Source organism: Lampetra fluviatilis, chromosome 61, assembly GCF_964198595.1.
Source record: "Lampetra fluviatilis chromosome 61, kcLamFluv1.1, whole genome shotgun sequence".
Taxonomy (NCBI): Eukaryota; Metazoa; Chordata; class Hyperoartia; order Petromyzontiformes; family Petromyzontidae; genus Lampetra; species Lampetra fluviatilis.
The window spans coordinates 4,826,380-4,954,854 of record NC_136335.1 but is presented as its reverse complement, the minus strand read 5'-3'; the positions used below and the strand labels follow the sequence as shown (position 1 = coordinate 4,954,854).

The 128,475-nt window shown below is 52.9% G+C and overlaps 1 protein-coding gene across 4 annotated transcripts; it reads left to right on the top strand.

The window, feature by feature from the left end:
* Window positions 1-50,649: 50,649 nt before the first annotated feature.
* Window positions 50,650-105,149, top strand: NUP188 (nucleoporin 188). Of its 4 annotated transcripts, none has more exons than XM_078881417.1 (45): window positions 50,650-50,942; window positions 54,167-54,221; window positions 55,141-55,214; window positions 56,361-56,445; window positions 58,201-58,281; window positions 59,635-59,679; window positions 60,138-60,230; window positions 61,715-61,831; window positions 62,402-62,616; window positions 63,536-63,650; window positions 64,601-64,801; window positions 65,925-66,014; window positions 66,424-66,489; window positions 66,853-66,972; window positions 67,395-67,521; window positions 67,905-68,078; window positions 69,271-69,397; window positions 70,545-70,632; window positions 71,466-71,542; window positions 73,059-73,173; window positions 73,722-73,845; window positions 74,549-74,606; window positions 76,326-76,418; window positions 77,230-77,360; window positions 78,786-78,889; window positions 79,895-79,984; window positions 80,933-81,052; window positions 85,972-86,144; window positions 86,536-86,605; window positions 88,362-88,429; window positions 89,036-89,276; window positions 89,816-89,893; window positions 91,098-91,183; window positions 91,798-91,946; window positions 92,119-92,315; window positions 93,220-93,438; window positions 93,933-94,031; window positions 94,786-94,947; window positions 95,852-95,989; window positions 96,558-96,632; window positions 98,121-98,354; window positions 98,555-98,686; window positions 101,321-101,379; window positions 103,370-103,499; window positions 104,840-105,149. In XM_078881417.1, the coding sequence occupies exons 1-45, from the start codon at window positions 50,917-50,919 to the stop codon at window positions 105,134-105,136; spliced, it is 5,418 nt and encodes a 1,805-aa protein (XP_078737543.1). In that variant the 5' UTR covers window positions 50,650-50,916; the 3' UTR covers window positions 105,137-105,149. The 4 variants fall into 4 exon arrangements, with proteins under 4 accessions (XP_078737543.1, XP_078737542.1, XP_078737541.1 ...); XM_078881416.1 differs by having other exon boundaries at window positions 76,293-76,418; window positions 85,975-86,144; XM_078881415.1 differs by having other exon boundaries at window positions 76,293-76,418.
* Window positions 105,150-128,475: the final 23,326 nt, after the last annotated feature.

The following is a 128,475-nucleotide window of genomic DNA, read 5'->3' as shown; positions in this document are numbered from 1 at the left end:
CGAGAATTGATCACGTTGGAGAAATGTACTTGAATGTGGTACTTGAAAAAATGTGTACTTGAAACTTTTTGTTGTTGTTGTTGCTGCTGCTACTGCGAAAGGATAAGTTGCACGCGCGAAAAGTTCCATATTTCCAGGTGTGTTGTCCACGACACGCATGCTTTGTTATGCACAGTACCGGATTATCCTCGTAGCACATGTAGCTACTACTATACATATGTAGTAGCTACGGGCCCCGCACTTTCAAGGGCCCCGCGCTAAACGCTTTCAAGCTATCAATGCCGGTTCGGTGATTCTGCACTTGCTCTGTTACTATAGTACTACACTGCCATCAAGTTTTATGGACGACTGGGTGTTTAAGGTTAGCGATTTGTCGTATTATCTGGCTGTATAGCAAATTAAAAAAAATGTTATATGCAGGTTAAAAATGTATGTTTTTAATATTTACGTGTTTATTTTATTTCATTTAGGGCCCTTTATAACATATGCTACAGGCCCCGCACTAGCTTAATCCGGTACTGGTTATGCATTGCATTTGGATATAATCTGTGCATTTCCCTATACCCCATCCTTTGTCGGCACAGCTCGCAGCCTGGCAACGTCTCACCTCCGGCTTGCCAATCTAGGCGAGGCCGCGGGCTCTGCACGGGACGACGCGTCACCACGCCAATGTAAAATACAATTTTCTTGCATCTTTCGCTAAGAACTGAGGTTTATTGTTTATTATTATTAAACAAATAAGTTTACAAATATTACAATTATAATGTTTGTGTGCAGAAACTACATGTGTGTCCCTAAAGTCGATGTCTGTGTGTGTGAGTCCATATGTCTTTGTGTGCGTGTAAGTCGATGGGTTTCTATGTGTGTGGCTCCATGTGTGTGTGTGTCTGTCTTTTTCAAACTGACAACGCCCCATGTGTGTGTACGTACAAGTGTTTGTGTGTGTGTGTCAGTCCATTTGTGTGCATATCTGTCGCTGTGTGTGTGTTAGTCCACATGTGTGTGTAAGTCCATACGGGTGTAATGCGGGCGAAAGCGACCTTCCGGATGTGACGTCACGAGGAGGCGGAGCCAGGTGACGTGGGTGAAAGGTAGGGGGTCCTTAAGCGGGTAAACCGGAAGGAGAAGTCAGTCGGGGTGTGAATGGAAAGGTGTGGGGCCACGCGGGCGTACGAGCCGAGGGGGCACCGTGAGAAGCGGGAGCCAACCCTGGGAACAGTAGGGAGCTACTGGGAGGTGTAAAGCTGCAGATAGAGATAGGCAGTAAGGCTGTGTGTGAGGAGCAGCGGGGTGGCTGCCAAGAGTCGCAGGAGCGACGAGAAGGCGAGACAGCACGAGGCTGTCAGAGCTGCAGCAGGAACAGCCAAGGGAGCTGTGTGAGAGTACAGCAGCGGAGCTGCTGTGGGGCTGCAAGAGCGACAAGAACAGCAGCGGGGCTGCTGATGTGGACTGGAGTGACATCGGAACCAGCACAGAGAGAATAAGAGAGACAGCCGTGTGGGAACGCAGTACGGACCGAATAAAGGACACTGAGCCAGAGATCGTGGTCAAGTCTTTTATTACACGTGTGTGTTCCACTCGATGTGTGTGTGTGTCTAAGTGAATGCGTGTGTGTGTGAGTCGATGTGTTTGCATGGCTCCATCTGAGTGTGTAAGTCAATGTGCGTTTGTGTGTCTATGTGTGTCAGTCGATGTGTGTTAATCCATGTGTGTGTATCTAAAGTAGATGTCTGTGTGTCACAGTACATATGTCTAATTGTTGTGAAGGGCAATGTGTGTGTCAGTCTATGTATGTGTGTGTAAGTCCATGTGTGTGTGTCTTAGTCGATGTGTGTGTGTGAGTCGTTGTATGTGTGTACGTCGATATGTCTGTGTAACTCCATGTGTGTGTATCTCAAGTGGATGTCTGTGTGTGTGAGTCCATGTGTGTGTCAGTCCATATGTGTGTGTGTAAGTCGATGTGTTTGTGTGTGTGAGTCCATATGTGTGTGTGTGTCTGAGACCATGTGCGTGTGTGTTAGTTGCTGTGTGTGCATGCCTCCATGTTAGTCAGTGTAAGTCCATTTTTTGCGTGTCTGTAGGCCCATGTGTACGTCTTAGTCCATGTGTGTGCTTTATTGACCTGCTCAACGCCTATGATACCATCAGTAGGTTTGGCCTCTGGGTTGTTCTTCGTGCTTTCCGAGTCCCTCACCCACTGCTCACCATCCTTAAGGACCTTCATGATGGTGAGCGGCCCCGCGTCAAACTATGTGCCCGTGAGCCAGAGCCATTCCCTGTACACCTTGGGCTGTGACAGGGATGTCCTCTGGCTCCCACATTATTTTACATATATTTGGACCACGTAGTTCGTGAAGCCTCCAATGGCTGTACCGCTAGAATTTCCATCTGGTACAGATACAATGGGAGGCTGATCGATGCCCGGGTGCGGTCAAGGGATGGCTCCCTATTGCTCAACCACGTTACGTATGCCGATGATCTACTAATTGCTGCTCACTCGGAGGAGGAGTTCCAGGTGCTGCTGCTGAACCCTGGAGCTTGCCACCAAGTGGTGGGGCCTTACCATCAGCCCCACCAAAACTAAGCACCTGCCTGGGTATTTTCTACCATCGGACACTCCACCCCCACAACTTCCAGTTGGTGATGGGGCAGTTGTGGAGACAGTGGAGAGTTTCCCATACCTTGCCAGTGTGCTAATGACCGGCTCCGGTTTAGCAGCAGAGGTCTCAATCCGAAACAGTCGAGCCACATTATCTTCTCATTGGTTGCGTAACACTGTGTGGAAGCTACCTGGTCTATCACTCCGCATGAAGCTTCAGGTCTTCTCGGCCACGGTCATTCCCTCCCTTCTCTACGCTTGCGCCCCCCTAATGGAACATCTTCGCCGGTTAAAAACATTTAGGATGGCCTGCCTACGATCCATCCTGGATTTTACGAGGCTGCATTGTGTGGTGAGGAGCTCACAAATCCTTGAAAGATGTGGACAAAGTCCCATCGGTGAGCTCCTCCGCCATGTAAGGCTGCGTTGCCTGAACTATGTAGCCCGCATGGCCAGACACCGCATGCCTAAACATCTTTTGTTCGGCCGGATCGAGGGGGCTAAACGGCCCGGCACGGGCTAGACAAGACATGGAGTGATGTGGTACAGGAGGACGTGGAGCTGAGTCGACTTGCCGATGACTGGAACCAGCCATGTCAAGATCGGCCTCTGTGGAGGAGCCTCCTGAAGGACGCTACTGGGCAGTTGGAGGCATTCACCCTCCAATAACAACGGAGAGCGGAGGAGCGACGTTCACAACAACGAGCGGAGCGCCGGGTGACTAAAGCACAGCAAGTTGCCACAGTAGGGGGCACAGGTGGTGCATCAGCCAGTCGTCTCAGTCAGTCGACCTGTGCCATCTGGGTCTGCCCCGTGACTTCCTGCCAGCGGGCGTTCGACACTTTACGTGGCCTGGTGATGTCACCGCCACTTACTGGCGAATGGCGGTTGTTGTTGTTCAGTCTATGTATGTATGTGTGAGTCCATATGTGTGTGTAACTCTACGTGTGTGTGTGTCAGTCGATTTGTGTGTGTAACTACATGTGTGTCTGCCTTTTTCGCCCGGGCAACGCCGGGTACTAACCGCTAGTGTGTAATAAGGGTCGTTGAGGCGACTTCTGGAATCTGGTCTTTTATTTACTTTTCATTACAGCTCTCCTTCACGCTGCTGACCGGCAGTGTGAGAGGGATAGAGAGAGAGAGAGAGACGCGCAGCCACGTGGCAATTTGGAGGCCCGCTCTCGCGTGGCCTCCTCCTCCGTTCGTTCCAGCTCTGACCACGTGTTGCTCGTCTCCACCCCTATTTAATACCCGGGTCAAGTGGTACGTTTCCACCAATTCTGGTTAGCCTCTATGGAATATTCCAGACTCCCGCATAGGCTCCCGGGACCACGCCCCTGACTCGTCTCCCCATTGGCTGTGGCTAAAGCCAGCAGAACCAATCCTCTACAAACAGCTGTCACCTTGCCATTACGTCAGGGCCACGCCCCTAGGCTTCCCCCCCATTGGCTATGGACCAGGACCGGCAGAGCCAATCATCGTGACGAGTTGTAATCCGTCAACGACCCGGATATAACCTCACATTACATATGTACGTCGTAAAGTAATCCATTGTAGTACAGGGTATCCATAAAGCTGTTACATCATCAGCCATGATCCACTGCTGGATAAAATCCTGCCCAAGCCGTCGCCATCGTGGTTGTGAGTGGAGGACTTGTGCCAGTCGACCCGTGGCACCTGCTGGGTCTGCCCCGTGACCTCCTGCCAGCGGGCGTTGGACACTTCACGTGGCCTCAACATGCACATAAGGGGCCGTCCATAAATTACGTCACGCACCTGGGGGGGGGGGGGTCAGACATTTGTGACGATGTGTGACGAGGGGGGGGGGGGTGATAAATGTGACGTCACATCAAAATGCGCAACTTTAAATAAAATATAGACAACACGTTCTACTTAATTAAATATACTTTTTAATAAATGTTTTCTCCTACAACATCAGAGTGCAGCGCCACATTAAATACGCACTACAATGACAATAGTTTAAAGCGATTTGAAGCATGTTTTATTTTTTTGTGGGGAGGGGGGGGCAGAGCGTTGTGACTTCATATTTGAGGGGGGGGTCTGACTTTTTGTGACGTCGTGTGACGAAGGGGGGGGGGGGGTCAAAAATCGTCCAAAATCGCGTGACGTAATTTAGTCTGGCACAAGCGCCGTGGTGACTTCACCGCCACGGTTGTTGCTGTGGGTGTGCATATAAATTGGTGTGATGGTGATCTGTGGTTACCGCGTTGATATGCATGGAAGTGAGTTGAGTTTCATTGGCTGTTTGTCGTCTGTGAGATTGGACCTGCATGTGCGTGCGTGTGTGTGCGTGGGAACGGTGGCGCAGTGGTTAGCGCACCGCGCTACGAACTCGGCCACCCGAGTTCGATTACCCGCTCACAGCCAACACCAGTGACGGATATCTGAACCGGTCCAGGGCTTCTCCTAGGTCGACTCAGCCGCAAATTAGTACGGGTTTTAAACATCGGCATTGGAGAGACAAAGGCGGCAGAGCGTGGTTGACACCATCACCACCTCCTCGTGTGCTGTGTTGGCCTTCGTAGGTGTTCGCTCACAGCACTTGCTCCTTGAGTCTCTAAATGCTATACGGGGGATCTTTGTATTTATTGTTACCCCCTTCGTCTGGTTGAATGGAGGTGTCTTGGCCCGGAGTGTGTGGTGTGTATGTGTGTGGTGTATGTGTGTGGTGTGTGTGTGGTGTGTGTGTGCGGTGTACAGTATGTGTGTGGTGTGTGTGTATGTGTGTACGGTGTGTGGTGTGTGTGTGTGTGCGTTGTGTGTGTGGTGTATGTGTGTGGTGTGTGTGGTGTGTGTGTGGTGTGTGTGTGTGTGTGGAGTGTGTTTGCGGTGTGTGTGTGCGATGTGTGTACCTGGCGCGGTGTATAAACATCGGCCACTCAGGAGACAAAGGCGGTTGGGCGCGATCCTGTGGTCACCCCCACTCACCTTTGTGTGCCGTGCCGGCCTTCGTAGGTACCCCTACTCGCTAACAGCACTTTTGAATCTCGACTTAAAGATTTCGTGACTGCAGGAATTCATATTCTGTGGGTCTTTCGGTAAAGCCACGTAGACACAAAGAAAAAGAAATCACGACGTTTCGATCGCAACACAAGCAATCGTCTTCAGGTGAAAAAAATACAGCGCTGTTGAGGCTATACGGTGGCGGTTGTGGTGGTGGGGGGCTGTGGAATCTGTGTCCTTGTGAATATGGATGTGGCCAACTCTCAGGATGTCCAGGTGTGTCGCTTGGCGTTTGTTCTGAGCTCATGGCACGCCCGGCGCCAGGTGCGAGCGAGCGATTTATTTCTGCTCCTGCGAAGCATCACGCCTCGGGCTGGCGTCTCACGGTGTGCGGGTTTTTTTAACTTAATTTTGATTTTATCGGCAAGCCGGGGCCTTCTCGCGCTTTGCTGCTGCCATCGTTTGGCGGTCGTCCTGCCGGACGGCTGCCGATTCCGACGCGGAGCGACGAGCAGCGAGCGAGTGGGGAGTGCTCCGTCGCATGCTGTGCTGCGTACTCTTTGTTTTTTTCGGTAAAGTCACGTAGGTAAAACATTAAAATAAATTAAATCACGACGTTTCGGGCGCAACACAAGCGTCGTGTGTGCTGCAAGGCTGTAACCATGGAGTCAACATTGGGGGGGACCAAATCTTCCAGGGGGTCTGGGGGGTCCCCCCCCCCCCGCCAGAAAAAGAAAATCTACATTTGAAAACGAATTTCCTGCCTGAAATATTACAAAATTCACTAACACATGGGATGGACTTTTTAGTTATATTTTTACAATAATGTGTAATAGTGTATTGTATTACATTGCTCTGTTTTTTTCTTTTTACCTTTTCTTGTTTCATTGTATGTAATGGCAGAGATTAGGGATTAATAAAGTACAACCATAACCACAATCATATAAGCAGAAATATATTTTACAGCAATATATTGGGGGGGGGGGGGCATTTTGAGCATATTTGAATATTGAGGGGGGGGGGGAGGATGTGTCCCCCCCCCCCAATATATATTATAATTACGGCCTTGGTGTGCTGTGTGTACACTTTGTGTGTGTGTGTGCGCGCGCTGTGTGGACACACTACGACTGGAGAGTTTATTTTATTTTAAATTTGTGCATCAGGTATCAGCGTCTCCTGGACGTGGTTTGTGCCGCCCCATTTCACTTTGGCAATAGGGGTCGGCACGGTTTGAACCGACTCAAACTGGTTTCAAATTGAGCAATCCAAACCAAACCAGCGACGACTGAACCAAACCAAACCAAAACCAAACCAAACTAAGCTAAACCAAACCTCTTAAGTTGGCTTGAACCAAACTAGTTTGAGCCGGTTCCACCCTGTCCGAGCCAAACCGAGTCGGTTTTCGTAGCCCCAAACCAAACCGAACCAGTTCAAACAGAGCCAAACCAAACCGATTTGGTTCGGTTCAAACCGCGGTTTGGTGGTTTGAGCCAAACCGTGCCGACCCCTATTTGGCAATCAACCAGGAGCGGTGGCAGCCACCGAGCGTGGGCACCGATGTCATCAGCAGCTGCAACCTCTTCATCGGCACCGTCGTCGTCAGCATCACGCAGCAGAAGAGCTGAATCAGCGGCGAAGATTGCATCGGCAGATTTTGTTCACGCCAGCAGGACTGGATGAATTAATGCTCCCAACCATGGCACCAAACGTGGTTTTAATATCGAGCAAGTAGGCCAACCTGAACCTCTCGCTCGCAAAATATCTCAATGTATTCGTCAATGACACCGTGTGTATGTATATATGTGTGTGTGTGTGGGTTGAGCTTTTTTCGCACCGTACGTGATAATCGAAGTCGCGGGGGAAGGACAAAAAACGAGACGCAATAGAGCAGTTCTAAACAAATTAGTTTTCAATTAAAAAGAGAACATGTTAATGGTCGACGTTTCAGACAATTATCCTTCTTCATAGCACATGCATATATATGTAGGACTGTTACTGACGCGACAACTTCTTTGTCTTTCTCGTTCCTTTTATTCCGTATATAGTTCACATCTCCGACAACATCGTTCAATGTTCCTCCGTTCGCTCGCTTCGCTCGCTCTCTCTCTCCACTCAGGTCCGATACTCTGCTGCTCGCTACGCTCCTTGCTACTCTGTCCGTACTCTCAATATCCACTGCTACCGTATACTGTATTCTCTTTGTCCACTGCTACCTTATACTATACACTCTTATCCACTGCTACCTTATACTATACACTCTTATCCACTGCTACCTTATACTATACACTCTTGTCCACTGCTACCTTATACTACACACTCTTATCCACTGCTACCTTATACTATACTCTCTTATCCACTGCTAACTTATACTATACTCTCTGTTGCTCCGTCTCTGTCCCAGGCACCGTCTCCAGCTCCGACTCCAACCCTCACCAAGACTCCCCGTATCTCCATATGCTCACTCCTTTATCCCAGAACCAATCAGCCCCAATTAGTTATGTCATCCCCCGCTTCGCTACTCGCCCCCAGGCCCCCAGCCTCACGTGATCCTGTTATCGTCGCCAACCCGGCGCCAGTCATCAGCCACTCACCCTCTTGACCAATCACCGGCCTGCGTCTTCAGTTACCCTTAACACCTGTGGCGCCTCTTAATGACCTCCCCCTTAATTGGCACAACAACAACTGTATATCCTCAGTTGCCCCCACTGTACGCTGCACGCTTGCACCGCAACCAAACGCGTGGCGCGTGTTATCTCAGGTCCTACATATATATAGAAGAGTGGAGACTGCACTTGGGGGCCGGATGAGAATCGCATTTTAAATGTTTTCTAATGACCCGTTTTACTTTTAACTGGCATGTCAATAATTACCGACGTGTAGTTCTTGAGTACCAGACGCACTCTTCAATAATCAAAGAGATTTGCGACAACACATTCCTGCGGAGGGTGCTGGTAGGAACGTTGGGTTGCTCGGTCAATGGCCATGGTCAACGGCGGCGTGGTGTATTTCGCATATATGACCGACTGTGAGGGCTGGCACAAGCCAGCGTGAGTAGGTTAAACGTTGAGTTTTATAAGGGCACCACGGAGTGACCAGCCCCTCACCACCCAGCCCCACCCTCCCCACCCAGCCCCTCTCCACCCTCCCCTCTCCACCCAGCCCCACCCCTCCCATTTTGTGATGCAAGACGGACGGACACAATAATCCCCTATGGGCTGGTGTAACCAGGAGGTTCCTACCAGTATTAACTCATTTATATTCAAAGTAAAAACCACAAGATGTTGCTGGCACGCACATTCAGAATCAGCATCTTCATTTAGACTGCGGCTGGAAAATCCGATGAGCTGTGAAGCTCTTTTTCGCAGACGTCCAGTTAAGAGGCACCGGGTCAGAACGTTACAACAACAAACGACACAAAACAAACCACAACAGGCGTGCAAAACAGAGAAAAGGTAAGCAATTCACAAAATATATTGATTTGAAGAAAAAAAACACTTTTTTTTTAATTTTCTTGCTGTGGATGTCACACCTGATTATGATTGCTTGTGTTGCAGTCGAAACGTCGTGAGAATTTTATTGTTTAATATTTTAATTATTTTATTATTTCCCTTCTACGTGACTTTACCGAAAGAACCAATAACATGAATCCCTGCAGTCACGAAAGCTTTAAATCACGGTTCCTAGTTCGACGAGAACCTAGTGCGAGACACCGCGTGTGGAAGCCACTCCCAGGGCTTATTAGTCTTTCATCAACGATGTTGAACTTATGACCTTCAAGTAGGACGTGGTAGCTGCTGGCTTGTGTAAGAAATACTTACATTATCCCCTCATTGTTAATGGTATTCTTCGCAACGACGTGAATGATGATTTTGAGTCACTTCTGAATTTTAAAATAATTTAAACATTTGCCAGGTAAAGTCCACTGAGCTAAATAGCTCTTTTTCCGAAGTGACCTGGCAATCACGAATGATAGCTCAACGAAATGGGCTGATCATCATCATCGTGTGGAAATGTATAGCAGCAGCCGAATACTCTAAACGTGCGATGTTGATTCTAAATGTGGAGGGGAAAACCAGAGGACCCGGAGAAAAATACACGCGATAACATGCAAACTCCAAATATACAGCAGGTGTCAGGGTTGGAATCGAACCGACGACCTCCTGTGTATCAGGCGAGGTAATTGACATCTCACCACGTGGCGCTCAAATGGGTTCCAAAATAATGCAAAGTGGCAGCAGCATTTTAGAATTTTACTTTGAATATAAATTAGTTTAAGTTACACCGTTTTGATTGAAGGGTGTGTGTGTTACTCACGAGTCACTAAGTGTAACTATATAAATACCTATTTAAAATCGGGTCATCAATAAACATAACAAAATCGCAACAAGCCGCATGAAATCAATAAGTTCAGTCTCAAACTCTTATTATCCACTGCCTTTCCGGCCTCTGTAGAAGTGTTAGGAAGAAAGGGCCGTTGTCTCTCATATATATATGAGCGGAGGATCCCTGATTGGCTGAGCCCTGAATCGGCGGGCTGGCCCCGTTGATTGGCCATGCGGATTCTAATGAGAGAACGGTGAGAAGATTCGAATCCGTTACAACGATCACGATTCTGGGGACGGGGGTGGAAGGGGGGAGGAGGTGGTGGTGGTGGGGGAGTTGGCGGTTGGGGGGGGGTGGAAGTGGGAGGGGGGGGCAGACTGGAGGGGTGGGGAGTGGAGGTGGGGGGGAGTTAAGGGGGTGGTGGGGAGGGTGGAAGGGGTCGGGGAGGGAGTAGAGTGGCAGTGGATGGGGTGTGGGTGGGAGTGGGGGGGTTAAAGTCAATGACGGCCTCGCTTTCAGCCACATCCAATACCCCCCCCCCCTATTCGCCACTATGTGATGGTGACGTCACCACGGCGCCTGTGCCAGGCTAGGTGCACTTTGAGGCTATCACGTGAAGTGTCGAAGGTTCGCTGCTGACAGGAGGAGGTCTCTGGACAGACCCAGCAGGTGCCATTGGTTGGCTGAGTGAGATGACCGGCAGATGCACCACCAGCTGTACCCCCCACTGTGCTTATCTTATCACAGACCAATTCATACCTTATTGGTCACCCCGTGCCCTTTATACATATCAACGTTCATCCTACAATGTCCCATCACAAGGGAGAAACACAAATAGACAAAAAGTTATGTTACTAAATAAAAACAGTTGTATGTATTAATTTTGATAATTGGTGTCAATGATGTTACTTATCATGCTACTCTCTGTTACCTTGCATGCTGATGCTGCTGCTTGCTTGATATGTGGATGGACACACTCACATACCTGTCAACCCCTTATTAGAGACAAATACAAAGCTTATTGGTCACCCCGTGCCCCTTATAAATCTCAACGTTCATCCTACAAGGAGAGAAACGCAAGCAAATGGACACATTTTTTGGCCCGTATTGAAACGGCTGTACGCCGTATGGACCTGAAAACTCAATCTCCCTCTACAGGAATACAGAGTGAACCATATGGGTTTACAGGTATGGGGACGGTCTTCATGCAGCAGTGGATTGATCATGACTGACGATGATTTTATGCGTAAAACAACGTGGGGTTCCATTGTTAGGGCTTCATTCTTCTTCGCTGTTAAGGATTAATATTGCGAGATTCCTGTCCTGTTGGGTGCTCTTAAGGTTTTATTTTACGTGAATTTGAATGTATTTGGGGTTACACGCTTTATTGATTCTTTTTGCTTTGACATTTCGTTTAAGGTGTGTGGGTTTTAATAGAATTTATTTAAACGTCATAAAAAGTTATGCCCCTACCCACATTGTGTCGGTCATGGGGGGGGGGGGGGGGTTGTGTGACCATATTTCACCACTCTGGTCAGGGCGAGTTAATGTATGAGAAATAGCAATTGGTGTACAGTATGGAGATGGGTTGTTTGACCATACCTCCCCACTCTGGTCAGGGCGGGTTGGCAAGCACTGCAGATTGAGGGTTGAGTATGGTCGTGGTGGTCTAGAATGGTGTCCCTCTTGCATCTGTCCAAATCCTCTAGACACGCCAGACGCTGATGTTCCACACCAGACCTTCTCTGCTCGACACCAACGTTTTGGAGTCCAACTCGAGCAGCAACCAAGGATGCCACCACTTCTGTGCACCCGGGGGAAGTTTATGAATCTCTCCGACCTGCTCCAGGTTGCGTCCAGGCAAGTGGGCGCTGAGTGTTCTCTTTGTTTAAACAACAGCAGCAGCAGAGATACCACACGAGACGGCTCCAGTCTGGATTTTGGTGGCGGGTGGTTAAGGTGATTGAAGACTCAATCACATGGTAATGTGTGTTTTTTTACTTATTTCGCACCACCATACGTAGCCGGTCGCGCTAATCGGATGGTGCAGGGGAAGGACAACAAACTGAACACAAAAAGCAGTTTTAAAGAAATTACTTTTCAACCTTGAATTAAAGATATATTGCAAACGTGCTGTTTAAATATCCCGAGCACATTTGTGACGATGTGTGACGAGGGGGGGGGGGTTTGAGAAATGTGACGTCACATCAAAATGCGCAACTTTAAATAAATATAGACAACACGTTCTACTTAATTAAATACACTTTTTAATACATGTTTTTTTCCTACAACATCAGAGTGCAGCGCCACATTAAATACGCACTTCAATGACAATAGTTTAAAGCGATTTGAAGCATGTTTCATTTGGGGTGGGGGGGCAGAGCTTTGTGATGTCATACTTGAGGGGGGGTTTTACTTTTTTGTGACGCCGTGTGACGAGGGGGGGGGGGGCAAAAATCGTCCAAAATCGCGTTACGTCATTTATGGACGGCCCCTATAGAAACTTGCACCATTGTTACAGCTGCCACCGCCGGCGACCTCTGGATTGTCCGGTGTGCTTATCATTTGCACCATGACAGCATTTGGATGAATGCCCCCGCTCAAAATAATAAGCTAAAAAATTATATGACGTTTTTGTTCGTACTGCATCTGGTAAATATACAAAACTCGCCGTGACTGTTGCCTGCCAACTCCATTAGCCCTTTGCGCAGGCTGTCCTGGTTCGCCTGCACGTATAACAATAGGTTCACCACCATTGCCTGGAACATGGGCCACACTGCACCCATGAACACCACCATGAACACCACGTCCATGTTCAGTGCTGCAGGGTCACAGGGTAGAAGAGACACACATCAGCACTGCATTGATCACGTTGACACCACGGACGCTTAGCAATGTTTCAGATTTTAACACAATGACAGTGACGTCACGGGAAGTGACGTGGATCCCAATCACTCACAAGGCTTCAGGATAGCTGAGGAGACTTGCCCAGCGATGCCCAGCAGTTGCCCAAAACCGCCCAGGGTATAGAGGCGCATGTCCAGAGGGGCACTGGACAGGCGTTGCAGTTCCATCAGCTGGTAATTGCCAATGCTAATGCAGAATGTATGGATGCTATGGGCATGAAGCTGAGAGCGGTATTTGTAGGCAGCATTGGAAGAGGCACCAGTTGTGATGAGCACCATCTCCTGCAGCAGCATAGAACACAGTTAAACATTTTCTATTACTTGACATTTCCCAGCCCTAGAGTTTGTCATTCAGAGAGGTTTGACTCTCTTGCATGTGTAGTAGGTTCAACGAGACTTGGACGACGTAGTCGGAGGCACACTTATTTATTAACTGTTCCAATCTATACAGGCCAAGGTATACAACACTCGAAGGGGTATCGGCCCCGTCACCCGTCTAACAGGGAGATCCCACGATCTCTATCCCGGCTAGCCTACTCCCAGGTCATCCACTACAGAGCTAGGAAGCTAGCTGATCCAGCTCTGGCCAAGTTGGGATTACGGCACCCTGAGTTCCCAGACCGGCTCTTACAAGAACATCGGCTCTGGGCTCTCGGGGCCACGCCACTGGCTTGCCCTGGTCGGTCCTTAGAAGGACGGCGATCCAGGGGAGTCCCAGGGCCTATCTAGCCGGTCTTCCTTCTTCAACTGGTTTAAGCTAAACACTGAACCCCGAGCCCACCGGCTCACCGCCTTATATAGCAACTCCCCCCTCGAGGGGTGGGGCCGTGGGGGATCACAGCGCCGTTTCAGCCCCCCAGGCTAAACGATGCGGACGTGGATGTAAGCATCCTTCCGCGTGCGGGCATAACCACCCCTGTTGTGTTTGTTCGACCTCCCATAACACCTCTACATCACCCCCCCCCCCCCCTGTACAGCCCGCAGCCGTCCTGGCTGCAACAAAATTCACAATAAAAATGCATCCCCCCCCCAAACCCGTGTGTGCCTCGCGTAACCAACAACAACAACAACAACAACCGAGAGAGAGAAAAATAACCCGACACACCACCTCAATAAATACCCCATCCCGTAAAAACACAACATATGTACAATTTCAAAGTCCCCCGCCCCACCCCCACGACCCCAGCCAGGCCAGCATGAGCGGCCGACCTCACAAAAGTCTGCGCGTTTTGGCGCGCGTTCTTGCAGCGGGACCGTCACAAGGGGCAGCCCCAGCCGGCCCAGCGGTGGGTGTCAATAGTTTGGGTGCGAGAGTGTCTGGCGTCGCCGACGAGCGACCCCCGACCCCCCCGGGAGGGGTTGGCAGTCGCGAGCACGTCAATCCTTGTGCACCTGGAAGTGGAATAGTCAGGCGAATGCAGTGAAGTCGGACTCTGGAAGTCGGTGGACCCCCCACATGCTTGGCCATGTGTGTGTGGAGTAGGAACATGGGGCGCAACGAACGGTTTCAACCGCGAGGGGTGCACGAACCACCGACGCTTCCCCCACCGGATACATACACATTGTGGCCGCAAGACCTGCACTACTTCCACGGGCCCCCGCCACGGCCGCAACAGCTTGGACGAGGTCGCCAGCGGAACTTGGGGACAGTGCAATCACGCCTTGTCACCCGGTTTCCACTGGAGCACATGCACCCGGCCCAGCTTGAGCCTTTCATTCGCCCTCTGGCGGAGGTCTGAATTTTGGATGGCCGCCTCCCACGCCTCTGTCAATTTAGCGATGTTGAATTTGACATGGTCGGTCAATTTGGATTTAGCATGCGGCATGGAGATCCGCAGATGAGTCGCGACAGGCGGGTTAGCCTCACGACCGTACATTAGGAAGAAGGGCGAAAATCCGGTCGCCGCATGAGGAGCCATTCTGTAGGCAGCCAAAACCTCCGGAATATGAAGGTCCCAGTCGGTTTGGGATTTAGACACCTGTTGGGACAGCATGGTCGTGATAGTCCGATGCAGATGCTCCACCATCCCGTCAGTTTGCGGATGATATGGGGAGGTACGGATTCTTTTCATCCCCAGGAGCTCACACACTTCGTGGAGAAGTTTACTCGAGAAATGTTTTCCTTGGTCGGTCAGCAGCCGCTCCGGAGTACCTTTGTCGAGGACGTAGTCCTGGACAAAGGCCTCCGCGATGGCTGCTGCCGACTGGTTGGCGAGGGGCCAGGCCATAGGCCATCGCGTAAAATATTCCACCCCGGTCAATAGGTATTTATTTCCCCTAGGTGTAGCGGGGAATGGCCCCAAAATATCAAGCGCAACGAGTTCGTTAACCCGGGAAACCTTGATAGACTGCAATGGTGGGTTGGACCCCCTTGCTGGTGGCTTCCGTTGCGCGCACTGAGTACAAGACCCTACAAGATCATCCACGTCCCTTGCCATGCCCGGCCAAGAAAAATCCAGCTGGAGCATGGCAAGGGTTTTGTGAGTCCCCAGGTGCAGGAGTCGCTCATGAGCAGCCCACACCATTCTACCCCGCAGTATGGAAGGCACCACCAGCCGGTGCATCAAGAGACCCTGGAACAACCCCCACGAGTCAACATTTTCCACCCCCCGACCAGATCCACTGATGCGACGGTGCAACGCGAGGAGGGAGGTGTCCTCCATTTGGAGGCGCCCCCACTCTGCAACAGACAATCCCAGCAAAGAATCCCTCCCTTCTTGCTCAATAGGACCCGCAATTGAAGGCGCATCAGCGGCGGCCGCAAGGACCGACTCAGAGATTACATTCAGAGGTCTGCAACGCCCCGAACCCAGGAGGCAAGCGCACTCAGAGGTGGGCGGCAAACGTGACAGAGCGTCTGCGTTCGTGTGGCGATGATATGTAGTCTCAAAATCGAAATCTTGGAGAATCTCCAACCATCGGGACAATTGTCCCAATGGCTGTTGAACCCGCAAGGCGTACTGCAGCGCCGCATGATCTGTGCGGACGGTGAAATGGCGACCGTACAGATATGGGCGATATTGCTGAATGAAGTAAACGATTGCCAATAGTTCCCGATGGGTGACACAGTACCTCTGCTCTGCTGGAGACAAAACCCGACTGCCGTATGCTACCACATGCTCTACGCCCCCAACAACCTGGGAAAGCACGCCCCCAATGCCCGTGTTGCTTGCGTCCGTATCGAGCAATAAGGGTTTCGAAAAGTCGGGATAACTTAATGGCGGAGCCCCCACTAAGGCGTCCCGGAGGGGGCGAAAAGCAGCCTCCTCCTCCTGTCCCCAGTGAAACTTGACCGCCTTTGATGTCAAGGCATGTAAGGGTTTAGCAATTGTCGCGAAATCGGCGACAAACCGTCGGTAATACGACGCGAATCCAATGAAACTCCTGACCTCCCCCACCGAGGTGGGAGTCGGCTAGGAGCTGACACATTGCGTTTTGGCGGGGTCTGTGGCAATACCTGACCGTCCGACAATGTGGCCCAAATACCGCACCGATTTGCGGAGCAAATGACATTTCTGCGGCTTAAATTTCAAATTATCAGCCCGCATTTTGAGGAAAACAGCCCACAACCTCTGGAGGTGTTCGTCGAATGTTTTACTAAAGACGATGATATTGTCTAAGTAAATCAAACAAGAATCCCATTGCAACCCAGCCAGGACCAATTCCATTAATCGCTGGAAAGTCACTGGCGCTGAGTGGAGCCCCATTGGCAAGCGGTTAAATTGGAATAGGCCGTGCGGCGTATCAAAAGCTGTTTTAGGTTTAGATTCCTCATCCAGAGGGAGCTGCCAGAACCCTGACAGTAAATCCAATGTGGAGAAGAACCGCGCCTCCGCCAGGGCGTCAAGCGATTCATCCATCCGAGGGAGCGGATATGCGTCGGCTACGGAGATCTTGTTTAGCCGACGAAAATCAACACAAAACCGCAAGGAGCCGTCGTGTTTTTTAACTAACACGATGGGTGCACCCCAAGGGCTGCTAGAAGGGGATATAATATCCGCAGCTAGCATGTCGTCTACGGCCGATTTGACATGATCCTTTTCGGCGGGACTCAACCGAAAAGGATTTTGGCGGATTGGCACGCTGTCACCCATATCAATATGGTGTCGCAGCAGTTTAGTACAGCCAATACCAAATTTGTGTCGACTAAAAACGTCGGAAAAATTGCGCAGAAGGGTTCGTAGCTTATCACGCTGCGAGTCGGACAGGTCTGATGATCCCGCGCAAAGTGCATCCAGCCACCCCTCATCACGGTCCGAATGCGGTTGCGACAGAGGAACGGTGCTCACTTGTCCAATGACCGGTTCCTCACAGGGTACCGGCGTTGCGTGTGCAAGCACGGTCCCTTGAGGAACCACAGCCATTCGCAACCCAACATTGAGGACCGCGATGAAGGGGTCCCCGTCCCCTTTCACAATGGTCTGGGCCGCTACCAAATCAGGTCCGTTGACCCCGGCCCTAGACGGTCCCAACAGAACACCCCGATCCCCAATCCCCTTAGCGAATGGTCGACGCAGCCTAAGAAGCACGAGCATCTGAGTCCCCAGCGGTACGTGTACCGTCCTCGTAACAAGCGCTTGTACCGTCGCAAATACCGTACGGACAGTAGCGGGGGAAGACAAGAACATCATACGTCGGCCCGACGGGAGTTCGATGCAACCTTGGTCGATCAAGATTTGAATTGGCATTTTGGCCAAGAAGTCCGTCCCCAACAGGCACGGAACTGCCAGCGAGGAGGAGACCAATACCGGCCCAGATAATTTGATGTCCCCAATACAAATTTGCACGCGGATCTGTCCGATAATGCCCAGCAAGCCCCCGTTGGCAGCATAGCACGGAACATCAACGGAGAGCAAAGGACAGCTTTGAACGGGGAGAATGCTATAAATTAAATCAGACACAATTGTCGCCGATGCTCCCGTATCAACTAAGACCCGCACCTCAACCCCATCAATATGCCCCACAACAACTGACGACCCCGCCGACGCGGCAACAACACGATGGGCCCTCCCCATCGCGGCACATTTCGACGCAACGACAGCCGATTTCTGACCCCCGTTCGTTGCAGTGCGTGAGTGTGTCACAGGTGTGTGCGTAGGCCAAACATGTGGGGTGCTACAACTTGCCGAAGTTTGCTGCGGAGCCTTGGGTAGAGGCGCATCATCCGGCGAGGCATCGCACCGCGCTGTCGAGGAGCCCGGCATCCCGAAGCCACATGGCCCCGGAGGCCACAGTTGTAGCACCGCGTGAGCGCCCCAGACGGCTTGGGTCGATCCTGGTGGCTCGGCCCGTCCCGAGCTGGCCGTCCCCCGGATCTCCACTCCGTCGGGCGACCCACAGCGCAGACTTCTTCCGATGGGAGGGTGGCGGCAGCCACGGTATGTCTGGCCGCTGCCTTGCTGGCCTTGCGACGCTGGGACAGCAAGTTTGCGTGGATGTGCCGTGCGGCCCGCAGGGAACACATCTCCTTGTCATCTTGCACCAAGACGACGATGTCCAAATCGTCCGCCAACAGCAATATCTTCTCAGCCACCATAGCGTCCACCCCTTCCTCATCCATCCGCGGGAAAGCCGTCTTCGCCAGGGCTAGAAGAGCCATGCGGTATGCCAGGGGCAATTCCTTGGCGCCCCGCTGACGATCGTAAAACAGCTGTTTGCAGTCAGAAGGTGGACCGTAGACTGCAGACAGGAGTCGAAGCTCCGCCTGCAGCGTGGCGCGCGCCGATCTTGGCGCCGTAGTGAGGGTGACGAGGGCATCACCGTCCAGCGTCGCCGGCAGCGAGCGTAGCGCCTCGTCGTCCGTCCATCACGACATTTCTTGGTGGGCGAGAAAACGTCTTTGGAAGGCTCCCCAGTCGCCGTCTTCCGCCACAAACTATTTGAGGACCGGCAATCGCTGCTGGAACGAGGCCTCCGCAGCCGTAGATCGCCAACCATCGTTCCCGCCAATCTGTTCAGTATCGGTGGGAACGGCGGACGCCATCAGCGGTCGCACCGCTGGTGATGAGCTGACCGCTGATTGGCATTCGCCGCCATCGGCCGCTGTTGATGAGGTGGCGGTTTCTAGTCAGCGACTGTCGGTCACATCACGTGGCCCGGCCCCGCCCTCAACACCCACTGTACTGATGGCGGCAAATCCAACCTCCAGCCCCGTTGAAATGGCGGGAACTGGCGTCGCGTGTCGTCCGACGTCGCCCCGTGCTGCTCCTCCAACCCCCAGGCGAGTGATTTCCTCCAGCGTGGCGGCTGCCCCGTAGAGTAGCTCCGCCAGACGACGGTCCCCACCCGTCCGGCTGCTGCGGTATCGGCAGACTCGCCCTCGGCGAGTTCAGGCTCTGAGTCGGCCGAGTTGTCCTCCTCCCCAGGTTCCTTGGTACGAGCCGTCCGTCTTGTGTCTATCTTTAGAAGACCACTTCTGACTCCAGTTGTAGTAGGTTCAACGAGACTTGGACGACGTAGTCGGAGGCATACTTATTTATTAACCGTTCCACTCTATACAGGCCAAAGTATACAACAGTCGAAGGGGTATTGGCCCCTTCACCCGTCTAACAGGGAGATCCCACGATCTCTATCCCTACTCCCAGGTCCTCCACTACTGAGCTAGGGAGGCTAGCTGATCCAGCTCTGGCCAAGCTGGGATTACGGCACCCTGAGTCCCCAGACCGGCTCTTACAAGAACATCGGCTCTGGGCTCTCGGGGCCACGCCACTGGCTTGCCCTGGTCGGTCCTTAGAAGGACGGCGATCCAGGGGAGTCCCAGGGCCTATCTAGCCGGTCTTCCTTCTTCACTGGTTTAAGCTAAACACTGAACCCCGAGCCCACCGGCTCACTGCCTTCTATAGCAACTCCCCCCTCGAGGGGTGGGGCCGTGGGAGATCACAGCACCGTTTCAGCCCCCCAGGCTAAACGATGCGGACGTGGATGTAAGCATCCTTCCGCGTGCGGGCATAACCAACCCTGGTGTGTTTGTTCGCCCTCCCGTAACACCTCTACACAAGTGTTGAATGGGGGCCCGGACCGGGTCGTCGTCCCGGCTGGCTCGGTGTTGGCTCACCCCACTACCAATTTCACCAGCTTTGAGAGCGACCAACCCACAAAAATGGCTGCTGGCGGGCCACGATCCGATCGTTCGGACGATCGATGGATCGCAGATTTGTGCGGGGAAAATACGTCCTTGTCGGCCACGCAGCGGAGCACCTTGCATTCACTATTGTCGGAGTACGCTGATGTTTTCAGTAAAAACGATTTGGATTTGGGCCATACCTCGCTCTTGTTGCACTATATCGACACCGGTGTGGCGGGACCGATTTGTATGCACCCGCATCGCATGAGCCCTGCAGAAAGGGAACACGTGCGTGGCGCGGTGGACGACATGTTGGCGGCCGATATAATTTCGCTGTACAACAGTCCTTGGGGTGCGCCGGTGGTGTTGGTTAAAAAGAAGGATGGCGGGACGAGGTTTTGTGTAGACTTCCGCCGATTGAATAAGATATCTGTGGCGGATGCATACCCCTTGCCACGGATGGACGACTCGTTGGACGCTTTATCGGGGGCAAATTTTTTCTCTAGCCTCGACCTGTCGTCTGGGTTTTGGCAGCTTCCCCTCGATGACGCGTCCAGACCGAAAACGGCGTTCCACACGCCACAAGGCCTCTTTGAGTTTAACCGCCTACCTATGGGCTTGAATGCAGCACCGGCAATGTTCCAACGCCTGATGGAACTGGTGCTAGTGGGGCTGCAGTGGGAAACGTGCCTCATATATTTGGACGATATTATCGTATTCAGCCGCACCTTCGAAGAACACCTCCAACGACTGGAGACTGTCTTTCAGAGGATGCGCTCGGCTGACCTAAAATTTAAACCTAAAAAGTGCCACCTTTTGCAACGATCCGTCCACTACTTGGGACACATCGTCAGCTCTGACGATGTGTCCACGGACCCTCAGAAAACGGAGTGTGTCCGAGAGTGGCCCACGCCCACTTCGGTGGGCGACATATGGCTGTTTATAGGGTTTGCATCCTACTATCGCCGATATGTTAAGAATTTTGCGACGCTGGCTAAGCCGCTGTATGTTCTGACGGGAAAAAATTAGAGACTTAAATGGGGCCCGGAAGAGGAGCGCTCTTTTCGATCTCTCCGGGATCACCTGGCCACCGCTCCAACGCTCGACTACCCAGACTTTTCCCAGCCGTTCATCCTTGACACGGATGCTGGCGATATTGGCATAGGAGCCGTTTTGTCGCAACGGAAAGACGGGATCGAGCAAGTGGTGGCATACGGCAGCAGGGTTTTGTCCCCTGCCGAGACGCGATATTGCGTGATGCGATGGGAACTGCTAGCAATCTTACATTTTGTTCGCCAGTACCGGCCGTACCTGTATGGAAGGAAATTCCTTGTGCGCACTGAACACGCTGCCTTGCAATATTCTTTGAAATTGGAACAACCGTCCGGTCAATTGGCTCGGTGGTTGGAATCATTACAGGAGTTTTCCTTCAATATCACGTACCGCAAGGATACTCGCCATGGCAATGCGGACACTCTCTCTAGGTTGCCCCCGACTCCTCCCTGCGCCTGTCTGACAGGTACGCACCGCTGTGCGGTGCTGCCTACCTCGCCCTGTCCGGTCATGGGGGCGATGTCGAACGATGAAGGCCAGGATGTACCCGTTGGCGCCGACGATACGCTGCATTTGCCGCACTCGGTGTGGCTACGCGAGCAGGAGGCTGATGCCTCTCTGGCTCCGCTGTGGGAGCTGATCGGAAAACCGAGATCTCATTTGGCGGGATGGAAATGGCAGTTGTTTCGGGGCCAGGTGGGATTATTGATGTGTATGGATGGATTGTCTGACTATTCACGCCTGGTTGTGCCGACATCCCTTTGCCACGATCAGGTCCGCGTTCTGCACGCCGACAAGCTGATGCACCTCGGGGTGCAGAAAACATTGGCCGCGATGCAGCAGGATTTCTTTTGGCCCGGCATGACAGCAGATGTCACTAACTTTATCCGGTCATGCCATGATTGTGCAAAGCGGAAACCGCCTCGTCAAAATTATATCCCGCCCCTACGTTCGATCGAGGTATCCCGTATTAATGAGCTAGTTGCTCTGGATATCCTGGGCCCGTTCCCTCCATCGGCTAGGGGAAATAAATACCTTTTGGTCGGGGTCGAATATTTTTCTCGCTGACCTATGACCTGGCCTTTGCCTGACCAAACGGCCTCATCCATCACCGAGGCTTTCTTGAATGGATACGTCATGGATAAAGGAGCACCCGAAGGGCTGCTCACAGATCAAGGACGTAACTTCTCCTCCAAATTGCTCAAAGACGTGTGCTCTGCTTTGGGTACAAAGAATATCCGCACTTCCCCTTATCATCCGCAAATGGATGGCATGGTGGAACGATTTAACCGCACCCTTTCGGCCATGCTTTGTCACACGGTGAGTGAAAAACAAACCGATTGGGACTTGCACATACCAGGCGTCCTGGCGCCATACCGCATGGTTTTGCACGCATCCACAGGATATTCACCATTTTTCCTGATGTATGGCAGTGAGAATGTACCCCCGATTGATGTGCAATTTGGTGCAGCGGGGAAACAACCATCCCCTTCCTTGCCTGACCACGTGCGGGACTCGCTTAAATGGGTTAAAGAGGCGCGAGAGGCCGCCAGATGTGCGACGGCCCGTACGCAGGCAAGGAACGAGAGGTATGCGCGTCGATCGCGAACTGACATGCCTTGGTCGGTGGGCGATATGGCATGGCTCCATTGCCCTCAGGTGCCAGTGGGTACGTCCCCTAAACTGCACAAACCTTGGCGGGGGCCCGTGAGGCTGGTGGAAATTCGGAATCCCCAGAGTGTTCGCATCCAGTACGGCCAACGTCGTTGGTATGTCCATTCGTCGCGGCTCAAGCCCTATGTTGACCCGCGTGCTGGCCCTTCATCTCCACTTGTTGACCTGCCGGGGTCTGGCGTGCCGAATGTGCCACTTGCCTCGCCGATTGAGCTGATTGATCCCCAGCGGGGCTGTGTTCTACCCCCCGCAGACGCACAGGTTTTGAAGGACGACGAAACCCCGGACGTTCCACCTCCAACGGGGCCTGTCCCAGACACAACGGAAACCGAAAATTCTTCTTCTTCTCCATGGCAACCACCTCCTGCTGAACAGTCGGCGAGACAACCATGCGCGAAGGGAGGAGAGGGTCCGGCGTCGCGTACGCGGTCGAAGTCTCTCCCATTTCGCTAATACTTCTTTCCTTGCGGTCTGTCACCCTGGTGTTACTGCGCTACAGGGGCGCCCTAATGTATGTCTGTTGTTTTAATGTTTTAAAATCCTCGGCGCGTTGACGCCTACTACCCCTTACCTTGTTAATGTGTCTTAGACGCCCTAGGATTTATTCAAAGGGATTCGGGCTGTCACTCCTTTACCAGCCGAGACGGCTGACTTTTTACACCGGGGGGGGGGGGGGGTGATGTAATGTGAGGATATATCTGGGTTGCTGACGGATCACAACTCGTCACGATGATTGGCTCTGCCGGTCCTGGTCCATAGCCAATGGGGGGAAGCCTAGGGGCGTGGTCCTGACGTAATGGAAAGGTGACAGCTGTAAGTAGAGGATTGGTTCTGCTGTCTTTAGCCACAGCCAATGGGGAGACGAGTCAGGGGCATGGTCCCGGGAGCCTACGATGGAGTCTGGAAGATTCCATAGAGGCTAAGCAGTATTGGTGGAAAGGTACCACGTGACCCGGGTATTAAATAGGGGTGGAGACGAACAACATGTGGTCAGAACTGGAACGAACGGAGGGAGAGGCCACGCGAGAGCGGGGGTCGAGGCTGCCACGTGGCTGCGCGCGTCTCTCTCTCTCTATCCCTCTCACGCTGTCTGTCAGCAGCGTGAAGGAGTGTCGAAAAGAAAGACAAATAAAGACCGGATTCCAGAAGTCGCTTCCACGACCTTTATTCCATTAGCGTTGAAAGAGAAACATTGAAAAAAACTGATTTTGATTACGTAACTGACCAGTTTGCGACAGTGAAATCAAGAAAAATGTATCTTTTTTAGACTATGTCAACCAGTCTACGACAGTGACTGAGTGAGCCATTTAATATAATTTCTATAAATTTGCTTCTTTAAATACAATGTTTCATTAAAATTTAAATTGTTATTCCTTATTCGATGTAATAAGAAAATGCGATTAAACGGGGGGGGGGGGGGGGGGGGCGCTAATTTTATAGTTCGTCCCCGGGCGCAAAATATCCTAGCTACGCCTCTGCTTCCGCCTCTGATCTAGAAATCTGATGGGGTTCTATGATGATGTCGTCCTGCACTATTTAAGACCGCAAGCAGGTGGATGGCTTCACTATTCCGATAAATTGCCCGAATATGCTAGATGTAATTTCCAGCGAAACGTCGTACTCAAATTGCAAATGTTGTGGATTCACTCTTCAAACACACCGGTGGGTTGAAGAAGTAACTAATTGGCGTTTTGTTAACGTGACACATTTATACTTACGCGATCTAACCCAAAAACCTTGATTATGAACTGGCTTTACTAGCTTTACTACCCAGCTTCGCCCGAGACTTGGATTCTTGTCTTGGATTAATACACGGCCTACGCGGAGGGTTGGGTGGGGGGATGCGTGACGTCAGCAGGCACACAGCCTGACGCTGCCACATACGGGTGACATCACAGATGTGACGTCACCGCTCACTTGGCGTGCAAAATATATCCATTATTGCGCCCCCCCCCCCCCCCCCCCCCAAAATGCAAAAGGTTCATTTTTCTACTTTTTGCATTGTGTACAGTCTGGAAGCTACCCACATGCCAAATTTCAAGTTTGTTGCATATCGGGAAGTATGCTAAACATTTGGAACACACACATATTCACACATTTCCCTTTTATATACAGTATATAGATAATACTGATCGCGAAAGCCTACATGTTAAACTGACAAATTGTATGTTTTTACAGTGAACTTATCTGGTTATCTGGTACTGTTCAGAGAGTTCTACGGGCAAAAAGGGGTGGCGGAGCAGATGTAAGTCCATCAACGGATATTTGGAGTCCGTCCCAGGTGAACGATATGGCTCGAAAGTCGTCAATGTCGCTATTGTATAGTTGATGTTTGGTGCCTGCGAACCTGGACAGCAAAGCTTTTTTCACCCATCCAGCAAAAAAAGTTTGCTAACATATAGAACCATATTTTTTCCCATGCTAACCTGTTGGGAACACCGTTCCTTAACTCGAGAAGTCACCTCCAGAACAAGGCTGGCTAAGTCAGGTCAGGTCAATTTTATGTATTTGCTTAAACACCTGATGGCTTTCTGCCACAAATCTGCCACTCAAAGCGCCAAATGAATCGGCAATGTGGGTTGGCGAAAAGTTGACTCAATCGCCCTGCGAAGCAATGTGCTCTCTGGCAGTGCTTGGCAGCCTGCGGCTCTTGAAGGATTACTTCGTAACGTCATTTATTAAGGCCCCCCGTCTCGTATTCACCACACAGTGCATTGCGGCTCTGAAATACTGAGTTTTTTTTACTGAATTTGAAAAAATGGAACGTCTTGTCATTTTGCTTTGTCGACCCTTGCTCCAGGCTTACATACCATGTTGAGGGTTCACTATGCAGAGCCATTTAATGAATGTTGGTAAACATTGGTGTTGGTTCCTGCGGACATGAAATGTGTTCAAGGATAGGGGCAAGTCACAGCTGGGATATGAGCAGTTGGACGCAAGCAGTCAGACAAATTAGGGTGGTTTGAGTTGTTAGGTTCATTCTTTTTGTGAATTAGGTAATATGTGGATATGCAAGGCCAGTCAGCCGTGAGGCAGAAAGCCTCCTCTGGCAAGTCACACTAGCCTCAGTGAAAGAAGTGATGGTTCGTGACACATTCTGCCGCAATGTGTCAGAGGGGTCACTAGGGATGAGGCAGGGCTTTATTTATTGCTCAATATTTTCCGGAATGCTGATGTCATATATGCCATTGTGATTTGACATTACAGACATGTAGGCATCGCCATCAAAAAGTGTATCTTAAGGACAGGGAAGTACATATTAAGCACCGTCCTAAAAGATACCTGGTAACCCGAGGTAAATATGAACACATTCTGGCGAATTGCCCGATGATGCTGGATGCAATTACCAGCGAAACGTCGTACTCAAAAACTGTAAATGTTGTGGTTTCACGCTTCAACACACCGGTGGGCTAAAGCAGTGAACTATTTGTCTTTTGTCAACGTGACACTTTTTGCTGATTGGCCGTGTCGGGTGGTGGAGGGTTACGACACATTTATAAATAACGCGATCTAAACCCAAAAACGTTGATAATGAACATCTATGAACACCAGCATACATACCACAGCAATAGCATGAATACAAATTAGCACGAGAAGGATGCGGCTTACGAGAATTATTCCCCAAACGTCCTATAAGCATTGTCTAACAATATAAAATAAAATCACTGGCCTTGGGTACAAGTTAACTCATCCCCCCACCTCCTCCCCACCGCACTAAACCGCTGCGTCTTATTCTTCAGGTGTGCAAGCTCTGAGCGGCGTCAACTGAGCTCACCCACGCGCTTGCCCAGGTGCAAGTTCTCCACAAACTCCCACCCCCCACCACAACCACCACTTGCCTGCACACCCACTTGCATTGTACACAATGAGTAGGCGGTAGTCGCTGTGCGAGTATCACCGTGCAAACGAGGCCCTGCCCGTCACCCCCTAGCGGCCAATGGAAGATGAGTGGTGAGTTGCGTGTTAGGGGCCGTCCATAAATGACGTCACGCACCTAGGGGGGGAGGGTAAGACATTTGTGACGATGTGTGACGAGGGGGGGGGTTTGAGAAATGTGACGTCACATCAGAATGCGCAACTTTAAATGAATATAGACAACACGTTCTACTTAGCTAAATATACTTTTTTAATAAATGTTTTCTCCTACAGCATCAGAGTGCAGTGCCACATTGAATACGCGCTACAATGACAATAGTTGAAAGCGATTTGAAGCATGTTTTATTTTAAAAATGGAAATATGGTTTGGGGGGGGGGGGCAGAGCTTTGTGGCGTCATATTTGAGGGGGGGTCTGACTTTTCGTGACTCCGTGTGACGAGGGGGGGGGTCAAAAATCGTCCAAAATCGCGTGACGTCATTTATGGATTCCCCCTAGTACCTTTACGAGTATCACCGTGCAAACGAGGCCCTCACCGCCTAGTGGCCAATGGAAGATGAGTGGTGAGTTGTGTGTTAGGCTGGGCTTTGTCTACATGGTCAAGGTCAGATGCATGCTGATTTGGCCTTGGAGGTATATGCTTGTGATCCCGTACTTTGGATTTTCGATCAGGTACGCATATATGCACGTTGAACTTCTTTCACACCGTACGTAGCCGACCATGCCAATCGCAGGTGTGTCGCAAGGTGACCATGAAAATGGCCGTACAATGAGTGGGTTGTGAATCCGTTTTATTCGAAACATAAGAGTTTTTTTGTGATGTTTGTTGCGTTATGCGCGCGTTACAAAGTGTAGGTTGTTTTCTGTCCCTCGTGTGCATGGTAGGTATTCTCTGAGAACTTTGGTTTCCTCCTACATCAGGGGTCCCCAACCCCCAGGCCGCGGACTGGTACCGGTCCGTGGCCTGTTAGGAACCGGGCCGCACATCAGGAGGTGAGAGCGGTGAGTTTCTTTGTAAAGGGGGAAAGACCCAATGATGAAAAAATTGTCTTCCACGAAAGCGGTCCCTGGTGCCAAAAAGGTTTGGGACCGCGGTCCTACACAACATAAAAAACCGACCATCAAATGTAATTCTGAAGGATTCTAAGTGTGGAGACATTCCCGATAATGAGTCTTGAGACTCGGTGGGGAATTCCTATATGAGTGACATTCGCAGCGTTCCTGGATGACCAGCAGGTGATGCTGTGACCAGAAAAACAGTGAAAAGCGGTCAAAAACTTACGTCACTGTGGGGCGGACTGGAATGTAGTTTTGGAGAAGCAGATCTGCCAATCAAATACAAGCACTACCCATAATCCAATCAGCTATCTACCAGCCACTTGTACGAATCCTAACTACACTAGGCAATAAATACTTGCACTAACTAGCCAACGAGCCAATTGTACTAACTCTACCCCCAAACTAACTAACCAAACAAAGTTTGTACTATCCCTACCTCTGAACACACTTACAAATCAAGCACAAGTACAATCGCCATCCATAACCATAACCATACTAGTCAACCAAATGCTAACTCCACCCCTAACCCCACTTTTGGCAGTTCGCTAGAACGAATTTCCTCTCGTGTTTTGCTCAGTTTGGTGTTTGTGGTGCCGTGCACACACAGGCGTCATAACGACGCTAGTTTTAACTTGTGACTCTTTACTTATCTTGTATTGTGATCCATGAGCATTCGCTGTTAATACTAGAGGGAGGGTGTACGGTCCACGTGGCCTACGTCTTGTTCCATGCTGGTTGCTCTATGTTGGTTTTCTATTTATTTACATGTCTATCGATGTGTCGCACACCGTATTTATGTTTATAATTACAGGGCGTTTTCCAGTCTAATTTTTTGTTATTTTTAGCTCGCGAAATATAAATTAGAAACGAACAAACACTTGTCCACAATGTTATCATTTAAGTCCCCCATTAGTCTTAATTCAGCTTGCCTACTTATGAAAGTTTGCTTAAGAGTTCAATGAAAGTGTGTACATCTTTAACTTCATGGGATGCATATTTGGTTGGTAGATAAACTGTAGAGAAAACTTTGTACTTTGGTAATATACGTTCAATCATTCCAATTATACTGCAGGTGATTGGGGGAGGCAAAGTCGACGACAATGAGTGGACGTAGGTGACGAAAAGCATTGAGATGATAGTAGCAAGTTTTGATGATGTAGGGGCCATCCACAAATAACGTCACGCACCTGGGGGGGGTCAGACATTTGTGACGATGTGTAACGAGGGGGGGGTGGTTGAGAAATGTGACGTCACGTAAAAATGCGCAACTTTAAATTAGTATAGACAACACGTTCTACTTATTTAATATTCTTTTTAATAAATGTTTTCTCTTACAACATCAGAGTGCAGCGCCACATTAACTACGCACTACAATGACAATAGCTTAAAGCGATTTGAACCATGTTTTTTTTTTTGGGGGGGGGGGGCAGAGTTTTGTGACGTCATATTTGAGGGGGAGTGACTTTTTGTGACGCCGCGTGACGAGGGGGGGGGGAATCGTCCAAAACCGCGTGACGTCATTTATGGACGGCCCCGTAGTTGACGTGAATGTCCAGAGACAAGGTGGAATAATCCAGAGCGACACCAAAGAATTTGATGTGCATCGTAGAAGTGTTTTTGGGTTAGATCGCATCAATATTTGTATGCGATCTAATATTTTTACGCGATCTAACCCAACAAAACCCCAAAAGACACCTCCACTATGGATATTGGTCGCGAAAGTCTACGTCAGTTTAACACGTAGGCTTTCGCGACCAATATTTTTCATAATCAACGTTTTTGGGTTTAGATCGCGTTATTTATAAATGTGTCGTAACCCTCCACCACCCGACACGGCCAATCAGTAAAAAAGTGTCACGTTGACAAAAGACAAATTAGTTCACTGCTTTAGCCCACCGGTGTGTTGAAGCGTGAAACCACAACATTTACAATTTGAGTACGACGTTTCGCTGGTAATTGCATCCAGCATCATCGGGCAATTCGTCAGAATGGTGAGGCTCTGCTGTGTCTCCCGTTCTTATATAGAGCAGCAGCAGGGTGACGTCATCATTAAAAGTCTACTTGTTAAACTCAATGTGATGTGTTCCGTAAAGGCAATGGTGGTGCCGGCAATCGTGATGTTGCAGGGAAAAAGGGTGACGTGAGCCGTTATCTGGTGCCAATGAGCACAGATTCACATTTGGCTGCATTTAATGAAAGATCGTGCAACCAGAAAACCAGTGCTGCAAGGCTGTTGTGCACTCCGAGAGTTTTTCAATTCCTTGAGCATTTGTGGGGTTTATTGATGTGTATAACAGAATAATAGAATGTTATCATAAGTCGCCCATTGGTGGATGTGTGGACAGTAAACAATAGTGGCCCAAGTATGGAGCCCTGGGGGACACCGCACGAGCGCTTAGTGATAGTGGATGTGGATTCGCCTATTTTAACAGAGGAGGTCCTCTGGGCTAAATATAGGATGAGATCCATTTTAGGACTAATCCTCTAATTCCAAAGTCGGACTCAATGAGACGAGTAAGCTGTGGGTGATTAACAGTATCAAAAGCTGATGAAATGTGACTGCACCAGAGTCGACGATTGAAATGTCGTCGAAGACTGGGAATTGCAGTCTCCGTGGAGTAAGTCTGACTGTAGGCATATTGATAGGGACAAAGGTTTGGGGAAGAGGTAACGTGAGTCTTAAGTTGAGCAACAGCAAGACGCTCAAGGGGTTTAGAAGTAGTGGAGAAGTTATTAATCAGCCGGTAACTGGCAGGGGTTGTCAGTAACTGAAAACCCCTGCCAGTTACCCAGCCGAAAATTAAGCATTTGCGATGCACGCGCAATCGCAGCTGCGAGTTCAATGGATGGTTTTACTGGTAAAACCCACTGGTTCCACCAGCCCACAGGGGATTATTGTGTCCGTCTGTCCGTCATGCAAGGAGGAGCTGGGTGGGGAGGGAAGAGAAGGGTGAGGAGGGGCTGGGTGGGAAGGATGGGGCTGGGTGGGGAGGGGAGGGTGGAGAGGGGCTGGGTGGGGAGGGTGGGGAGGGGCTGGGTGGGGAGGGGCTGGGTGGGGAGGGTGGAATACACCACGCCACCGTTGACCCTGGCCATTGACCGAGCAACCCAACGTTCCTACCAGCTCCCTCCGCAGGAATGTGTTTTTAAAGAGGGGCCCAAGAAGGATGTCAAAAGGAGAAGGCTTGATGTAAAGTGATAGAATTAATCCAAGAACATCATTCCATGATACAGGTGAGAATACAGATAAGACAGCAGGGAGAGTGTTAGAAATTGGAGCTGGGAAACCCAGGGAATTAGAGTAGGAATTCAAACAAGCAGTGATTGAGCTTGTAATGAGTATTTATTCGTTTTAATTGATTGTGTTCACGTTTACGGTGACTTTCAGACCGTATTCTATTCTCATTCTCTCCCCCCTCCTCCGTTCCGAGCATAGATGGAATCGTCCGTCTGAACAACCGCCAGTTGCTGTCCGTGGGGCTGACGTTAAGAAAAAAACGCCACTTTTCTTCAAAATTTCATGCTGTGGTTTTCACACCCGATGATGATTGCTTGTGTTGCAATCGAAACGTCGTTAGCATTTTATTGTTTTTATTTGTATTATTTTATTGTTTCCCTTCTACATGACTTTACCGAAAGAACCAAGAATATGAATCCCTGCAGTCACGAAAGCTTTAAATCGAAATATATCAGTTTGTTAGTCAAAATAAGTGCTGAACGAAGTGGCGAGTGTTGATGCGGCAAGTGGATCACTCAGAGCAGGAACCAAGTTTCTGCTTGAGTGGAGGAGGTCATTAAGTGTTTTTTAGAGGTTCTTGGAATTGTCAGAAGCAGCTGTTATGCGTGATTTTATATAGGCAGACCGTGAGTCGAGGATCCGTGCCTCATGTACCGCTTAGCGTGAGAATGTCTTCTATGGTTAGCCAGCGGTTATCATGAAAAGACGCGCGTTTGGTGTGAGATTTTAACGGAGCGAGATTTACTTCCAGCTGGCAGGCACAGGTAGCAAGATCAGAGTAACGGGGAGAGAATAGAAGTGGAGGTTGAGAGTATCTGCCGGAAAGTGGAGAAATGTATGCCTTGGAAGTCACGTGAAGAACAAGTCATTTATGATAGTGCGTGGTCTGAGATATTTTTTTTATGATGTGAGACTAAGATAGCGATCTGAAAAACGAACTTGGACTGACCGAGACATGGATATGGGATGGTCGGTTTCAGGCTCGATGACCAGATCAAGCATTCTCAGAGCCCCTGATGAAGATACTCGAGTTGGAACAATCATTAAAGTTGTCGCGCATTAGCATGACCTGGAGGCGATTGTCGTCGGTGTTTGCTGCAGTGTTAAGTGTGATGCCGCCACCGCGAAGCCGCTCGGCGGGCGCCCCATCTACGACCTCGCCACCACCAAGCGACGGGGCCGACCCCGCTTCCCCCTCACCGCCGCCCACATTAACACACCCTCACACATTTCCCCCCCATAGAGCTCCGAGGGGAGGTCACCTGGCCAACAGGTTTTCACCCAGACGCCCTCATAAGGATAATCTTCACGGTTTCCTGCGGCCAGGGAATTGGGCGACCTCCCCCGATGCTAATTCGCACTGCGGCGCTGTGACCTGTGTTGAGATTGCCCGGTCACGGCGGGGGCTGTCCAGCCACCACGGTTGAAACACACCACCCCCCCCCCCCCCCCCACACACAGGGGTCGGCAAGGCAGGCAGGGGGTTGCAGCCACGAACGAGGGGAGAAACTAGGGTGGGCGGCTGATTGGCATAGCGGGTGTGCTCGGGGTCCGCCGCCGTGCAGCAGCCCGCGGCGAGCCCTTTGTTATGGAAACCGCGGCTGATTAGCATAGCAAAGGCGCACGTGGACCGGCGCCGCAGCCAGCGGGGGCCCATTGTTAGGGAAACCGGGAGTGCGGCTGAACGGGCGCAGCGACCTGATTGGCCGAGAAGGCCCTCGGGTCGGCTTTCTTTGATGTAGGTTCACCATAAAAGGGGGGCGCAGAAAGGTAGAGGGCTCTCTTGCTCCAAAAGTCAGCCCTCGGGACGGTCTCCAGCTCGGCCACTCGAACGTCCGTGTGATGCGTCGATGTGAGTAGCGAGGACGAGACCACCGGAGCGCCGTACGCATCTAACTGTGAGTAAGAGGAAAGAGAGTATTGAGATTGAGTCTAGGGAAACCAACACCGCTTAGAGCCCATCAAATTAGATAAATCGGGTACAGACCCACGGGCGATAGTGTAGGCCTGCCTTGCCGATCCTTACTGACCCAACAGTGGATCATAGTTGGCCGGTAATAAATCATTAATAACTAACCGCAGCCTCGTGTGGTTTCGACGAGCGTGTGAAAGCGCGTGGTGCTGTGTGTACGTACGCCCACAGCGTGTGTAGTCAGTGCTCCACGGGTCTGCGCTCGTAACGTGGGTGGTCGGTGTTTCCCCGGGTGCACGTTCCGTTCTGTCGCCGTGGAGACTCGTGCTGCGTGAGGGCTCACACCCACCGTAAACACCTGTTCCACGGCCCCATTAAACGAGCGTTATCACCCGCTCACGTCGGCCGCACGTATGCGAGAAACGCCACCGCCCTCCGACCTCCGACCCCCAGCTGCCATGCGAATCCTAGAGCGTGCACGGAGTTGAGCAGTAGCGGGCGGGAAGTTATTGCCAAGGTTTGAATGAACAAGGTGGCTAAGGGGCCAGCCGAGAGTTATATCTCACAGAGAGGAATCGGGGGGCAGTAGCCCCCACAAAAGTACAAGAAATGCAACAAACTAAACTTTTTTTTATTTTACCAGGTAAGGCCCACTGAGCTATCTATAGCAATGTTTTTCAGAAGCGACCTGGCCACAGATGATAGCTGAACAATGTAGCTTATGTGGAAATGTATAGCAGCAAAATAATAAAAGTAATCTAAATGCATGTGTGATGGTCGCTGGCCCCCGAGATCTCTCCCTGCTGTGTTCTGACTGCAGGGGTCCCGCCACTTCCCGACCCCTCGCTGTTGTGCGAATCGCCGCTGCCGCCGCTGGGCTCATCACTCACGGGGCAGGGACTGTCGCCTGACGGTTCCCCTCCCTGGGTCGCCCCACCTCGGGTTTGTGAGAGAGGCATGGCTCGTCGCCGGCTCCCGTACGCCTGTTAACACTGCGTTGCCTCTCCTTCCATCAAACGCGACACCTCCCCTCACACAGCCCCGCGCAGCAGTCACACGCTGTGAGCGTACGTACACACAGCACCGCGTGCGTTCACACTCTTCCCCTCACACAGCCCCGTGCAGCACTCACACGCTGTGAGCGTACGTACACACAGCACCGCGCGCATTCACACTCTTCCCCTCACACAGCCCAGCGTAGCACTCACACTCTGTGAGCGTACGCACACCCAGCACCGCGCGCGTTCACTCTCGTCGAAACCACACGAGGCTACGATTAGTTACTAATGATTTATTGCCGGCTGACTGCGATTCGCTGTTAAGTCAGTAAGGATCGACAAGGCAGGCCTACACTATTGCCCAAGGGTCTGTACCCGATTTATCTAATTCGATAGGCTGTAAGCGGATTGGTTTTTATACTAATGAAGTACCGTTGATGACTCTTGGACACCGTTGGTGAGGCACACGTATTTATTCCGTACAAGTAGTCACAACTGTGGACATACAATACTAGAGGGGGTATCGGCCCCCTCACCCGGCTAGCTGGGAATACACTGCTAGCTATCTCTGACCTACCTCCTAGTCCTCCACTAACGGGCTAGGGGAGGCTGTCTGGCCCGACACTGGTAAGTCGGGCTACGGTACCCGGAGTCCCAGAGCACTAGCTCTGGGACTCGGGACCACGCCGCTGGCTCGGTCCTGCGCGGCCCTGACAAGGGCGGCGTCCCAGGGGAGTCCAGGGCTCTAGCTAGACGATCTTCGGTCTTCACTGGTTTAGCTTTAACATTCTGCCCCGAGCCCTCTGACACATCCCCCTTTATACTCCACCCCCGCTGAGGGGTGGGGCCCCGGGCTGCCTGGTGCGGACGTCGTTGAGAGCACCCCCCCCCCGTGCACTCACGTAGCCCCGCCCACTGTGTTTGTTTCCCATAAGCTGCCATGCATAACGGCTCTCTCTCTAACACCCCTACACTAAGTCTCACCACTCTCTCACTCACAGTTAGACGCTCCTGTCAGCTTGTCCTCGCAGCGCGTCGACACGTCTCAGGGACGTTCGAGTCGCTGGATTCCGGAGTTGATGGCACGGGAGCTGACTGGAGAAGAAGTCCCCTATGCTTCCCTCACCCCTCTCTTTATCCCCCTCACCTCACAGGGGGTCCCGCTCCGATGGCCAATCAAAGTGCTTCACCTGTCCCCTGGCTGGCTTTGGGCGGTTCGAATCTGGTTAGCGCGACGGATTACATCGTCTCATCAATCGGTGGGCGGGGCCCCGTTTTCCCGCCGTTCGCTTGTGTATTGCGTCGTCTAGTCGAACTGTGGGCGGGGTCCCATTTTCCCGCCGTCCGTTTGTGGATTGCGGACCCCTGCCTGCCTTGCCGATACGTGTGTGTGTGGGGGGGGTGCGTTTTAACCGTGTTGGCTGGACAGCCCTCGCCGTGACCATACAATCTCAACCCGGGTCACAGCGCCGTGGTGCGAACCAGCATCGGGAGAGGTCGCCCAATTCCCTGGCCGCAGGAAACTGTGAAGATTATCCCTATGAGGGCTTTCGGATAAAAACCTGCAGGCCAGGAGACCTCCCCTCGGAGTTCTAGGTGGGAAAATGTGTGACGGTGTTTTTACATGGGGGGCGGTGAGGGGGAAGCGGGGTCGGCCCCGTCGCTTGGTGATGGCGAGGTCGTAGATGGGGCGCCCGCTGAGCGGCTTCTACGGACATGCGTGACTCGACCCCAGACTCCCGCACGTAATCATCCTGGCTGCGTCGACTTATTGCGGTCAAGTGGTTTGGATCCAGGTCCCTTGACAGGATGCAACCGCACGATATCCACATCAAGCGGCCCCGTCAGTGGCCAAGAGTGCGGTGTCCAGGGTTCTCACACGTGTCCTCCAACGCCACAGGGACACTGAGGCAGCTGCATCTGTTACTCCCTTAAAACAACTGCCATCTCTCCAACCCGAGCCCATCATCTTCCTGCTACTGCTCCTACTCCCTGCCCCTCAGCTACGGACCTGGCCTACCCCAACCCCAAACCCCTATCACTACACCAACCCCTTTCACTACCCCAACACCTATCACTACCCCAACCCCTATCACCACCCTACCCCCTATCACTATCCTATCGCTACCCCAAACCAGTGGCGGCTCCTGCAAAATCTCTCAGGGGGGCAAATGTCTGGATGATTTATAAGGAGAAGGTCCACCCATGCAAAGGATAAATTAACAGCTTAAGCATGTAAAGGCGACTTCACTTCTTTAATATTAATGAAAAATAAAGTGACTCTTACAATACATCTTGTTTGTTTCTATACTCACTATTAATACAATCCACTCAAGTTTATTTTATTAAAGATTCCACTAGGTGGCGATAAATAATATTGTTGGATGAAACGTGCTTACGTATGATGACGTAAGCACGCTAGTGCGAGCCCTCCCGGAAGCCATAGAGAATGCATTGCAGCGCCCCCCGTTCGAAAAAAAACATCTTTGAATGTAAGTCTATGGGAACACTCTGGGCGATTCTCAGCCGGAGTGAAATCGCCCAAAAAGAGGCGGTACTCCACAGAACGTGACATGACGCTGATTGGACTATATCCAGAGGCACAGTGACGGCTAGCGTGACTCTGTGGTTGAATGACATTGGTGGTGCGTCGCCCAATCGCCCTAATGAAGAAACCGCCCCTGCCCCAAACCCCTATCACTACCATAAAACCCCTATCACTACCCCAACCCCTATCACTACCCCAACCCCTATCACTATCCCAAACCCATATCACTACCCCAACCCCTATCACGACCCCAACCCATATCACTACCCCCACCCTTATCACTATCCCAACACCTATCACTACCCCAACACCTATCACTACCCCAACCCCTATCACCACCCCAAACCCATATCACTACCCTAACCCCTATCACTACCCCAAACCCATATCACTACCCCAACCCCTATCACTACCCCAACCCCTATCACTACCCCAAACCCATATCACTACCCCAACCCTTATCACTACCCCAACACCTATCACTACCCCAACCCCTATCACTACCCCAAACCCATATCACTACCCCAACCCCTATCACCACCCCAAACCCCTATCACCACCCCAAACCCATATCACTACCCCAACCCCTATCACTACCCCAACCCCTATCACTACCCCAACCCATATCACTACCACAACCTCTATCACTACCCAAACCCCTATCACTACCCCAACCCCTATCACTACCCCAACCCCTATCACTACCCCAACCCCTATCACTACCCCTATCACTACCCCAACCCCTATCTCGACCCCAACCCATATCACTACTCCAACCCCTATCACTACCCCAACCCCTATCACTACCCCAACCCCTATCACTACCCCAACCCCTATCACTACCCCAACCCTTATCACTACCCCTATCGCTACCCCAACTCCTATCACTACCCCTACCCATATCACTACCCCTATCACTACCCCAACCCCTATCACTACCCCAACCCCTATCACTACCCCAACACCTATGACTACCCCAACCCCTATCACTACCCCAACCCTTATCACTACCCCTATCGCTACCCCAACTCCTATCACCACCCCAACCCCTATCACTACCCTAACCCCTATCACAACCCCAACAACTATCACTACCCCAACCCTTATCATTACCCAAACTCTTATCACTACCCCAACCCCTATCACTACCCCAACCCCTATCTCGACCCCAACCCATATCACTACCCCAACCCCTATCACTACCCCAACCCTTATCACTACCCCTATCGCTACCCCAACTCCTATCACCACCCCAACCCCTATCACTACCCCAACCCCTATCACGACCCCAACAACTATCACTACCCCAACCCTTATCATTACCCAAACCCTTATCACTACCCCAACCCCTATCACTACCCCAACCCCTATCTCGACCCCAACCCATATCACTACCCCAACCCCTATCACTACCCCAACCCCTATCACTACCCCAAACCCATATCACTACCCCAACCCTTATCACTACCCCAACACCTATCACTACCCCAACCCCTATAACTACCCCAAACCCATATCACTACCCCAACCCCTATCACCACCCCAAACCCCTATCACCACCCCAAACCCATATCACTACCCCAACCCCTATCACTACCCCAACCCCTATCACTACCCCAACCCATATCACTACCCCAACCTCTATCACTACCCAAACCCCTATCACTACCCCAACCCCTATCACTACCCCAACCCCTATCACTACCCCAACCCCTATCACTACCCCTATCACTACCCCAACCCCTATCTCGACCCCAACCCATATCACTACCCCAACCCCTATCACTACCCCAACCCCTATCACTACCCCTATCACTACCCCAACCCCTATCACTACCCCAACCCTTATCACTACCCCTATCGCTACCCCAACTCCTATCACTACCCCTACCCATATCACTACCCCTATCACTACCCCAACCCCTATCACTACCCCAACCCCTATCACTACCCCAACACCTATGACTACCCCAACCCCTATCACTACCCCAACCCTTATCACTACCCCTATCGCTACCCCAACTCCTATCACCACCCCAACCCCTATCACTACCCCAACCCCTATCACGACCCCAACAACTATCACTACCCCAACCCCTATCATTACCCAAACCCTTATCATTACCCCAACCCCTATCACTACCCCAACCCCTATCACTACCCCAACCCCTATCACGACCCCAACCCCTATCACCACCGCAACTCCAATCACTACCCCAACCCCTATCATCACCAGAATCTCTATCACCACCAAATCCCTATCACTACCCCAACCTCTTTCACGACCCCAAACCCTCCTTAACCACGCCTGCCTGTTCTTCTGTCACCATAATTACACCACCACTTTTAATAACAACCCCACTCTTCATCGCGTCCACAAGTATGTTATGTTCAATTTCACAATTGCTGTTAAGCGTATTGAAATAAGCTGCTGCTCTATATACATCTGTATCGGTGATTGCAGTGGAAGACTCAGTCGTGCTTCGATGTCTGATGTGTAGAGTCAGAGCGAAGGAGCTTTTCTAATACATGCGTAGTGAGCGACTTCCGACACACGTCGAGCAGAAGGCTTCTTATTTATTAAGAGCAGACAAGGCGATACACTTCGTAACGCGGCTACACCTAGGCGGAGCTGGTCTTGCAGAAGAACAGCCACGTGGTCGAAGACGAAGAGATGACGATGGCAGCGACGCAAACAGGACCCAGACCCCAACACTAACAGCCCCGGAGTTCTGGTTCGGTGCTCATATATGCCTGGTGTGGCCAAGCTCCACCTCTGGCCACGCCCTCTTTCTAGAACCTTCTAGACCAGGGGTGGGGAACCTTTTTTCTGCCAAGGGCCATTTGGATATTTATAACATAATTCGCGGGCCATACAAAATTATCAACTTAAAAATTAGCCTGCTATATTTGGTCAAACATTTAATTAACTCACCCCTAATGTGATGGCTGGAACTGCTTCTCTTTGGCGAGGCGTGTGATGTTAGCTGGTATTGATGATGTTGCTACTCGCAACTGCTTTTCCAGGTTTGCTTCTAGATTTATTGAATTTCGAGTCCCGCCTGCAGTTGCCTTGGCAGGGCCGGACCTAATGATTTTGCGGGCCTTATACGACCCGCGGACCGAACGTTCTAGAGCCTTCGGGATGGTGCCTGGAGCTTCTCGACTGAATCCGCCCTTGACCTTTACCCCAGATACGCCCCTTCATAATAAGGCATTATGTAATGCAGCTAGAACTGTAATCACCCTTACAGGCCGGCAGGTGTCACCCTGTCATTACACGCGTATGTAAACTTGAGAAAATACACGTGTGTGTATTATAAAAACCACCGTGGTTGGCAAGACTCAAAGGCTCGTGGAAAATAGGGGGTTAGGTTCCTGACAACCCACGTGGTTGGCAAAACCATGATTGGCAAGGCTAAAAGGCTTGTTGAAAGTAGGGGGTTAGGTTACTGAAAACCCACGTGGTTGGCAAAACCGTGATTGGCAAGACTAAAAGGCTTGTTAAAAGTATGGGGTTAGGTTCCTAAAAACCCCCGTGGTTAGGAAAACCGTGGTTGGCAAAACTAAAAGGCTTATGGAAAGTAGGGGATTATGTTCTGCAGCGGCGGTTAACACTTCCATCAACACCTAAATATGCACCCTATGCATTCAAGAAACTTGAGAAATATGTCCAGTACCGAAGAACACACGATAACCCTATATGAACAAAACAACTTTAAATTACCTTTAATGTTGATAGTGAAGTCCAGATAACGTTGACAGTGACGATGACAACGATGATGGTGATGTTAGGGAATGGGGAGGGGGGACTCTGCTCACACAGCCCAGATGCTGTTCTACCGACGCCTCATTCTCTCCGTGAGCGAGACGAACGTGCAACTCAACTTCATTTATGAAAAAATAAGAATATGTTTTACCCTTTCTGGCAATAAAACAGGTGTCAAGATGTTCAAATACAAACCTTTTTGCAAGGAATCAACGTCGTTTATTTTCTCTAAAGACAACCACAACAATCACCTCGCCTTCTTCCTCACGCGACGCTTCACCTTCACCGCCAGCTCGATGCTTTAGGGGCCATGATTAAAGAGGAAATTGAGTGGTATTGTAAATAACGCAAACTTTCACGAGGTATAAATGACAGCACCACTGCATTTTCACGACTGATGCACACTGAGCGACGGGGATAAGTACAGCGATACCTTGACTTTCGTCGCTTCGCTCTTTCGGCCGTTTTCAATCATAACCACGTTTCAAATTTCGTCCACGCATATTTCATCTTTCGTCCAATTTCATCCCCAAACCTTCCACGACGTTAGCGCCACGCGCAATCTTTTTCGTTCAGTCTTTAAATAGAAGTCGTTCAGTGAGCATCTCTTAGGTTTATTTTTCTTTTATTTCAGTTTATTTAGGTTTCGCGCGCATGTGTTATTTAGTTACTGCAGTTATTTGCATGTACGTTTTTATATTTACTGTAGTTATTTGCGAGTACGTTTTTCGCCGGCCAAAATAAATTTGCAAGCGAAATGAAGGCGCTGCTTTGACATTTGTCCATTTTTAACATTCGTCCATGCTCTGGTCCCTAACCAGACGAAAGTGCGAGGTATTCCTGTACTATTTCTTTGGTTCTTTCGGTAAAGTCATGTAGATAAAAAAAGTAAATAAAAGAAAAACTACGACGTTTCGATCACAACACAAGCGATCGTCTTCAGGAGAAAAAATAATATTAATTCCTGCAGTCACGAAAGTTTTAAGTCAAAATGTATTCCTGTACTGTGTAGTGGTGGGTTCCACGCGCTTGATGCGCCCCTGGTGGCGGATTGCTTGAACAAGGCGGGAGATTTGAAGTCTCGGATAGCGGCGGGAAAAACAAACCGTGGTTATGCGTAATATTGTGTGTGGGTACTCAAAACCGTAGTCGTGAGAGATTCCTGTTTGTATTTATAATTTAATTTGTTGCCGAACGCAGGCCCCAAAACGCCTTGCAGCCAGCTACAATCAATACTATTAAGGATGTAATAAGTTATAGCTTGTTTTATTATCATGACACGCTTTTATTTAACTTGCTCTGTCTGTTGTTGTTGTTGTCGTATCCTCAAATCTTGTAACGAAATTTTATCCCACTTCTCCATGTGATATCGACTGCAAACTTGGTATACTTATGTCATACTGATGACAATACTATATTCTATAAAAAAAAAAGTATTTTTAAACAATCTTTTTTGCATGTTATGTTTCGGCCTGGGTCTAATTGTCCATGCTCAACTGACGTTGGCTGTAAATCACCACGGCCCCTTACGTTATGGCAAGCTTCTGGGCCACTTCCTGGAGTCGTGGAATTCTGCCATTACGAGTAGGGTACATTTAATGAAAGCGTGTAAACAAATTATTCTTTAAATATTACTTATTTTTTATTGAGCAAGGTTCATAAAAACTTTGGAAAAACACGGCTGAAGGAATCAATGAGTAAAGCTTTCTGAAAGGGTAAACCATGGTGATAGCATTAGTGGCCATCCATAAATGACGTCACGCACCTGGGGGGGGGGGTTAGACATTTGTGACAATGTGTGACGAGGGGGAGGTTGAGAAATGTGACGTCACATCAAAATGCGCAATTTTAAATATAGATAACACGTTCTACTTAGTTAAATACTTTTTAATAAATGTTTACTCCTACAACATCATAGTGCAGCGCCACATTAAATACGCACTACAATTGTTGGGGCCGCTGGCCCCCGAGTTCTCTCCCCGCTGAGCGCCGACTGCAGGGGTCCCGCCATTTCCCGACCCCTCGCTGGTATGCGAACAGCCGCTGCCGCCACTGGGCTCATCGCTCGCGGGGTAAGGGCTGTCGCCCGACGGCTCCCCTCCCTGGTTCGCCCCACTGCAAGTTCGCGAGAGAGGCATGGCTCGTCGCCGGCTCCTGTACGCCTGTAAATACTGCGTTGCCTCTCCGCCAATCAAATACGACGCCTCCCCTCACACAGCCCCGCGCAGCAATCACACTCTGAACGGGAGGTCAGGGGTCGGAGGGCGAATGGCTTCGCTCGCGTCTGCGTTGCCGATTGGTGTTCTCGTTACGGGAGGTTTAAAGGGCTGTGAGACGGTGTGCGTAAGGGGGGGTTAAGTCCGTACGTGGTGCGGGGTCCGCAGCAGCCAGAGGGGGCGTACACCCTTGGAGCGCGGACTACACATGCGGTGAGCGTACGTACACACAGCACCACACGCTCTCACACTCTCGTCGAAACCACACGAGGCTACAATTAGTTATTAATGATTTATTACCGGCCGACTGCGATTCACTGTTACGTCAGTAAGGATCGACAAGGCAGGCCTACACTATCGCCCGAGGGTCTGTACCCGATTTATCAAATGTGATGGACTCTAAGCGGTGTTAGTTTCACTAGACTCAATCCCAACACTCTCTCTCCTTTTACTCACAGGTAGATGCTTACAACGCTCCGTTGGTCTCGTCCTCGCTGCTCACCTCGACGCGTCACATGGACGTTAGAGTGGCCTCACTGGAGACCGTCCCAAGGGCTGACTTTTGGAGCAAGAGACCCTCTACCTGTCTGCGCTCCCCATTTATCCTTAACCTACATCAAAGACCTCCGACCCGAGGGCCCTCTCGGCCAATCAGGTCGCCGTACCGGTTCAGCCGCATTCCCGGTTTCCCTAACAATCGGCACTCGCTGGCCGCGGCACTGGCGGCGGCCCACGGGCGCCTTTGTTATTGCTAATCAGCCGCGGTTTCCGTAACAAAGGCTCGTCGCAGGCTGCTGCGCGGCGGCGGTCCCCGCGCTCACCCGCCACGCCAATCAGCCACTCCCCTTGGCTTCCCCTTCGTTCGTGCGAACCCCTGCCTGCCTTGCCGATACGTGTGTGTGGGGAGTGCGTTTCAACCGTCGTGGCTGGACAGCCCCCCCTGTGACCATGCAATCTCAACCCAGGTCACAGCGCCGCGGTGCAAATGAGCATCGGGGGAGGTCGCCCAATTCCACGGCCGCAGGAAACCGTGAAGATTTTCCCTATGAGGGCTTTTCGGGTGAAAACCTGCCGGCCAGGTGACCTCCCCTTGGAGCTCTATGGGGGGAAACGTGTGGGGGTGTGTTTATGTGGGGGGCGGTCAGGGGGAAGTGGGGTCGGCCCAATCGCTTGGTGGTGGCGAGGTCGTAGATGGGGCGCCCGCCAAGCAGCTTCGTGGCAGCGGCATCACATAGCCCCCCGAGGTGCCAGTCCCCGTCCCGGGTTGACTGGAGCACCTCACCTGGGTCGCACCCACGAGGAAGTGCTAAGGGGTCCGGGGGATCCGTCCGGACCTTGTGGCTGGTCTCGGGGCGGGTGGCTCCGTCCTCTGGGGTTCCTGCGGCGGCCTTCACCATTCCAACGGCTCTCTCCGTCCCTCGGCACCTGCGGGCTGGGGCACAAACTCAGAAGCAAAAGGGTTTAGGGGCCTTCGCCCGCGCCGTCTCCTGACTGGATAGGGACGCCTCGGGGTCGTGGGCCCGGCGGGGCCCATGTAGCGTGCGAGGCCCCCGGGATTTCGGGACATTCGGGCGGCAGGGCTCTCTCTCGCCGGGGCCGCTTTCCATGGTTTTAAGCGGCGGACGTTGACCACCGTCTCTCGGCCCCTCTCCCCGCCCTGGATTAGTACCGTCCAGGGGGAGATCTGTCGCACCACGGTCCAGGGTCCTCGCCAGTAGGTCGTCAGTTTCTCCACCTGCCCAGCCCCGACGTGAGGGGTGTGTAGCCACACCTTTGCGCCTGTCGGGAATAAGGGGGGCTCCACGCGGGGTCGGGTGCCCTGTTCTTGCCGCCGATGCGCGGCTTCCCCTTGCGGGTATGCTCGGCCTCGGGCTTCCCGCAGGGTCTCCATCAGGTGTTCCACGGGGCGGCTCCCCTCCTCTGTTTGGGGGGAAGGAACGCCGAAAAGCAGGTCTGCGGGAAAACGAGACTCACGGCCGAACATAATTAAGAACGGGGTTTGTCCCGTCAACGTGTGTACGGTGGTGGCGTAGGCGAATAGGGCGTAGAGGAGGTGTTCGTCCTAATCCCGTTGATTTGCGGCCGCCATACCTTTGAGCTTCCCCGCTAAGGTCTGATTCATGCGCTCCACCATACCGTTCGCTTGGGGGTGGTATGCTGTGGTTCGGTCCTTCTGGATTCCGAACTCTCGGCACAGCGCCTGGAACAACTCGGCCTCGAACTCGCTACCCTGGTCGGTGAGGACTCGTTCTGGGATCCCATGCTTAAGTACGTAATGCTCCACGAATGCCCGGGCCACCACAAGGGCCGTTTTGTCAGGGATGGCCACTGCCACGGGGTAGCGAGTGAAATACTCCACCGCTACGAGGATATACTGGTTGCCTCGATGGGACCGCGGGAATGGCCCCTGTAGGTCGATCCCGACCAGCTGGTTTGTGCGGCTGACGCGGAACGGCCTTAGGGGTACCTGATATCATGTCGGATTCGGTCCGCACTGCTGACAAGCGCGGAAGCCCTGTACCCAGGCGGCCACATCTTGCGTCAATTTGGGCCAGAGATACTGGTGACGCAGGGTCTCCCGAGTGCGCCGTTCCCCGTCATGGCCCCTGAGCGGGTAGTCGTGCACCAGCCGTAGCAGCTGGGGTCGCACCTGGGTGGGAACACAGATGCACCCCGGCTGGCCGGCTTCTGTTAGCTCTCATACCACCCCGTTCTGCACACACAACCGGCCATACAAACCACTCCAGGGTCCTGGCAGGGCGTCCTTCTTGTCTCATAGGGCCACTTCTACTGCCGCAAGATCCGGGTCCCGCTGCTGGGTTCGTCTCAGCTGCTCGTCGTCCAGGCCCGGGAAGGCGCAACCGACGTCCTCTTGGATCTGTCCGATCGGGGCGGGGTGGTTCGTCGGGTCATGAGTCGTGAGCTGCGCGATCGCCAGGCAGTCTGCTGGGCTCCCGGCTTCCTCCGTGTGGGTCTTTGTGGCGCATACCACACTCTCTCTCACCAGAGGGGGGTCAGTTGCCGCGGCCTGCCGGGGGTCCGTTGCCCGCCGGCAGCGTCCCCCCATGAAACACGGGCAGGCCACCTCCGCCCTGGTCTCAGTGCACACCACGGGCCGCCTTGATAAGGCGTCCGCGTTTGCATGTGTCCGCCCAGCCCGATACTCGATTTGCAAGTTGTACTCCTTCAACTGCGCCAGCCACCGGGCCATCTGCCCCCACAGCTCCTTGAATGTAAGAAGGAACTGCAGAGCATAATGATCCGCGCGTACGCGACATTTCCTGCCGTACAAATACGTCTGGAACTGCTTACACGCGAAAATCACCGCGTACAATTCTTGACGGATTCACGCAGTAGTTCAGCTCTGCCCCGCTGAGGGTCGGGCTGGCGTACGCAATAACCCGTTCCGTCCCTTCCTGCACCTGCGACAACACCGCGCCTAGCCCGCTGCTGCAGGCGTCGGTGTCCAAAATATAATCGGTGGTAAAATCGGGGAAAGCCAGGGTGGGGGCTTGGGTGAGGTAGTCTTTGAGGGTGGTGAAGGCCGTCTGACAGGTCTCCGTCCACTGATAGGGGTTCTTAGGGGAAGTGAGTCGGGTGAGGGGGCATGCAATCTCGCTGAATCCCTTTATAAACCGACGATAATAGATGGTGAGCCCCAAAAATGATCTGATCTCCATCAGGTTCCTTGGCCGTGGCCAATCCACTACGGTGCGTACCTTGTCCGGATCGGTGCACACCCCTGCCTCGCTAACGCGATGTCCGAAGTACCCCACCTCACGCTGTGCGATATAACACTTGCGCGGCTTGAGCTTGAGATGAGCCGCTCGCAGTCGCTGGAATACCGCCCGTAACCTGGACCAGTGCTCAGACAGAAATCTACTGAACACTATCACATCATCCAGGTAAATCAGGCACAGTTCCCATTGCAAGCCCCGCATCACCAACTCCATCAGCCGCTGGAACGTCGTGGGCGCGTTGGTGAGTCCGAACGGGAGTACTCGAAACTCGAATATTCCCATTGGGGTGGTGAATGCAGTTTTCGGCCGATCCTCCTCCGCCATCTCCACCTGCCAGTACCTGGACGCGAGATCGAGGGTGGAAAAATATCGCGCTCCGGCGAGGCTGTCAAAGGTGTCGTCGATGCGGGGTATGGGGAAAGCGTCACCGAGGGTGTCTGCGTTCAATTTGCGGTAATCGATGCAGAACCGGGTTGACCCATCCTTTTTCGTTACTAGTACCACCAGGGCAGACCAGGGGCTCGCCGAGGGCTGAATTATGTTATCGCGGAGCATGTCCCCGACCGCCTCTTTGATCTGGGTGCGTTCGGGTGCGCCCACTCGGCACGCGGGGAGTTTTATGGGTCGGGCGGCACCGGTGTCGATTTGGTGCTTAACGAGATCTGTCCGACCCACATCCGAGTCGTGTTCACTGAACACGTTGGCGTACTCCCGCAGTAACCCGCGTAGCTGATCGGCCTCCCTCTTAGGTAAATCTGCCCAAGGTATGTGTAACGCGTCAAGCAGGGAGACGACCTCGGCGCGGGGAGTCGGGCCGACTCGCCAGGCCAGGTCCTGGTGGTCCTCGGGGCGACCGGGGTCCTCAGCCCAGAGTGCGAATACCGAGTCGTTGGAGTGGCGCGCGTGTAGGGGGTGCATGGTGCCTATTGTGGTGTGCCGTCACAGTATTGCCGGGGTACCATGGGGGTTAAGCACACGCATAAACAATCGGCCCCCATCTGCGTTTACCAACGTGGCTGATCCCACGACCCGGTATCATTTTTCCAACTCCGGGTGAGGAGTTAGCATTACCTCACCCAATGGTCGGTGCGCAGGGTCGGTGGAGCGTATTGCCAACGGCACCAGCATCTCGGCGAGTGGCCCGATGGTGACGGCCGTCGCCAGGGTAGCGGCCACAGGCGCGAAGCGGGGGCGCATCGGCTCTCGTCCCAGGAACGGAATCCGCTCGCCGCTACCTTCCATGGTGGCGCATCGCTGGCGGGGCTGCACGTTGAGCCCCAGCTTTTCCAGGAGGTCGGTACCTGCAATACACTTGTGGCACAACACACTTGAGATGTAGAACTCCTGGGTGCACACCTGGTGGCCTATGCGGACCTCCAGCGTGGCCCTCCCCAGTAGCCCCATTCCAGCTCCGCTCGCCGTGTGCAGTGCGCGGTCTGGGGCCTGCAGGTGGCTCACGTCGATCCCAATCGCACTGCAGTGCACTGCGCTCACGAGCGAGGCCACCGCCCCCGTGTCCAGCAGGATCTGGGTACGCATTCTGTTTCCCTTCCACCAGCGACGTGGCCCCCGTGATCCCTGCCACCAGCTCCCGTAGCCAGTCGCCAGGAGTCACCGCGTCCGCGGGCATTGTTGCTGGAACCTGTGTGGAGATCACTCGCTCGCCATTATTCCCATTGTCGTCGATATGTGTCGGGACAGCGTCGATTGGACCCCTAGGTGGTCCATTCTCTAGGGGGCGTTGACATTTAACCCATGCGTCTGCCTAGCACGGGTGAGCTGAGGGCAGTCTCTCATGAGATGCCCTCGGCGATCGCACACATAACACGTCCGGGGAAGGGTGGCGGCTCCGTAGTGGGCCCCCTGCCCGCTCCCTCTCCCAGTACACAGTTGTCCCAAATCGGACTCCAATTGGGACACCCACCCAGCCAGCTTTCCTACTGTGGAGCGTAGTTCCCCCATCTCAGTCTCCACAGTAGACTGTAGTTTGGTCATATTTTGGCTCATTTTGTCCTCCATCCCCCTGATGCTGGCCTGTATCCCAGCTACCCATACCGGTGCTGTCTCCCGGGGGTCTCGGGGTTTCCCTTGCTCATCCCTTTGTTGGGATGGCGAGCTCCTCCTCCTCTTCCTCGTCTGAGAGTAGGCTCGCCACGGTGCACTCCCATCCCCGCCCTCGAATCTGCGTGCGCTCACCGGAGAACTTCTCGCATTTACGCCGCGCACTCGACAAGGGTGTTGAAGGGGAGGCGTGCACCATCTACATTTGGCTGCCACCACTGGGTGTGCCAAATATCGCTGGACCTTCCCAGCAGCGAGGTCCTCAATTATTTTTGCCTCGTACTCCGGGTGTGCGATCTGGGTCAGCGCGCGTACGTCCTCGGCGTAATCCCGCAAATCCTCGCCGGGTTGGCGGTGGAGCGCCTCTAAGGCCGCCTGCGCCTCCTCCTCGTCATACGTGCTGAAGCGCAGTTCAAGCCGGCGCATTAATTCCCCCCACTGAGTTTGTGTGCTTGCGGGCAAAGCTTTCACAAAGTCGGCTGCCCGCCCATCCAAATGCATCTCTAGCTGCTGCAACACCTCCGCGTCTGTCCAGACATTAACATTTTTAGCACCTCTGATGTTGCGGGCAAACGATTTCCATGACGGAATCCCCTTGCCCATGAACGTGCATTTTATTTTAGCCTGGGGTGGGGTGCCTTTTTCCCTTGGAGGTGCGGAGGATCGTACCGCTTCTGACACCACTCTGTTGGGGCTGCTAGCCCCCGAGGTCTCTCCCCGCTGGGCGCCGACTGCAGGGGCCCGCCGTTTCCCGACCCCTCGCTGGTATGCGAACAGCCGCTGCCGCCGCTGGGCTCATCGCTCGCGAGGTAAGGGCTGTCGCCCGACGGCTCCCCTCCCTGGTTCACCCCACCCCGAGTTCGCGAGAGAGGCATGGCTCGTCGCCGGCTCCTGTACGCCTGTAAATACTGCGTTGCCTCTCCGCCAATCAAATGCGACGCCTCCCCTCACACAGCCCCACGCAGCAATCACACGCTCTGAACGGGAGGTCAGGGATCAGAGGGTGAATGGCTTCGCTCGCGTCTGCGGTTCCGATTGGTGTTCTCGTTACGGGAGGTTTAAAGGGCTGCGAGACGGCATGCGTAAGGGGGGGTTTAGTCCGTACGTGGTGCGGGGTCCACAGCAGCCAGAGGGGGCGTACACCCGTGGAGCGCGGACTACACATGCAGTGAGCGTACGAACACACAGCACCACACACTCTCGTCGAAACCACACGAGGCTACAATTAGTTATTAATGATTTATTACCGGCCGACTGCGATTCACTGTTACGTCAGTAAGGATCGACAAGGCAGGCCTACACTATCGCCCGAGGGTATGTACCCGATTTATCTAATGTGATGGACTCTAAGCAGTGTTAGTTTCACTAGACTCCTCTTACTCACAGGTAGATGCTTACGGCGCTCCGTTGGTCTCGTCCTCGCTGCTCACCTCGACGCGTCACATGGACGTTCGAGTGGCCGCACTGGAGACCGTCCCGAGGGCTGACTTTTGGAGCAAGAGTCCCTCTACCTGTCTGCGCTCCCCTTTTATCCTTAACCTACATCAATGACCTCCGACCCGAGGGCCCTCTCGGCCAATCAGGTCGCCGTACCGGTTCAGCCGCATTCCCGGTTTCCCTAACAATGGGCACCCGCTGGCCGCGGCGCCGACGGTGGCCCACGGGCGCCTTTGTTATTGCCAATCAGCCGCGGTTTCCGTAACAAAGGCTCGTTGTGGGCTGCTGAGCGGCGGCGGTCCCCGCGCTCACCCGCCATGCCAATCAGCCGCTCCCCTTGGCTTCCCCTTCGTTCGTGGGGGCGGACCCCTGCCTGCCTTGCCGATACATGTGTGTGGGGGGTGCGTTTCAACCGTGGTTGCTGGACCGCCCCCCCTGTGATCATGCAATCTCAACCAAGGTCACAGCGCCGTGGTGTGAATAAGCATCGGGGGAGGTCGCCCAATTCCCCGGCCGCAGGAAACCGTGAAGATTATCCCTATGAGGGCTTTTCAGGTGAAAACCTGCCGGCCAGGAGACCTCCCCTCGGAGCTATATGGGGGGAAATGTGTGAGGGTGTGTTTATGTGGGGGGCGGTCAGGGGGAAGCGGGGTCAGCCCCGTCGCTTGGTGGTGGCGAGGTCGTAGATGGGGCGCCCGCCGAGCGGCTTCGCGGCAAATTCCTCCTTGCAACTATCCTCAGCTAGCTGACACCAGGCCACTGTGGGTTTGAATGGGGTCCTAGATGGACACCCACCACTGGAGTAGAAGAATGGCAGACGCATCTTACAGATGGGCAAGTCGATGGTCAGTGGGGAGATCAACTTCCACTTGAAGACGTCCGCACGTTGAGAACTTCCCCACGTAAGATGGCCGCCCGATAACCCCGCCCCCCCCCCGTGAGCGTCCCCACGTAAGATGGCCGCCCGCTCTAACCTCCATTGGATGCAAGCGTCCCCACGTAAGATGGCCGCCCGCTTTAACCTCCCTGTTCGATAGGGGGGGGGGTCAAGCGTCCCAACGTAAGATGGCCGCCCGCTCCAATCCCCCCCCACCCTCATTGGATGGGGGATGTAAGCGTCCCCCCCCCTTGTTGGATGGGGGGATGGGTGCAAGCGTCCCCCCCCCCCTCGTTGAATGGGGGGGTAGGAGTGTGGGGGGTGAGTGTCCCTACGTAAGATGGCCGCCCGCTAGCCTCTCCTTCCTCGTTGAAGGCGCGCGGCAAGATCGGCGCTGCCCGCTCCCCATGTGCGCGACTGTTGCAGCAGTAGCAGCAACAGCAGCAACCACCACCGCCGCCGCTGTTATTCTTGTTGTTACTGCTGTTGTTGTTGTGTCCCCGAAGCCCCCGTCGCTTGCGGCTGCTCGCGCGCCGCGTCTCCGTCTTCGTTTCGCCGAGCCGACGCAAAGAAGCGGCCCTTGGCGGGAGACGCCGGTGGTACCATGCCCGGCACAGGCCTCGCCCTCAGGTAGCAGCAGCAGCAGCAGCGCTGAACACGTTGACACAGCCGCGGAACAGTTTACCCACCACGACAGCCGTGTTCACTCCACTGCCGTGTTAATACCGAATCATAGCCGTGTCTTATCACGGGAGATTGACCGTAAATTCACCGCGATGATGAAGGGAGGGTGGGTGAGCGGCCATTCAGGTTTGTAAACTATTAAACTATGTTTAACTTTACCAGATAATGCCCACCATCAGTAGCACCGGGCTACTGATGTTAGCCGTGGCCCGGAATCTCAACTCGGGTGGGTGGGGGGGTTGACAAAGAGTTCAGTGCGCTAACCATTGCGCCACCACTCCCCCTCCCGTGATAAACTTCATTCGCCACGCTGATCGGTGCCGGTTGTCGAACGGTTCGGGTTGACCGCCTGTTGCAGGAACATTTCGAATATCACTGGGCTACTGTCGATAACCACTGGCTTGTAAAGTTTGGTCTCGTACATGGTATGTAGATCGTTTATTGTTAAATCTCAATCACAGTTCCTTTGATCACTGTTTCATTATTGCTTTATTTTGGTGATTTCGAAAACGTTTTGGTTTAGCCATATTTGTTTGTTGTCGTACAGAGTTAGACTTATAACTTTAATCTAAATTGTCTTATTATGGTTGTTATTGTTTGACTTGAATCCCACTGGGATTTTTGCACAGCGTTGAAATGCGGTGCTTTGAAGACTTTGCTGTTTTTTTCCTGGATGTTTCTGATTTGCGTGTAGTCACTTTAAGACGTGTTCTTGTTCGTATTTTTGTTTGTTGCGGTTGCACCCGATTCAAGAGCCAATAAATGAACTGAACTGAGGTTGGTGCAAGGTCCAAGAAGCTCAGTGTGCCAACCACTGCGCCACCGCTCCCCTCAATACAGGGTGGTCCACATGTCTTGTGACCCCCATTTGATTCTGTTAAAAAACTTTTTTTTTGTATTAACGTTTATTTTAAAACATACATTTATAGTCAAAGGGAATGCAAATGTTAGGGGTCACAAGACAGCTAAGCCGCCCTGTACGATACAGCACGTTTATGTTCATCTCAAGGTGTGTGAAAAAGATCTTTATAGCTCATTGGATTCCTCCGATGTCAGATATTCTGAAGGCCGGGGTTGTTTGACCATTATTTGACTACCCTTGGTCATCGCGGGTTGATTAAAGTGCGCGGCCGAGGCTCTGCAAGTCGTTCAGATGTCATTCGTGACTTTATCAGATAATTATCTCATTTGTTTTTAATCAATACACATTCTAGCTTTGAAGTTTTCGTGACTGCAAGGATCCATACTCTTTGGTTCTTTCGGTAAAGTCGCGTAGGTGAAAATCAAAAAAATTATAAAATGAAAATAAAAATGAAAATAACTAAATTAAATCAGTGATTTAATTTAGTTATTTTCATTTTATTTTATATTATTTTATAACTAAATTAAATCAGTGATTTAATTTAGTTATAAAATAAAATGAAAATAACTCAATAAAATCAGTGATTTAATTTAGTTATTTTAATTGTATTTTTATTATTATTTTCACCTACGTGACTTCACCAAAAGAACCAAAGATAATTAATACACACCTTACACGAGTTAGAACCGTGTGTTCCTAGAGTGGGTTGTGTGGGTGCCAGCATCGTGCTCCAAATTGGCCATGTTCAATACTTGACCTGCGATTAATTCAACATCGCCTCCCCGTACTGGCAGACTGCTGCCCATTGGCAGGGCAGTGCTGTGTTTGTGGACACCTTGCGAGGGATGTTAACTCCCTCGCCTGGTATGCAGGAGGTCGTGGTTTCCATCCAGACCCTGGCAATGACTCCCGTTGTATTTTTGGAATTTGCGTGTCTCTCCCCGTCGTCGCGTGGATTTTTCTCCGGGTCCTCCGGTTTTTTCCCCTCCCCATTCAGAATCAACATCACGCGTTGAGAGTATTTGGCTATCTTCTTGCTTCTTTCGGTAAAGTCACGTAGAATGGAAATAATAAAATAATAAAAATAAAACCTAATAAAATAATTCTCACGACGTTTCGGCCACAACGCAAGCAGCCGTCCTCAAGTGGAGATCAGGTCTGTCGAGTAGACAGAGTCTGAATGACACTACTAATATAAATTTCCACATGATATGTATATTTGGAGTTTGCGGTGTCTCTCTCTTGGTCCCCGTGGTCGTGTGGATTTTTCTCCGGGTCCTCCGGTTTTTTCCCCTCCACATTGAGAATCAACATCAAGTATTGAAATGATTTGGCTACCGCTATAAATGTCCGCGTGATGATAAGCCCGCTTAGTTGATATGTCATTTGTGGCTAGATCGCTTCTGAAATAAAGAGCTATATCGCTCAGTGGGCTTTACCTGGTAAGATAAAAACACGTTCCTTCGGAGTGGGCAGGTAGGAACTTGGTTGGACTGCGCATTCGTGCACGACAAACAAATATGCACAACAGACAAATAATCCCTGGTGGGCAGTGTGGAGCCTGTTGTTCCTACCTGTAAAATAGTTTCATATAGTTTTAGTTCGCCACGGGGGGCTCTCCCTTGGCTAAACTGCAGCAGGGTATTGGAAGAGTAGATGATTTATGAGATGCGTTAAGCGTGTTGAGTTGCTGTAGACATTTAAGCATCGTGTACAGTATTACCTATGTGTGCGTCTCTCTCTGTGTTATCTCTCTCTGCTTATGTGTCTGTCTTTGTGTCTCCGTGTCTGTGTTTTGTCTCTCTCTCAAATTTAGCACTCTTTGGAAGAACGTAATCAACCAGGTAGGGTGTTGAATGTTGTGTTAGCCGACTCTCTGTGTTGTATTGCATTATATTTCTAAGTTTACTAGCTTTGTTTTCTCTTTCATTCGTACCTGATGATGATTGCTTGTGTTGCAATCAAAAGTCGTATGCTATTATTTAATACATTTTTTCTTTCTACGTGACTTTTCCGAAAGAACCAAAGAGAGTATTACCTCGTTATTCGCAAGGGATACGTTCCGGAGATGCAAAGTTTCGTGGATAATGATGTTGGCCTAAATAAATGCGTAAACAAGCTTTCTCTCTCATCACTCTATCTCATCACTTTCTTTCTCTCTCGATGCCGTCGTTTGGAGTTCCAGATGCATTTTGCGGATAGCCAACATCGCGGACAGCAAGTTCGTGAATAACGAGGGAATGCTGTACACACACGTGTTTATCCTTTCATAATGAGAGCTACTGTCTTCCCCATTCCCTTGCTGCAGGAGCTGCCGTGAGCTGTGGAATATTGTCCTTGGCAGGAGTGCACTGAGGGAAGAGGTGGGTGATTCTGAAATCCCTCTGTGTATGTACGTTGAACTTCTTTCGCATCGTACATAGCCAACCGTGCTAATCGGAGGTGCGGGGGAAGGACAGACGCTTGGCCTGGTATCCATCCTCCATCATCATCATAGTACTACTTGTTGTTTAGCCTATGTCCCACTCATCACTGTCAGGCAGTCTGTCAATGCCTCTGACCAAATCAACCTAAATGCTCTCGAATTCATCAGATTTTGGTAACTTAGCTGGGTTAACCCGGATATTGCTTTGACAGGTGACCCCACCATGCATTAAACAGGTGTTATAGGTTGCTTCGGACCTAGGTTGTCGGCTGAACGCAGTGCAACAATATCGATCGTTGTACTGTACTATGCTCCCAATAATTGTTCCCTACCTTCACTAACCTACACAAACATTTCAAATGTTTGTGTATACTTCATTATATGCTTGCGATGTAAAGGAAAGTGTCGCTCGGGACAGCCATGCATATTAGATGTTGCCTCTCAACGAATATTCCAGGTGAAATATTGAAATGACTAAATAATACCGCACTGACCAACGCAGTGACATGATACAACCAGCCCCTTATTCTGTACGGCATGGGGCTGGGGGAGGCCCTCATCCAGCAGTGGATTGACCAAAAGGGGGCTGTACATCTATTTGCAGGTGACTTATTTTAATCAGGTGAGACCCCGGTGAGACTTCCAACGAGGTGTTTTCAAGTCCTGGGCCATAAAGTTAACAGCTTGAGAAGAGATGCATACTGCATTGCTGACGCAATTAACCATCCGCAAATCTCGGTGATGTTTTGCTTACGACGTTGGAGCGTTGAGTTGTGGCTGATTTGGACAACGGAGATCTTGGCTGCCAAGGCGTTGACACGTGTGTGTGTGTTTGCTTTCCCTCTGTGTGTTGTCAGGAGCAAATTAAGGATGAACTCGACAAGCACTTTGAACGCCTGGAGCAGGGATTGGCTTTCTTCAAAGTGCCCAGGTAGGAGGCGTGTGTGTGTGTTTGTGTTGGTACAGTGGGGGGCATAGGTGGTGCATCTGCCATTCATCTCAGTCCGTCAACCCATGGCACCTGGGTTTGTCCCATGACCTCTTGCCAGCGGGCCTTCGACACTTCACGTGGCCGTAAAGTCCACATAGCCTGGCCCAAGCGCCATGGTGACGTCACCGCCACTTAGTGGCAAATGGCGGTTGTTTTTTTGTGTTGCTGCTTCTAAACTAAAACTCAACTATTTTTATTGTACCAGGTAAGGCCCACTGAGCTATGTAGCTCTTTTTCAGAAGCGACCTGCCCACGAATTATCGCTCCAAGAAGTGGTTTATGATCATGTGGAAATTGATAGCAGCCAAATACTCTAGAACACATGATTCTAAATGTGGAGGGAAAATCCGGAGGACCCAGAGAAACATCTACGTGACCACTGTTGGGAGAGGAGAGAGACACGCAAACTCCAAATATACACGCGTCAGGGTCGGGATCGAACCCACGACCTGTATCCCAGGCGAGGTAATTAACATCTCGCCACTGTGGCGAGATGTATTTCGGGGAGCGTAATCGTTGAACGTACACGTACGTCATCGCAACGGGAGAGGGTTAATGTGATGGTTTTGTCGTGCAGTCGTGTCACTGAGTGCCAGGTTTGTGCCAGAAATGCACCCAGTATATAAACCAAAAATTTAACTTGACTAGATGCTGGGGCAGCCCAACCCGGGAACTTGCCCTGGTATTTCAGAATCAGAATATTTATTAACACTCGAGTAATCCACAGATGTCCAGTGGGGGCGGGTAAAAATGTTACAACAACAACAACAAACAATACAAAAACATGATAGGAGTGCACAGTATAAGAAAGTGTAAACAAATCACCCAAACACATACAAATGCTACTCAACCATCCCCATCCTACCAGGCAAAGCCCACTGAGGGTATTAACTTATTTTTCAGAAGCGACCAGGCCACAAATGATAGCTCAAAAAAGTTGCCCATCATTTGAACGTTTATCGCACCAAAACGACCTAAATAATCTTTTGAGGACACGCGGCAGACAGGTCTCTCCCACGCGGCCGATGTGATACCAATGTCGATTGTACTTCTAACTTGTAGCGAATGCATGCCACTATCCCGCAGCAACGCCTCTGCGCAGAAGCTGCAGGCTGACAAGGAGGCGGATGAATCCCTCAAGGGCTTCAGCGTCAAGCTCAGCGAATTCCTGGTGAGGTGCCGCTCGCGGCGGTGTTTTGTGTTTGAAAACATCGCGGCAAAGTAGGTCCGTCGGTCACCGGCCGTGACGGAGACGCCAGCCAACGCCCTCGGTCTCATCTTCTTGGTTCTTTCGGGAAAAAGTCACGTAGAAGGGAAATCATAAAATAATAAAAATTAAACATAAAAGACAGCATTTCAGACGCTGTCTTTCCGACAGACCTGTTCTTCACCTGAGGACGGCTGCTTGCGTTGTGGCCGAAACGTCGTGAGAATGATTTTATTATGTTTTATTTTTATTATTTTATTATTTCCCTTCTACGTGACTTTACCGAAAGAACCAGCTCACCTCCGTGCTCTCCAACCTCTCCCCTCTCATCTCACTCTACTCACCTGCACACACTCTCCTGCCTCTTACCTCTCATCTCACACTACTCTCCTCCACGCACTCTCCAACCTCTCCCCTCATCTCATTGTACTCCCCTCCACTCTAGCAACCATCTCTTTATCAACCTTTAAACAACCGGAAGTCGTTCATTCTCCTCTGCTGCCGCCAGGGTCTGTAACTATCTTCCCCCAGCCGCCTGTGCTGTTGGCTCCCTGCTCCTGTTCAACTCCAAGACACTTCCTCTTCTCATCTGCCGATGGCCAACACGTGCCCACTCTTTCTCTCTCGAATGTCTTGTGATGGAGTCGTATTTGGATGTTCTATATAAACAATTAGCTTTCCTACCCGGCTTCGCCCGGGACTTGGATTCACCATGCCCGGTCGCCTTTGTCTCCCCAGTGGCGATGTTCACACACCACACCAGTTACTCGTTTGAGGCTGAGTCGACCTAGGGGAGGCCCAGGACCGGTTAAAATAATCGTCACCGGTGGTGGCCGTGAGCAGGAATCGAACTCGGGTCGCCGGGTTCGTTGCGCGGCGCGCTAACCACTACAGTACAATGCGTTACGCTTCCACATACGCGGGTCACGTGACAGATGTGACGTCACAGCTCACTTGCCGTGCAAAAAAGATATGCATTATTGAGCTCCCCCTCCCAAAAAAAACACACAAAAGTGTATTTTAATAATTTGTGCATTGTGTACAGTCTGGAAAGTACCCACATGGCAAATTTCAAGTTTGTTGCATGTCGGGAAGTATGCTAAACATTTTTAACAGACACATAATTACAACTTTGCCTTTTATATATATGGAGATGAACACACATTCATTGTTATTGTAATGGATTTTCGAATCTGGCTGTGCGAAGCTCTCATTGTTAACCCCCCCCACATGCGTGGGGTTGTTCCCGGCTACCCCAGTTTCCTGGCACGTGTAGCGACAACGCTGACGACATGGATTTGTCCAAAATTCCCAATGCAGGACCCTCCTGAAATCGCCTTAAGCCTCAGCAAGGCTTTCAATTAAAAGGCAAAAGCCACCGTGTACACTCTAATCACGTAACGATTTAATAATAATCTTTATTTTATAAAGCGCCTTTCATTTTAAAGTATCTCAAAGCGTTGTACATAAAAATAGAACAACACTCACAAACATCGATCAAATGTAAGCAAAATAGAAAGCTTATAACTATTAATATGAATGACTTGCCGTGATTTTGGGGTCGCGTTATTACCGCTTAATTTTAGATGTTTCTCATTTTTCCCCGTCTCATTTGAAACAGTTTTGTTTGCCTAAACGCAACGGTTGCACACGTGGCCAGGCCGAAGTGAGCGAGCGAGCGAGGAGTCAGTGAGAGTGAAGACTCTTTGCCGTTCACAGGGACTGGATGAACTCCAGAGCTTTGAGCTGCTGCACAACTTCCTGCAGGAGGACTACCGCGCGGCCCAGGAGCAGCTCAAGGTGGGGCCACGCACCACTCGGTTGCACCTCTTCCATTGTTTCGTATACATTTATTTATTAGGTTTTTCATTATTATCTAGACATTTTTATTCTATTTCATACTCGCTTCACTGCCCGGCTTTGCCCGAGACTTGGATTCTTGTCTTGGATTCATACACGGCCTACGCGGAGGGTTGGGGGGTGGGGGGTGCGTGACGTCAGCAGGCACACTGCGTGACGCTGCCGCATGCGGGTGACGTCACAGATGTGACGTCACCCGCATGACGTCACAGATATCCATTATTGCGCCCCCCCCCCCAAAATACAAATGTCTATTTTTATACGTTGTGCATTGTATACAGTCTGGAAGCTACCCACATGCCAAATGTCAAGTTTTTTTGCATGTTGGGAAGTACGCTAAACATTTCGAACAGACACACAAATTCACAAATTTCCCCTCTACATATATATACATTATTATTACTCGCCACCCCCCCACCCCAAACACAACGTGAGCCCGGCACGCTAACGCCCAACGCCTTGAAAGGGAACAGAAACCCCCGCGAGCGGCAACTTGAAATTCGGCGCGGCTGGGAACCACCAGGCGGGGGGGGGGGGAGGAATTGGGACCCTGCCGGCCTACGAGCGGGGGAGTATCGCTGCTTATTTTTATATAGGGAGGGGAAAACAAGGGGAAGAGAGACAACGGTAGGTGGGATAGGGAGGAGTGGCGCACCTCTACCCTAGCAGCGCTTCCCGTATTACGCTGCTTCTCTCTCGGGACTCCCCAACGCGGCTCTGTCCAAGGTTCCCCTCTGCCGCGTGCCTTCTCGAGCGGCTGCCAAACCACGTATCGTTTTAGGGCGCTGTCTTCTCCGACAGCTCTGTTCTTCACCCGAGGACGGCTGCTCGTGTTGTGGCCGGGGCGTCGTGAGAATTTCATTGTGTTTTATTTTTATTATTTTATTATTTCCCTTCTACGTGACTTTACCGAAAGATCCAAGGATGTGAATCCCTGCAGTCACGAAAGCTTTAAATCGAAATTTCACGCCTCGTTTTTTTCCAGTCTTCCCGCTCGCAGTTCGTCCTCGCGTCTTGTCACTCGCAGCTCCCCATCTCAGCTCTTCACCCATCCTCTCTATCACAAATCTCCCCTCTCATCTTCTCTATCACAATTCTTCACCTCTTATCTTCTCTCTCACAAATCTCCACTCTCATCTTCTCTCTCACAAATCCTTCCTCTCATCTTTCCATTCGTAACTATTACCGAGTGTCTCACCGCTCGCAGCTATTCCCAGTGTTTTCTCTTGACCCTTTGCTGCGGGAGAGTCGGTGCTTGTACTGAAGTCACTCTCTTCTGTGCTTCCGCCACAGGCTGTGCTGGAAGATGAACGGCACTCGCAAGCGCTGATGGTGAAGGCAAGTTTCCGATTCACTCTATTAAAATGCAAAACTTTTTATATTTTTACCGAGTAAGGCCCACTGGGCTGCATAGCTCTTTATCAGAAGCGACTTGGCCACAGATGATAGCTCAAATAAGTGGCTTATCGCGTGGTATTTTACAGCAGCCAAATACTCATGTTTCTAAATGTGGAGGAACCCGGAGAAAAATCCACATGGCCACGTATACCAGGCGAGGTAATCAACATCTCCTAGCCACCGTGATTATGATGAGAGAGACACCGCAAACTCAAATCTACAGGTGTCAGGGTTGGGATCGAAACCAGGACCTCCTGTACACCAGGCGAGGTGGTTAGCATCTCCTAGCCACCGACACGATTTTGTGGCGAATCGGGGTGTGTGCTGGCCGCTTGCGGAGCCACGGTTCGGCATCACGTCTGCTGGACACTTGCGATCGCCCTGTTGCTGCCTTGCAGGTGCGCGAGTACTACTTTGAGGAGCGGCTGTCGCTGTTGCGCTGTGTGCTGCACCTGCTCACCTTCTTCCAGGATGAGAGGCACCCCTACCGGGTAAGCGTCTCCGGATTGTCGTTGGGGCTACACCAGCGCTGCTGCTGCTGCTGAGCGGTGGTTATTTACCCCGATGGATAAGGATTTGCGTGCGTTGGGTGCTTACACTTCTTTTCGTAACTCCAGAGCGAGCGCCGTTGCATTACGTCTCATCTCGGACGTTTCGGTGCCCCTGTTGCTGCATAGCCAAAGGGGGGGACCCCCAGTGGCAGTGTCCCCGTGTGGTGCAAGGGGTGAGTGACACCGGCCAACAAGTGGGCATCAGCCTGCCATGTAGTTTATTTTTTCTTTCTTCCAATTGGCTTGCGAGATACATTATCAGAGTTGTGTTTTTTGTTTGCATTCTGACCGCAGGTATTGTGGTCAATGCAAACATGACTCCTTGTAAAAAAGGTGTCAGTTTTGTTGCCAGATAAAAGGGTTAAAAAACAATTGTCATATTTTGCTACTGGCAAAGGAGGTTCCAATGGTGAGAGTTATTTTTTTAACTTGGCAAATTTGGACGGTGTCGCCCGGCACACACATAGCCTCCTACCTTCTTATCGCTTGAAGTATTTTGAACGCCCACTGTGCAGCGGAGGGCACGTTTTAAGGTATTGCCATTGGCGGTACAGCGGTGGTGCGTGGTATTAAATACATTTCAAAAACATTTCCGCGACAATTATTTACATTCCCGCGATTCGCAACCCCGGTCAGAAAATCTTGCGGGGTGGTGCGTCAAAATCAGTTCTTACGAGGTCGAAGCAGTCGGGATACGGACGTTACGAGCAGCGAATGCGAAGCTTCGCAGTCTGTTGCCCCGTAGCAGCAGCCAGCCTGATGATGACTGGCTGCGTGTTCCTAAGGCTGATTTGACTCGTGGCCTGGACTTGGTCGGACGATTTAGACGGACCCAAATCAACGGTCAATATTGACCTGTTTTAGCAAGTCTCAGTAGACTGCATAAACCTTCGAATCACGTCAAACTTGGCAACAGACTCAATTAAATACTGACAAACGTATTTAAACGTACTGACAAACGTATTTAATTTAAATACTGACAATTTGCTGATTCAAATTGTTGAATTAAGACTGTTTTATGAGGACCAGTGTGTTATGCTGCCAATACGTCCCTTAATGTTGATTACGCTGCTGTTATTACATTGTGCTGCACAGGGATGGATGCCACCAGCCGGTCCCCTGTGCAAAAGTGGGCTTGGGCAGGACACGTCATGGCTGAAAGGAATTCACTTGTTAATTATAATAATGGTGCGGCAACTAAGGAGCGTACAGTGTTCCACCTCGGAGATGGAGCGATTAAATCAACCGGTGTGCAGTTTGCTCGGCGGATCGTTGGATCTGCGAAATCGTGAGAGCTGCCCGGTTGTTTGGTGTGATAACCCAGCAGCGGGTAGACCGTGGCCGATGACGACGACGACGAATGAATGGACGGCAACGTAGACCCGCGTTGTTGTTGATGTTGTTTTGTGCCGCGGGCGCCGCAGGCCGTGTACGCCGACTGCCTGGAGCGCCTGCAGCAGAGCCTCACCTCGCGCCACGTGGAGCAGCTGGAGGAGCGACTCGGCTCCCGCTCGTCGCTCTGCCACTTCCACGGGAACATGGTGGGTTTGGGGGACGTATGACCGCGACTCGATTTCCACCACCTTACTATAAATTATGAATATTTTTTTAATTTTTCAAGGTAAAGGCCCCACTGAGCCAACGTAGCTCTTTTTCAGGGAGCGACCCCTGGCTGTCACAAATGGTAGCTCAGCGAAGTGGCTTATCGACATGTGGAATTATAGCGGCTAAATACGCTCTATAAACGCGTGTTGTTGATTCTGAACGTCGGGGCAAAAAACCGGAGGACCCGGGGTATTGACATGCAAACTCCACGTAGATCGAACGCACAATCCGCTGCATGCCAGGCGAGGGAGTTAACATCTCGCCACCGAGCCAGCCCGGCACCGTTTGCCGAGCCCGCCCAGCGCCCCTCGGGAGCTGCCAGGGTTATTGAACTTCCACGGCGGAAGCCGTGCCGGGCGGTGGTTGGCGACGCTGCACGTGGCTGCCCGCAATCCGGAACCGGAGGCACCGAGGGTTGGTGGATCGGCAGTGGTTGCGAGATTTTCTTCCGGTGGGCATCGAAGGGAAGGGTGGGTGGCCTCACCCCGTTGTCGTTGCTCGTGCAGGCGGAGCGGCAGGCGGCATGCTGGGCGCAGCAGTGCCTGCGCGAGCAGTGCCTGCTGCTGGAGCTGCTCTTCCTCTACTACGTCTACTTCGAGATGAAGCCGCACGCGCTGCTGCGCCTCGCGCGCCTCTTCCATGCGCAGAGCTTCGGCCTGCGCCAGCTGCAGGGGCTGGAGGCGCCGCACGAGGGCAGCGCCATGCTTGTCAGCCGCGTCGGGTCAGTGGTCAACTCCGTGCGCGTCTGTGTGTGTGTTAGTGAGCAGCACCTACGAAGGCTCACACGGCGAATGAGGGGTATGGGTGGCTGGCACCACCACGGCCGGCAGGCTGCCTTTGTCTCCCCAGTGGCAATGTTTACACATCGTAACCAGGGGCTTATTTGAGGCCGAGTCGACCAAGGGGGGAGGCTCAGAACGGGTTCAGATATTCGTCACCGATGTTGGCCGTGAGTGGGTATCGCTTGTGGTCGCACGGGTTAGAAGCCCCTCCGTTGAGCACGGTTGGCGAGGTACGGTGCAAAAGAAGTTCTACATCTCCTCTCCATATATATATAAAAGCCAAAGTTGTGAATATGTGTGTTCAAAATGTTTAGCGTACTTCCCGACATGCAAGAAACTGGAAATTTGCCATGTGGGTACTTTCCAGACTGTACACCATGCAAAAATTATTAAAATACACTTTTTTTTTTTGGAGAGGTGTGCTAAATAATGCATATAGTTTTTGCACAGCAAGTGAGCTGTGACGTCAAATGCTGTCATGTGACCCGCGCATGTGGAAGCATAACGCATTGTAGTGTAGTGGTTAGCGCGCCGCGCTATGAACCCGGCGACCCGAGTTCGATTCCCGCTCACGGCCACCACCGGTGATGATTATTTTAACTGCTCCTGGGCCTCCACTAGGTCGACTTAGCCTCAAACGAGTAACTGCTGTGGTGTGTGAACATCGCCACTGGGGGGACAAAGGAGGCCGGGCGTGGTGAATCCAAGTCCCGGGCGAAGCCGGGTAGTAGAGCTAGTATATATATACACGTAGCGCAGCGCGCTAGCGACTACACTCCTGCTTTCCACACACGCATGCACACCCTGTGCCCACACTCGGTGCTTGATGGCCTTGTGTCTTCCCCCGTGTGTTGACAGGTACTTCTGCGCGCTTCTCCTCATCGAGGGCATGGACATCGAGTTCCTGGCCAAGTGCGCGCAGGGCGACTGCGTGGAGCAACACCAGCTGGTCAAGGACGAGGCCGCGTTCAAGGTGAGGCGCGGCGGCGGTGCCGATGTCGATGGTGGTGAAGTTATTGATAGTGGTGGTCCTGGGCCTCCCCTAGGTCGACTCGGCCTTAAATGAGTACCATGGTGCGGTGTGTAAACGTCGCCGTTTGGGAGACAAAGTCGGCCGGGTGTGGTGCTGGCGACCCACCCCCTCGTTTGCCGTTGCCGGCCTTTATCGGCGCTACTCGCTCACACCGCTTGATAGTTGGTGGTGCAGCTTAAAATGATGACCTTCCGTAATTTGATTAATAATGGTAGCGGAAACTTGCCCCTACAGTTTGTTGAGGCTACACGGGGGCTCTTCGTCTTGTTCTATTGTGTGGTCCTGCTCTTTAAGAGAGTGGAGGAGTTCCTCTATCTGAGCAGCGTGTGAATGACTATTTCCGGTTTGGCAGCAGAGGTCTCGCTCCAAATCGGTTAGAGCGGCATTTATCTTTTCATCAGCTGCTTAACGCTCTGTGGAAGCTGCCTGGCCTGTCGCTCCACACAAAGCTCTGGGTCTTCTCGGCCGCAGGCGCTACTCGCTAGCAGCACTTGCTCCAACAGTGTCTTTGTGCATGCGGTAGTGCACCAGTACGAACCCAGAGACACGAGTTCGATTCCCACTCATGGTTAACACCAGTGACGATTGTTTAAACCGGTCCTGGGCCTTCCCTAGATCGACTCGGCCTCAAATGCGTACCTGGTGCAGGGTGTAAGCATCGCTATTGGGGAGACAAAGGCGGCCGTGCATGGTTATGGCCACCTATCCCGTCGTTTGCCATTCCGGCCTTCATAGGTGCTCGCAAACAGCACTTGAAAGTGGTGGTGCCGAGTTAAACGAGGACTTGCCGCATTGCTGTGAATAATGGTAGCAGTGCTAGTGCTGCTGCTGCTGACGATGATGACGACGCCAATGACGCCATTGCTGCCATGGGCTCCGTGGCCCGCCAGGAGCTGGACCAGCTGCTGCAGAGCCTCGGCGACCTGGAGATTCACGGCCCCGTGCTGCTCGCGTGGGCCATGCTGCGCTACAAGGCGCTGCCGGACGACCCCAAGTCGGCGACCCGCCGCCTGGGCCGCTCCGCCGTGCAGCTGCAGGCGTTCCGCCTCGTGTGCCGCCTGCTGCGGGCGCCCGGCTTCAGCGGCAGCAGCGTGAGCAACGCGCACTCTCTGTCGTCTTCCTGTCTTGTGTCGATTTACGTAGCGGCGCCGTAGTAGTGCGTGAGATCGTAGTGGTTGAGATACAGAGTGGGGTTGTTAGTAAAAGTAGTTATGGTGACAGGAGGACAGGTGGGAGTGGTTACGGAGGGGTGTTGGGGTAGTGAAAGGGGTTGGGGTAGTGATATGGATGTGATAGGGGTGAGGATAGTGATAGGGGTAGGAGTTGGGGTAGGCCTTGTCGTAGCTGGCTGATGTGGGCAGGGAGTTAGCAGTGGGGGTAGTGGTAGCGGTTGGGGGAAGGGTGCTTGTAACTAAGGGGGGGGTTAGGGAGTAGCAGGAGTAGGTTGGGCAAGGGGAGATGATATGAGGATTCATGTAACGGAGGAACAGAAGCAAGTTAGCGAAGATGGTTGCTCTGTGTGCAGCAGTGGGAGTTTGTTCAGTGGAGGGGAGCGAGAAGGGAGAAGGAGCGAGAGAGAGCGAGGCTGGGCACAGGGTGGCGAGGGAGGCACACGGAGAGCGACGGTGGAGACTTGGGGCGTGGAGGACGCAATGGGGCAAGTAGTGAGAGATGAGAGAAGTGAGATCAGGTGTAAACGGGGACACATTCACTCTTCAAGGAAGATACATTGGGGGGCGTGCGGTTTAGTTAATAAAATGGAAAAACCGGTGCACTCCTCTCCCCCGAGTTAACACGGAATTCGGGACGGTGCGCTGTTAACCTTTTCCCATTCCGATGATGTACATCATCAGTTTTTTTATTCCGATTTGGAAAGAAAATTTTAATTAGAACAACTTCATCGCTACCGAGGCTCCCCCACAAGGCCGTGGCGCAGTGTTGGTGCCGGCTATCGTAGAGTGCGGCGGTCGTGCCGCTGCGGTTCTCTACTGCGATCAGCGACGTCTTCGAAAACAACGACGCCAACGACCGCGCCTCTCTAAATAAAACCAACGGCCGAGCCGCCGCTCGCGCGTTCGCGAGATTCGGCGGTGAACGGTGACTGCCCGCGACCCGCGACTCGCGGACGTCTCGGAACGGTGCAAAGGGTTAACGGCTGCGATGGTGCGAGCGGCGAGAATCACCGCCGGCTGTCCGTCTCTGTCCCGCGCGCAGTGCACGTCCAGCACAGCGCGCGCGGTCGTCTACGGCCTGCTGTCCTTCGTGCTCGGCCTCTTCGACGAGGGCACGCTGGGAGAGCCCCAGGTGAGCGAGCGCCACTCTGCAAATGCGCGCACACATGCACGGGTCCACAGCCCAGTGTCTCTGACCTCTGACCTCTAGCTCAGTGTCTCTGACCCCTGACCTCTAGCTCAGTGTCTCTGACCCCTGAGCCACAGCTCAGTGTCTCTGACCCACACCTCGGTGTCTCTGACCTCTGACCCACAGCTCAGTGTCTCTGACCTCTGACCCACAGCTCCGTGTCTCTGACTTCTGACCCACAGCTCAGTGTCTCTGACCCCTGACCCACAGCTCAGTGTCTCTGACCCCTGACCCACAGCTCAGCGTCTCTGACCCACAGCTCAGTGTCTCTGACCCCTGAGTCACAGCTCAGTGTCTCTGACCTCTGAGCCACCCGGCCACCTACCAGAATGATGTTCCTTGTTGCTCGCAGGACTTGATGGACGTGGCGTGCGAGGTGCTGAGCATGCCTGCTCTCGCCGAGGCCTTCTGGGACGCTGTGAGTGCCCCACTGCCCCCTACGGCAGCCTCACTCTCCATACTCACGTTACGCACTCACTCGAGCCTACATAAGCACACCGCACCACCCTGTACCACTATATACACCCACACCAGCATGCAGTGCGAAAGGTTGCCACACCGCAGTATAGCAACATGATAGCCGTGCTAAATTGTCCTTCCGTACTATTGCATTGCGATTGTATTGCCTTTGCCGTGGTCTTATGTTGCTCTGGGGTTGTCTTGCCTTGCTGTCTTCACTGTGGTGTTGTCTTGCCATGGTGTTGCCCTGCCACGGTGTTGTCTTACCGTTGTTATTGTCTGTCCTGCCGTTGTTCACATCCTTTGCCGCGTCGCTTCTCAGGGCCTGGCGGGAGGTCTAGCCATGCTGTTGGACTCGGCTGCGGCGCAGTTCCCGTACGCGTGCGCGCCGCTGCTGCAGCTGCTCACGGCCACCGTGGTCAGCCAGGCCACGGCCAAGCGGGTGGGTGGGTGTGAGCGAGGCCTGTAACGATCTGCGTTGTATGTGTGAACTCACGCATTGAAAACATGATTACTTTTACTGACAGATAGCGATAGTTTGTTCATGTCTTTGGCATTGGAGGGGTGAATCCGGGTAATTGTTTTTCATGGCTTTGTATGTATGTATGTTCAACTTCATTTTGCATCGTACGTTGGCAACCGTGCTAATCGTAGATGCGTGGGGAAGGACACAAAAAGCAGTTATAACGAAATGAGTTTTCAATCTAGATGATTTAAATATGCGTAGCTCCAGTGGCTTCCTAATATCGGAAGGAAGAGCGCGTTCCAGACGGCTACAGAAGAGCATCTGAAAGCGACCACCTGCATACGAGGCGAGGTAGTTGACATCTCGCCGCCCACGGCGCGACGTTGCCCTGCACGCAGGTCTACAACTTCCTGGACAAGATGACGTGCTACGCCGAGGCCGTGCCGCAGAGGCCGCGCGACATTGAGGCGTCCGAAGACGGAACCATGTGGAGAACGACGGCACCCAGGCACCTCTACCCGTTCGGTGAGCACTCTGGACCACCCCCCCCCTTACTGAGGCACCTGGACGTGTGGTGGTGGTGTGGTGGTGTAGTGGTGAAAGATCTGGACAAAGTCCTATCGGTGAGCTCCTCCGGCAGGGACGGCTGCGTTGGCTGGGTCATGTTGTGGAACTGTTAGACCATGTTTTGTGGTGAAGGTGGTGGTGGTGGAGCGGCTAGACCATGTTTGGTGGTAATGGTGGTGGTGGTGCTGCGATCAGACCATCAATTTATTGATGATGGTGGAGGTGGCACGGTAGGGCCATAGTTGGCTTAATAGCTCATCGGATTCCTCCAGCATCAATGAATAAATATTCTGTAAGGCCAACGTGTTGAAGCGCTGACGACGCGGTGTACCGTTGCGTAGGCGCGGGGAGGACCACCATGCGGCTGCCGCAGGGCGTGGTGGGACGCGTGTTGCCCCTGGGCCCAACCGTGCCGGGCGGCCCCTCCGCCCTGGTGCACTGGGAGTTTGGCTACAGCGCGTGGGCGCTGTTCACCTGCGAGGTGGAGATGCTGCTGCACGTGGTGTCCACCGCCGGTGAGTGATCATCCTCCTCCTCCGTCGGCGTGGCGGATTGGAAGGGTTTGGCTGCAGCTGGTGCCGATCCCATTTCATTTATTTGCAATGAAACCTCGAGTTCGCCGGAGGAAAGCTTTTTGAGTTTAGTTTGTTGTCCTTCCCCCCCCCGCACCTCCGATTAGCACGGTTGGATACGTACGGTGCGAAAGAAGTTCTACGCGCATGGGAATGTTACTGGACATTTGCGTGAATACATTCCTGCAAAACCCCCAATGTTTGATTGTTCGATTTCAATTAAAACATTTTTATAAATACATGTTGGAAGCAGTTCATATTTCGATGGTATCATGTGGTAATGCTCCATCACATGTTTTAAATCTATTACACGGTGAATATTGAACTGAGGCTTGACTTTAAAAAATTTAATCGCAAATCAAATCGCAATATCTGTCAAATCGTTCAGCCCTAATATACACTGTGTGTGTACAGACTGAGAGCCATAGATTGGATTGTAATTCACATTTCCTTGTGCCGGCTTTCAGGCCACACTCCAGATCATAAGCCCACAGACCCCCAACATCATCTACTGTATAATAATTCGGAAATATATGCAAATTATAATTGGGAGAATGGGGGTGTTATACCGATGACAGATGTGGTGGTGGGGAGCCGGTTACGTAGCGGTTAGTGACGATTATTCGAACCGGTCCTGGGCCTCCCCGAGGTCAACTCAGCCTCAAATGAGTACCTGATGCGGTATATAAACATTGCCACTGGGGAGACAAAAGCGAACCGGGCGTGCCGTCGTCGGCCTTGACGGGCGCTGCTCGCTAACAGCACTCGCCCTGACGGTCTGTCAAGGCTTACACGGCAGAGGTCGCAACCGGGTACCCGGTACCCGTACCCTACCCGATACCCGGCTACCCGTACCCGGGTAGGCCGTGAGTCACTGGTGAGTAACCGTTTGTCACTCATTTCGGGTAGGGTACGGGTACGGGTAGGGAATGGGTACCCGTACCCGGCTGGCCGGGTACGGGTACCCATTTGCGACCCTGGTGCGGCCGGGTACGGGTACGGGTAGGCCGTGAGTCACTGGTGAGTAACCGTTTGTCACTCATTTCGGGTAGGGTACGGGTAAGGAATCAAAACCCGTTTGCGACCTCTGTTACACGGGGGATCTTTGTCTTTGGTGGGCTCGCGACTTGTGCAGACGTGGCGCGGCACTGCGAGCGCGTGCGTCCCATCGTGCAGCTGGTGCGGCAGCTGCTGGACGCCGACGGCTCGCTCGCCGCGCCGCTGCTACCCGTCACCTCCCGCCTCTACATGGTGCTGCAGAGGTGAGGATGCCTCCGGCAGACGACGACGACGACGAAAACAACTGCAGCCGCCATTCACCGCTTAAGTGGCGGTGGACGTCACCACAGCAGCGCTTTGTGCCAGGCTATGTTTTTAGGTTGAAATATTTTTGTGATGTACGTTGCCAGCCGTGTTTGTCCGAGGTGCCGTGGAGGACAGCAAACTGGACACAAAAAGCTATTCTGAAGAAATGAGTTTTCAATAATGCTGATAAATAGCAAATCACATTTTAGACGTATTCTTTGGTACTTTCGGTAAAGTCACGTAGATAGGTTAAAAAAATAAAAATCAACAAGAAACTACGACGTTTCGATTGCAACGCAAGCAATCGTCATTATCGTCATCATGACGATCGCGGTCATAACGTCGTAGTTTCTTGTTTATTTTATTATTTTTTACCTATTTACGTGACTACCGAACGAAACAAAGAATTTGAATTCCTGCAGTCACGAAAGCTTTAAGTCAAGATTCACATTTCAGACATTTCACCGATTTGTCTATTTTTTTTTTGACAATTTCCCACCACTACCCCAGCTGCGAATGTTTGCCCGGCTCGAGTGAGAAGCCGGGACTCTGGTCTAGGTTGTGGAGACCTAATTGACTCGTCTCTCTGTTATAACCTTTTATTTTATTGTCGTGTGTTCATGCTCCTTTTGTTTTCGTGCGATTTCTCCGTTTGTTTATTAATTTTTATTATCAGAGGGTCTTCATTTTGCTCGGTAGTCGCTGTAAGCAATAGGATTTGGCTCTCATATAATTAATGTACAGCATTGTGGGATGTAATTATGACGCTATGTAAAATGGAATTGTTATTCTGTAATCACGTATTGTGCAACTGACAGCATGCGTGTGATTAGAGCTGTCTATAGATTTTAACGGCATGGTGATTAGACGACTGACTTATCCTGGGTGAGCTGTAGTTAAAGGCTCTTCATCTGTCTTCGTACTGAACGTGTGCAGCAAAGCACCAAACACAGGACGACAAACACACTCGGTACAATCGGCATCGCGATAATCGTCATCACATTGTGAAAATTTTATGTATCGTATCGAGAAAATTGTTATTTTTGAGTGCGTGTTCCTGTACCCCCGTGTCCCCGTGTCCCCGTGTCTCCTCCATGCGCGCAGGCTCACGTGTGTACCCAGCCCGCCGCTCGACGTCATCGCGGCGTGCGTGAACTGCCTGGCGGCGCTCGTGCCTTATGGTGCCGCCAAGGTGTGTGCGCCGCTCATGAAACGTGGGCCCTCTGGCCCTCACGGAGTTCGTGAAACGTGGGCCCTATTGCCCTCACAGAGATTGTGAAACGTGGGCCCTGTGGCCCTAATGGAGTTCGTGAAACGTGGGCCCTTTGGCGCTAACGGAGTTCGTGAAACGTGGGCCTTCTGGCCCTCACGGACAAAGTGAAACATGGGCCCTCTTGATTTGAAGCTTTCGTGACTGCAGGAATCCATACTCTTTGGTTCTTTCGGTAAAGTCACGTAGGTAGCAAAAATACCTACGTGACTTCACCGAAAGAACCAAAGAGTATGGGCCCTCTTGTCCTCACGGAGAATGTGAAACGTGGGCCCTATTGCCCTACTTGAGACCGTGAAACGTGGGCCCTATTGCTCTACTTGAGACCGTGAAACGTGGGCCTTCTGGCCCTAACGGAGATCGTGAAATGTGGGCCCTCTTACCGCAACGGAGGTCATGAAACGTGGGCCCCTCTCGCCCTTACGGGGATCGTAAAACTATTGTGAAACATGGGCCCTCTGTTTAACACGTAGGCTTTCGCGACCAATATTATTCATAATAAAGGTGTTTGGGTTAGATCGCATTATTTATAAATGTGTCGTAACCCTCCACCACCCGACACGGCCAAACGTGACACAGTTTTTACTGTTTGGCCGTGTCGGGCGGTGGAGGGTTACGACACATTTATAAATAACGCGATCTAACCCAAAAAACATTATGAATGACCCATCCGGCCCGAACGGAGGTCGTAAAACGTGGGACACTTGCCGTAACGTCGTCAACCTGTGTCCCGTGGTGCGGTGGCCTCGGCGCAGGTGTGGAGCGACGTGCAGCACACGGGGCTCCTTCCCTTCACCGTGTCCCCCGTGAGCAACGCCGCACGGGCAGCCAGGTACCCTCTCCGTCGCGCCTCTCGCACTCCGTTCCTCTTCGGCAATACACAAAGCACGTTTCGTCACGTCTCGGCGCAACCCAATTACAGTGTCCCGCTTGCGTCTAGTCAAGGGAACCCCTAGCAGCAGCTGTCGCTGCGTGGCTCAAGGTGTATGCAGCCACCGGTCTGCTTACCGGCATTAGTCTTCTAGGAGGGACGATATTGCCACGTGTGGGTTTTTTTATTCTCAATTCAATCTCTATTCGCCTATCTCTTTTAACCTTATTCTTGGTTCTTTCGGTAAAGTCACGTAGAAGGGAAACCGTAAAATAATAAAAATTTAAAACAATAAAATTCTCACTACGTTTCGACTGCAACACAAGCAATCATCATCATCAGGTGTGAAAAAAACACAGCAAGAAAATTTGAAAAAACGTGGCGTTTCTTTCTTAACGTTAGCACCACGGACAGCGATTTTGGCAGTTCAGATGGACGAGTCCATCTTTCTACGCGACTTTACTGAAAGAACCAAGAATATGAATCCCTGCAATCACGAAAGCTTTAAATCAAAATCTTTTAACCTTCTCGGGTGTAGAACAGGCCACCGTAGTGCAGTGGTGTCGGCAGGGTCCCGCAGAGAGCGGTGGATGTGTGAATGACGGACGGATGGCTGCCTGGCTAGCTCAGAGTGTGCACGTGTGTACTTGTGTATGTGGTTAGCGGTTAGCGTGCTGTGCTACGAACCCGGCCACCTGAGTTCGATTCCCACTCGGGGCCAAAATCCATTGACGATTATTTAAACCGGTCTTGGGCCTTTCCGAGGTCGACTCAGCCTCAAATGAGTACCTGATGTGGTGCATAAACATCGCCACTTGGGGAGACAAAAGCGGCCGGGCTTGGTGCTGGCCACCCACCCCCTCGTGTGCTGTGCCAGCCTTTATAGGTGCGACTCGCTAACAGCACTTGCCCCAACAATCTGTTAAGGCTATCCCGGGGATCTTTGTCTTTGGAGGGAGCAGTCGGTCATCTCAGTCAGTTTACCCATAACACCTGGGTCAGTCCCGTGACTTGTCAGCGAGCCCTCTACACTCCTCCCATAGCACCTCGGAGTGCATCTGGGCGCGGTGGTGACGTCACCGCTGCTTACGTGGCGAATGGCGGCTGTTGTTGTTATTGTTGGGGAGAGGTAGCGCAGTGGTTAGCACACCGCGGTACAATCCCAGTCCCCCCGGGTTAAATTCACGGCGACGACGTACGTCCGAGCGCCCGATGCTGGGCGGTAAACATCAGCGCTGGGGAGACAAAGGCGGCCAGGCGTGCTACCCAGGTGTAATAGGTCACACCTGGGTAACGGCACTTGCTGCAACAGTCTACCGCACGTGGGCGCTGGGTGCACCGCACTCGCGCCCATCGCGGCTCTGGCATGGTGGCGAGATGTTAACTACCTCGCCTGGTATACAGGAGGTCGTATGTTCGATCCCGACCCTGACGTATTTTTGGGCGGATCTGCGTTGCCTTCGTCTGTGCGACTCAGCGGGGAGGGCATGCACGCGGGAAACTACGGGAATCTGCTCGTTGGCTTCGAGAGGCACCGGGGCGATTTCCGTGTGACGGCGTCGTACCTCCGGCTCGTCACCGCCCTCCTGAAGGTCATGCCGCCACCATCCCTCCCGCTCGCTACTGACAGCCTGCTCCCCTCACTCGCCCTGCTCCCCCCTCACCGCTCCCCTCCCACCGCTCCCCTCCCACCGCTGCCCTCCCACCGCTCCCCTCCCACCGCTCCCCTCTCACCGCGCCCCTCTCACCGCTCCCCTCCCACCGCTCCCCTCCCACCGCTCCCCTCCCACCGCTCCCCTCCCACCGCTCCCCTCCCACCGCTCCCCTCCCACCGCTCCCCTCCCACCGCTCCCCTCTCACCGCTCCCCTCCCACCGCTCCCCTCCCACCGCTCCCCTCCCACCGCTCCCCTCCCACCGCTCCCCTCCCACCGCTCCCCTCCCACCGCTCTCCTCCCACCGCTCCTCTCCCACCGCTCCTCTCCTACCGCTCCCCTCCCACCGCTCCCCTCTCACCGCTCCCCTCCCACCACTCTCCTATCACCGCACCCCTCTTGTCTCCTCGCCCCTCCCCCCCCAACGTGTGACCTCCTCCCCCCCCGCTCCCCTCTCCGTGTGTCCCCCCCGCCGTGACGTGCGCAGGGCCTGGTGGGGAGCAGCCAGTACCCGAGCCTGCTGCCCTGCCTCGTCTTCACGCTCAAGGAGATCCTGGCGCGGTACCGCACGTGGGCGCTGGGCGGCGCCGACGGGCACCGCGAGTGCATCGGTCGGTTTCCCCCGCGCACCGCACTCGCACCCATCGCGGCTCTGGCACGGTGCCGAGATGTTAACTACCTCGCCCGGGATACAGGAGGTCGTATGTTCGATCCCGACCCCGACGTAAAAAAAAAAATTCGCGTGGATTTTTTCTCCGCCTCCGTTTTTTTTCCCCTCCGCATTTAGAATCGACATGCGTTTATATTTAGCTGCTCCTAGAAATTTCCACGCGATGATAAGCCGCTTCGTTCAGCTCTCGTGTCCGGTTAGGTCGCTTCTGCAAAAGAGCTATATCGCTCAGTGGGCCTTATCTGGTAAAATAAAATTGATCTCTGGCACGTTAGAAGGTCGCACTCATCATTTGTGGCAAGCGCTTAATGCTCTTCCGGTATTAGGAAACGCAACCCCCCCCCCCCACACCTCCGACTACGACGGTTGGCTACATATTGTGCGAAAGAAGTTCAACATACGTACATAAACATATGTACGGTCAACCCATGGCACCTGGGTCTATCCCGTGACTTCCTGTCAAGCGGGCCTTCGACACTTCGCGTGGCCTCAAAATTGCAGCGAGCGTGGCACAGACGCCGCGGGTGACGTCACCGCCGTTTGGTGGTGAACGGCGGCGGTTGTTGTTGTTGTTGTCTTCGTCGTCATAATGAGTTCACGTTTATTTGATTTGTTCCGCGGAATCGTCTGTGCTGTGTCTGTAGGAAAGTTGATGCTGGAGCAGATCCACTTTGTGCTCAACATCAGCGTCGACAGTGGCAGGTACGGCCACACAGCCGGAACTAGCAGGGCCACCCCGTGGCCTGCTGTCGTCTCTTCTGTTTAACACTTTCCAACTTAGCTTGGCCGCACTAACGGCGTCATGTGCCGGCCCTTAACAGCTGCTCACGAACGGCACTTGTACCATCCGTCTTTGAGTGATGCACGGTTGGATCTTTATGGGACCTCCTTTGCCAGTACCAAAATATACTAATAGGGTTTTTCCCCTTTTTTCTGGCAACAAAGCTGACACCTTTTGCAAGGAATCATGCTTACATTAACCACAATACTTGCAGTCAAATGCAAACAAAAACAATACTCTGATAATGTATGCATTGTCTTTGAAACTGATTGGTCCACACCAGAGACAGCTTTCTTTGGAGCCTAGTCTCATATGGTGTTCGACCAGTGCGCCTTTTGGCGTCATCTGGTCGAACACCATATGAGACTAGGCTCCAAAGAAATCTGTCTCTGGTGTGGACCAATAAATTTCAAAGACAATGCATAAATTATCAGAGTATTGTTTTTGTTTGCATTTGACTGCAAGTATTGTGGTTAATGTAAACATGATTCCTTGCTAAAGGTGTCAGTTTTGTTGCCAGAAAAAAGGGGAAAAACCCTATTAGTATAGGTTGGATCTTTGTCGCCGGCGGTGGTAAGCAGCGGTAAAGACGGTTGTGATGGTGGCCACGGTGGTAACGGTATTGGTGATGGGGAGCGGTGGCGCAGCGGTTAGCGCGCTGCGCTAAGGACCAGACGACCCGAGTTCGATTTCCCGCTCACGGCCAACACCAGCGGTGATTATCTGAACCATTCCTGGGCCTCCCTTAGGTTGACTCAACCTCAAATGAGTACCCGGTGTGATCTGTGAGCATCGCCACTTGGGAGACAAAGGGCGGCACAGCGTGGTGCTGGCCACCCACCCCCTTGTGTGCTGTGTACCGGCCTTCTGAGGTGTTGCTCGCTAACAGCACTTGCCCCAACAGTCTACGTGGGATACACAGGGGGGGGGGTATTTGTCGTTGGTGCTGGTGGTGGCAAACAATGGTAAGACATTTCTACACACGTGACTTTACCGAAAGAACCAATGAGTATCGTAAATCCTGCAGTCACGAAAGCTTCAGTCCTATATTAATGGTAAGACGGTCATTACATTGGGCATGGTGGTAACTCTGTTGGTAATGATAGTGGTGTTGGTAATGGTGGTGGTAGTGGTGGTGTTGGTATTGGTGAAAGTATTCGTGATGAGGATGGTGGCGGTAGTTGTAGTGGGGGATATTTTTGGTGATGTTCCTAATTTTGTGAAAGTAAGGGTGGTGCTGTTGGTAGAGATGATGATGATGATAGTGTGGGGACCGGTGGCGCGGCGGTTAGTACTCTAAGCCATGAACCTGGCGAATCGAATTAGTTTCCGCACACGGCCAACACTGGTGACGATTATCTGAACCGGTCCTGGACCTCCCCTAGGTGAACTCAGCCTCAAATAAGTACCCAGTGTGCTGTGTGAACAATGCCTCTCGGTAGAAGAAGGTCGCCGGGCGTGGTGTAGCATCATATGCCATAGTGTCGGCCTTCATAGGCGCCAATACTCGCTAGCAGCACTTGCCCCAGCAGGCCATGAAGACTACACAGAGAGGGGATCTTTATCTTTGACGACGATGATGATGATGATGTTGACGTTGTGCGCAGGGGTCCCAGCCTGCAGGCCGTGTGTCTGCACAGCCTCCTGCACGGCGAGTCCGGCCTGGCCCTCATCCACATGCTCTCCATCGGCGTGGGCGCCATCGACACCGTCCTGGCCGCCCAGCCCGGCCGGTACGCAAACCGCACTCGGCCACGCCCGGCACCACGCCAGCGCGCACACCGTGGCGACGTGGCAAAAGTCACAAACGCCGGCCGGTTACATCTTGGGAGAGGCGGAAAGCATCCAAACTCTCTGCTACCGCCACACCGCGACCTGCCCACCAACTGACCACGAGCGGTGTGCCACATTTGTGCTGCTGGGTGGACGTGGGCAGAGAGGGATTCGAGAAACTTGAACCGTTGCTTTGTTGCGTTTAAAAACTGGCCACCCCTGGATTGTGCGCCCACGCTTACAACATTGCAGATTCTTTAAACATCCCCAGTAATTTGTGGGATGCAGTCCATTCACCTACATTGTACCGGGGACAGTCGGACATCCCACTGCCTCTCACTAGCAGTCCGTGGCTCACGGACTATTAAGGGGTCCTGTGGGGACCGAGGAGTGCGTGGGGTCTTCTCTCGGGGGAAGAGATTAATAAATTATTTTTAAAAGCTTTTCCAATTTCCCTCTCTTCCCAGACAGTCTGACCACATCACCGAGTCACTCTCGCTCCCTCCCACTCCCCCATCAACGCCCTCCCTCCCTCCTCTCCCTCCCTCCCTCCATCCCTGCCTCCCCATCATCGCCCTCCCTCCCTCCCCTCCCAACACAACTCCACTTCCCCATAACCGCTCGCAGTCCCCTCTCCAGCTTTGTTGAGGAAGACCACCAGGCCCAGGAGTCGAACCTGTTGCCCAAAAGAGTAAGGGGATGTGATCGGGGGGGGGATGTGATCGGGGGGGGGATGAGACTCGATTTTTGGAACCGTGGTGTACGTCGCAGAGTTCTGGAGGGACCGGCGCTCACGCTTATCCAGACCATGAAGCTGGCCTTCTCCGTCATCAACAACACGCTGAGGCTCAAGCCGGCGTCGGACGAGCTCACGCCGCTGGAGCACGCGCTCACTCAGCAGGGTGAGCGGTCGCGTCGTCGCAACGTCGCGCGGCCACCCAGCCGGCGTCGTTTATCTCAGTCGTAGTCCTCGTGTATATATATTAAAGGGAAATTTGTGAATGTGTGTCTGTTCAAAATGTTTAGCATACTTCTCAATATGCAACAAACTTGAAATTTGGCATGTGGGTAGCTTCCAGACTGTACACAATGCAAAACGTATAAAAATATGCTTTTGTATTTTGGGGGGGGAGGAAGCGCAATAATGGATATATTTTGCACGACAAGTGAGCGGTGACGTCACATCTGTGATGTCACCCGCATGCGGCAGCGTCACGCTGTGTGCCTGCTGACGTCACGCATCCCAACCCTCCGCGTAGGCCGTGTATTAATCCAAGACAAGAATCCAAGTCTCGGGCTAAGCCGGGTAGTAAAGCTAGTATATTTATAAATGTTTTTTACCAGGTATGGCTCCCACTGAGCTGCTATGTAGCTTTTTTTCAGAAACAACCCTGCCTATCGCAAACGATAGCTCAATGGCGATGGCTTATCATCATCATCGTCGTCGTCACGAAACGAGCGACGTTGATTCTAAACGTGGAGGGTAAAAAACCGGAGGACCTGGAGAAAAATCCACTTGACCACGAGGAGAGAGAGACACGCAGACTCCAAATATATGCAGGCGTGAGGGTCAGGGTCGGGATCGAACCCATGATCTCCTGTATACCAGGCGAGGTAGTTAACATCTCCTAGCCACCGTGATGATGATGAGAGAGAGACACGCAGACTCCAAATATACAGCAGGCGTCAGGGTCGGGATCGAACCCATGGTCTCCTGTATACCAGGCGAGGGAGTTAACATCACCTAGCCACCGTGATGATGATGAGAGAGAGACACGCAAACTCCAAATATACAGCAGCAGATGTCAGGGCCAGGATCGAACTCGCGACCTTCTGTCAGCGATGCCATTCTCATAGTGTGGCCGACTGAAGCGGTGAAACGTTGAGTCGGTTGTTGGGTGCGAGCGGGACACGCGTCACATTTTTTCCCCCCCACTGTCATCGGCTCGGCGAGTTCGGTGAGCTCGGCGAGTCTCTTCTGTTTGTACGGTATGCAGCCAGTCACCGCCCTCGGCGTCCGTCGGCGCACTTGCTGTCTCGAGCAGCGTCGCTAAGTTATCCGCGTCTCCGTCGAGAGGGATTAACTCCCTCTCGTCACAGTCCTGCTGTCTTGTCTCCTACGACCTCTACCAGCTTCCCCCGCGTCCCACCCCTCGTCCCACCCCTCGTCCCCCTCCCGCCCCCCTCCCCGCGTCCACCCCCGTCCCCCCCCCCCCCGCGTCTCATCCCCCCCTACCCCTGCGTCCACCCCCGTCCCCCTCCCGCGCCCCCTCCCCGCGTCCCCCCGTGACTCGCGCGTGGGTTTGCGCGCCGTCCACCCACCGCAGGCGTCCACGGCAACGTGATGGCGATCCTGGCGCGTTACATTTACCACCGGCACGACGCCGCACTGCCCAGGCTCGCCGTGCAGCTGCTCAAGCGCCTCGCCATGGTGAGCGCCAGCCGTGCCCCGACCCCCCCTTCCCCCCTTTAGTATCTTTATTTTTGACTGCAGAAGAATCTGATGAGCTATAAAGCTCTTCATCAAAGATTTCTAATAGGGGCATGGGGGTCAGAGAGTTACAACAACAAACAATTCAACAAACACGATTCGAGTGAATGATTAATTATTAAGTTCATTGTGAGTCTCATCTGAATGGAGATGATACAATCCAAACTGTCAAAAGTAGATAGTTAAAGTATTCCAATGAAGCTGGCATGAGTATCACACTTTACACTTTCCCGGACACCTTACCGCTGTAGTAACATCCTCTTTTCAAGTGATGGATGCGTTTAATTTTTTACATTGTTTTAAAAATGTATTTCATAGTTAAACTTGCGTTTCATTACGTGCCCGGGCACAACTAGAGGTCAAAGCAATGGTAAGCACACATGAACAAAAATATGTCCATCAGCTGCCCGCATCATTATTCTCTAGCAGCATTTGTTTAAATTTGCGGAACTCTGGATCGGTTTCGACCTTGTGGGTTTTATTGGCAATTGCATTCCCAGAATCTAAATAAAATTGTTACAGATGTTGGCAATTATTAACGTGTTTTGTTATGTTGTGTGAATTCAGTGAAATTAAATTCGTTAACTGTTGTTTTAACAACCGATGATGGCGCTGGTTCTTTGGCACATGTTTGTGCGACACGTGCTGGCGCTGCGGGGAGCGGTGCCACAGCGGTTAGCGCGCGGCACTACGAACCTGGCTAATCGAGTTCCATTTCGCTCATGGCCAACACCGGTGACATTTATCTGAACCGGTCCTGGGCCTCCCCTAGGTCGACTCAGCCTCAAATGATAATCCGTTGCGGTGTGTTAACATCACCACTGCCGGCCTTCGTCATTGCTACTCGCTAACAGCACTTGCCCCAGCAGTCTTCTAGAGGCCGTATGGGGGATTTTTGTCCTTGTGGCGCGTGCCGTGTGAGTGACGGGCGGCTTGTGCCGGCAGGTGGCGCCCATGTCGGTGTACGGCTGTCTCGGCGGAGATGCGCCGGCCATACGGGACGCCTTTATCGGCCGCCTGCGATCACCCACCGAGGTGCAGGCTCCTCACAAACAGCCCTCAGAGTCCCCGCGTGCCCACTCACCACGTGTTGCCCACTCACCACGCGTCACACTGTGTGCCCACTCACCACGTGTCACACTGTGGGCCCACTCACCACGCGTCACACTGTGTACCCACTCACCACGCGTCACACTGTGTACCCACTCACCACGCGTCACACTGTGTGCCCACTCACCACGTGTCACACTGTGTGCCCACTCACCACGTGTCACACTGTGTGCCCACTCACCACACGTCACACTGTGTGCCCACTCACCACGTGTCACACTGTGTGCCCACTCACCACGCGTCACACTGTGTGCCCACTCACCACGCGTCACACTGTGTACCCACTCACCACGCGTCACACTGTGTACCCACTCACCACGTGTCACACTGTGTACCCACGCACCACGCGTCACACTGTGTGCCCACTCACCACGTGTCACACTGTGTGCCCACTCACCACGTGTCACACTGTACCCACTCACCACGTGTCACACTGTGCCCACTCACCACGCGTCACACTGTACCCACTCACCACGCGTCACACTGTGCCCACTCACCACGCGTCACACTGTACCCACTCACCACGCGTCACACTGTGTACCCACTCACCACGTGTCACACTGTGCACCCACTCACCACGCGTCACACTGTGTACCCACTCACCACGTGTCACACTGTGCACCCACTCACCACGCGTCACACTGTGTACCCACTCACCACGTGTCACACTGTGTACCCACTCACCACGCGTCACACTGTGTACCCACTCACCACGCGTCACACTGTGTACCCACTCACCACGCGTCACACTGTGTGCCCACTCACCACGCGTCACACTGTGTACCCACTCACCACGCGTCACACTGTGTACCCACTCACCACGCGTTGAAGGTGCGTCCACTCACCACGCGTTGCCCGCCGCCGTGTGCCCAGGACATGAGAATCAAGGTGATGATCCTGGAGTTCCTGACGGTTGCCGTGGAGACCCAGCCCGGCCTCATCGAGCTCTTCCTGGACCTGCAGCCGGAGAGCGGCGCGGATAGCGGCTCCAAGGTGAGAAACGGACGCACGCACACACGCACACGCATACATAAATACATACACACACACATGCGTGTGTCTCATATGTGCGTGTGTATAATGGGGAGCAGTTAGCGTGCTGCGCGACGAACCCAGCGACCCAAGTTCGGTTCCTGCTCACGGTCCTGGGCCTCGCCTAGGTCGACTCAGTCTAAAATGAGTACCTGGTGCGGTGTGTAAACATCGCGACTGGGGAGACAAAGGCGGTCGGGCGTGGTGCTGGCCACCCACCCCCTCGTGTGCCGTTTCTGCTTTTTTAGGTGCTCGCTAACAGCACTTGCCCCTACAGTCTGTTAAAGGATTTACACGGGATCTTTGTCTTTGTGTGTACGCGTGCATGTATGTGCGTGTGCGTTTGTGTGTGTGTGTGCGCCGGTTGTGGGGAGCTTTAGTGTAGCGGTTAGCGCACTGCGCTATGAACCTGACGACCCGGGTTCGATTCCCGCTCACGACCAACACCAGTGACGATTATCTAAACCGGTCGTGGACCTCCCCTAGGTCGACTCAGCCTGAAATGAGTACCTGGTGCGGTGTGTAAACATCGCCACTGGGGAGACAAAGGCGGTCGGGCGTGGTGCTGGCCACCCACCCCCTCGTGTATCGTTCCGGCCTTCATAGGTGCTCGCTAACAGCACTTGCCCTTACAGTCTGTTAAGGCTATATGGGGGATCTTTATCTTTGTGTATGTATGTAGTGTATCTATGTATATGTGTGTATGTATATGTGTATCTACGTGTGTATTTATGTGTGTGTATGTATGAGTGTATGTGTGTATGTATGAGTGTATGTGTGTATGTATGAGTGTATGTGTGTATTTATGTATGTATGTGTGTATCTACGTGTGTATGTATGTGTGTATCTGTGTGTAAGTATGTGTGTATCTATGTACGTATGAGTGTATGTGTGTATGTATGAGTGTATGTGTGTATGTATGAGTGTATGTGTGTATGTATGAGTGTATGTGTGTGTGTATGAGTGTATGTGTTATGTATGAGTGTATGTGTGTATGTATGAGTGTATGTGTTATGTATGAGTGTGTGTGTGTATGTGTGTGTGTATGAGTGCGGCAAAACAACCTCCTACCTCCTCGCGGTGCCGGACGGGCAACACTGTCGTGGGCAGTGCTGTGGGGGGAGGGCCAATGCCCATTGGCCTCTCCCCTCATGGCGTCTGTGACCACCACAGTGGCTAAACGGGGGCTCTGGACGGGTGCGAGGGGCTGGTAACCCCTCCACCTTCAATTAACCACCACTAAACTACGAATTAAACATAAACCTGTAATTAATCAGCTTGTGCCGGAGGCCCCGGGGGGTCAGGCTTTTATGACGTCTCCTGGCCAAACCCCATTTGGCGGAGCCAGGAGATTGAATTTTCACCCTCGGGGCTCCTCCAGAAACAACGAAAAACCATTGCGGATGGCCACGTGGAATGTTCGAACGCTCACTGCGGAGGAGAGGCTGCCACTCCTCTGTCGGGAGCTGGACCGGTACCGCCTGGATCTCTGTGGCATTCAGGAGGTCCGGTGGACCGGTTCTGGCTCCTGCCACCATGAGGGGTGGACAGTCCTCTACTCGGGGCAGGAGACTGCCAAACAACAGGGTGTGGCTCTTCTTCTGAACAAAAGAATGAAGGGGGCGTGGGAGCGTGGCGGTGAGGTGTGGGAAGCTGTAAGCCCCAGGATACTTTGGGCTCGCCTCCCCATCAACCAGAGGCGAGGAGTGGTGGTCGTGGTTACTTATGTCCCCACCGAAGACGAACATCCGTGGAGGGATGCAGGCAAAGCCGATGAGTCAGACGCTTTCTATGACCTCCTGTCACAGGTGCTGGCTAAAGTGGCCACTCAGGACAGAGTCATCTTGTTGGGTGACTTCAATGCCCGAGTTGGTCATGATGCTGGCACCTGGTCTGGAGTGATTGGAAGGCATGGGCCAGATCAGCTCAATAATAACGGTAGGAGGCTGCTAGATTTTTGTGCAGCCCATGGGCTTGTAATTACCAACACGCTCTTCCGGCATCGGCGCATCCACACAACATCATGGATACATGCCGGGTCCAAGCAAGAACATCTGCTGGACTACATAGTGACGGACCAGCGGATGCGAGCCCATGTCCTTGACACCAGGACCTACCGTGGAGCTGATCTGACCTCTGACCATCGACTAGTCATCTGTAAGATGCGCCTGCCATTCTTCCACTCCGGTGGTGGGTGTACACCCAGGACCCCATTCCAACCAAAAGTGGCCTGGTCTCAGCTAGCTAATGAAAGTTGCAAGCGAGAATTTCATCATTGCTTGCAGCTGGGGTTGGCATCGTCCCCCACTCCACCTGATGTCGAGGGTAAATGGGCGAGGTTTAAGACTGTGACTCATGCAGCTGCAATGGCTGCTTTGGGTACGCGGTCCAGACCTCCCCAGAAACCCTGGCTGACGGAGGAGGTGTTCAGGTTAATTGAGAAAAAGCGACAGGCCCACTCTCATCGCCTACAGCATCCAACGTCAGAGAATGAGGAGGTTTACCGCAGCCTTCGCTCGGAGGTTCGGAGAGCCGTAAGGCGCTGTAAGGATGGGTGGTGGTCGCGGATTGCTGAGGAGATGGAGTCTGCCTCAGTGGCCCGCGATCACAAATCACTATTTAACTCCATCAAAAAAGTAACCTGCAGCGCCACACCTATTACCATCATTAGAGGAAAAAACGGTGATCCAATCTACGACCCCCAGGAACAGGTATGCAGATTTGCTGAGCATTTCTGTGAGGTCCTGGGGGAGGGGAAATCCCTCAGCCAGGAAAACATCATGGCACAAAGTGAGGATGACCCTGCTGAGGCTGCGGTGCCTCAAATATTGGAAGAGGTCACCCCCTGTGAGTGGCTGGCTGAGGTACCAGCTGTTGAGGAAGTACTGAGGGCGATCCGGAGTCTGAGACCAGGGAAGGCACCGGGCAGAGATGATCTCCCAAGTGAAATGCTGAGGGAGGGTGGCGTTTGTGCACAGACTGCCCTATATGACATCATAACAACAGTCTGGACCACTGGACGGGTTCCGCAGGACTGGAAGGATGCCCTGGTGGTCCCCCTCTTTAAGAAGGGGGACCGTACCGACTGTAACAACTACAGGGGCATCTCACTCCTCAGTGTGCCGGGTAAGGTCCTGGCAAGGATTATTCAACATCGCCTTGCTAGTCACGCTGAGGAGAGGCTTGCGGAGCCCCAATGCGGTTTCAGGAAAGGGCGGTCCTGCACAGATGCCATATTTTCTGTCCATCTGCTACAGCAGAGGTGTAAGGAATTCCAAAAAGACCTACATCTCTGCTTTATTGACCTGGTCAAGGCCTATGATACCATCAGTAGGACTGGGCTCTGGGTTGTTCTTCGTGCTTTCGGAGTCCCTGACCCTCTGCTCACGATCTTTAAGGACCTTCATGATGGTGAGCGGGCCCGGGTAAAACTACGTGGCCGGGAGTCGGAGCCTTTCCCTATACACCTTGGGGTGCGACAGGGATGTCCTCTGGCTCCCACATTATTTAATATCTATTTCGACTGCGTAGTTCGTGAAGCCTTCAATAGCTGTACCGGGGGAATTACCATTTGGTACAGATATAATGGGAGGCTGATCGACGCCCGGGTGCAATCAAGGGATGGCTCCCTATTGGTCAACCACGTTATGTATGCCGATGATTTGGTAATAGCTGCTCATTCAGAAGAGGAGTTGGAGACGCTGCTGCTGAGACTGGAGCGTGCCACTAAGAGGTGGGGCCTTACCATCAGCCCCACCAAAACTAAGCACCTGCCTGGGTATTTTGTACCATCGGGCACTCCACCCCCACAACTCCCAATCGGTGATGGGGCAGTTGTGGAGAGAGTGGAGAGTTTCCCATACCTGGGCAGTGTGCTTATGACCGGCTCCAGTTTATCAGCAGAGGTCTCACTCCGAATCAGTCGAGCGGCAATATCTTTTCATCGGTTGCGTAACGCTGTGTGGAAGCTACCTGGTCTGTCGCTCCGCACGAAGCTTCAGGTCTTCTCGGCCATGGTCATTCCCTCCCTTCTCTACGCTTGCGAAACGTGGACCCCCCTAGTGGAGCATCTTCGCCGGTTGGAAACATTTAGGCTGGCCTGCCTACGATCCATCCTGGGTTTAACCAGGCTGGATTGTGTGAGGAGCTCACAAGTCCTTGAAAGATCTGGGCAAAGTCCCATCAGTGAGCTCCTCCGGAAGACAAGGCTGCGTTGGCTGGGTCATGTAGCCCGCATGCCCAGCCACCGCATGCCTAAACAGCTTTTGTTCGGCCGGATCGAGGGGGCTAAACGGGCGCAGCACGGGCTAGAGAAGAGATGGAGTGATGTGGTACAGGAGGACGTGGAGCTGAGTGGACTTGCCGATGACTGGTACCAGCGGTGTCAAGATCGGCCTCAGTGGAGGAGGCTCGTGAAGGACGCTACTGGGCAGTTGGAGGCAGTCGCCCTCCAACAACAACGGAGGGCGGAGGAGCGACGCTCACAACAACGAGCGGAGCGCCGGGTGGCTAAAGCACAGCAAGTTGGCACAGTAGGGGGCACAGGTGGTGCATCAGCCAGTCATCTCGGTCATCTCGGTCAGTCGACCCGTGGCACCTGGGTCTGCCCCGTGACCTCCTGCCAGCGGGCGTTCGACACTTCACGTGGCCTCAGGGTGCACATGGCCTGGCACAAGCGTCGTGGTGACGTCACCGCCACTTAGTGGCGAATGGCGGTTGTTGTTGTTGTTGTGTATGAGTGTGTGTGTGTGTATGTGTGTATGTGTGTATGTATGAGTGTATGTATGAGTGTATGTGTGTATGTATGAGTGTATGTGTGTATGTATGAGAGTGTATGTGTGTACGGCGGATCTTTGTCTTTGTGTGCGTCGGCTACCCAGCAGGAGCTGGCGCTGGGCAGTGGCAGCTGCCTGCCCGTGGTGCTGGAGTTGGTGTGTGTGGAAGGCCCCGGGGCGCCCTCCTGTCCCCCGCTGCTCCACCGCACGGCCGTGGCCTTCGTGTACGCGCTGTGGCAGGACCGTCGGCAGAGCGCCATGACCATCCTGAGAAGCAGGTGGGGCGCCACCCATCCATCTACTCCACAACCACAAACCTGTCAAACCCTTCTCAGTGCCTCGACCTTATCTCAGACCAATTCAGTGCTTATCGGTCACCACGTGCCCCCTTATAAATCTCAGCGTTCATCTTACAAAGTCCCATCGCAAGGGAGAAACGCAAACAAATAGACAAAAAAGTATGATTTTGCCCGTATTGAAATGGTTGTACGGCCGTATGGACCTGAAAACTCAATTTCCCTGCACAAGAATACGGGGTAAACCATGATGGGTTGACACGGTATGCAACCACCCGCTCGCCCATCATACCTGTGAAGCTTGCCGACCCAATAGCACCGGCAACTCAGTTTGTGTGTCATAGCGTTGTCCGCTGGTTTTTCTTTCTTTCAGGAAGGACTTTTGGGAGAACCTCACCTATCCCCTGTTCAGCGACTTCCTGCCAATATCCACCGACATCGAGGTACACGTTCACCGCATCGCGCGGCGCTTTCAGATGCGCTTCTGCGGCCGTCTGGAACGCTCTCTTCCTTCCGATATTAGGAAGCCACTGAAGCTGTGCACTTTTAAATCATCATCGTCTAGATCAGTTGTGGGGAACCTTTTTTCTGCCAAGGGCCATTTGGATATTTATAACATCATTCGCGGGCCATACAAAATTCAATTTTCGTTGCTATGAAAAAAGCTCCTAGATTTATTGAATTTCGAGTGGTGCGGTTGCCTTGGCAGGGCCAGACCAAATGATTTCGCGGGCCTTATACGGCCCGCGGGCCAGACGTTCCCCATCCCTGATCGAGGTTGACAAACTAATTTATTTAGAACTGCTTTTTGTGTTTAGTTTGTTGTCTTTCGCCCGCACCTCTGATTAGCGCGGTTGGCTACGCACGGGGCAAAAGAAGAAAATACAAACACACGTAGATACACACATACACTCATACATACACACATACATACATACACACATAGATACACACATACATACACAAATAAATACACACATACATACATACATACACACATACATACACACATAGATACACACATAGATACACACATACATACACACATAAATACACACATACACTCATACATACACACATACATACACACATACATACACATACATGCACATACATACACACATACATACACACATAAATACACCCATAGATACATACACACATACATACACACATAAATACACACATACACGTATACATACACACATACATACACACATACATACACACATACATACACATACATGCACACATACATACACACATACATAACCAAGGCCTCATCGTTTGAACAAACTAGCAACACCTGTGGATATTTTCTCTGCGTGGATTTTTTCCGGGTCCTCCTGGTTTTTTTCCCCTCCACAGTTCATATCAACATGACGCATTTCAGATTATTTGGCTGGTGTACATTTTCACGTGATGATCACAAGCCACTTTGTTGAGCCATCAATTGTGGCCACTGAAAAGGAAATAGCTCAATTGGGAGCCTTACCTGGTAAAATAAAAAGTTTAGTTTTGAAAGTTGAGCTTAGATTTTGATTTAAATCTTTCGTGACTGCAGGGATTCATATTATTGGTTCTTTCGGTAAAGTCACGTAAAAGGGAAACAATAAAATAATAAAAATATAAAACAATACAATTCTCACGACATTTCGACTGCAACACAAGCAATCATCATCAGGTGTGAAATCCATCACCAGGTGTGGATTTCACACCTGATGATGATTGAAATGTCATGAGAATTTTATTGTTTTATATTTTTATTATTTTGTTTCCCTTCTACGTGACTTTACCGAAAGAACCAAGAATATAGTTGAGTTTAGGTTAAACAAAATACACTTGGAACGACATCAACAGCATCATCACCACCACCGTCGTCATCAATAGCAGTGGGAGCCTTACCTGGTAAAATAAAAAGGTTAAGTTTAGTTGAAGCTCACGACGTTTCGGGCGCCCAGTCTGCCTCAGCAGCAGGCCACGCTTTCCCACCTGATGACGGACGCTTGTGTTGCGCCCGAAACGTCGTGGTCTATTTTATTTTCTACCCACATGACTTTACCGAAAGAACCAAAGAGTTATGGATTCCTGCAGTCACGAAAGCTTCAAATCAAGATGAAAGTTGAAGAGTCCTTGCCTTGCTGTGAACCGCGAGTGACGTCCGGCGGTGTCGCCCTGTGCCACCCCTCTCCTCGTCAGGTCAGCACGCTCGAAGCGTGCGCCTTCATCCTCAAGATCATCTCCCTGGAGGTTTTCTACGTCGTCAGGTGAGAGTCCCCGCACTACGTCCGCTCCGCATCCCCCATGCAAACCCCACCAACGGCTGTCCGGGGGCCTCTTCTGTCGTGCGCCTCCAGACGAGATTACTCGTACGGGATGTTCAAATACCTTTAGCAAGGAATCAAGTCTGCATTAACCACACGTACTTGTGGTGATGTCGCTGCTCGCCCCGAGCTATGAATTAAATTTGGTTCCGCACTTCCATTTGGCCAAATTCCAGCTGTGAGAATTTCAATGTTTGGTTTGGTGTGTCATGGGCCCAACGTTACTCTCACCAGCTGGCCCCTGTGTGTGGACCAGAAGGCACCTGACGACGTTAGGGAGGTAGTTCTACAATATCCGCTTACGTGGGCCGTTCGTCTGTCACAAAGGGGGTCGCGCTGCTGCACGAGACATCGGAATTGATTCTTCGTTTCGCGGCACGACGCCGGTTGCATCATCCGGATTTGAAACAGGGAGAAGCGGCGTTTCCAAATATTCCACAGTTACACATTTTGGCAAAGATGCGACCGCAGCGACGTTTGGCTGCATGCGGCCACGCTGATGCCCCTGCCGCTACTGCCGCCACCCTCCCCCCCGGCCCCCCGTTCCAGTGGCTCTCTGGACCCGTCGTTGGTGCTGGTGCTGCGGAGGCTGAATGAGGGCGGCCGTTACCGCTACTGGTCGGGCTACGTGCGCGGGCTGGCGTGCCGCCTGGCGTCGCGCGCTCAGCTCGGCGACGGGGACCAGGATGTTGGCGGCGGCGCCGGCTACGCAGCGGCGCCGGAGGCCGCAGAAGACGGAACCAACCTGGTGGAGGCGTGGAGGACCCTGCTCATCCTCGCGACCAATCACGTACGTCCGTGCCAGCGGTCACGCGGGTGCGCGAGCGGTCACATAGGGACGCTGCAATCACATAGGCCGTCGCCTCCCCCGTGCTGGTCTTGTGTTGCGCGCGAGTGATATTGTTCGGATTATTATTGTTTTTGCAGTTGAATAGTATCTTGGTGAGCATTTATATGGGTTCAGTGGGGCAGTGAGTGAGCGAGCGGTTAGCTGGGCTGGTGGGAAAGTGAAAGGGTGGGTGAGTAAGTGAATGGGTGGGTGGGCGGGCAAGTTAGTAAATAAGGCGGGTTGGTGAATAAATGGATGGGTAGATGGGTGAGTGAGTGCGCCGGTTGAAGGGTCAGTTAGCCAGTGAATGTACGGACAGAAAATGAGCGAGAGGGCGAGTGCATGTATTTCGTGACCAAGTGAACACGCAGGTGAGTGGTCGACTGAAGCGAGTGAATGAGCAAATGAGTCACTGAGTAAGTGAGCGAGCGAGCAGGGTGAGCGAGCGTGTGTGCGAGCCCGAGCCGTGCCGCGCTCACGCGCCGTGCGTGTCACTGCAGGGGAACATTCTCTTCCTGGACGACGACGAGACCAGGGCCACCGTCATGCAGGACGTCCTGGCGGGGCTCAGCGTCCTGGTGAGAGTAGTCCCCCCCCCTCCCCCCTCTTCCCCCCCCTCCCCACCCCCTCTGCCCCCTGCACCCCCCATCCCCCCGGTCGCGGTGCCAAGATGTTAACTACCCCACCTGGTTTACGGGAGGTCCTGGGTTCGATCCCGACCCTTTAACGCCTAAATTTCGATTTAAAGCTTTCGTGACTGCAGGGATTCATCTTCTTGGTTCTTTCGGTAAAGTCACGTAGAAGGGAAATAATAAAATAATACAAATAAAACACGTTTCAGCCACAATGCAAGCAGCCGTCCTCAGGTGAAGAACAGGTCTGTCGGAAAGACAGCGTCTGAAATGATTTCAGACGCTGTCTTTCCGACAGACCTGTTTTATTATTTCCCTTCTACGTGACTTTACCGAAAGAACCAAGAAGATGAATCCTTTAACGCCTGTTGTTTATTTGGAGGTTTGCGTGTCTCTCTCCCCGTGGTCGCGTGGATTTTTTTTCCGGGTGCTTCGGTTTTCCCCTCCACGGTTAGAATCGTGCCTTTAGATGATTTGGCTGCTGAAAATGTCCACACGATAGGCCACTTCATTGAGCTGTCATTTCTTGTGGCCAGTTCGCTTCATTGGACCTTACCTGGTAAAATAAAAAAAAATAGTTTTATTCTTTTTCTTCATGTCCTGACTGTGTGAGGTCATGTGTGCGTGTGTGTCCTGTAGCGGTAGTGCGGCGATTAGCACGCTGTGCTACGAACCCAGCGAACTGAGTTCGATTCCCGCCCACAGTCAACACCAGTGACGATTATCTGAACCGGTCCTGGGCCTCCCCTAGCTGGACCCAGCCTCAAATAAGTACCTGGTGCGGTGTGTAGTTAACATCGCCACTAGGGAGGCGAAGGCGGTCAGGCGTGGTGTTGGCCATCCACCCCCTCGTGTGCAGTGCCAGCCTTCATAAGTCTTATCTCTCTGAGACGCTGTATATCTCTGTGGGTCTGTATGCGTTTCCATGCTTCTTCATTTATTCCCATGTCCCCCATGTGTCCCCATGTATCTGAGTGTGTGTCAGTGGGTCCTTGTGTATGTACTCATGGGTCCATGTGTGTGCCCGTGTGTCCATGTATGTCCTCCTGTGTCCCCGCGTGGCACCACGTGTCTCCCATGCGTATCGATGTATTCTAACGTCTCCTCGTCTGTCCTCTGTGCATCCCCCTGCGTGTGCTGTCCCCCACAGGTGAAGGTGGAGTGCAGTCGGCTGTGCATGCACCTCATGGCCATGTTGTCTACCACTCTGTGTGTTCTGCTGCGGCACTGGGGCAGGTACGCACGCGAACGCACGCGAACACGCACGCGAACACGCACGGACATGCACAGCTACAACACTTTCAAATCATCCCACAATCATCGCGCTCATCCTCGTAGCAGCGGCTATTTTGGCTGAGCCATCGAACAAAGGTGGCGGTCACCACTTCGAGTGCTTTCAGATGCGCCTCTGCGGCCGTCTGGAACGCTCTTCTTTCCGGTATTAGGAAGCCACTGGGAGCTGTGCACTTCTACATCATCGTCTAGATTGACCAACTAATTTCTTTACAACTGCATGCAGTGTTCAGTTTGTTGTCCTTCCCCCGCACCTCGATTTAGCTACGCACGGTGGCGCGAAAGAAAAGTTCGACACACACACACATGTACATCAACTCACTTTCACGGGCGGCTGCCGAGATGGGAGACCCAGCATGTGAGCGGTGCCGACTCGGCGTCTGTGACTTGTGAGCCGCTCCCCGTCGACCTCGCAGCAAATTCGCGTGCGCGGGGATGAGACAGAACTGGCCGGGGTGACACGGAACCAGCCCTGTGTCCCGCCGGCGTTTTTTTTCTCCGCCCTCTGTTCTCACGCCCTCCCGCTTGCACCGTTGCGTGTTCCCCCGTGGCGCCAGCGCTCTGCCGGGCGGCCAGGACGTGCTGCCGGAGCTGCTGGACGTGCTGCGACGGCTGCAGCAGGCGACGGAGCGGCGCCTCGCCGAGAAGATCAAAGCGCGTCTCCTGGCGGCCGTGATGCTCGTTCTGCAGCAGAGGCGCCTCCGAGGTTGGAAGCCGCCGTGCCGTTGTTTTGTCCACGCGCGCGTGTTGATAATCGTGGGGTGACAGTAACGTTCCAGACGGCCGCTGAAGCGATGATGGTAACGGTGCTGGTGGCGGTAATGGTGACGGTGGTAACCCCGTCGCCTATCCACGTTCCCCCCCCCCCCCCTCTGAAGCCGGTACTCTGCCCGGATACAAGCAGCTGGTGCAGCTGGTGTGCGAGACGCTGCGGCAGGAGGTGACGGCGCTCATGGAGCAGAGCCAGAGCTCGTGGCGGGCGGCGGCGGCAGCAGCGCCACAAGCCGGTGCCCTGGAAGTCGACAGCATGGACACGGATTCAGCTCCAGCCCCTGCCAGGGATGACAGGGACGGGGTGAGGACAACACGGCAGTCATTCCACACTCGCCGCTCCACACAGCAAGTGGCACAGGCCCAGGTCTGTCTGGTGAGAGACGCAGGCCCAAGTCTGTCTGGTGAGAGACACAGGCCCAGGTCTGTCTGGTGAGAGGCACAGGCCCAGGTCTGTCTGGTGAGAGACACAGGCCCAGGTCTGTCTGGTGAGAGACACAGGCCCAGGTCTGTGTGGTGAGAGGCACAGGCCCAGGTCTGTCTGGTGAGAGACACAGGCCCAGGTCTGTCTGGTGAGAGGCACAGGCCCAGGTCTGTGTGGTGAGAGACGCAGGCCCAGGTCTGTCTGGTGAGAGACGCAGGTCCAGGTCTGTGTGGTGAGAGACGCAGGCCCAGGTCTGTCTGGTGAGAGACACAGGCCCAGGTCTGTCTGGTGAGAGGCACAGGCCCAGGTCTCTCTGGTGAGAGGCATCAATGCTGGACAACCCGGATTAATCACAGGCAGTGGCTGAGAGCCAGATTGTATGTATGTTGAACTTCTTTCGCACCGTAAGTACCCAGCCGTGCTAATAGGAGGTGTGTGGGAAGGACAACAAACTAAACACAAAAAGCCGTTCTCAAGAAATTAGTTTTCAATATGATTTAAAAGTGCACAGCTCCAGTGGCGTCCTAACATCGAACGGATTGGAACCCCAAGATCTCAGCGGTGCCGACTCTGTGCCCTGACCTCTGAGCCACCGGGTCACGTCAAGACAGGCGATGGATGCACGCCCATCATCTGCCACGGCTGCTGCTGCCACCGCTCGCTCTGCTCGGGTCTCAGCGGTGTAGCAGGAATCTCCTTTGTAAGACAGTCTTTCTGATGTCGGCGGTGGCGACGGCGAAACTCTCGGCGTGTGTGCCGGGCCCCGTGCCGCGTCCTGCCGCAGGTGTGCGTGGTGGCGCTGCACTTGGCCAAGGAGCTCTACCTGCTGGAGGAGGGCACGGGCGGTGGCGGCGGCGGCAGCGGGTACCTGAGCTGCGTGCGTGAGGGCGCGCTGCTGCCCGCCGTGGGCGTTGCCCTCGAGTGGAGCCTGCAGCGGCGGTGCCAGCTCCACTTCACAGAGGCAGCGCTGCACTGGCTGCTGGCGCTCTCCACCACCGCGGAGGTATGACGGGAAGACAAAGGCGGCCAGCCGTGGTGTTGGTCTCCCACCGCCATCGCGTGCCGTGCCGGCCTTTGTAAGTGCTACTCGCTACTGACAGCACCCGTCCCATCAGATGGACTCACTTTACCCTCGGTATATCCGCTAAGACGGCTGATTCGAGAAGGAGGACGCGCAGATGTGGGTCCCACGTTCCTTTTTTTCGTTTATTTTGTTCGTCATCTTTGTCATGCCGCTCCCCCGCTTTGGTTACTTAATGAACCCTCTACACGTTAACAAGCCACCTCTGTTTAGGGAGAGAAGCCAACCCAGAGGACGCGATGATCCATACGTGCTGTGACCCTCCTTGCACGTCCGCGTGTCCTCTCTTGCGACTGTTGAAATGGGTTCAGTTAACAAAAAGAAACCACGAGTCCGTTAAGAGGCTACACGGCGTAGCTTTGTCTTTGTCCCGGTGGCACCGGTGCCGAGCGGTGCGTGTGCGCCGCGGTGTGCAGGGCGCCCAGGCGCTAGCCGCGGTCGGGGTTCTGCAGTGCCTGTGCCTGCCCCTGCTGAGCACCTACCAGGTGGACGCCAACGGCCTCGCCGCGCTCGAGGTGAGCACCGTCCGGACGCGTGCTCGCCCACGCCCGCCGAGTGTCGCCCGTACACCCGCCGCCCAACTAGCCCAGCTGTGCCCACACACTCGCCTACGCACTCACTCGACCACTTCGCCTACCTGCTTAACCACCAATCCGGCCCACCTTCACGACTTCCACCTCTGCTGTTGTTGAGCGGTTACTGATCCTACATGGGTCACTTCAGTTTCATTTTTCAGTTTAATTTATGTGGTATAGCCCTGTGAGCCATTCGGCTCTTGAATCGGGTTCAACCGCAGCAAACAAAAACATGAGCTGACAGTAGAGCCGGATTGTCCCACATGCTTCGTGTGCCTGCGCATGCGACTGTGTCGTGTGTGTCTCTTGTGTGTGACTGTGTCCCGTGTGTGTCCCATGTGTGTCCCATGTGTGTCCCTTGTGTAACAATGTGTGCCCCTTGTGTGCCCCGTGTGTGTGCCTATCCGTGTGTGTCTCCCGTGTGTGTCCCATGTGTGACCTCCGTGTGTGCCCTTGTATGTCCCGTGTGTGTCTCCCGTGTGTGTCTCCCGTGTATGTCCCGTGTATGTCTCCCGTGTGTGTCCTGTGTGTCACCTCCGTGTGTGTCCTGTGTGTCACCTCCGTGTGTGTCCTGTGTGTTACCTCCGTGTGTGCCCTTGTATGTCCCGCGTGTATCCCCCGTGTGTGTCCCCCGTGCGTGTCCCATGTGTGACCCCTGCGTGTCTCCCGCGTGCGTGGCACGCACGGTGTACAGAAGGCTGGAGGACCCCCGCGGAGGAGCCACGAGGCGCCCAGCTGGCAAGGCGCCTACTGCCTGTGCCTGGCCGTCCTGCAGGCCGTCCTCAGGCAGCTGCGTCACAGCGCCCTGCCTCAGGCCCTCGACTTCCTGGGCGTCCACCAGGAGCGCATCCTGCAGGTCGCGACCCCTGCCGGCTGACCGGCCGTCCCCTTGCTACGCGTGCGGGCGCTCGTTGGCGGCGGCGTGCCAGTGCCTCGCGTAGCTGCGTTCGTCACGCCAGTAGGGTGTTACCTGGACGTTCAGGTTTGGGGTGTCCCCTGATTCATGGGTAGGATGCCCCCCGCCCCCCCCCCCCCCCAGCTTTGTTCTCTCCAATAGCCAACAGTGAAATACATTTTCTTGATTCTTTCGGTAAAGTCATGTAGAATGGAAATGATAAAATAATAAAAATAAAACATAATAAAATAATTCTCACGACGTTTCGGCCACAACGCAAGCAGCCGTCCTCAGGTGGAGAACAGGTCTGTCGAGAAGACAGAGTCGGCCGAAACGTCGTGAGAATTATTTAATGTTTTATTTTTATTATTTTATTATTTCCATTCTACGTGATTTTACCGAAAGAACCAAGAAGATGAATCCCTGCAGTCACGAAAGCTTTAAATCGAAGTGAAATACATTGATATCATTAGCACCTGGCTTAGCATTTAAATGTGCCCACATTTTTATCGGTGTGTCGACGATGCCTGTACGTACATGTGTTGAACTTCTTTCGCACTGCCGTACGTAGCCAACCGTGCTAATCGGACGTGCGGGTGGAAGGACAACAAACGGAACGTAAAAAGTCAGTCCTCGATCTGGATGATTTAAAAGTGCGTAGCTCCCAGTGGCTTCCTAATATCGGAATGGAAGAGCGTTCCAGACGGCCGCGGAATCGCGTCCGCAAGCGCCGTGCGATGCCGTGACAATCTCGTGCCGGGTGGCAGCGTCTCACTCGGGCGGAGGGCAGAGGGGGGTAGGGAAGAGAAGGGGAGAGCGGAGTTTGTGACTTGGGCTGCGTGTCGCACCGCTGCGCGTTTCCCAGAGCCTGCAGGCGGTGCGGGGGGTGCTGGGCCAGGCCAGCCTGGAGGAGGCGGAGAAAACGGTCGCCTTCCTCCTGCACTTGGCCTACTTCACCAGGGAGTGGCACTTCCACCTGCCGCTGTTGCTGAACTCCGTGCAGGTGAGCTCTGTTCAGGTGACCTGCCGTGCAGGCGAGCTCCGCCGTCAAGGTGTTGACGACGGGGGTCGAGTGGCTCGCACATCAAAGAGCTGGCACCGCTGAAAAATAGCCTCGGTTCAGATCCAGGTTTCGGCCGCTGCCTGTGGTTTAAACCGGGTTTTCAAGCGTAGTGAGTCGATGGTAACCAGTGACTTACACAGAGGCCCATAGACTCGCATAGAGACCCATGGACAGAGTGGGTGGGAGGTGAGGGGGGAGCGGTAGTGCAGTGGTTAGCGCGCGCCGCGCTTCCAACCCGGTGACCCGAGTTCAATGCCCGCTCACGGCCAACACTAGGGAGACAAATGCGGCCGGGCGTGGTGCTGGCCACCCATGCTGTGTGTCCGGCCTTCATAGGCGCTGCCACTCTGCCAACAGCACACGGGGGGGGTGGTGGGGGGACCTTTGGGTTGGGGGGTGGGGGAAGATTACAAAACAATATTCGTCATCGGCCGGGCGAGAGGGAATGTTCCAATGCCGGTGCTTTGGTTGTTGACGCCGGCGTCCGCGTCCTTCCGTCTTGCTGCAGGTGGCGCTCTGCTCCCTATGCCAGACGTGCACCGCCTTGCTGCACAGCCAGAAGCTCCTGCAGCAGTACCTCGCGGTGAGTGGTGCCGCCGGGCTAACGCCGGGCTAGCGCCGGACAGAGCCACCGGCGCTCCCTTTGCCCCCGACTCTTTCTCTCCGCGCCAGCGACGACTTCCCTCTTCATCATCTCTCTCTCTATGTATCTCTGTGATATCTGTCTCTACTTATATGTCTGTCTATATGTCTCTGGTTCTGTGTTTTATCTCTCTCTCAAATTTAGCATTCTCAGGAAGAACGTAATCAACCAGGTAGGGTGTGTTGACTGTTATGTTATCCGACTCTCTGTTGTATTACATTACAATTCTAAGTATACTAGATTTGTGTTTCTATGTAATTTATACCTGATGATGATTGCTTGTGTTGCAATCGAAACGTCGTATGCTAGTATTTAATTTATTATTTTCTCTTTATACGTGACTTTACCGAAAGAACCAAAGAGTAATTCCTGCAGTCACGAAAGCTCCAAATTAAGTATCATCCTCCATCCCAGCTTTGTCGTTCCGCTCGTTAGCTCGGCTCGCGGCGGGTGTGCTTGGTGCCGCCGCGACGTACCATGCGGTCACGAGCGCCTGCCGCACCACCCCCCCCCCCCCGCCCCCGCCCACCCACAACACAGCCTGTTAGGGTGAGCGCTGCGCCCAGAGTGTCGTCACATCTCGGCAGATCTTGGTTAAGCTGCAGCGGGGTTCACTGTCGCCGCCTGCGACTGGAGCGATTGAGAGAGAGCGCTCGGTTGTCGGGGGAGACGGCCGTCACTCGGCGGGACGCGTCGCCCCCTCTTGATGCACAAACTGCAGCTGCAAATTGCGCAACTTTGGTTGGCGGTCAGCGTTGGAAGTGAGAGCCGCAACCCTCAAAGGAATGTCGCCGCCGCCCCCCCGTGGTGGTGTAGTCATGGTGACAGGAGAACAGGTGGAAGCAGTTAAGGAGGAGTTGCGGTAGTGATAGGGGTTGCGGTAGTGATAGGGGTTGGGGTAGTGATAGGGGTTGGGGTAGTGATAGGGGTTGCGGTAGTGATAGGGGTTGGGGTAGTGGTAGGGGTAGTGATAGGGGTTGGGGTAGTGATAGGGGTTTGGGGTAGTGATAGGGGTGGGGGTATTGGTAGGGGTAGTGGTAGGGGTTGGTGTAGTGATAGGGGGTGGGGTAGTGGTAGACTTTGCGGTAGTGATAGGGGTGAGGTAGTGATAGGGGTTGGGGTAGTGATAGGGGTAGTGAGAGTGGTTGGGGTAGTGGTAGGAGTTGGGAGGCCTGGTCGTAGCTGGGGGGCGGCAGGGGGTTCGAGAGTAGCGGCAGTGGCAGGATGACGCTGGGCTAGTGAAGAAGAGGGATGGGGGTTGTTGTAAGAGAGGCTGCCGGTTCGAGTGAAGGTGATTGCTCTGTGTGCTGCAACGGAGCTTGTTCCAGCGAAGGCGGGGAGGGAGCAAGGAGGTGAATGAATGGATGGTCGTTGCGCGTGACCGCGACCATCGTCGCCCCTGACGCGACGGTGTCTCGTGCGCTGCAGTCGAAAAGCGCGGGGCTGGCGGCGGCGCCCGGCCGGGACGGCGGTGGTCGCGGCGGCTGCGGCACGGGCGCCGGCGTCGGCGGCGCCGGCGGCACCGGCGAAGTCGGCCAGGAGGCAGAGCGAGGCCCCGGCGGCGTGGCCCTGGCCCAGGCGAGCCTGCTGCGCATCCTGGGCACCACGCTGGCCGCACTGCGCCGATTCAGCCCCGACGTCTGCCAGATCCTGCTGGACCAGGTCACGACCCCGCACCATCCCCCACCGCTTGTTGGTTTGTCGTGACACTCGCCGATTGCGGCCCGTCGTGCCGGTCGTCCTGTTGGTTTGTCGACGCCGTGTGACCGGCGTCGCTTGCGCGGTTTATTGTCGCGAGTCTGATTGATGTGGCACGCGCGGTGTCGTGACCCTGGCTGACGCGGCTCGTGCGTGTGGCGCAGACGATGGACCTGTCGGAGTACGAGCCGCTCTTCTCGCTGAGCCTGGTGGCTCCGTCGTGCGACGCCGACGCCAGCCCCTCGCTCGGCTCGCTCCTCTCCGCGATCAGCGTCGCTCAGGGCCTCGCCGCGCAGGTCGGCGACCACCAGCACCGTCACTGCTTCCCACACGTTTGTGCCGTCCTGGGCCTTTTACTTACTCGTGCGTGTGTGTGTGTGTTTATGTCGCTGTTAGACTCAAACATAGCGCTTACTTGCACCTGTACCTAACCTTTTTTTCTGCCGCCTCTGGGTTCCCACTTGATTTGTATTCATGTGTCTGTTTATACTCTTTGGTTTTTTCGGTAAAGTCACGTAGGTGAAAATAAAAATAGAAATGAAAAAACAACTAAATTAAATCACGACGTTTCGGAGGCAACACAAGCTTCCGTCTTCAGGCGGAACTGTTACAGCCAAAATCACTGTAGTAAGTGAAGAGAGCTAATAGAGATACGCGATTATATAGGGTAAGAGGGGGGGAGGAGCCAAGGTGGGGGGGGGGGATAGGCTATAGGAACGCGAAGTTAAGCCGATTGATAACATCTATTTATTATGCAGGAGAGGGGGGGAAGGGTGAGTATTGGGACACAGAGATTGTTTGTTTACGTCGTCGTTAGACTAAAGTGTCGAGCTTTCTTCGGATACTTTCGCTGTCACGTATTTATTATCGCCGTGCGTTTCGTTTACGAGGGTCAAACGCCTCGTTTGTTAGTTGTGCAATATTCCTGAAGCGCCACCCCCTGCACTCGCTTTCTGCTCACGCATCACCCCAGGGACCTCCGGCGTAAAATATAACCGGGGCAATTGGCTAAGCGGAACCACTATCATCATCCGCGTAACAAATCAAACAATCTCAGCACTAAAACCATCACCCAACGGCCCGTCCTCTCACCCTTGACCCCCCCCCCCCTATCCCATTAAATCCAGCGTGGCCAGTCCACCAAGCAACGCGACGATCCATTGTGGTGAATCTCAGCGCGGCTCTGCGATGATCCACCAGAAAGCCGAACGAATACTGTCTAAGATCGCCCTCATTGCACACAAATTGCTCGCCACAGTTGAACCGCAATACCTCACTGATCTTGTCAGGGAGCATGACCCATCACGCAAATTCCGGTCACCCTCGCAGCAGCGGCGGCTTTTGGCTAACCATCGAACAAAGACTGTCACCGCATCGCACGGCGCTTTCAGATGCACTTCTGCGGCCGTCTGGAACGCTCTTCCTTCCAACAGGAAATCACTGGGAGCTATGCAGTTTAAAATCATCTAGATTGGAAACTCGTTACTTTATAACTACTTTTTGTGTTGAGTTATCCTTTCCTCCGCACCTCCGATTAGCACGGTTGGCTACATAAGGTGGTGTGAAAGAAGTTCAACACTTACATACATACAAAGCTGTGACCAACAATTACTACAATTGACCCTACAATGCCAAAGACCTAAATTTACTATCGCAATCTGTTAGTGAAATTGATCATGTTTTGAAATGCATGAATTCTCCCTAGTAGTGGGGGATGTTTATATTGCCATCAGCCGAAACTAGGATCGCAGTCGGCTTATGTTACGTGGGCTGGCGTCCACTCCCACGTAACATCGACATGCTACATGCGCACTTAATTTATTGCTTTTCACGTGTATGTGGTGCTCTTTGTAAAAGCGTTCGCTAAATTAAACCAGCGTTGATTCTGCTTCGTTCTGAGATCCACAAGAATATCTCTTGCGATCATCCACCCGTGGATCGCCATCAAAGTATCAGCACCACCGCTGCCGTGTAACCATGCACACTTAACCCTTTTCCCCGTCCCGAAGCAACTGCAAGTTTATAATAATAGGGGTTTTTTTCCCTTTTTTTCTGGCAACAAACCTGAAACCTTTTTACGAGGATTCATGTCTGCATTAACCATAATATTTGCAGTCAAATGCAAACAAAAAACACACTGATAATATATGCAGTGTCCTTGAAGCTGATTGGTCCACACCAAGGGACGGCTTTCTTTTGAGCCTCGACACAATTGGTGCTCGACCAGAGGACGCCAAAAGGTGTACAGCTCAAAATAATATTATATTGTGGTACTGGCAAAGGAGGTCTAATGATGTAGATGCTCACCCCGAGCCCTCGTTACTTTGATAGCGGTATCGTCTTTGAGCTGTACGCCTTTTGGCGTCCTCTGGTCGAGCACCAATTGGGTCGAGGCTCAAAATAAAGCCGTCCCTGGTGTGGACCAATCAGTTTCAAGGACACTGCACATATTATCATAGTGTGTTTTTGTTTGCATTTGACTGCAAGTATTGTGGTTAATGCAGACATGAATCCTTGTAAAAAGGTTTCAGTTTTGTTGCCAGAAAAAAGGGGGAAAACCCTATTATTACATCTGCAAGTTGCAGGGTGGGGTCCCGTTCACCGCTAAATCTCGGAACGCGGCAAGCTACTAGGCGTTAATTTTATTGAGTGGTTAGCGCCGTTGTTTGTAAAGACATCGTTACTCGCCGCGGGGAACCTTAGTGGCACGACCGCCGGAGTCTACGATAGCCGGCGCCAAACTGTGCCACACGCCCTCCCACATGACCTTGTGGGAGCTTCGGTGCCATTAAGTAATTTTACTTGATCTTTTCTTCCTCTTTTCCACCTCCTCCCCTTACCTTCAAACGATAAACCCGCTGCGGTGACCTGTAACCCTTGACCTCTGCCGCCCGTGGCACTGCAACTAACCAGCGATGTTGGATCTGCAGGCCGACGGGAAAAGGGAACTCGCAAAGCACACGAGCGCCGGTGACTTGAAGGCTCTAAAGTAAGTATCGCTGGACGCCACGGTGGCTAGGAGATGTTAACTACCTCGCCTGGTATACAGGAGGGCATAGGTTCGATCCCGACCCGGACGCCTGCTGCTGTATATTTGAAGTTTGCGTATCTCTCTCTCATCATCATCACGGTGGCTAGGAGATGTTAACTACCTCGCCTGGTATACAGGATGTCATAGGTTCGATCCCGACCCGGACGCCTACTGCTGTATATTTGGAGTTTGCGGTGTCTCTCTCTTTGTGGTCATGTGGATTTTTTTCCTCCGTGTTTTCTGTTTTTTCCTTCCACATTTAGAATCAACGCATTTTAGAGTATTTGGTTGCAATACATTTCCACGTAATGATTAAGCCACTTCGTTGAGTTTTAATTTGTGATAGGTTGCTTCTGAAAGAGAGCTGTTATAGCTGAGTGGGCCTTTTCTGGCAAAATAATGGTTTTAGCATACATTTTCTTCTTGTTTGCAGTAGATTTACAACATTACAGCTTCACATGCCAGTACCCTGTTTTCATTGGCGAGACAAAACCCCCGTGACTCTTTGCTGTTATCATAATCGTAAATAAGTGGCCATAATTGCTCGTGTTGAATTGCGTTGCTAGTGTCACACGGCTGGTGACGATGGCTCTAATGGGAGGGGGGGGGAGGGGTGCGGTGTGCGTCAGTAGTTCTGGCCAAACCTCACACCGTGTCGGCCTACAATAGGTGCTCGCCAGCGTATGTATGTACGTTGAACTTATTTCGCACCGTACATAGCCAACCGTGCTCATCGGAGGTGCGGCGGCGGTGGGGGGGAAGCACAACAAACTAAAATACAAAAATAATTTCCAAAGAAATGTCTTTTCAATCTGGCTTTAACAGCATTTGCGCCGACAGTCTGGCAAGGCCATGGCACAAATAACAAAAAAACTCAACACATTCATCAATAACACTGTGGCCTTGAAAGGAAAAATATATGACCGATGACGTTTCGGGCGACGGCCCTTCTTCAGAGCGCATAAGGCCAAAGGGGGAGGTCTTTGTGTGCATCCGCGGGGAGCGGTGGCGTAGTGGTTAGCTCATTGTGCCACCAATCTGTTGACGGGAGTTTGATTCCCAGCCACTGCCAACACCAGCGGCGTATATGTATCGGAACCCGTCCTGCGCCTCGATTGGGTCGATGCAGCCTCAAATGAGTACCTGGTGCAGTGAGACGAAGGCGATCGGGCGTGGTGCCGGCCACCAACCCTCTTGTGCAGATGTGCCGGCCTTCGTCGGCGCTGCTACTCGCTGACAGCACTTGCCCCAAAAGTCTGTAGCAGGCTACATTGGGGGGGGATCTTTATGTTGTGTGCGTCTCAAATGGGTACCTAGCGCGGTGTGTAAACATCGCCACTTGGGACACGAGAGCAGTCGGGCGTGGTGTTGGCCGCCCACCGGTTCTCGTACACGGCCAACGCCGGTGACGATTATCTGAACCGGTCCTGGGACTCCGCTAATTCGACTCGGCCTCAAACGAGTGCCGAGTGTTGTGTGTGAACGTCGCTACTGGGGGGAGACAAAGGCGGCCAGGCGTGGCGCTGGCCACCCACCCCCACGCGTAGCCGTGCCAGCCTTCGCAGGCGCCGCTGCTGTTCGCCGCCAGCGCTTGCCCCCAACAGTCTTGCTAGAGGCCAGAGGTCGCAACCGGGTACCCGATACCCGTACCCTACCCGATACCCGGCTACCCGTACCCGACTGGGTACGGGTAGCCGTTTGCGACTCTGGTGCGGCCGGGTACGGGTACGGGTAGGCCATGAGTCACTGGTGAGTAACCGTTTGTCACTCATTTCGGGTAGGGTACGGGTACGGGTAGGGAACGGGTACCCGTACCCGGCCGGGTACGGATACCCATTTGCGACCCTGGTGCGGCCGGGTACGGGTACGGGTAAGGAATCAAAACCCGTTTGCGACCTCTGCTAGAGGCTACACATTGTGGGACGTTTTGTCTTTGCGTTGCCCCCAGGCCCACGCTGGTGTTCGTGATGGAGAATGCGCTGGCGCTGCTCATGTCGCAGGCCATGCTCTACCTCAAGCACTGCACCGTCTCCTGCCGCGACAAGCAGCGCATCAAGCGCGAGCTCAGCTCCGAGCTGGTGAAGAGGGGATTTGTTTTGTTATCGCCGGTTCTGTTTGTATGTGCGCGTGTGCATGTGTGTGTATTGCGTGCGTGCGTGTGTATGCATGTGCGTGTGTTTTATGTGCGTGCGTGTGTATGCATGTGCGTGCGTGTGTATGCATGTGCGTGCGTGTGTATGCATGTGCGCGCGTGTGTATGCATGTGCGCGTGTGTGTATGCACGTGCGTATGCATGTACGTGCGTGTGCATGCATGTGTGTGCGTGCGTGTGCGTGCATGTGCGTGCATGCGTGTGCATGTGTGCATGTGCGTATGTGCATGTGCGTGCGCATGCATGTGCGTACGTATGCATGTGCGTGCGTGCGTGTGTATGTGCGTAGTGTGGGGTAGTGTTGCGGTTAGCGCGCTGTGCTACGAACCCGGCGACCTGAGTTTGATTCCCACTCAACGGCCACCAACACCGGTGACGATTATCTGAACCGGTCCTGGGCCTCCCCCCTAGGTCGACTCAGCCTCCAATGAGTACCTGGTGCCGTGTGTAAACATCGCCACTGGGGAGACAAAGGCGGCCGGGCGTGGTGTTGGTCACCCACCTCCCTCGTGTGCCGTGCCGGCCTTCTTAGTTGCTCGCTAACAGCACTTGCCCCAACAGTCTTAAGGCTATACGGGGGGTGGTGGGGTCTTTGTCTTTGTTGACGTTATTTCTCACCTGATGTAGCGAACCGAGCTAAGTGGAGACACGGGGGGGAAGGACAACGTCCATGGCTCGCTGAGCTGCATTGGCCTCCGGTTGCCAAACAAATGTATTTCAGGTCGCGCTCATTCACCATCAAGTGCGTGCCACAAATGAACCACAACACCTCGCTGATCTCGTTAAGGAGCATAAACCACCATCACGCGACACTCCGCTCATCCTTGCAGCAGCAGCAGCGGCGGCTTTTAGCTCGGCCATTGAACAAAGGCATTGGTCACCGCTGCATCGCGCGGCGCTTTCAGATGCGCTTCTGCGACCGTCTGGAACGCTCTTCCTTCCAACATTGGGAAACCACGGGGCGCTATGCACTTTTAAATCAGTTAGATTGAAAACGAATTTCTTTAGAACTGCTTTTTGTTTTTAATTTGTTGTCCTTACCTCGCACCTCCGATTCGCACGGTTGGCTACGTACGGTGCGAAAGAAGTTCAACGTACATGAATACAAACTAAACACAAAAAGCGGTTCTAAAGAAATTAGTTTTCAATTTGCTTCGTAGCTCATCGGATTCCTCCAGGATAAATCAAGATTCTGATCGATTCTGACCTGAGTTGACCCCCCTCCCCTAATCTCTCCCGTATCACTCCGCCGCGGTGGCGTGCCAGGAGGCGCTGCAGAACGGCATGCTGCGCTGGGTGCGCAGAGGCAGCCCCGTGTCGCCGGGCGGCGGCGGCGGCGGTGGAAGCGGCGGCGCCGGCGGCGGCGGAGGAGGAGCGGCGACGGGCGGTGCAAGCGGCACCTCGGCGGGGGTCTCCCTACAGGCTAAGGGCGGCGGCGGCAGCAGCAGCGGCGGTGGGCGAGCGACGTCGCGCTCCGCCGGCGCGGCGGGCGGCGTGGCGGACGCGTGGGAGCACGCCTTCCACGACCTCGTCGACCTCTTCCTCAAGAGGGTGCTGCGGTGAAGGAGAGCTGTCGAGCGCGCGGGGGGGGTGGGGTGGCGTCCAGGCGCCGGGTTACACGGAGAGGGAGACGTTTGGGTGTTGGCTGGCGGGGGGGGGGGCAAGTCCTTTTAATTCCTGGCACCAGGACCCATGTCATCCATGCCCGCGCCGCTGCCATAGACACGCAGGAATCAGTACGCTCGCGTAGGGACCCAGAGGGAGGCTTCTTACGTGGACAGAGTTATATTTTGTTCTAAGGAGTTCCAGCGGTTGGATGGTCCCAGGCAAGGCACCGATGGCTCGCATAGAGACCCCAGAGACTTGCAGAGAGACCCACAGATTCGCTAAAGAGACCCATAGTACTAAACGAAACCATTATTTTACCAGGTAAGGCCCACTGAGCTGTATAGCTCTTCTTCAGAAGCGACCTGGCCACACAAATGATAGCTGAACGAAGTGGGAATTTACAGCAGGCAATTACTTTTAAACGCACGTTGATTCTAAATGCGAAGGGAAAAAAAACAGAGAACCCGGAGGAAAAAAATCCACGCGACCACGGGGAGAGAGAAAGAGGGACACGCAAACAACAAATGTACATCAGGCGTCAGGGTCGGGATGGAACCCACGACCTCCTGTACACCAGGCGAGGTAGTTAACATCTCGCCATAGCGCAGTGTGTGCGCAGCTGCCGAGTGTGAACGCGATGGAACTGCAACCCCTCCAGCCCCACTGGCTGGAGGTGTCCAAGCGCGCCGGTGCTGGGGGGGGCCCGGGTGGAAGGGTTAATTAGACAGCCCCCCCCCCCATATCATTCCATTGCGAACCACTCGGTACCACAGCGCGCACGTGACCACGCATACAGCACACAGTACACACAGTACACATGCACTTTACATGCACAGTACACGGACGGTACACACAGCACACAGACTATACACACAGTATACAAACAGTACAAACAGGACACAGTACACACAGTAGATACACAGTACATACAGTACACACACAGTGCACACACAGTAAACGAACAGTACACACACAATGTTGTCCCACGTCTGACCGCATCGCCGCGTGTAGAGTGAATTCAATCCCCACAGAGCAAATTTTTGTGTAGAAATCGGTTCACCGCATGTACAGCACACATAAGGACAGAGCGAACCTGCATGGAGCGTGCAGACCCTGCATCTTGGTGGGTGGAGGCATTAAATACAGCAAAGCCTTGACCTGGACTTGAACTGGGTCTGGAGACTGGGAGGCAGTGTGTTGTTGTCCCTCGTAGCGTACGCCGTGAGGGTTTGTATGAATTGCGTTTGTGTGTGTGCGTGGCGGAATGAGTTGGCGATACCCATGGATACCCACATGAAGTGCCCGTGTTGTGTTTTTGTTCGAGTCCTGTCCCGTGTACAGAGATTTCGTTTTTCAATAAAACGGTAAACTTTTTAGAGCGGTCATTCTTCTTTACAACCACGTTTCTGGTAAGGGAAGTGGGTCTTGCGTTGCTATATTGCTCTGCTGCCACTAAACTACTATTACTGGTAGGAACGCACTGGTTTCACCAGCCCACAGGGGATTATTGTGTCCGTCCGTCGTGCAGGGAGGAGCTGGGTGGGGAGGGAGGGGTTGGGTGGGGAGGGGCTGGGTCGGGAGGGTGGGGCTGGGTGGGGAGGGGCTGGTCACCCCGTGGTGCCCTTATACAACTCAACGTTTAACCTACTCACGCCGGCTTGTGCCCGCCCTCACAGTCGGCCATATTTGTGGAATACACCACGCCGCCGTTGACCCTGGCCATTGACCGAGCAACCCAACGTTCCTACCGGCTCCCTCCGCAGGAATGTGTTTTATCCAGGTAAGGCCCACCAAGCCGCACAGCTCTTTTTCAGATGCGACCACCTGGCTATCACGAATGATAATAGCTCGACGAAGTGGCTTATCGTGAAACTGTCCAGCGGTAGCCAACTACTCTGAACTGCACGTTGATTCTAAATGTGGAGGGGAAAACCCAGAGGCACCGGGTGGAAAAATCTACGTGACCACGGGGAGAGAGACGCAAACTCCAGGACGAAGCAGTGATCTATGGGCCCCTTTGCTTCCATGTCACCTGGACTGTGGAACTCCCCAGGCCTTCACTTGCATGGCACCTGGACTGTGGAACTCCCCAGGCCTTCACTTGCATGGCACCTGGACTGTGGAACTCCCCAGGCCTTCACTTGCATGGCACCTGGACTGTGAAAGTCTCCGGGCCTTCGTTTGCGAGGGCCCTGGACTGGATCTCCCTGCCGAAGGCTTGTCGGGGAGTCCGGTTCTGTTGAGATAATTTTAAGTCCCCGCGTAAGTCAAACAAAAAAGTCCCTGTCAAAGGCTCTACCATTGTCCACTGCTTGTTGGGCAAACGCAGTTGGGCAGAGGCATAAAGCAAGGCGTAGACTTGAACTGGGCCACAGACCTGGCAGCACATGCCTGGGGAGGAGGGAGTTTGAGAGACTTATCACTCGTAGCTTGCGCCGTGAGAGTTATTTTGAGTGGTGTGTGTGTGGCGGAATGAGTTGGAGATGCCCATGGACACCGACGTGAAGTGGCGCTGTTGGGTTTATTGAGTCCGGTCAAAGTGGACAGAGATTTAAACGATCAACAAAACGGTACACGTCTGAGTTCATGTTCAAGCTGGTCATTTCCTGAACGACAACATTTCTAAATGTTCTTCTTGGTTCTTTCGGTAAAGTCACGTAGAAGGGAAGTAATAAAATAATAAAAATAAAACATAATAAAATAATTCTCACGACGTTTCAGCTACAATGCAAGCAGCCGTCCTCAGGTGAAAACCAGGTCTGTCGAGGCGACAGCGTCTGAATGAAACAGCATACGTGCTTGGAGCATATATTTCAGCTGGGTTGGAAGGGGGGGAAAGGGCGCCTTGACAAAAGAATTTGCATATCAAGAGGAATTTAGCATATTTATGGGAAATATTTTATTATGTTTATTTTTATTATTTTATTACTTCCCTTCTACGTGACTTTACCGAAAGAACCAAGAAGATGAATCCCTGCAGTCACGAAAGCTTTAAATCGAAATTTCTAAATATTAATTGGAAAAGCCGGATAAGCCACGTAAGAACATTTCTCTTTCAGAAGGCTCTATTTTAAATGTCAGCTCCCCCCCCCCCCGCACCACTCATTGTCACCTTAATATCTTAACATTCTACGATATAAGCTTTCATAAGCATCGTTGCTTGACAAGTACAAATGAGTGGATTACGTTGCATGAACAGCGGTCGAATAGCCTCCGAGTCGCAAACGACGATGCCACAATTTGACGTACGAAATACATCACATTGCGAAAATCATCGATCGTCAAGTCGTGAACATTGATCGGTCTTGCGTCGTGAGACCCGACAAGCGAGGCTGCCCACGTGGCACCACGTGATCACACTCGACATCGAACCCCGCGGTGACATCACAATGGGTTTGTTGTGATAGCAAAAAGCACAGAGTGCTTTATAATGTATTATTTATTGTAGATATCGTTATTGAACATTTCCCATTCCCCCCCCCATTCCCACCCCTATGTCCACTCGTAGGTTGGAACGTAACTCACGCGGGTGGAGGGGAGGCTTTAGCTATGCACACAATGGGTGTGGGTTTCACACCGACTTCTCGTGCTACGGCCTCGAACCTTAACATGGGAGGGAGACGGCGTTCCCTGCATGCAGCCAACGACACCACCAATACCCCCCCACCCCCCCATTCACCACGGCGCCTGTGCCAGGCTAGGTGCACTTTGAGGCTGTCTCTCAAGTGTCGAAGGCTCGCTGCTGACAGGAGGAGGTCTCGGGACAGACCCAGCAGGTGCCATGGGTTTGGCTGACTGAGATGACCGGCAGATGCACCACCAGCTGTACCTAGTGCCGGATGAAGCTAGTGCGGGTCCTGTATAGCATTATATTATAAAGGGGGCCCTACATTTTAAAAAATATGAAAACACTTTTTTTTTTACTTGCATAGTAAAGTAATTGCATTTTTTCATTTGCTATCCAGCCAGATAATACGCCAAATCGCTCACCTTAAACACCCAGTCGTTCATAAAAGGTGAAGGCGGTATAGTACTATAGTAATAGAGCAAGTCCAGAATCACAGAACCGGCATTGATAGCTTGAAAGCATTCAGCGCGGGGCCCTTGAAAGTGCGGGCCCGTAGCATATGTAGCTACTACACGTGTGTAATGGGTTTCGGAGACACTTGCAGAGGTAACTTCTTTATTACAATACACCACTCCAACAGTCCTGATACTCTGTTACAGCCTAGGGACACAGCCTAGGGACACAGCCTAGGGACACAACCTAGGGACACAGCCTAGGGACACAGCCTAGGGACACAGCCTAGGGACACAGCCTAGGGACACAGCCTAGGGACACAGCCTAGGGACACAGCCTACTCCTAGCGTGCCTGACACTGGCTACGCTCTCGGGTCCTCGGGCTACGGTTACCCTAGGGGAGGCTACCTGACCCGACCCAGCCAAGGTGCGGGTCTAGACTCTGGCTTCCTCGGAACTCGCCCTTACAAGGACGTAGAGCCGGGAGTCCCAGAGTCCCACCACTGGCCCGCACAGCGTCCCGGTCCTTACAAGGACAAGCGGGACGAAGGGGTCCAGGGTCCTAAGCTGGCTGGTCTTGGGTCTTGAGCTGCGACTCGCCCCGATCGGCCAGGGAGCGGCCCTTTTATGCCTCTTGCCCATCGAGGGGTGGGGTTGTGTGGGCTCCCAGATACCCCACAGCCCCCCGTTGGTGGCGCCAAGGGGCTCAGCTGTCTGGGTTGTCTGGGATCCTAGAGCCCGGCGCCAAGGGCTTAGCTGCCTAGGATCCTAGAGCCCCCAGCAGCCCCTCCCCTCTTGGGCTGGCACAGTGGCCCCTCCCCGGGGGGTCCGAGGTACCTGCAGATGTGCCCTGTCCACCACTGCCGGTAAGTGTGGCCCATCTATGGCACTACACGCGTAGCTACTACACGTGTAGCTGCTACACGTGTAGCTGTAGCTACTTGTGCTACGAGGATAATCCGACACTGGCTGCACCCCCTACTGTGTCAACTTGCTGCATTTTAGCCACCCGGCGCTCCGCTCGTTGTTGTGAGCGTCGTTCCTCTTGCCTTCCGTTGTTGCTGGAGGGTGACTGCCTCCCAACTGCCCAGTAGCAGCGTCCTTCACGAGTCTCCTCCCTCCACCACCACCACGCACACTGGCTCCGGTAGCTAAAGGCTTACGGATGAGATCGGAGTGATAAATATTCTGGAGCCGAGGACTGTTCCTTAGAGCGGTGGTACTCGACCGGAGGACCCCTCTTTGGGGGGTAACGTGAGCTGGGTGTGAAATGATATCATGGATGGTGAGGAATCGCATACCGTGTTAACCCATCACGATTTACCCACGTGTTCTTGTGCAGGGAAATTGAGTTTACAGGTCCATACGGCGTACAGCCGTTTCAATGCGGGCAAAATCACATTTTTGTTTTATTTGTTTGTGTTTTTCCCTTGTGATGGGACTTTGTAGGATGAACGTTGAGATTAATACGAGACACGGGGTGACCTATAAGGTCTGAATTGGTCTGTAAATAAGGTAAGGGGCACTGATAAGGGGTTGATAGGTATGGAATCACGTTGGATGAATCTGTCGATATAAAATCACCGCGATACATTTTTAAATCCACGTGGTGAACCTATAACGACGTAAAAGACGTTGTGATACAATGTTGATTGCCGTGAGTAACCGGCGAACGAGGAAGAAATAACGTCACGTGCTGCAGAGCGTCCGCTTAACGTTTATTTCGAACTCGCTTTTAGTTACTCAGCTCGTTAGGAAATAACCTCACGAAATAGACAAATTGGTGAAAATATTGACGTTCTTGAATTCGCGCATTTATTGGACTCAGAGCCATTGTTTTGGGGTGAGGCAAAGGGGGGTGAACTGCCCTCTGTTAGACACATTTCAACAAGGAGGGGGGGGTAACAGTAGTAGCCATTGAACGTTGAGAACCACTGCTGTAGAGGGCCTTAGGTTAGATCTATGTTTGTAATTCATCCTCGGCTGCTTTGAGGCTATTGTTGTAACGTTTTTTTTTATTTTACCAGGTAAGGCCCCACCGAGCTACGATGTGGCTCTTTCTCAGAAGCGATGTGGCCACAAATGATAGCTCAACGAAGTGGCTTATCATCATCATCACGTGGAAATTTATCAGCGGCTGCCAAATATTCTAAACGCGCGATGTTGATTCGAAATGTGGAGGGGAGAGAAACACGCAAACAACACACATACAGCAGCAGGCGTCAGAGTCGGGATCAAACCCACGACCTCCTGTATACTGGGTGAGGTACTTAACATCTCCTAGCCATGATGATGATGATGAGAGAGACACGCAAACTCCAAATATACAGCGTCAGGGATCGGGATCGCACCCACGACCTCCTGTATACGGGGCGAGGTAGTTAACATCTCCTAGCCACCGTGATGATGATGATGAGAGAGAGAGAGACATGCAGACTTCAAATATACAGCAGCAGGCGTCAGGGTCGGGATCGAACCCACGACCTTCTGTATACCAGGCGAGGTAGTTAACATCTCCTAGCCACCGTGAGGATGATGATGAGAGAGAGACACGCAAATTCCAAATATACAGCAGCAGGCGTCAGGGTCGGGATCGCACCCACAACCTCCTGCATACCGGGCGAGGTACTTAACATTTCCTAGCCACCGTGATGATGATGAGAGAGAGACACACAGACTTCAAATATACAGCAGCAGGCGTCAGGGGTCGCGATCGTACCCACGACCTCCTGTAGACCAGGCGAGCTCGTGAAATATCTCCTAGCCACTGTGAACGAGGCGATAACGCCCCTAGTATTCAGCCTCCGCTTCATCGAATTGGTCCGCAATGTTGACGTCCAAGGCCCAGTTGGTGTTGGGAAATCTGGGCATCTGCAGACCAATGTGCGAAGGCCCCGCAGCGGCCATCTCTGCCTGCGGCATCCCCTCGTCGACCTGGTCGTGGCTCTGCCCGGTGGCGCACGCGCAGCAGACGTTGAAGATCAGGAAGATGAGGACGGTGACAATCACCATCAGTATCACTCCAGAGGTCTGTGTGACGGTGAGAGAGAGAGATGGTGAGAGAGGCCAAAGAGGCAGAGTAGGAGAAGGTTAATTTACCAGGTGAGGAACAATTGAACCGACGGGGTTGGGCTGAACGATTTGGGGGAAATGTCTAATTTCCGATTTTTCTGACATTGCGATTTGATTTGCCATTTCAAATTTTGAAGTCGAGCTTCAGTTCAATATTCACTGTGTAATAGATTTAAAACATGTGACGGAGCATCGCCACATGATACCATCACAATATGAACTGCTCTATATATTCTAATGCAAGGATAAGAACAATTTGCATCCAACATGTATTTATTAAAATGTTTTCATTGAAATTGAACAATCAAACATGTGTAATAAAAGACTCTGTCAGGCACTGCTGGTCTCCACTTGTCTTTTATTCAGGTTCTTCTCCGCACCCCACTGGTCTCCTCCACGGACCAGCGTCGTCTCACGCGTGTCTCGCGCACGCCCCGCGCACGCTCCCTTTCGCGTGCCACGCACGCTCCTCCGTTAGCTACTCCACTCGTCCTCACACCCCGCTGGTTCTGACAAGGGACCAGCGTCTCCTCTCGCGTGCCACACACGCTCCTCTCGCGTGCCACGTAGGCCTCGGCAAGGTAAGGTAATTTAACCTTTCTACCGGGTAAAAGGGTAGAGGGTAAAGATGTCGACATCCAAGGGGTAAGGTAAATGGTAGGGTAAAGGTAGCTCGGAAGAATTACCCGGTAGGGTAAAGATAGCGCAAAGTATTACCCGGTAAATACGGTACCTTGTTTACCGCTAAAAACTCCGTCGCGCAGTCCGTGGCCTACATTTAATAAGTAATATTAAAACAAACTTGATAAAAAAAAACACGCTTTTATGAAATGTACGAGTAATGACAGAACTCCACGACTCCAGGAAGTGGCTCCGAAGCTTGCCATAACGTAAGGGACCGTGGTGATTTACAGCCAACGTCAGTTGAGCGTGGACAATTAGACCCAAGCCGAAACATAACATATAAAAAAGATTGTTTAAAAAAATGGATTTTTTATGATAGAATATAGTATTGTCATCAGTATGACCTAAGTATACCAAGTTTGCAGTCGATACCACATTATGAAGTGGGTAAAAATTGAGTTTCAAGATTTGAGGATACAACAACAACAATAACGACAACGACAGAGTGAGTTAAAAAAAAAGTGTGTAAAATTTGAATAATCGAGAGTATTCTATATGATTAAAGCGCTCTACCTTATAGCATTTACTGTAATAAACCTTGTTCATGTGTAGTAGTTCCCTAGTACTACTACACATGAACAAGGTTTATGTGTAGTAGTACTAGGGAACTACTACACATGAACAAGGTTTATGTGTAGTAGTTCCCTAGTAATTACCCTGTAATCGGGTAATTTGTATGGGGTAAGGATAAAAGGTAGGGTAAAGGTAAGCTCGTTGCTTTTTACCTTTTACCTTGTACCTTACCTGCTAAAGGGTAAAAGGTAAGGGTAGAGTGATTGTATTGTGGTAAGGTAAAAGGTAGGGTAAAGGTAGGCTCGTTGTTTTTACCTTTCAAATTTTACCTTACCTTGCCGAGGCCTAGTGCCACGCACGCTCCTCTTGCGTGCCAAGCACGCTCCTCTCGTTAGTTGCTCCGCTCCTCCCCGCTCCGCACACCGCTGGCCAACGGTGTGCCGAAGCCCCATCAGCCACGTGGCTGAAGGCGCGGCGGCCACCCAACGTGGTCCCGCTTCTTCACTCCATCAACTGGCTCCGATCTCTTCCGGGCTCCCCTCTATATCGTCTCCCCCACGTGACCCTGACTCCTCCCCTTCCGGATCGTCAGATCCGGCCTTCCCATACTGCACTGCTGGCTCCACCTCCATTCACCTCGCTTCCCATTGGAACCGAGGTGAACGGCGGCCCCTCCCACACGCCCCCCATACCGGGCCGTGTGATTGGGCCAAAGCCCAACAGCAACCCCATTTACGCTCGCATTACACATGGAACAATTGTTAAGTTAAATAAAGTTTTTATAATAAAAACGAAAACTATTCCAATAAGAAAGTAAGAGGATTTTACAAATCGAAAAAAGTCGCAGCCTTTGCGATTTGCCAATTGCATCGTTTCAAATTGCGATTTCGATTTGAAATCGATCAATCGTTCAGCCCTACGACAGGAGCGCGTTGACGTCAACCTGGTGAAGATACTGGCAACAAGGTAAACATAATATAGCTTCACACCCCGAGCTGATACAGCGATAAATGCTACGATGACACGCGCATTGCCCTTGTCCTGTTCGCCTTTTGGCGTTCTCTGTTCTGACACTGGTGGTGAGACTAGGCCATGAAGAAGGCTGCCTCTGGTGTGGGCCAATCAGTTTCAAATTATGATGAGAGCCACGCGTGGTTAATGCGAATTTGAATCCTTGTAAATAGGTATATATTTGTTGTTTAAACATCTTAACACCTCCTGTTTCATTAATGGAAAGGGTAAAACACCTTTTCTTATTTTTCATAGGGGCCGTCCATAAATGACGTCAAGCGATTTTGGACGATTTCCCCCCCCCCCCCCTTCGTCATACGTCGTCACAAAAAGTCAGACTCCCCCTCAAATATGACGTCACAAAGCTCTGCCCCCCCCCCACCAATTTTTTTTTAACATGCTTCAAATCGCGTTAAACTATTGTCACTGTAGTGCGTATTTAATGTGGTGCTGCACTTGTAGAAGAAAACATTTATTAAAACGTCTATTTTATTAAGTAGAACGTGTTGTCTATATTTATTGAAAGTTGCGCATTTTGATGTGATGTCACATTTCTCAACCCCCCCACCCCCCCCCCCCGTGTCACACATCGTCACAAATGTCGGACCCCCCCCCCCCCCCCAGGTGCGTGACGTGTGTGTTGAATTCACTTGCCTGCGACAAGGATTCACAGTAGAAGGTGTCGTAAGCCGAATCCCAGCATGCTCCGTCACCCTTCAGCATGCAGCACAGCAATTCCCCGTTGAGCAGCGCCACCACGACCCACGTGAAGGCAGCCACCATGAGCACAGACGCGCCTCTCAGATTGAACTCCTTTTCCTCCACGTTCGAGCTGCAGCAAAGCCTTCGGAGGAACTTTCCGCTCCACAGAAAGAAGAGCAGCGGAGGCCCCGTGAAGGAGACGCCGCTGAAGACGGCCGATAAGTCGCAGGGACACGCGGTCGTGAACGTGAAGATAAACTGCAGGGCCATGACCCCTACGACTGTGCCGGCCATCACTGCGGGCAGGGTGGCCCAGCTGTTCATCTTGCGCGTGAAGGAAGAGGAGGTGTCCATGGTGCTTGGACGGTGGTGGAGGTGATTGTGGATGATGTTGTGGTGGTGGTGATGAGACCGGTTGATGGTGGTGGTAGTTCAGTTGATGATAAAGGAGGTCGGATTAGGTGAAGGTTTTGATGAAGGTGATGATGACGCTGGCAGTGATGGTTCAAATGGTGCTGCTATCGCCAGCTAATATCGTTGCTGTTGGTGGTGGTGATGGTGGTGGTGATGAACTGTTTCTGCCTGCTGCTGATGGTGGTGGTGCTGAGAATGATCGCGGTTTCGTTCTGCAATCAATAAATGACGATATGAAGGAAGGATTAGAAATGCAAGGGTGGTGGTCGTGGTGGTAATAGGAGAGCTGGTGGATGTGGTATGTATGAGTGTTGGTGGTGGTAGTTGTAGTAGAGATGGTGGATGTGGTCTGTATGGGTGTTGGTGGTGGTAGTGGTAATAGAGGTGGTGGATGTGGTCTGTAAGGGTGTTGGTGGTGGTAGTGGTAATAGAGGTGGTGGATGTGGTCTGTATGGGTGTTGGTGTTGGTAGTTGTAGTAGAACTGGTGGATGTGGTCTGTATGGGTGTTGGTGGTGGTAGTTGTAGTAGAGATGCTGGATGTGGTCTGTATGGGTGTAGGTAGTTGTAGTAGAGATGGTGGATGTGGTCTGTAAGGGTGTTGGTGGTGGTAGTTGTAGTAGAGATGGTGGAATCGCTATGAGTGGTGGAAGCTGTCCCGCAGGGCACAGACCTCGCGTGGAGCTTCGCTCTTATATCGTGATCCCGTCTCGCACATTTCCTCGTCCCGAACCAACACCGGGGGGCTGGTGACAGAAGCGAGGGGAGAGGAGGGAGGGGAAGGGACGAAAGTCCCCGAGACGTTTGTACGAGGTGGTGACTTTTACGCCCCAATTTCACCCACGAGGGATCACAAAGTGTCCTCAACAACCTGTGACATTGGTGAGTGGAGGCGTTAAAACGTTTTACAGGTGGCATGGGGTGCACGAGATGCTTCGCACGTCTCGCGGGCACGTGATGATGGTGGTGGTGATGGCACGATGGTGGTGATGATGGTGGCACGATGGTGGTGATGATGATGGAGATGATGGTGGTGATGATGGTGGAGATGATGGTGGTGGTGATGGCATGATGGTGGTGGCGATGGCACGATGATGGTGATGATGACACGATGGTGGTGATGATGGCACGATAGTGGTGATGATGGTGGTGATGATGGCATGATGGTGGTGATGATGGCACGATGATGGTGATGATAGTGGAGATGATGGTGGTGATGATGGCATGATGGTGGTGATGATGGTGGAGATGATGGTGGTGATGATGGCATGATGGTGGTGATGATGGCACGATGGTGGTGACGATGGCACGATGGTGGTGATGATAGTGGAGATGATGGTGGTGATGATGGCATGATGGTGGTGATGATGGCACGATGGTGGTGACGATGGCACGATGGTGGTGACGATGGCACGATGGTGGTGACGATGGCACGATGGTGGTGATGGTGGCACGATGGTGGTGATGATGGTGGTGACGATGGCACGATGGTGGTGGTGATGGGCAGGAATATGACAGCGATGATGATTGTTGGAGGGCGATGATGACGGCGGTATACAAGTGCAGCATTATGGAAATTGTGTTCACGAATGTAATTATTATCGTAGCCACTTCCTCTAAGGAGCCAAGACGGGTTCGGTTACAGCCCCGACTGTAAACTTTGATGGCGCTGTGCCATTGACGGGAGAGCGGGATGGGGGGGGGGGCTCGGGGTTGAGTGTTCAGCTTTAACCAGAGAAGCAAGAAGACCTGCTCGATAAGCCCTGGGACTCCCTTGGATCGCTGTCCTTCTCAGGACCGACCAAGGCCAGCCAGTGGCGTGGCCCCAAGAGCCCAGAGCCGATGCTCTTGTAAGAGCCGGTCTGGGAACTCAGGGTGCCGTAATCCCAGCTTAACCAGGGCTGGGTTAGCTAGCCTCCCCTAGCCCGTTAGTGGAGGATCTAGGAATAGGCTAGCTGTGACATAGGTTGTCGATCTCCCAGTTAGACGGGTGGAGGGGCCGATACCCCTCCGAGTATTGTATATCTCGGCTTGTAGTTACAATTGTGTTGAATAAATAAGTGTGCCTCCGACTACGTCGTCCAAGCCTCCTTGAACCACACCACACTAGTACGGTACATTTCATTAAAGCGTGTTTTGAAAAAGTTTTTTTTAAAATATTACTTATTATTATTGCTGCTGCTGTGCTCACACAACACGGATCCGTCCCTCGTTAAGACAACTGGCTAGACCGGACCAGCATCCGTGGAACAAACTAAATAGAAACCTCATTTATCGGACGCCACGTGCTCTGCCTGCTGACCGCAGATGGCATCCGGAGGGTTTAGTGCTCGAGGCAGCGAATCTGTCTAAAAAAAAACTCAATGACTGGCGATCTTGCAACAATAACATTTAATGCTTCAAGTGTTTAAACTCTTAAGATAAAGAAACGCGTTTGGAACCGATTCATGACACTTGTGATGTCACAGCGGCGAGGCCGCTCTGTCGGCGCCGCGCCCGCGATGCCAACACAACAAAGCAGCGTGGCCGACGCTGCTCTCCTCCCACAGCCCCCCACATGAACGCACACACACACCCCCGTGTAGGACCTCGGGAGAAGTCACCCGACTCCAGGTTTTCACCCAGGAGCCCTCTCATGGGACTAATCTCCACGGTTTCCTGTGGCCAGGGAATTGGGCGATCTTCCCCGAGGTTAAATTGCACCGCGGCGCCGTGAATTGACTTCAAATTGCATGGTCACGGCGGGGCCACTCAGCCACCGCGGTTAGGACACACACAGCACGGTAAGCAGGGGGGCCGGGCCACAGACTACGGGGCGAGCGCGAACGCACCCATGGGCCACTAACAACGCAGGAGCTTAGTGGCGAACTCCCTTTAATATGTAAACCAGGACACGGGCGTCGGTGAAAGCACCGATTCGAATAATGTGACCTCACCAGCAAGCCCCCTGATTGGCCGAGAAGGCCGCGGGATTAACCGATCGGGCCCTTTGATGTGGAGGGTAATAAAAGGGGAATAGAGAGAGCGCAAGAGTGAGTCGTGTTCTTCTCAAGCCAGGATCGGTCGACTCTCCAGCCACTCGAACATCCGTGTGACGAGTCGCAGTGCCAGTGAGGACTGGCCCGCAGGAGCGCCGTACTAATAAAACCAAGAGTACGAGAGAGAGAGAGATAGTGAACAGCGTGAGAACTCCTCGAGAGATTCATTCGAAATCGACAGGGTGGATTAGTTCATAATATAGGTTTTTGGGTCAGATCGCGTTATTTATAAATGTATCGTAACCCTCCACCACCCGACACGGCCAAACAGTAAAAAATGTGTCACGTTTTCAAAGGACAAATTAATTGACTTCTTTAGCCCACCGGTGTGTTGAAGAGAGAATCAACAGCATTTTTAACTTTGAGTAGTCCGACGTTTCGCTGGTAATTACAATCAGCTTCATCTTGCAAGAATGGTGAAGCTCTCCTGTTGCTTCCGGTCTTAAATAGAGCAGCATCAGGGTGACGTCATCATTTAATTCAATTCAATCTGGTGCAGTGATTCGAGGCAAGGAGGGGGAGGGTATTGTAATTATATAGATTGGTGATCATTCAATTGTTATTCATTGGTATTTGTTTCCCGTCGGGAAACAAAGCAGCTTCCTCACTGATTGCGGCCCCGTGCTACGTAATATCTAGCATCAGGCACGCCGGCAATAAACCGTTAGTGATCAACCACAGTTTGGTGTGGTGGGAACGTGGTGTGGATACGGGCGTACGTGGAGAGCGCGCGCGTAATATTCAGTGATAAAACGGCCACGCGTCGGTGCCGTTGTTTGCGCGCGAGGGCGTATTTACCCACGTGTTTGCGCTCGCCCATGCGTGCTCACTCGGGGCTTAACGCGCGCATGCCTTATCATCCGTAGCGTGCCGTTGCCCTGGGAATTAACCGGCAAACCCCTTCGATCGTTAATTCACTATTGCACTGAGTGGCAGCGTCGTGTGCTGCTGGCGGTGGTTGCCGCGTGTGTAGAGCTGCGCCGCGAGGTACGCGGGTACACACGTGCATATCCATACAGCGGTTGTTGCAGTTGTGGCAGGTGTGGTGGCGGTTATTGTGGTTGGTGGTACGGCTAGTGGGTCTCGTGCCGCGCCACGGCCGCGCATCTTTATACGGCTATTTGTAGCGCGAGTCGTAGCGGACGAGGTGAGCGACGCGCGGGCAGCTTCCGCGCTATTTTTAGCGCGTGCACGTGGTGGGCCAATAGTCGCGGGTGGGTGCGCGTGCCCGAGTGTGGGCAGCGGCGTGCACGGGCACGCGCGTGCCAAGAGTCTTCTCCGAACATTTGGGGGGGAAGGCCCGCGGGGAGCGAGTGTGTGAATGACCCGAGGTGGCCGAGAGCCAGCCAAGAATCATGTCTCACAGGGGCGTCGCGGAGGTAGCGAGGCCAAAGCTCCGAGCGGAAGCAAGGAGGAGGGAGACTTTTGACTTTTAAACAACTTTTATTTCTGCCAGCAGCAAAAAAGCACTGGAGGCGATTTCAATATGAAATACAGGCACCAGCAAACAAATGAAAATAAACGCTACAAATCGACGCGCTGTGTGGTGGTTTTGGTGTCATCGCGCACGCCACGGTGACGAGCGAGCGCTTCAGAAGGTAAACACGAGGGTGCCGTCCACGCCGGTACAGAGGGCTTTTCCGGCTCCCCAGCGTTCGAAGAAGACGTGCACATCACCAACATGTGTGTGGAACGAGGGAGAAAGAGGAGGAGGAAGGGGGAGAGGAGTCAGGGGGCAGAAGCCCCCACACATTCCATCTCAAGAGAGGTTTCACCGTTCATCATAAACGTTTTTGGGTTAGATCGCGTTATTTATAAATGTGTCGTAACCCTCCACCACCCGACACGGCCAATCAATAAAAAAGTGTCACGTTGACAAAAGACAAATAGTTCACATTTTCAATTTTTGAGTACGACGTTTCGCTGGTAATTGTGTAGTGGTGATACGCGCTGGGGTAGGGATCGGGTGCCAGCGCGTAGTGATTGGCTGTGTGTGTGGTGACGCGCGCTGACGGTGAAGGATCAGGGGTCAGCGCGGGGTCGTGGGTTATGTGGTGCTGATTGGCTGTGTGCCGGTGACGCGCTTGAGAGGGAGTGATCGGGTGGCAGCGCGGCGTGATTGGTTGGGTAGTGGAAACACGCGCTGGGGGAAAACGGATCGTAGAAATAGCGCGTCGTGATTGGTTAACTAAGGAGCGATGCTCACGTCGAGGTCCGCATCCGCTCCGTCTCCCGTGAGCAGGGACTATATAAGGTGATGCACACAGGCGCACGGGGAGAGTGTAACCAGCGAAGACTGAAGACGGAGAGGAAGAGACAGGGCCCTGTGGTACCCAGTCCCGCTGTCCTGTAGGGACCGGGACTCTGTGTAACCCAGAGGCGGAGTGTAGGGTGAGCATGCAGCGTGTGTAGCCAGAGGCATAGGGTCTACACGAGACGAGTGATGCGTGTGTAGCCAGAGGCATAGGGTCTACACGAGATGAGTGATGCGTGTGTAGCCAGAGGCATAGGGTCTACACGAGACGAGTGATGCGTGTGTAGCCAGAGGCATAGAGTCTACACGAGACGAGTGATGCGTGTGTAGCCAGAGGCATAGGGTCTACACGAGACGAGTGATGCGTGTGTAGCCAGAGGCATAGGGTCTACACGAGATGAGTGATGCGTGTGTAGCCAGAGGCATAGGGTCTACACGAGACGAGTGATGCGTGTGTAGCCAGAGGCATAGAGTCTACACGAGCTAAGTGAAGTGTGCAGTCAGAGTAATAGAGGTCACACGTTGTATCGTTGTATCGTGACAAGTAGTCAGAAGAATAGAGACCACACGTTGTATAATGACAAGTAGTCAGAAGAATAGAGACCACACGTTGTATCGTGACAAGTCAAGATTTAATAAAAAGTGTGTTACCCGTCAAGGAGTTTCCTGCCGTCATTTCCAATACTTCAACTGGCGTCAGAAGTGAAACAGTCTTCCAAGCATGGATACAAGGAAGACCCGTCGGACCCACGGGATTGACTGCGAGGAAAACCTTGACGACTCGGGCCAGCTGGCATCGGGGGGTGAGGACGAAGAATTGCCCACGCTGCAGGATCCGCCGACGGCGCCGGGCGAGCGACTGGGGACCGATGCCGTGCTCCGCGAGGCGCACTCCCGTCTGGTGGAGCTGCTGCTCGCCGCCGCGTCCATCCTGGCGGAAATCAGCTCGTCGGCAGGAGCGGGGATGGCGGCGGACATTCTACAGGGTCGCCCCGCAGATTCCCGCCAAAATGACTTGGCGATTCCCGCCATTTCATCTGCGCCGACTTTTGGCGGGAACGGCGACCGCCACGTGGCGGCGGTTCTCCAAGCGCGCCCGCTTACGTCATCAACGCGCGCTGCGGACCGCCATCAGACACCCGCCACTGGGGCCGCCATCTTACACACCGACGGGGCGGCGGAGAGGAACCACGAGGCAGAGGACGACTTCATCTTTCAACAGCGCCTTCCCACATTGTCTGCCTTCAAGGCGGAAGGCGGGGACTGGGGCCAATTTCAGCGCAGGTTTTTGGCGCATCAGGAGATGTCCGCCTGGTCCGACGCTACGGCGCTGCGGGCACTGCCTGCCATGTTGGACGACAACGCGCTCGCGGCCTTCACGTCCGCACGGAGGTCGGACCGCTCCACGCTTAAGGCTGCGCTGGGTCTCATGGCCAAGGTCTACGGACCTCCCTCGGCGTGTCGCCATCATTTTTATGCAAGGCGGAAGGCGGACACGGAGACCGCGCTCGCCTATCGCACGGCGTTGCTGGCTCTCGCCGACGCCGCGTTCCCTCGTATGGACGAGGAGGGCCAAGATGCGATGGTTTTGGAGCAACTGCTCAAGTTGGCGCAGGACCTGGGGGTCCCCATCAACACGGCCGACGAGATCGATATTTCTTCCTTGCGGGTCGCTACGAGTATACAAGCGCACGAGGTCCTTTAACGCAAACAGGGGGTCGTCTGCAACGCTGCCGTGGCCTCAGCTCCGGGTCCGGTGGTCACCGAACCCCAAGTCGTCAGCCCACGAGAGGAGGCGTTCACCGCGGGACGACCAGGGGACTGGAGGTCGGGGGGTCATTCGCCTCTGCGATCGGGCCGCAAGCCGGAGCAACCGAGATCTACAACGACGCTCATCACGTGTTATAACTGCGGCCTCCGGGGCCACGTGGCGTCCGGTTGCCGCGCTCCACGTCAGCGCGCCATGGGATCTCGGCTGGACGACGACCAAGGCCCCAAGTCATCCCTACAAACCCCGGCAAGTCGCGGCACCTCACATGCTCGGCCTACATACTCGACACACATGGGCCGTCGCGTTGCGGCGGAGGAGGGCCGGTTAGGGTTCGGGGATTCGGTTCGGCGAGGGGGGTTCGGCCGGGACCGGGGAGACATTGAATGGTCGGAGTTTGGGCACAGAATTGTGGCTGCTTCAGCGGGTTCATCCGTCGTTACGGGATCTATTGATGGGGTCGAGGTCAGGGTGTTAGTGGACACGGGGGCGTCGGCGACTATTATATCGGACCTCATTTACAACATTCTCCCCGTCCAATGCCGTCCGCTGCTCCCAGTGGATGTGCCATTTTACGCCGCTAATGGGGGATCGTTGGGCATTATCGGTCAGATTAGGGCGTCCATTTGCATTGGAGATATCAAATTGTCGGGACCCGTTTTCGTTTCGTCTTCTTTGGCGGTTCCTTGTCTATTGGGCACTGATTTTTTGGCTAAAATGCCCATTAAAATTCTCATCGATCAGCGTTGCATTGAACTACCATCGGGTCGCCGTATTTCATTTTTGACGAACCCTACTGAAATTCGGACGGCGTGCGCTACGATACAGGCGTTGGCGACACAGACCGTGCACGTGCCCCCGGGTTCACAGATGTTAATTCCCCTCCGGTTGCGGAAACCATGGGGGGGGGGAGACTTCGGAACAAGGCATGCTTTTGGGTCCTTCTAACAGGGCTGTCGGGGGTGTCGGTTTGTCGGTGGCTCACACTTTGGTTCGGGCTGACAAGGATCCGTTTGTGATGGTTTTAAACGCTGGGTCGCGGCCAGCCGTCATTCAGCAGGGCACCGTGCTAGCTCACGCGGCGCGGGTCCCTGTGGATGAGCGGCTGGTTGCGCAGGTTGATCCGAGCCCCACGCAGAACATTTAACTGAGGGAGGACCTTGAATGGGTCCATTCGCTGTGCGCGGACTCGGACGATTTGTCAGGGGTACAGTTGGGTGCGCTGCGCGAGTTGCTAATGGAATTTTCTGATGTGTTCAGTAAACATAAGTATGACATTGGGTGCACGGAATTGTTACGCCACCACATTGAAACGGGCGATGCGGCACCGGTCAGGCTAAATCCCTTCCGACTGAGTCCTGCTGAGAAGGAACATGTTCAGTCGGCCGTTAACGATACGCTAGAAGCCGACATTATTTCGCCTTCCTCCAGTCCTTGGGGAGCACCTATTGTGCTGGTTAAGAAGCAGGACGGGTCCTTGCGATTTTGCGTAGATTTCCGTCGCCTGAATAAGATCTCTGTGGCTGACGCGTATCCGCTCCCCAGGATGGACGAGTCCCTCGATGCATTGTCTGGTGCGCGATATTTTTCGACTCTTGATTTATTATCGGGATTCTGGCAGTTGCCACTCGACGAAGAGTCTAAACCTAAGACAGCATTTCGGACTCCAGGGGGCCTGTTCCAGTTTAACCGGTTACCCATGGGACTTCACTCCTCTCCAGCGACGTTTCAGCGCCTTATGGAGTTGGTTTTGTCGGGCTTGCAATGGGATACGTGCTTGATTTACCTTGACGATGTCATTCTTTTCAGTAAAACATTTGAGGAACACCTCCAGCGATTGAGAGGGGTGTTCTTACAAATGCGATCGGCTAAATTAAAATTTAAACCGGCCAAATGCCACCTTTTTCGTAAGTCCGTTAGATACTTGGGTCACATTGTCGACTCTTCGGGGATTTCTACCGATCCCGCGAAGACGGACTGTGTCAGTTCATGGCCGACACCCACGTCAGTTTCGGACGTGCGCAGTTTCATCGGTTTTGCTTCTTATTACCGCCGATTCGTTGAGCACTTCGCCACTATTGCAAAACCCTTGCACGCTCTAACGGCGAAAGGAGTGAAGTTCCGATGGGGACCGGAGGAGGAGGCCGCGCTCTGCTCCCTCCGGGACGCCTTGGTGGGTGCCCCACCCTTGCGCTATCCGGATTTTGCGAGTCCCTTCTTGCTAGATACGGATGCTAGCAACACGGGCATTGGGGGGGTGCTATCCCAAGTCGTTGGGGGAGTCGAAAGGGTGGTCGCTTATGGTAGCAGGGTGTTGTCACCGGCGGAGCAGCGCTACTGCGTCACCCGTCGCGAGCTGCTTGCCATTGGTTTTTTTGTACAACAATTCAGACCATATCTCTATGGTCGTCACTTTACGGTCCGGACGGACCACGCGGCGCTACAGTATTCATTGAGGGTCGCCCAACCCTCGGGCCAATTGTCACGGTGGTTGGAAGTCCTCCAGGACTATCAGTTCACGACTACATACCGTAAGGGGTTGCGACACACAAATGCCGATGCCCTGTCGCGATTGTTGCCTTGTCATAAATGTGCGTGTCTATCGGGATCGGCGCGCTGTAAACCGCCGGTTGTGGAAGATATGGGGGCATTGGCTGCGACCGCGGGCGCACCAATCGGGGATGTCCCCGCTACCTCTCAGGGTCAGGACTCGCTGCTCTCACTGTCGCTGAGTGAGTGGGGCCGTCTCCAAATGGCGGACAGCTCCCTGCTAGCATTGCGCCGCAGGGTGGGGGGTCCCAAAGAGGACCAGGAGCGAACTGGCTCCTACGTACTTAAGCAAGGCATGTTAATGAGATGGGACAGTTTGTCCCGGCGGCACGCACTTGTGGTGCCTTCCGCTGTGAGGGGGAAAGTTGTCTTGGCCGCACACGAACGCCTCTTGCATTTGGGAGTAAACAAAACGCTTGGCCTGCTTCAGCGTGACTATTATTGGCCGGGGATGGGGAGTGACGTGGTGAATATTCTGAAGGGATGCGTTGAGTGCGCCAGACGGAAACCACCGCCCGGGGCAGCTAATCCACCGCTGCAATCTATTCAAGTCTCGCGCACTAACGAGCTCGTTGCGCTCGATATTCTGGGGCCTTTTCCAGTCACGCCTAGGGGTAATAAGTACCTGTTGGTGGGGGTCGAATATTTTACCCGGTGGCCTATGGCGTGGCCACTCGCCAACCAGTCGGCGGCGGCTGTGACGGATGCCTTTGTCCAGGGCTACGTCCTGGACAAGGGGGCTCCCGAACGCTTGCTGACCGACCAAGGGAAAAAATTTTCAAGTAAATTGCTGCAAGAGGTGTGCGATCTGTTGGGTACTAAGAAGGTGCGTACCTCCCCGTACCACCCGCAGACGGACGGGATGGTGGAGAGACTCCACAAGACTTTGACTTCTATGCTGTGCCAGCAGGTGTGTGAGGCACATGTTGATTGGGACCTGCAGGTCCCGGGGGTCCTCGCCGCGTATAGAATGGCCCCCCATGCAGCGACGGGATTTTCCCCATTCTATCTGATGTACGGTCGGGAAGCCGACCCGCCCATGGAAACGCAGCTTGGCCTGTCCGCACCACGAACTAATTCAAAATTGGCAGAACATATTAAATTTAATATTCATAAGCTGACAGAGGCAAGGGAGGCCGCACGGCTTAATTCGCGGGCTCGCCAAATTGCAAACGAGCGGTTGCGTGCACGGAAGGTGTCCGTGCACGACTGGAAACCAGGTGACAGGGCCTGGCTGCATTGCCCTCAGGCACCTTTGGCTACGTCGCCTAAATTGTTGAAGCCATGGCGGGGACCCGTGGAGGTCGTGCGTGTTGCACGCCCCCAGTGCGTTCAGATAAAATGGGGAAAGCGACGGTGGTACGTCCACCCCTCCCGACTGAAACCGTTCTCGCCTCCATATGGCCTCCCCTTGTGTCGTGAGGGCCGAGCATGTGACGTGACCGACGACCCAAAGGGGGAAATGTCTCTGCCTGATCCTCACATGTTTCCGCCTGATCTCCTCCCAGGTGTCTCGGAACTGACAGCTGCCGACCACCGGCGGCCGGATCTTCGCGGCGGGGCCGGTCCTTTCAGGCCCGATCCGCGCCGTCTAGAGCAGCCGGAGCCACCGGACGGTCGTCAGCATCCCGTCCCATATGACGGACCAGCCAGACGGACTCGCGCCAGGTCGCGCTACTTTTTATGACCTACCACGTGATGAGTCGAAGAAGCTGGAGCGCCTCGTCACTGCGTTTAGTCACAGAGACGCTGGGCGCGTTCATTTTCTGGAAATCGCTTTTATTGTGTTGTTCGTCGGGCTGTACATAGCTTCTTATCGAGGTGTTGTGTGTGTTGTTGTTGACTTTTCTTGTGTTAGTTGTCAATTTGTACATAGGTTGCTGTTGTGTTGTTGTTGTTGCGTTACGGGGCACACTGGGGGGTGGGGTTTTTGTTGTGTTAACGTTGTGTTGTTGGTTAGCAGCCGGGCCGGCTGCGAGCTATGTGGGAGGGGGTGATGTAGTGGTGATACGCGCTGGGGTAGGGATCGGGTGCCAGCGCGTAGTGATTGGCTGTGTGTGTGGTGACGCGCGCTGACGGTGAAGGATCAGGGGTCAGCGCGGGGTCGTGGGTTATGTGGTGCTGATTGGCTGTGTGCCGGTGACGCGCTTGAGAGGGAGTGATCGGGTGGCAGCGCGGCGTGATTGGTTGGGTAGTGGAAACACACGCTGGGGGAAAACGGATCGTAGAAATAGCGCGTCGTGATTGGTTAACTAAAGAGCGATGCTCACGTCGAGGTCCGCATCCGCTCCGTCTCCCGTGAGCAGGGACTATATAAGGTGATGCACACAGGCGCACGGGGAGAGGGTAACCAGCGAAGACTGAAGACGGAGAGGAAGAGATAGGGCCCTGTGGTACCCAGTCCCGCTGTCCTGTAGGGACCGGGACTCTGTGTAACCCAGAGGCGGAGTGTAGGGTGAGGCTCTGCTCTTGCTCCCGGTCTTAAATAGAGCAGCAGGGTGACGTCATCATTTAACTCAGGGGTCGGCAACCTGCGGCTCCGGAGCCGCATGCGGCTCTTTTGAACCTTGACCGCGGCTCCGGGGCGGATGCTAGCGAGGGGAGGAGGCGCACTGTGACACCTGCTCTGGCGTTGCCGCTGCTGACAGGTCGCCGCTCCGCTCCACACTGCCCGCCCGGTGACAGGCAATAACGTTGCCGTTGCTTTGTCACATGTTTGGAAGAAGTAAAAACCTTCCTGGGCAGCAAAGAGTTCACCTTTGCTGAGCTGGAACAGCCAGAGTGGCTGGAAAAATTACATTTTATGGTAGACATGACAGCACATCTAAACACGCTAAATACAACCCTTCAGGGGAAAGGAGGCACAGCCATGCACATGCTGGAGGAGGTTTTGGCATTCGAGCGCAAGTTGACAGTGTTTGTCAAAGATTTACAGAGAGGTACACTGTCTCACTTTCCCTCTTTGAGAGAGTTCAAACAAAGTCATGATACGATAAATTTGGAATATTTCAAGTCTGCAATCACCACAATGCAAAGTTCGTTTGGGAAACGATTCTGTGAGTTCAGAGAGGAAAAAACGACATTATCCTTCCCTGTCACTCCCCTGGCGATCGATCCATCCCTATTGAATATGACTGCATTTGCAGGTGTAAGTCAACCTGATCTTGAGATGGAACTGGCCGATATAGCCGACAAAGATATATGGGTGTCCAAGTTCAAATGCTTGACCGCTACTCTTGAGGATGTTGCCCGTCAGAAGGCCATTCTGG

Bases quoted from the DNA above. Each gene is read 5' to 3' on its own strand.
- NUP188 (XM_078881415.1), top strand. From the start codon at position 50,917: ATGCCCGGCACAGGCCTCGCCCTCAG. The intron at 62,617-63,535 runs GTCAGTGGTCAA...GTGTGTTGACAG, and splicing joins ATGCTTGTCAGCCGCGTCGG to GTACTTCTGCGCGCTTCTCC. The intron at 77,361-78,785 runs GTGAGCGGTCGC...CACCCACCGCAG, and splicing joins GCACGCGCTCACTCAGCAGG to GCGTCCACGGCAACGTGATG.